At 37.9% G+C, this 137,302-nt stretch overlaps 20 protein-coding genes, 1 non-coding gene and 2 pseudogenes across 24 annotated transcripts in view; 11 read left to right on the forward strand and 12 right to left on the reverse strand.

Moving 5' to 3' along the window:
- The first annotated feature begins 3,783 nt into the window (after positions 1–3,783).
- HYH (HY5-homolog) lies at positions 3,784–5,498 on the forward strand. The gene is made up of 4 exons (XM_068476581.2): positions 3,784–4,069; positions 4,506–4,758; positions 4,985–5,141; positions 5,260–5,498. The coding sequence occupies exons 1-4, from the start codon at positions 3,889–3,891 to the stop codon at positions 5,323–5,325; spliced, it is 657 nt and encodes a 218-aa protein (XP_068332682.2). The 5' UTR covers positions 3,784–3,888; the 3' UTR covers positions 5,326–5,498.
- A 64-nt stretch (positions 5,499–5,562) lies between these two features.
- LOC137737179 (pectin acetylesterase 10) lies at positions 5,563–9,388 on the reverse strand. The gene is made up of 12 exons (XM_068476580.2): positions 8,564–9,388; positions 8,229–8,311; positions 7,743–7,872; positions 7,558–7,631; positions 7,230–7,316; positions 7,027–7,151; positions 6,879–6,939; positions 6,733–6,786; positions 6,520–6,597; positions 6,287–6,392; positions 6,024–6,169; positions 5,563–5,890 (listed from the first exon to the last, which is right to left on the reverse strand). The coding sequence occupies exons 1-12, from the start codon at positions 8,796–8,798 to the stop codon at positions 5,783–5,785; spliced, it is 1,287 nt and encodes a 428-aa protein (XP_068332681.2). The 5' UTR covers positions 8,799–9,388; the 3' UTR covers positions 5,563–5,782.
- A 1,325-nt stretch (positions 9,389–10,713) lies between these two features.
- LOC137736233 (protein NRT1/ PTR FAMILY 4.5-like) lies at positions 10,714–14,669 on the reverse strand. Its single transcript, XM_068475543.2, has 7 exons — positions 14,577–14,669; positions 13,916–14,000; positions 13,497–13,714; positions 12,739–13,161; positions 12,509–12,633; positions 11,353–12,226; positions 10,714–10,749 (listed from the first exon to the last, which is right to left on the reverse strand). Exons 1-7 carry the CDS (start codon positions 14,667–14,669, stop codon positions 10,714–10,716), a joined length of 1,854 nt encoding a protein of 617 aa, XP_068331644.2.
- A 1,654-nt stretch (positions 14,670–16,323) lies between these two features.
- Positions 16,324–23,406, reverse strand: LOC137737624 (GPI ethanolamine phosphate transferase 3). The gene is made up of 20 exons (XR_015955102.1): positions 22,914–23,406; positions 22,794–22,828; positions 22,584–22,705; positions 22,238–22,327; positions 21,962–22,081; positions 21,778–21,861; positions 21,458–21,535; positions 20,923–21,048; positions 20,739–20,828; positions 20,291–20,326; positions 20,162–20,217; positions 19,282–19,426; positions 18,728–19,172; positions 18,515–18,606; positions 17,793–18,342; positions 17,407–17,542; positions 17,152–17,193; positions 16,895–16,999; positions 16,666–16,749; positions 16,324–16,599 (listed from the first exon to the last, which is right to left on the reverse strand). It is a non-coding gene; the product is annotated as a GPI ethanolamine phosphate transferase 3 (transcript).
- Positions 23,407–23,708: 302 nt separating this feature from the next.
- Positions 23,709–26,119, reverse strand: LOC137738272 (F-box/kelch-repeat protein At1g16250). The gene is made up of 4 exons (XM_068477900.2): positions 25,951–26,119; positions 25,743–25,835; positions 24,878–25,453; positions 23,709–24,503 (listed from the first exon to the last, which is right to left on the reverse strand). Coding segments are annotated over exons 2-4 (1,152 nt in total). The 5' UTR covers positions 25,745–25,835; positions 25,951–26,119; the 3' UTR covers positions 23,709–23,929.
- Positions 26,120–29,590: 3,471 nt separating this feature from the next.
- Positions 29,591–32,584, forward strand: LOC137738201 (rhomboid-like protein 14, mitochondrial). The gene is made up of 5 exons (XM_068477832.2): positions 29,591–29,969; positions 30,399–31,341; positions 31,493–31,614; positions 31,753–31,928; positions 32,022–32,584. The coding sequence occupies exons 1-2, from the start codon at positions 29,757–29,759 to the stop codon at positions 31,182–31,184; spliced, it is 999 nt and encodes a 332-aa protein (XP_068333933.2). The 5' UTR covers positions 29,591–29,756; the 3' UTR covers positions 31,185–31,341; positions 31,493–31,614; positions 31,753–31,928; positions 32,022–32,584.
- Positions 32,243–35,315, forward strand: LOC137737532 (large ribosomal subunit protein uL18c). Its single transcript, XM_088682845.1, has 4 exons — positions 32,243–32,378; positions 33,533–33,846; positions 34,477–34,638; positions 34,959–35,315. The coding sequence occupies exons 2-4, from the start codon at positions 33,670–33,672 to the stop codon at positions 35,106–35,108; spliced, it is 489 nt and encodes a 162-aa protein (XP_088538971.1). The 5' UTR covers positions 32,243–32,378; positions 33,533–33,669; the 3' UTR covers positions 35,109–35,315.
- Positions 35,316–35,573: 258 nt separating this feature from the next.
- LOC137736431 (cation/H(+) antiporter 19-like) lies at positions 35,574–39,135 on the forward strand. Its single transcript, XM_068475698.2, has 3 exons — positions 35,574–36,017; positions 36,171–37,172; positions 37,698–39,135. The coding sequence occupies exons 1-3, from the start codon at positions 35,829–35,831 to the stop codon at positions 38,961–38,963; spliced, it is 2,457 nt and encodes an 818-aa protein (XP_068331799.2). The 5' UTR covers positions 35,574–35,828; the 3' UTR covers positions 38,964–39,135.
- A 446-nt stretch (positions 39,136–39,581) lies between these two features.
- On the reverse strand, positions 39,582–41,514 carry LOC137736501 (cullin-1). The gene is made up of 2 exons (XM_068475764.2): positions 41,380–41,514; positions 39,582–40,752 (listed from the first exon to the last, which is right to left on the reverse strand). The coding sequence occupies exon 2, from the start codon at positions 40,717–40,719 to the stop codon at positions 39,811–39,813; it is 909 nt and encodes a 302-aa protein (XP_068331865.2). The 5' UTR covers positions 40,720–40,752; positions 41,380–41,514; the 3' UTR covers positions 39,582–39,810.
- Positions 41,515–42,290: 776 nt separating this feature from the next.
- LOC137737051 (UPF0664 stress-induced protein C29B12.11c) lies at positions 42,291–45,515 on the forward strand. The gene is made up of 5 exons (XM_068476402.2): positions 42,291–43,282; positions 43,573–43,684; positions 44,782–44,853; positions 44,948–45,165; positions 45,256–45,515. Exons 1-5 carry the CDS (start codon positions 43,173–43,175, stop codon positions 45,356–45,358), a joined length of 615 nt encoding a protein of 204 aa, XP_068332503.2. The 5' UTR covers positions 42,291–43,172; the 3' UTR covers positions 45,359–45,515.
- Positions 45,516–45,761: 246 nt separating this feature from the next.
- On the reverse strand, positions 45,762–48,000 carry LOC137737050 (putative glycosyltransferase At3g07620). Its single transcript, XM_068476401.2, has 2 exons — positions 47,105–48,000; positions 45,762–46,780 (listed from the first exon to the last, which is right to left on the reverse strand). The coding sequence occupies exons 1-2, from the start codon at positions 47,920–47,922 to the stop codon at positions 46,294–46,296; spliced, it is 1,305 nt and encodes a 434-aa protein (XP_068332502.2). The 5' UTR covers positions 47,923–48,000; the 3' UTR covers positions 45,762–46,293.
- A 1,334-nt stretch (positions 48,001–49,334) lies between these two features.
- LOC137737626 (uncharacterized) lies at positions 49,335–54,195 on the forward strand. Its single transcript, XM_068477162.2, has 10 exons — positions 49,335–49,770; positions 49,893–49,962; positions 50,802–50,926; positions 51,123–51,231; positions 51,357–51,420; positions 51,522–51,577; positions 52,852–52,959; positions 53,133–53,282; positions 53,426–53,596; positions 53,757–54,195. The coding sequence occupies exons 1-10, from the start codon at positions 49,529–49,531 to the stop codon at positions 53,988–53,990; spliced, it is 1,329 nt and encodes a 442-aa protein (XP_068333263.2). The 5' UTR covers positions 49,335–49,528; the 3' UTR covers positions 53,991–54,195.
- On the reverse strand, positions 54,134–58,016 carry LOC137737628 (DNA repair RAD52-like protein 2, chloroplastic). The gene is made up of 4 exons (XM_068477163.2): positions 56,528–58,016; positions 56,395–56,432; positions 55,724–55,815; positions 54,134–54,519 (listed from the first exon to the last, which is right to left on the reverse strand). Exons 1-4 carry the CDS (start codon positions 56,893–56,895, stop codon positions 54,382–54,384), a joined length of 636 nt encoding a protein of 211 aa, XP_068333264.2. The 5' UTR covers positions 56,896–58,016; the 3' UTR covers positions 54,134–54,381.
- Positions 58,017–59,674: 1,658 nt separating this feature from the next.
- LOC137737600 (ARM repeat superfamily protein) lies at positions 59,675–61,795 on the reverse strand. The gene is made up of 6 exons (XM_068477135.2): positions 61,284–61,795; positions 61,086–61,213; positions 60,835–60,993; positions 60,551–60,736; positions 60,127–60,333; positions 59,675–60,019 (listed from the first exon to the last, which is right to left on the reverse strand). Exons 1-6 carry the CDS (start codon positions 61,747–61,749, stop codon positions 59,999–60,001), a joined length of 1,167 nt encoding a protein of 388 aa, XP_068333236.2. The 5' UTR covers positions 61,750–61,795; the 3' UTR covers positions 59,675–59,998.
- An 893-nt stretch (positions 61,796–62,688) lies between these two features.
- Positions 62,689–66,356, forward strand: LOC137737037 (U2 small nuclear ribonucleoprotein A'). The gene is made up of 8 exons (XM_068476386.2): positions 62,689–62,949; positions 63,057–63,097; positions 63,217–63,346; positions 63,435–63,640; positions 64,191–64,355; positions 65,055–65,105; positions 65,203–65,376; positions 66,100–66,356. Exons 1-8 carry the CDS (start codon positions 62,868–62,870, stop codon positions 66,103–66,105), a joined length of 855 nt encoding a protein of 284 aa, XP_068332487.2. The 5' UTR covers positions 62,689–62,867; the 3' UTR covers positions 66,106–66,356.
- Positions 66,357–67,126: 770 nt separating this feature from the next.
- Positions 67,127–68,905, forward strand: LOC137736236 (uncharacterized). Its single transcript, XM_068475545.2, has 5 exons — positions 67,127–67,593; positions 67,769–67,945; positions 68,049–68,132; positions 68,396–68,477; positions 68,569–68,905. Exons 1-5 carry the CDS (start codon positions 67,156–67,158, stop codon positions 68,856–68,858), a joined length of 1,071 nt encoding a protein of 356 aa, XP_068331646.2. The 5' UTR covers positions 67,127–67,155; the 3' UTR covers positions 68,859–68,905.
- A 2,310-nt stretch (positions 68,906–71,215) lies between these two features.
- Positions 71,216–74,806, reverse strand: LOC137736889 (eukaryotic peptide chain release factor subunit 1-3). 2 transcript variants are annotated; one of them, XM_068476199.2, is made up of 3 exons: positions 74,590–74,806; positions 71,836–73,322; positions 71,216–71,749 (listed from the first exon to the last, which is right to left on the reverse strand). In XM_068476199.2, the coding sequence occupies exon 2, from the start codon at positions 73,279–73,281 to the stop codon at positions 71,971–71,973; it is 1,311 nt and encodes a 436-aa protein (XP_068332300.1). In that variant the 5' UTR covers positions 73,282–73,322; positions 74,590–74,806; the 3' UTR covers positions 71,216–71,749; positions 71,836–71,970. The 2 variants fall into 2 exon arrangements, with proteins under 2 accessions (XP_068332300.1, XP_068332301.1); XM_068476200.2 differs by having other exon boundaries at positions 71,216–71,692; positions 74,590–74,784.
- A 597-nt stretch (positions 74,807–75,403) lies between these two features.
- Positions 75,404–78,255, forward strand: ASHR2 (ASH1-related protein 2). Of its 2 annotated transcripts, XR_015955083.1 has the most exons (3): positions 75,430–76,754; positions 77,766–77,785; positions 77,882–78,255. XR_015955083.1 is itself a non-coding variant. In XM_068477312.2 (2 exons), exon 1 carries the CDS (start codon positions 75,516–75,518, stop codon positions 76,722–76,724), a length of 1,209 nt encoding a protein of 402 aa, XP_068333413.2. In that variant the 5' UTR covers positions 75,404–75,515; the 3' UTR covers positions 76,725–76,754; positions 77,766–78,255. The 2 variants fall into 2 exon arrangements, 1 of the variants encoding a protein (XP_068333413.2); XM_068477312.2 differs by having other exon boundaries at positions 75,404–76,754; positions 77,766–78,255.
- A 3,852-nt stretch (positions 78,256–82,107) lies between these two features.
- On the forward strand, positions 82,108–87,167 carry LOC137737720 (uncharacterized). Of its 2 annotated transcripts, XM_068477268.2 has the most exons (14): positions 82,108–82,347; positions 82,514–82,803; positions 84,496–84,633; positions 84,743–84,824; positions 84,991–85,067; positions 85,166–85,272; positions 85,384–85,498; positions 85,612–85,728; positions 85,820–85,911; positions 86,042–86,108; positions 86,188–86,266; positions 86,362–86,453; positions 86,598–86,741; positions 86,825–87,167. In XM_068477268.2, exons 2-14 carry the CDS (start codon positions 82,525–82,527, stop codon positions 86,849–86,851), a joined length of 1,416 nt encoding a protein of 471 aa, XP_068333369.2. In that variant the 5' UTR covers positions 82,108–82,347; positions 82,514–82,524; the 3' UTR covers positions 86,852–87,167. The 2 variants fall into 2 exon arrangements, with proteins under 2 accessions (XP_068333369.2, XP_088539141.1); XM_088683015.1 differs by lacking the exons at positions 82,108–82,347; positions 82,514–82,803 and adding an exon at positions 84,227–84,413.
- Positions 87,168–89,009: 1,842 nt separating this feature from the next.
- On the reverse strand, positions 89,010–89,732 carry LOC148691964 (UPF0481 protein At3g47200-like; annotated as a pseudogene).
- A 3,170-nt stretch (positions 89,733–92,902) lies between these two features.
- LOC137736237 (UPF0481 protein At3g47200-like) lies at positions 92,903–94,619 on the reverse strand (annotated as a pseudogene).
- Positions 94,620–96,973: 2,354 nt separating this feature from the next.
- On the reverse strand, positions 96,974–99,832 carry LOC137736725 (xyloglucan endotransglucosylase protein 34). The gene is made up of 5 exons (XM_068475965.2): positions 99,694–99,832; positions 99,390–99,584; positions 99,145–99,245; positions 98,841–99,034; positions 96,974–97,684 (listed from the first exon to the last, which is right to left on the reverse strand). The coding sequence occupies exons 2-5, from the start codon at positions 99,577–99,579 to the stop codon at positions 97,285–97,287; spliced, it is 885 nt and encodes a 294-aa protein (XP_068332066.2). The 5' UTR covers positions 99,580–99,584; positions 99,694–99,832; the 3' UTR covers positions 96,974–97,284.
- Positions 99,833–135,543: 35,711 nt separating this feature from the next.
- Positions 135,544–137,302, forward strand: part of LOC137736962 (respiratory burst oxidase homolog protein D) — a 5,066-nt gene continuing 3,307 nt past the window's right edge. Inside the window, exons 1-4 of the mRNA XM_068476289.2 lie at positions 135,544–136,498; positions 136,695–136,857; positions 136,994–137,042; positions 137,199–137,302. The exon at positions 137,199–137,302 is cut by the window's right edge and continues 442 nt beyond it. Coding sequence (XP_068332390.2) covers positions 135,817–136,498; positions 136,695–136,857; positions 136,994–137,042; positions 137,199–137,302 — 998 coding nt within the window. The 5' untranslated portion in view covers positions 135,544–135,816. The remainder of the gene's footprint in view (positions 136,499–136,694; positions 136,858–136,993; positions 137,043–137,198) is intronic.

The raw sequence follows: 137,302 nt of genomic DNA on the forward strand, positions 1-137,302 counted from the left end.
GGATTTATTACCAACTATGTTCGTATCTTTTTTATTCTGAAACTAATCATGTAATGAGAAAGATAAAAACAAAATGAGGCCAAGTGAAAAGTTAGGAAGCAAAGTGTATGCCCCAAGTACTAGTACTATAGTTCCATGCGTAGAGAAATATTGAGTTTTGAGTATTAAATGTTACGTGACATAAAAATGAAAATTCCCAAAAGCCAAAAGCCCTATAGATGGCAATGTCATGGTATGATGCATGGACCACAACATCTTGTATCATTTGTAAGTGATCAAATTCTATACGATTTGGGTAAAAAGAAAAGAAAAGAAAAAGAGATAGATACATGATTATATTTAGTCGATATTTTGAAATTTCGAGAGAATTCGGCGTTATGATAAGTATTTTATTATTATTCTCACATGCTTAAGACAGAAAATCAAGTAGATCTGGACTTAATTAAATTGGCCACATCAGTGCACTTAACTAAATTGGCCCACAAACACATGTGGGTTTCATCTATATTAAAATGATAATACAAATGATGGTAGGAATAAATAGTAAAAATATTATTTTTTATTAAATCCCCCTCCGTGTAACATATATGAATTAGGAATATTGCTTTTATAGTATATGAATCAATGCGACATAAGAAAAGGAAACATGCAAAACACTAGTGCACACATTATTATTTGGGAGTGATGAATGAGATGAGAAGATGGATATAAAAGCAAATTCCAAAAGCTTGTGTGAGTGCGGAAGGGGGATTGATAGAAAGTCGGGTAGGGCAAAGAACCCCACGTTGAACTGACCCAAGGCATGTGGAGAGACACTGACCCTCCATGCACCTTTTGTTTTCTCAACAAATATTTGAAGAAAGCATGGACCAATAACCCCTCCTGGCCTTTAATTGCTTTATAGCTATCTTATATTGTAACCACATTATACAATTACCCCAAAGAAATGCAAGTGATTAAGCATTCCTTAATTAATATTGACCTACTTGTACATTAGGGTTTAGACTTTTAGAGTTGCTCTCGTGGGCTGTAGGGCAACACGTTAATCCCCCTTGCGATTGGAATTTGGAAAGGCTCTCGTCCAGTTGTCCTCGCGATTGGCAAACATGTTGTGTAAATGTCACGAGAAAATCGAGTGTGTTACTGATAATATATCTTTGTGTCTGCAACATTTTCTACGTGATGAAATACATCTCTAATTGTATGGTAGATTCTTTTTAACATCACACATTTTGACGAGGAAAACTTAAAGAGGCAACGGTTTTCAATACCCTTTGTATCTAACTACTCTCTATCTCATATCTGATCACGTGATAGGTAAGTATTTCTCCATCTTTGCATAATTCCAAGTCTAGTATAATGGAGGCACCAAGGGATCCAAGTCTAGTATAATGGAGGCACCAAGGGACCATGGTGATTCTGGGCATATTCTGATCTTGAAAAAATATATTTATATCTATATCTATATACATATGTATATTATAACCATTTATCTTCCTCTAAAATCCTATTATTGTTCAACGCTTAAAATAAATTCAATCATTATCTTGCCTAACACTTTAGTCTAATTTTTTTTCCGGTGGAATCTAGAGATTCGAGAACTATTCCCCATCTCATTCTCAAAATTTCATATTTTTTTGCAATTCCAAATTCCAAATCCATTCAACTTATTGGAAAAAAAAAAATTACAAATCCACTCAATAAGCAACAATAAGATTTGTAAATCTCTATCATTGCCTGTAATTTTTTATTCGTTTGTACTCTATTCTACCAGCTCTTGCTTGAATGTTAGGGTTTGTAAATTGTTTCATTGATTCTAAGAATTCTTTCAATAGTAAACATGATGGGATTATCATGCAATGGTTTCAAAATATGAAAACTCGACAAGAATAAATATGATTACTACCCTTTTGTTCTTTTACATTGAAAATGCCTTTCCTTATAAGAAATTTTGACTCTGCCACTGTATGACGTGGCATTTGTATGCTCATGAATCATGTTGCCCTAGATCTCAATTCAGCTCTAAAAGTAACCACATGGTTAAAACATACCTTCTCTGGCTGTCCATACATGGCCCATTGCAAATTAATTTTCAGTTTTTCCAAATAATCCAATCCCATTAGAGCATGGTCCGTCCAATTGATAATATTATTCATTATGGATCTCAATATAAGATTGAGGCCCAGAACTAGATACATGAAACTGCTCATTAGACCAATCCTGAAGTTGGAAATGTTATTATAAGTTAGTGATTTTTACATTCTCAGTTTCTTCTTTTACTTTCGTCCCTTTGTTTCCCTCAACTGTTTTTCTTTTGATTTATATTCAGTTCAAAGGCTAAAAGAGTAAAAAAAAAAAAGTGCAGGAGGAGAAAAATAGAGTGCGACATCGTCTGTATTTTTTCGTGTGAACCGATACAGTGTAGAAGTAGGAAGGAAATGCCAGATGCGAGATCAGTTTTGGGAGCTGGTTGAATTTGCCGTCTGTATTACAAGCCGGTCTGTAAAGCAAGAAAGCAAGCATTCCAACTCTTTGACCTAGATGGATAAATGGATAAGTACAAGAAGACTGGCCCAACATGGTTGGCTGAAGCTTGAAAGGGAAAGATGTGATTATGGAATCTTAATTAGTTGAGTCTTTCTCATCTAAGGATGCCTTTATTATAAGAAGAAAAAAACATGGTACACTTTTTTTCTAATTGCAAGCAATATTTTTTACTAATCCACACTGAGGAAGGGGGGAAAAATCATAACCACTAAAACAATCCATCACTTGCAATATGTACATATTTTTTTACTTAGGTTTATCTCACAATGTATTTCAATGACAAAAACGGTGTATATTTCTTCAAAAGTCATCTTTGTAAAAAATTGGCTAGATTCAAAGTTGTATGATCATTTAAGGCAAGGGGGGAGGAGTAAAAACTAATACACAAGTTAGGGGAGGGAGAGTTTCAAATCCATAATGCATAGGTAGAAACGCAACACTTTATTCACTCAAATATTGAATTACACTTGTATGATCATTTAAAATATATGAAGGAAAACAGTTTCTTGGATGCAGTTGAAATGGAAATGAGGATAATCAAATTGCTAAAAGAAATACTCCCGACTAATTCAACTTTTTTGGCATGAATAATTCTTGTAAGGAAAACTAAACTGCATGTTTACGAAAATGAATGAGAGATGATTTTCACACATCTATTTTGACCTTCTTTCGTACATCTTTATTTATTTTTTATTACTAAATTAAACTAAAAATAAAAAAAAGTGTGAGAAATGAAACAAAATATGTTTCCCTAATGAATTACAGCTCATAATATGATGTTCTTATTTTTCTCAAAGGGCATACAAATTGCAATGACAACAGAGAAAGTTATATTTGGATTTCTTTTGTTTGTTTTTAGTTTCTATAATATAATACCTTAACTTCATCAGTCGCGTTTCATCTCAAAATAATAACATACCATATACTATTTTGTTTACCAATTTTTTTAAATTATATTATTGAAGTAGTACATTAAGAACAGAAAAAGATAAAAGGGAAGAAGAAAGAATATCAAAGTTTGAAGAATGAAATTAAGCTAGAAAAATAAATAGATTTTTGTTGTGTTTGCTTTTAGGGTTTACGGACGTTGTAGGGAGGGAGGTGTAGGACAAATGAAAATGGGCCTAGGAAGAAGAGTGTCGTGCGGCTACCTTTACATCAACGTGTTCGCTCCTCAACCAAACCCCTTCCTTTTACTCACAACCCTGGCAACTAATCTAAAAACGCGCACATACACAACTACTTAAGGCGCATATATAATCAATATATATTCCTTAATATTGTGTATCATTTCATATATAAGCTCATCGTCCAGAGAGAGCGAGAGCTCATAAGCCAGCCATGTCAGTCCCAATCAGAGCAGGAGATGGTGAAGCCAAAAACCCCATGTTATCCATCTCCTCCTCCTCCTCCAGTTTGGAGCAACTACAGCAAGTACAGCAGCCATCTGGTTCTTCTTCCTTGGGGCCTCCTCATCCTTCTCTTCTTCTTCATAGTAACACCAAGAACAGTAACAAACTAGGTTTGCTTATACTTTGTCAAACTAAATGTTGCACATTCTTTTCCTCCATATTAAATTATTAATGTTACATTAATTAAATTCATATAAAATATTCAAATGTACTAATCCACATGAGAATATATAAGTTTGTTTGGGATTGTTTTTAGAATAGCTAACAATGCTTTCTTACATTTGGAACGCTGATAAATAATTGCGTTTGACAAAAAAAAAAAAAAAAAAAAAAAAAAAAAAAACTTTTTCTAAGTCATAGAACAAGCTTCTGGAGAAGCGCCTATCAAATTAATAACAATTTCAATGTATTTACAGTTGAGAAGATAGATTAATCCGAGGGTTGGGGCTTTTTGGCTTTGCTTTATTTACATTTCCATGCCTAATTATTTTGTTTTTGTTTTTTTATATATTTAATTTTGAATATTAATTGTGTCTTAATTAATAGACGTTCCTTGGTTTTGGTCATTGGATGATGATGATGATGGTGGTGATGATGTTCCAGAAGAGAGCGATGAAGATATGTTCACGGTTCCGGACGTGGAGGCGTTGCCCCCTCCTAATAATAATATTAATAATGCGGCCTCTACAATCGCAAATGCCACCAGTAACAACAACAACCCAGATGCCCAGTCTGGCTTTCCGGCCAAGCGCCGCCGAGGCCGAAATCCGGTCGATAAGGAGTACAGGCGACTGAAGAGGTACTATAAATAGTAAATGTAGGGGTTCGGAATTCCTATATTATCAATCAATGGCTTCTATATACAAACTCATCTTTAGTTTGTCCAAGTTTCTTGGTTCTCAAGTCAGTTTAAAAGGCTAAATGAAACCATTTGTAGTGACTTATCAGGTTGCAGCTAACATTTCCAAAATATATATATCAATTCCAATTAAAACTGATCGAAACATGTCCACTCAAACTTACAGATTGCTAAGGAACAGGGTGTCTGCTCAACAAGCCCGGGAGAGGAAAAAGGTTTACGTCAACGATCTGGAATCAAGAGCCAAAGAATTGGATGATAGGAATTCAAAGTTGGAAGAAAAGATCTCTACGCTTGTCAATGAAAACACCATGCTTCGAAAGGTGAGGCTTCTGTTACTGTTAGTTGAGTAGTACTGCATCCTCATTGTGGTTTACAAATCGTAAAACTCTTTCTAGTAGCTGAATACTATGTTGAAATCCTTCTCCGTCTTAATTTCAGGTTCTTATGAACACAAGGCCAAAAGTGGACGAAAGTATTGAGCAAAAGCAAGGATCAGTTAAGTAAGAGCAGATAGGCAGTTTTAGGTGAATATATTTAGAAATTTTATCATATGGAACTTGTGCACCACTTTAGTTTGATATGAACACTCAACTAGCTAGTATGTAAGTTGTAATGAACTTCTATCTTCTCCCTTTTGTTCCATGTATTTCTCATGACAAATACTTTTTTTGGATGAATTTTGTTTCGAGAAATTGCTACTCATCGCGTTTTCTTCAACTGGATGTCAAATTATAACTGGAATTTAATCAAGAGGATTACATTTATATGTTGGATCATAAAAACGATACATGAACATGTTGATCGCTCTTCGAGCTTCATAGCAATGACTCGGTCTAGAAGGTAAAATGTTACATTACACGCCGTTGGCAATATAAATTGGGGAGAGAAGACAAATAGAGATGATACACAGAAATTTTCCCTTAAACACCAGATTATGGCAAGAGATGATATACAGTAATTTTCACTTAAACACCAGATTATGGCAGGTCTTGTCACAAGGGTACGGACAATCTATAGCTTTGATACTATACCGATCGAAATACCAGTTTCCGACTGATTTTGCTATCCCCTGCAGATAATTGATTGCATATGAGTTCAAGACAGAATCTTAAGTGTAACCAAAAAAATGTGAAAAAGAAATGACAGCAAATCCATAGATAGTCTTTTCTTTAACCTAGTTTAAAGTGCACAATAGGGCATACCTTATTTCCAATAAGAGGAGAATTTTGAGAAAACCAGGTATCTTGTCTCTCAGTCTGGCAATGAGAAAAGCAAGAATTTATGAACAAACCATTTTTACCAGCCCTCGAGAATCCACTTACAGCTTTGAGCATTTGAATCCGGAAACCTGATAATTTGTTGAAGAAAGAAAAGAGAACCGAATTCAGTTCCGAAACACCAAGCATTCAGCATGTAACTAAATCATCATCTGGAACACAAAGCATAATTAACGTAATGGAATCACCTTGCAAAAAGTTCATCTGCCATGCAGCACAACGTCCATTATTTTTTGTGCACGCATGCCAATGGCCGTTAGGGTCTGCTGTTCGTGGAGCTAAACTGGCCTGGATCTGAGTAAAGGAGAAAGATTCAAGATGGTCGTTCATTCATCAGCGTATCACGATTCTACTGTAAGATGCATATCCATCCACCACATGAATCAGAAAGGAATGCGAGGATAAGAAATTAAGAACGCACCTGCCATGTATCATAAGCTGCATTGACCAGAAAAAGGGGAGTCTTGACACTTGCAATTAAGTGCTGGGGGAAAAAGCACTGAAATTTGAACAACGAAGTTAATGATCAAGACTAAAAGTAGAAGGGAAACCTCACTCTAAAATTGGGTTCTTTGTATAATCTATATAGAAAAGAAGGTTCATCTTAAGGATTAAATGCAAGAAAAGAAACTACCAAAGTCGGGTGGAGGCGATTGGTACAACTCCATGGGAGATTCTTTTGCACCCCCTGCAAAATAATTGCATGTCTATTAGTCATAGAAGTTTCAATCCATAAAGCACATTTGAAGGTGGATAGATTTCATATTAAATGGATAATACCTGTAGACTAACCACTCTTCTAAACATACTTCTCAAAGTGCGACTACCAGATACATCAACTCTGCAATTTCAGATAACAAGATTATTATCTGAGTAAGAACCAAAAGGTATAAGGCATGCCAAAATTTGTTGAAAAATGGATTCTTACACGTCAAGAAACAGTCCAGCATCACTGAGGCACTTCACTCTAGTAGTTGCAGGGAACATTCCACGAAATTCATCACAGTGGAGTACAGTTGCAACCCCACCAGCAGAACATCCAGAAAGAAGAGCCTAGAAATCCCAAGGTCAAATGTATAACACTAGCAGAAGAGTGAAACATATCCTCTCCGAAAAATTAATGACAATAACCTGATTAGCATAGCGCATTCCCCTTGACATCAAGTCTTCCATAGCAGCTTTCCAGATACGTTGTCCTCGAAAATGCAATTGGGCAGCCTGAGCAACAGTTAAACCAGTAATTTCAGTCATAACTCATAAGATCTATAAGAATACTGCTTTGTTTGCAACAGTTAGACAATAAAAATCTTAAGAATATGATGCAACATAACGACCAGTGTAAATACAGCAACTATTAAACTTGAGTTCCTTACCTCTGGTAGAAATTAAGCAAAATAAGTGCTGGTTTTCAACAAGAATTTAAAAATAAATAAGCATATGATCATTTACTCCCACTAACCGCATTGTGACTGTCACCGGCGAAAGATGCACCATCACAATATCGAACCTTAACTCTGTTCCAATTGTAAAAGTCTGCAATTGTTTGTGTCCCATCAAGAATATCAGATTACTAATGACGAAGAATCATGTAGGACATATAGTGCTGCATGTGTAGAGAAATAAGGATGCAGACAGATAGATAACCAGGGTTTTCTCCTGCTTTGTTGCTTAGTATCCCTGCAAATGGTATATACTTCTCCATATATGCTGATGAACCACGACGAGTTTTCTTACGGTAAACACAGTTTCTGATTGTATCACACCATCCTCCTCCCTATCAATAAAAGAAGTTAACCAAAGATGTTCATTAGCTCCCAGCATATATTACAGGCAAGCCACTCAAAGAAGTTACTTCATAATATCTATTTCCTATATATCCTTTAGAAGCATACAAAAGGCAAAGAAGCACAAATCATCTTCGCTGAACGAGAAACTTCAGATGGTAAACTAATTTGATCAGAGTACTGATGAAATATCCATATAGAAGTACCAACAGTTAGTACCAAACAGAAGTATAACTCAATCAGATTCATCACAACTATTAATGGTGATGTGTTAAGAACAGAACTGCCATAATTCACTCTGTCAAGTTTGTATGACAGATCTTAGTTTTCGTCGGATATTACTTACCTCCAACTGAATGAGCCAACTGTTTGCTCCTGATCCGTATCCATGGTGGATGTGGTAAGCAGGTAATGTTCCATCCAGGCAGACTGCACATTGAGAAAACAAAAGTCATGAAACCACAAAGGAATAGAGGCATCAGTTCCTTTCCTTTGCAATTTCTGAAATTGGCCACATGAGCATCTAACTAAGAAACAGATGGAGTTTCAACTACCTATGAATCCATCGAATCGTTCGACAAAGAAACAAACTTTAAAAACACACTAATCTGTAAAATTCAAGTATCTTTATTAGCAGAAAAGGAGAAATGTCTTTCATTTTTTTTGGTGAAAAAAGAGAACCTGCTCCTTTGGCAGCAGCTCCATTGATGAGTGTGAGACCCACCATTAAGGGTCTGCTGGAAAACCCATAACCATAAGCTGCATAGCCATACACATTACTCTCAGTATAATGCAGGTCTTGTTCCTGTGCGACATTCACATCCCCAATAAAAGTTCTATCTGTTCTGCAAAACACAAACCCCATAAACCCCAAAACCCAGAAAAGCTTCATGTTGGCTGACCCCAGAAATCTCATTGCACAAACAAATGGTAAGAACTAGAGCTTAAACCACAGCTATTTTTTATTTACTTTTCAATGTAATTCAGCTGAAGAAAAAGAAGGGGGATACAGAGAGACAGAGAAACACAGAGAATGTGGCTGAAGAACAACTTTGGTAATATGAAGAGGAATATTGTCGTAATTGAGGAAGTGAGCAACCCAACCACCAGTTGGCATTGGCTAAAAAATCAAATCTCTTTCTTTAGGACTTAGCATAACAAATAACCCTGTTTGGAACTTCTTGAACATCACCACGTACCCAATATGCTTCTACTAGAAGTGCTTTTTAGTGAAAGTGCTTTCCTAAAAGTGCTTTTCAAAAAAGCAGTTCCAAACTAAATAAAGAAAATGGCGGAGAAGAAGTGGGAGAGAAATGGGGTATTTTGGTTCTGGTTTCTTTCATGAACTCAATTCCATCACTATTTGGTATTGGTAGTGGTCACTGTCCTCTTGGTAAATATGCTACATTTGGCCTTTTAGTTCATGCTTACCGCTAATAAAGTGGGCAACAACCATAATCGATACGCAATAATTGTGATTGCCTAATTGGAGGGTTATCGGTGCTCGCTCCTGCCAATTTACACATGCTTCATTATTTCTTAACTTTTTCATGAACTATTAAAACTATCATTAAACTGTAGTAATGATCATTCAACATTAACTCAATTGAAGTTATGGTCCCTCAATCAAAAGTCCATTACTATTGGTCCCTCAACTCATCAAAACGTATAGCTATAATCATTTTTGTCAACTCCGTTAGAATTTCCGTCAAAATAAGTCACGTGCCATGCACGTGAGGCTAAATTAAGGGCAAATAAGAAAAATTGTATTAATGGTTCCTCAACTTTAATCCAACTAGAGAAATAGTTCCTCAACTTTAATTCAATTAGAGCAATAATCCCTCCAAAGCTCCAACATAACTCATTGTACCATAGTTACACGTTTTGATGAGTTAAGGAACTAATAATAATTAATTTTTAGTTAAATGATCATTGCTCTAATTTAAATAAAATTGAATAACCATTACTACAGGTTACTCAAAAACTATATAATGTCAATATGTAAATTGATAGAATTAGAGCATTTAGGGACATTTTAACTTTACCTAATTAACTTCTCTTTTTTTTTTTTTTTAAGTAAATAATGTATGCCTCTAAATTTAGTGGGGTTTAATGATATTTGAGGCCAGCTCTAACTTAATCCAGACTGACCAGTGAGAATGGCAGCCGACACTTCATTTGATTACCAATCACATCTAGTAGGGAGCTGTACCACACTCTAACTATGACTCCCACTTTTTGGTGGGGATTCTCCTCTATCTTTTTCCCTCCCCTCCCTCCCCTCCTATCTTCAGTTTTTTTTTCCTTCTCTCTCTTTTTTACTTCTTATTAGTCTCTACAACAATGGAATCTTGAGCTTTCAAAGAGGAGGAGAGAGGAGGGGAGATAAAAATAAAAAATAAAATAAAAAAGGAAGAAAATCCTTGTCCATCTTTGCATAGCCATGATGTCCCCATACTTATCAAATACTGATCAAATATTGAGTAAATTGTCGTTTAACCCTTTAAATTATTATTTTAGTTGAAATTGACATTTTAAACTATTTTTTGGTAAAATTACCCCTTAAGCTTTTTGAAATTAGCCAATTAATCGCTGACCATCAGATTCAAGAAAATTCCATCCACTTTGCCATCATCAAATACTGGCACACAATCAGCATATGAATCACTCTTGGTTATAAAGTCATGCCAGTATTTGATAACAAAGCAGAAGAAATTTTATCGAATTTTACGGTAAGAAATTAATTGGCTAATTTCAAATAGTTTAAAAGAGTTAATTTAACAAAAAGATAGTTCAGGAGGTTGATTGCAAATGAGTAATTATCTAGAGGGTCAAGCGTTTACCCTCAAATGTTCAACATTATCATCCTATTAATTCACATTTCAATGTCATGCAGACCATCATGAGTTCTAACCTAAAAGCCATACTAATGCTTATGCATGTCCCATATTCTAAAATAATTTTTCACACTCTTTGGAATGCCATTGTGATGTTATCTTATGTCAATCATGCATTGATAAAAACGCATAATAGTGTGTAATTGGTTTCACAAACGATTGGCAAATCAAGCACATAATCTAAAATGCATAATAAATTGTTGATTATAATAACTTAAATTACAATCTCCTAGCTACTACTCATATGCAATTGGCCTTAAAGTATTGAGTCAATTGAGCACTACAAGGTACAAGTTACAAATATTACAAGATGTTGTGGTCCATGCATCCACCTATATTTATACTTCTACTCTTATATAAAAAATAGACTTCCATGACATTTCCATCTAGAGGGCTTTTGGCTTTTGGCTTTTGGCTTTTGGGAATTTTCATTTTTATGTCATGTTGCATTTGGCACTCAAAACTCAAAATTTTATCTATGAATGGAACTTCTTGTACTAGTACTTGGGGCGTAGACTTTGCTTCCTATTTTTTTCACTTGGCCTCGTTTTGTTTTTCTTCCTTCTCACCTACCTTGGACACAAAGCTTACACTACTTGCAGAGAAAGACCGAGGTCCGCTGGCTTTGAGCAACATTTCCTCGTAGACCGTAACATCATTCTTATACTTATACCATTGGGCACACCATACGTAAATTCCGAAATTAACCACGCTAAGGATCGCGAGGAACCAATAGAAATAGTCCGCGCGGCTTTTGTTCATATCGCGCCCTTCCAGCCACCCCATTTTGTTCTTAGTGAACTTGCTAGTGATGGTGTTAATGAGCTCGACGAAAACCGTGCTCAAGTAGTAGCCAATGGACAGAGACAGCCAAGAGAAGGAAGTGGAAAGAGAGCGCATGCCGGCGGGTGCCTCCTTGTAGAAGAATTCCATCAGCCCTACGAGTGTAAACATGTCCGCGATTCCAAAGATCGCGTAATGGAAAGAGAGCCAGAAGAGGCTGATTTTGTGGTTGTGGTGAACCATCTCGTGTTTTCGTTTAACTTCTACGATTCCTGCTATGGCCATTGAGATGGCTGAGAGGACAAGCCCGACCCCAACTCTCTGGAGGTGGGTTATGCCATTGGGGTGACCCGTGATTTTGCGCAAGAGGGGAACGAAGGCAAATTCGTAGACTGGAATAAGGAGGGTCATGAATACTAGAGGAATCACTGGGATTGTGGTGGATGGGACATCAAAATCGCCAATGCGTGTGTTCATGAGGGTGCCTTGTTGGATTGAAAGGGTTTGCAATTGGGCTAAGCATGTGCTCATGAGGATTGTGCTTAGAAGAATAGGCATCATCCTTGCCAAAACCTTCACTTCTTCCACCTGTGTTACTGTGCAAACTTTCCATTTTCTTGCTGCGTTCGCGCCATTCGGGAGAACGGCTGCCTTGTCTAGTAATCTGCCCAAAGAAAAGTTGATAGTCTTGTTAATTGGTATTTTTTTTTGCTTATTTTGCACGTTTTCTTGAACAGCAAGTAACTATCAAAGAGACTCCTAATACTAAGTTCCTAATGACCAAAAAAGTTCGTGTATTAGAAGTTACAACCGATGTCAGTCACGTGATCAATTATTATCAGAAACGTGTTATATTCAAGTTTTAAGCAAGAATTTCTTCTTAGACTGTCCAAAGTTATGTAAGCGAAAAGGTGGTGATAACAAATGAAGGCTTTGAGGAACCTGCCTGAATTGATTGCTGTGAGGGATGAGCTCTGCTTTAGAAGCAGAATCGCGGGCACGTATTTCATACAGTTTATCGGAATTCTGGGGTACCTCCACCTTCCAGTTCTTTACAGACACCACCATTACCTGCACAAAAGGGTCATCTCAAATTAATCAGTCCACTGTTAGTGGCATTACTAATTACCCTATATTTTCCAAGTTAAACAACGGGAGAGGAAGGAAGAGAGAGACCTCTAAAACCCTAATCAAAGGGCTCTCTCCTGGAACTCGGACGCGATAATATGGCTTTCCCAATGCAACAAAGATAAGACCAACTGCAGCGCAGGACAAGGAGATGATAAATCCGATATCCCATCCAACATTTGAGCTCACATACACCACAAATGTGACACCAATCACAGCTCCAACTGTTATGCTAAGCAAAAACCAATTGAAGAAGCTGGCTATGTGCTTGTGCTCATTGGGATCTTTGGAGTCGAATTGATCAGCTCCTAAAGCTGGGATTGCTCCTCTGATTCCGCCTCCTCCAAGTGCCACAAGGGAAATCGAAGCGTAAAACAGTAGGGCTTTTGTGCCATGCACACAGGTTGATTCCAGACAAGGTAGAGGTTGCAGGTTTTTGTCACGGGCTTGAATAATCAGCAACATATATCCCTGCAAGTCAAAACACAACATATATATATATATATATATATATATATATATATATATATATATGTATTGATTAGTGTAGTCCAGGTGTGAAACAGACAATCTGTTCTGTACTGAAGAACGAATTGTGATAAGTCATCAATAATGTGTCGATGTCCCTGTTACCAACAAACACGATGACGTTATCTATATTTGTTTTGCAATATCGATGCAAGTATGTTTTTAAACAGACTTCCTACACAGAGAATTTTTGTGGATTAAAGTAAGTTCTTTTTGTTTTTCCGTTTAAGATGAATCGGATTAAGTACGTTGGGAGGATGGAAAGAAACAAGATTTACCAGCAACTCGATGACGCCAAAGAGTAGAGTCGTGTTGAGGCGGTTCATGTAGGCATCAGAGATGAATCCTCCAACAATGGTGAGCAAGAATGTGGTGCCCAAGTAATTTGTTGTGGTGGTTGCAGAGCCAGAGAGGTCGAAGTGGATGACGAACATGAAGTATAAAACCAGGCTGGCCATGTTAGCCACAAAGCCTATGTTATCCAGGAACATCATTGCTGCACACAAAACACATTCAGCATGAGCTCAAATTAACGTGATTTCTCGTAAGAGTAACGCTATTTAGACACATAAATGACACTCCTTCTGATATAGGTGGTTCTCAAATATAATTGTACATACCACTAAAGAGTGTGTCAGTCTTAAGTGTCTAAATAACATTATAGTGTTCGTTAAGTTATCCGAAAGTTGTCACTTACCAAAGATAAAATAGTTGGCCTTGAATCCACCTTGTTTCCTCTTCGAGGGTTCATAGTCTAAGTCTTTAGCACCAACTTCATTGTCCTACAAATCAAAGCCAACTAATATTAGAAAATGACATACAACATGTTGTAGTTCTAACTTCTAACTAACAACCATGTATGTTCATATTTTTTTGGGTGTGGGCATGTGTAAAATGCTAAAGTTGAAGAAGCAAGGTAGGACACTTTAAATTTAGAGTCTATGTGCTTTTAGAATGGCTAAAGGAGCTACTAATAGCATTTGGAGAAAAAAGTTAAAATACAATTGGATTCAAAAGCACTTTTTAGTAGTTTGTTCACGAAATATTTTCACAAAATACTTGAAGTTTCTATAAAAACAATTTAATAAATTTCTACTAAAAGTGTTTGTGAGCAAAAGTGCTTCTGTCCTAGTAATTACCATGACGAAGGATGTTAGCGAGTTCCTTTGTCAAAGAGAAAGGATGGTAGAGACTTTGGAAGACGAAGAGTGAGTGCGGAGAAAGGAGAGAGGAACTCGTATATGTGTAAATGGTGAGGGAGGTTCCAAGTATGTGTGCGTGTGTGTGTGTGTATATTATACTTAGGAGGAAGGGAATGTGTTTTTGTTTAGACTTTAAAGAGCAGAAAAATGTTACGCCATCATCTCCAATGCCGGTGGCATCCCAATTGTGGATGCATACAAAAACAGTGGCATTCCAACTCCCAAAATCCCGACGCCAAACAACACCATAAGCCGGCGGACCGGCCGTGAGAAATCCAACACTTACTTATCTCAATCATCGTTGCTTTTGACAGGGATCTAATCTAACCGATCTACCCCTAATCACTCTCCTAATATAAAATTTAGAAACACAAATATATAATTTAATTACAAATGTTGTTTTCTAACATATGATGTGCAAGCTACAAGGGCAGCATTAGATGACAAATTCCCAAACAACGTCAAAGGTAGAACGAAAGATACTTAGGCCATCTCCAATCAAAGGAGGGTTAAAGGGCTATGTTTAGCCCTATAGCGAAATTATATTTAAATGAACAGTGTCATGTCATATTTTATACCATCTTCAATCGAGGTGACCAAAGGGCCTAGGCCAAACATAGTCTTTTGACAAAAAATCATGTCCAACCGAGGGGGCATAGGCCAAACATAATTTATTATTTTAATTGAATTAATATAGTTAATTAAATTAAACTACCGTATTAAAATAAAATTTTCAGACATATTGGAAGATTATTAAAAGAGGTGGCCATTTGAAAATTATTGAAAAAATTAAAGGAAGAATTATTAGAAGAAAATAGAATGTGAAGAATTGAAATAAAATGAGATAATATAATATGGAATGGTAAAATGTATGTGAGAAATTGTGTAGGAAAAAAAAAAGAAAAAAAAAAAGTGGGCTAGACTCATTAGGCTGGCTGGCTGGAAATGGCCAACCTACTAGCCTAATTTGATGGTTTTGGCCCAGTGAGACCAACAAGCTTCTTGGCCTAACCCTTGGTTGAATTATTTTTAGTCCTATGACCCTTTGGTCAGGTTGATTGGAGATGGCCTTAGTTGGAGAGAAGTCCCCAAAGGTGACCAATGAGGGCCATTTGGAAATACATTTTCACTGAGTACTTCTTCTCATAAGCACTTTTGTTGGATGCACTTTTTATTATGAGTCCAAAAAATATATTTTGGATTGCTTTCGAAATGGCTAAAAGCACGTTCTAACAATGTGTTTTGTAGAAAACTTAGAAGCGCATATGGCTCATAAAAGTGCTTTTTGGAGAAGCACTTTCCGATGTTTCTTCAAAAAACACTATCAAGTGCTATTTCAAGAAGCGCTCAAAATTTGATATAATTAATAATGAATCTGTAACGAACGCACTTTTGACATAAGTACTTTCTAAAAAAGCATCTCAGCGAGACCTGGAGGCGCTTTTGGTAACATGAAATTGTTTTGTCTTACTAGAGGCACTTCCAAAAAGAACCCGAGTCGGCTTTTTCCGGGGTGTGAGATTCTGGCTGCTAAGTTACGGCCAGAAGGGGCATTAGATTCTTTTGGCGACTTTTTACAATTGAAGACCAGAACCATCCAACAAAAACGTCGAAATCTAGTTCTCCTAGCACTCCACATGTCTGAGTTTACAAGCAGATCTTCCAATCTCTTGCCTCCAAACTTCTTACAAGCTCATTGCATCATTGATTTCACACCCAGTCATCACCTTTGTATTTTCCATCAATTTGTAGTGTACTGCACGGCAGCCATTGCGCACAGTCAAGGCCGGTCGTGTTTGAGCACAAAGAGCAGCAAATACAGCTCAACGAGCGGGTTAGAACATCACATTCATTAGCTTTTTCTGCAAGTATTCCAGTTTAAATCAACAGATACGACTAGGCATTTGGTATCGATGCAGGTTTCATCTTTATCTCGAATCAATTGCTACAACAATCAATCAATAAATAAATGTGGACAAAAATTTTCAGTTGATTACATGTATTGTTTCTATTTTTGGGTGAACAGATCTTGTAGGGCATTGTCTTTGGTGAACGGATCTTGCAGGGCATCGTCTTCTACTTGACCGAAGTAGTAATGTGAGGCCAAACAAACGAGTATGTCTGTAAGGATAAGACCCGCCACATCGAAAACAAACTTCGGGGCAAATAAACCCCATACCTGCAAGCAAAACATATGGTTATGGGTGTCCAATAATCGTTGAAAAATTAATATTTGTTGACTTACCATTAGATGCCGCCTGTGCATTGTAACACATATTATAGTTGCTGTGACCGAAGTAGCCATGATGAGCCCATAAATCATGTACACCTAAGACATCGATCACGACCAATTAACTTTCAAACTGGCTAGACAATCCACGAGCCCTATGATCTTACTGAGAGAATCCCTTTTACGAGGATAAAACTTATAAAGATAGCAAACACATGACCTATATGCAACACAATAAACTTACTAGAGATAGTCGTGTGAGCACAAATTTCTTCCCTTTCTCAGTCTGACCCAGGAGCACAAATTTGTAAGGAGGATTGCTTGGGGAACTAGGATGAAATCATCGAACCTGAAAATAACACAGGGTTTTAATAATAATCTATCCACAGGGCACTATGAACACTCACAAGGGCAAAAGCAGGAGCCAATCACTACTGGATTCTTTAGTTTTCAAAAGATAAGTAGTCGAAAGTGACCACTTATCCAATACCTGTGACTCACCCAATAAATGCAGCACCATATCGGAGGCCGTCAAAAGCACACCTGAAGAAAAGTTTATCTTGGGTTATGAAACATAAGAGGGCGAAAAATGTTGAAAACAATGCAAATATAATATAGAAAAATCAACTCTTAATTAAATCATATAAGTTATTTTTGTAGGGACCAAACCAAAATGATTCCAAAACTAACGCAAAGTGTGCTGATAAGAGAAATCAGAAAACATGAAAGTCACAAAGTAGGAAGCAAGCAACAAACCAATGACCGGTGCAGAAAAACAGGCACACAGCAAAAAGGCTCCACTGCGTTACAGGAATAGGATCAAGCATCGTATTCCAACTGCCTCCATCTTTGGCATCCAGCTCTATGTTATCCAGCCTCATTATGCAATAACCTGTCAAAAGTAAAAAGAAAAATTATTACAGGTACCAAAACTTTAAGAAAAAGAGCAACAAACTGTTTCATAACAACATGCTTTATCCAATTAAACAACATCTACGACTGAACAAATATTGAAATAAAAAAGTGAAATATAACAAAGGCCAAAAGGTGGATGCAAAAGTACCAAGGGAAATTTTATTGGCCAAAAGAAACCATTCAAGAGAAAATAAAGCACCGACACTATAAATAACTAAAGCACGCACCTCCAATAACGAATGCTAAAGCAATCCAAGGACCCTGCTTTCCCAACAGAAGAATGAGTGTTGAGCTCCAGGCAGAAAACATGGCCACTGTTTTAATATATAGGACTTTGCTGCAATCTGAGGATTTCCCTTCATTGAAAAGCTGATTAAATGCCAGTAATAACAATTGTCCAAATCCAACGGCATATATCAGACGAGGAATGTAATTTCTTCCTATGCCTTTAAGCACCTCGGCCAGATTGAATATGTTACTTTCTGAAGCCCAATGCACTGCTATTAGTATATAACTTATATTAGTTCCCATGATAATATACTTCCAAATCCCCTCGGAAGAGCTTCCAGTAATGGCCTTGCGCAGCAAAAATGCCAATAAAATCAGGGAAACTGCCGGTATAACTTCAGCAACAATATTCCAAACTGGAAACCCTGCGGTGATCCTGAGCATCCATGAAGGATATGCATTAATAATTTCAGAACTAGGAGCCTGCTTTGACAATCCAACTTCAATAGTAAATCTGCAAATGGCGATCAGAAGAAGGAAAACAAGGGCCTGCAATTACATCAGCAAAAAATGATCATTACAAGAAACTATATTTGATATAGTTCTATCAGAAATGAACAATAACAAATTTGTAACAGTATTTCCGCAATATCTGATTAAAAAGAATTGGGGCCTTGAGTGAGGGCACGGTATTAGAAACCTGAGGTAAACAACTACTCACTTCTAATATCATCTTCTTCTTCATGATTGAATATCGCATCTTAATTAGTCCAGTTGTGGCCAAAAGAAAGCATGCCACTTTTCCTTCTTCCACTGCTCACAAGGTTTGCATAAAGAAAAAAACAATTGAGTAAAAGTTAGTTTGCCAACATGAGCATTAGCCATGGATTTTGTGCTGCCATCCATACATAAATAAAAATTATCTAATACTTACAGATAAAACTATTCGAGAGGAAGCTGCATGCACGCATCACCACCATAAAACAAGAAAAAATTAAACTGAAGGAAATCCCAGAATCTCCAGATGAAGTAAAAGAAAAACCATATTCCTCCTTCACCTTCTTAATTGCAAGGAAATGGACAAGAAGTGATATCAGCATAATGCCAAGTCCAGCACCCATCATCTTTAAATTAAACTCAGTCCATTTAGAGCGTGCAAGTTCAGCAACACTTGCCAGGAAATCAGAATACAAATTAATTTGCCTCTTAAGAGCAGGCAATAATTCATTGTGGTTTTCCTTTTCGTGTGACAGCAACTTCTTTGTAGTCAGTGACCATCTCTCCTCTGCTTTAGCATACATGTCTGCTATGTGCAACAAATCTTCGTGGGAAAATCCAATAACTGATGAAGCAGAATATATATCTATATATCTTTTTACCTAAACAAGAAGAATCCAACAATTATTTAATATAAATGATGGACGGTTAAAGCTTTCATCTAAGAATTTATAAAGTATATTGACATAAGATAAATTGCTAAAGTAATACCTGCCAAGAATTGGTGCAGAGTACATTGGCATAATTCAGCATCCATTGTTCCAACTTTGACTGATTTTGGGAATTGCCCACACTATCTTCAAAATTCCATGTTCCAACTCCTAAAGCATAAAGCTGAGGATTAACACGCCCAATACTGAAAAGAAAACCAATATATGTGAAACAGCTAGCATATAAATTCCTCAACAACAAAAAGCTAAAGTATGACACAGTGGTATAGAGGTGAACTATCCAATGTACATTGATTATTGTGAGATCTACATAAATTAAATTGGAAATACAGGAAGCTGTTCCACAATACGGGAAATGGGACTGAAACAGATATAAGATGACTTAGATATAAGAAATCAAGTTTTCAAGCAAGTTAAGCTTTGAGAAGGATCACCAGGCATTGTCAACTGGACACAAAGTGAATGCACTTTCAGTGTGCAATGCTGTTACAAACTGAGTACCAACTACCATGATAACAATGCATAACAAACCCAGATAATCCAACCACGTGATTATTTGACCTCACTCGAAGATAAAAACAAAAAGCCCATTTTGCATGGCATTTTGCGCTACAGTGGCAGCTTCATCCAATAGATTACCTTAAGGTCTTTTATTTTTTATTTTTTGGTCTAGAAATGACCAACCTGGTCAAATGTTGTCCATATAAGAACTGGCTCAAATAAAGGAAACAAATGTTGACTTCATGATCGCTGAATGTTTCATTTTATTTTCATCAAGTACTGGCTTGCGGCTTGCCCATGGTATTATTGATTGTAGAAGAGAATAAGGAGCTGAGGTAGTCATGTCATGATCAAAATAATCAATAAGCAATGGCATGCATAATGGCGTAAATTAAATTGACAGGATGCTTACACTACACCTTCCAAAAGGAAAGGGGATACCAAGCAGCGCTGATATTGTCACTGCAAAGTCAAGCTGCAGAGAGTGACTTGACTAAGGATGGGTGATTGGCAAGTAAGACAAAATCAAATATATTAACCCATTTAACCTGCTGGATGGAACTTGCACAAATATTCCTCCCATCCTGTAGCCAAACAATAAATAATTTATTCAGAACAAAAAATTAACTTATGAGTTATGACCCATAAAAACCTAATTAAAAATGCCATTAACAAAGAGATCTTCTTTAAAATTCTCTTAAGGCTTATAGGACTCCTACCATATGGAGAGTCTGAAAGACAAATTAGTTTTATGATTATCTAATCAAGTTTCATCAATCCCTGTAAGTAATAGGCAAAATTAGATTTTGCAAATTTAAACTTTTTTAATTGTCCAACCATTTTGAATGTTTCTCTTTTCATTTTCAAGGAATAACTTAAGCCTCCATAAAATATAAGAGAATAGTGGCAAAGGAATCAACTCATTCGTAGGTGGAAGATTTCTACATAATTTATAAGCCACAAGCATATACATGTGCTTAGGGAGAGAGGGGGTACCAAATCAAGTTCACAAGATGAAGTATCAAACTCTGATGGTATGGGAGACGGAGGATTCTTAAAGCTCACAGCAAATAATGATGTCTCAACCTGCATTGTGTCTTATTAATTTAGCATGAGTAAAACAAAAAGACAAACAAAAACTAAAACAAAAACGTTTAAGAAAAACACATTTAATTTGTACCTCTTCAGAACTCCCCCCACCATGATCTCCATTCACAGTCTGTCCATGATCGCCCATCACAAGCAAAAGAGTATTCTCATGTAAGCCCCCTGGCGCAGACTGCCTCTCCAGTGCTTCAACTACTTTCTAAAGCAAACTGATCAGTTTGTGAGGAAATTAGGGAAGGATAGATAAAAGGCTAGACCTATTGCATTAGGTGAACAAGATGAAGGGCACCAAGCAAATGTATGTTCCTAAAAGGCTAAAACTATTCAATACTTTGAAACAATGACCCAAAGGTTTCAGAAAGTTGAGGAAAGAATATTTTCAATAACATTTCCCATGTGTTCGGGGTTCAAAATTATACTTGAATTGCTTATCTTGGAAGAAAAGGGAAAAAACACGTAAAAAAATATTAAAAACTGGGTAATTTATCACAGGGAGCCTAGTAACAGCCAACTAGTAAGTAACCAATAATTATATATCCATAGAAGCAAAGCGTCCAATGAAGAATATTATGTAAGAGCAATTTCCATTTGTGAGTTTGAAGACTTACCAGCAAGACATTGTTGTATTGCTCCAACTTTTCTATCATTTGCATAGAATCAACCCCAAATATGTGCCCAGCATGATCCTGACAATTGAGATAGTTTTAAATACAACAACAACAAAGCCTTTTCCCACTAAGTGGGGTCCGCTAAATTGAGATAGTTTTAAATAAATAAATTATATAGAGCCTGCACAGCTTTCAGTGGAAGAACATAATCTGCTTCTCATACGGAACCCTTGGTTACTTGAGCAGTTCTTCAGAGAGGAACAATAGACACAATATCCAAATCTATTTATCACTGAAAAAATCAAGCAATCAAACCATACCACACCAAGAAAGTGTGCGATAAGAACATCCCAATCTTCTTGGTACAAGAATGGAAGAAGGTGCTCAATGCAGCCATTGTCCACCTGGAACAGAAAGATAAATTACTTCAATCCATGATCAAATTCAAAATATGACTGAATTCAAGAAAAAGGTTAAAAAGTGAAATGTTTTTGTTGCGCATACCGTATCAAGATCTCTAACATTGAAAGAGGGGTAAGGAAAAGATTTTTCAAAATGACGAGGAAACAACTGCGTCCATGTATCGTCCCCCATCATTACAACTCGCTTTCCATTTTTAGCCAACTGCAGGTTGGTCCACATTTCAGACTTACGACAATAAGTTCTACAACTTGAAAGAAGGAATAACTATGCCAAGTAAATCATGGTGGGGAGAGAGAAAGAGAGAGGGAGAGAGAAAGAGAGAGGGAGAGGGAGAGGGAGAGGGAGAGGGAGAGCAACCTGATGTATTAAGTTATCTTCCACTATTGCTGGAGCACCAAAGCTGTTCCCAACATCAATAAAAGTCGGCAATCCACCGGTTGTCAAGCCCTAAAAAATTTTGGAAGGGAAGCAACTGACACAGTTAAAATTCATCCTTGGCATGAGGCCAGCAAGCAGGCTCTAAATTCACCAAATTCCGAATATGAAAGCATGCATTGCTGCTAGATTAGAAAAGCAAACTCAAAAGCATGGAGCATCAACTCATACTCCATGAAAGACTAAACTTAAAAGGTGCATGAAGCATTGTGCAAAGCAACCATCTTGAAGTTCTTGCAATTTCAAACAAGTAAGTGAAAAGGCTAACCTTCAAACGCTGCAAACTCGTCGTTGGCGGATCAGCAATGGCTTTAAAAATCCGAGCGGTCGACGCATTTCTGGCTGCCATGTCTTGAACAAGTTTTAATTTGTCCATCCATGGTTTTGATTCTGCAACAACATTTATCAAGCACTCGACTTCACAATCGCAATCGCATTGCAGGCAACAACTAATGAAGTGAGAATTGAAAATGCTAACCTTGAAAGAAAGTACTGGGAGCCACAAAATCAAACCTGAAAAGAGCAAAGAGATTAACAAAACTGAGATTGCCTACATTATTTTCTTGGATAAATTTGATAAATTTGAAATGGGGTTTACCTGAGGGCGTCGAAAACGATGATTACAAGGCGCCCAACAGCAGGCTTGCTCCAGCAACGCTGCTGATTCGGGTCAACGGTGTCGTTTCGGTTCTGGGTTTCTGGAACGGAGTAGGAGCAAGGCGACTGCGAAACGTCGGAGCAGTTGCTGTAAAATGGAAGTTCCGTCCGGGTGAGAAGAAAGCCTCTGGTGAATAAGAGAATGGCGACGACGTGGAGCGCCATGATCGCCCAGGGAATCCATATTCGTTTTCCCATCTTGCAAGTAATTGCAGGAAAAAAGAAGAAGAAGAAGAAGAAAAGGGATGCTGGTTTCTGGGTTTCTTGTGGGATCTTGAATTTTAAGGGCAGTGATTGCCGCGCGTTGATGGCGTTTGATTCAGTGTATGACTTCCATCTTGCAACAGCACTGGCGTTTGCATTTTTTCTTGCTCCGGCTGCTTCTCGCACTCCCTTCTTTTGGCACATTTTTTTTTTTTTTTAAATTTATTTCCAAAAACGGACTCGTGGATAGTTCTATTAATTATGTCAATTATTTTGCCAAATTGAGATTTTTTTTTTCTTTTTAAAAAGAAGAACAACAGGTAATAAGTCACGGTTGTTCATCTCTTTTAGGAGTTGAGTGCAAATGGGTAAAGTTTTAATTCCGCTTAATATATTTCTCATACTCAAATTTACTTAATTCAAGTATTTACTAACTTTTATTGTGAATTCAAGTAGTCACTCTCCCTTGTGTTGTTTTGATAAAGTTTTCAACTTCACAACAGTAATCACCTTGTTTTGACTTATAATCATGTGTTAAAAAATAAATCTCAATTTAATTTAATTATATAGTTTCAAAAGACATTGGTGGTACACACAGTTTTGTAGCATTACAGAATCAAAGCCAAAGCAGCTTCCTTTGGCAAATTTGATTTCATTCTTCCGGCAAGGCTTTTCTTGTCAGTTAGTCAGTTAGGCAGCTGAAAATCAACCGATTTTCGCGTCGGCATGCAACTTTACCGCGTTCTACCGCGTTCAAAATGAAGATTCTTCTTCCATGGATGCACACCCTATCACGGTGCCACGAGCTGACCCAGTCATCGGTCTAATTTCCCTCCATTTTAATGGCTTAACCGAGGGGTTGCAAACCCTCACCACACCCAACTTCACAATGTCAAACCTCCCGGCACCAGATTGTTCCCACTTGAGAGCCTTCCCTCCCAGAACATAAAGTTCGCGTCTTAAGGCAGCAAAACCGTAGCCAAAAGCCTCCAGCTGCCGAGGGTGATCACGAAAAATCACCGATGGAACTGAGCCTATGTTGTACCACTCTCCCCTTTCAGTATCCCTTGTTTTAATCAAGCTCTCGCCCCAGTCTACAACAGTATATATTCGATTATCTCCTATCACCTGAACTGCAAATTGCATTGCCCTAGAAAAAGGCCAGATGTCTTCCACGGTGCACCATGTTCCCTCGGATGGAGTAAAAACCTCGGAGGTATTTTGATCCGGCAGGCCTACTTGGTCACTGAGAACATGAAATCTGCCTTTGTATGATAAACCTAAGCAGTCCATCTGAGGATTAAGCATTGGCGGCAGCTCCTCCCATCTGAAAATTTCAAACAGTTATAACTCGAGTAAAGAATTACCAGATTAAGAAAGACAACAGAAGAAAGAAACACAATTGAATCAGTTCGCTATAATATTATCACAAACACGCATCCACACATAACACATTATGTTATCTGCTATTAATACCGTCGGGCCTCACTTCTAACAAGGGAGGTAGAGATAGATATAAGGAAAGTCAGTAATTTACCAAACCTCAAGGAAGACTGAAGTAGTTTGCTAAAAAAGAAACGGCGAAAGATAGTATAGCAAGAAATGAAGAATGAAAAACTTTTCCATATGTAAATATGAAAGAAGCAGTGACAGTAACATCAGTTCTCAGACATATTTGAAGTGCCAAATATAGGAACATACTTATTAGCCACTGGATCATAAACCTCGGCAAGAGCAAGCCCTCTGGTGCAAGATAAGTTGCGGCCCCCAGCAACGTAAATTTTACCAGAAACAACACTACATGCAAAATGAGTACGCGGTGTGATCATGCTTGCCACACTGGTCCATTGTTTCTTAAACGGATCAAACAGCATAACCTCATTTGTTACCAAAGGCTTTTTGTGGGGAACCGGTGGATCGTTCTGCTCATAGGACCCTCCAATAACGAAAAATCGGTTGCAGACACTAATACTCGAAAATCCAGTGTGTTTCCGGTCACCATGAACGGTGGGAATCTTTGGCAAAGGATGCCACCTATCAGCTTCAGAATCATAAGCAACCCACTCATTGTTAGATCCTTCTGTAAGTACAAACAGCCAGTTGCCGCACCATTCTTCTCTAGCTTTATAGTTGGCATAGTCCGAGCTGCGCAATAAATCTCTCCACGTCTTGGAGACAGTTTCGAGCAATCCATGGTACCCATGAGACACCATTGCCAAGCATCTCAATGCCAAATCATCAGGCAATCCAGGAATAACACATTGGTGCAGAGATTCCCTATATTCCAAAGGATTGACAAATTAAACCAACCAAATCCTTGAGAACGAAAAATGAAAAACCGAAAAACCAAAAATCTACATGCATATAGAGCTATAAAATAAAGGTCAGTTCTTTGCAAAACCAACAATTGCATTTACCAAGTAACAGTCGTATGAGAGTTCATCCATCAGCTAAAATTCAAAATTTCGGATTGACCCATACACCATTTCTACAAAATTTTAAGCATGGCATTCTTACTGAACAAAATTGATATGTTAGTTGGGAGCTGAGAGAAACAATTTCTTACATGAATCAATATATCCAGAAAACAAAATGGTTCCTTTTTCTTATGAATCTGAAATGGGCACCTGCAACTCCCCTACAGAAATAAAAAACCAACCTGAAAAATTAAAAGGAAATGGATTAGACCCAATACCCTCTGATGAATTCAAAAAAGTTGAGAAATACTAAAAGAAAAATAAAATAAAGAAAATTCAATGGGTGAAAAGGCTTACAAAAATGGCAGGTAAATGCATTGTTTGGCCTTCTGGATTCTGGGTAGAAAATGGAATCCAAGCTAGCTTCTTTTGCAGTTTCAGCGGCTCCAATCCTCTGTGGCTCTCATCACTTACTTTCAGAACTTGATGGGGAAGAAGAAGACGACGACCAAGATCCCACAGACGCAGATTCATTTTATGGGAGGATAAATTGGTTCTCTTTTATTTTTAGAGACAACCTAAGTATTCATTGGTTGCTGTGAAACATAACATAATCATTAATCATGTAGTCCCATTCCTACCAACAAAAACACGTTTTAATATCTTTATGCCTTTTTTTATTTGTTTTGGTCATATATGCCTGCCTAGTGCCTACTTTTCTTGAAAATTGAATTTAAAAAGTTAAACTTGTGGCGGGACGTTGGTTTATGTTTACCGGAAGAGGAACGTTGGGGAGAACGACTTTATCGATTAGAATTATAATATAAAGGGTATATTATCAATTTCCCCCCTAAACTTGTGACCTTTGGCCAATTTCCCCCCTGAACTTTAATTTTGGCCAATTTCCCCCCTCAACTCTCATAATTAGTCAATTCCCCCCCTGAACTTTAATTTGGCCAATTTCCCCCCTCAACTCTCAAAATTAGTCAATTTGCACCCTACTGTTAATTTTTATTTTTTTTTAATTTTCCATCTATTCTTTTCTTAATTTTCAATCTTTCTAATAGCTTCCAACAAAGTACTAAAATTAACATAAACTCACCTGCATAATATAGGGTAAAATGTACAAAAACATAATACAATTAGTATGTGACATGGGTTGATTATAAGAAAAAGTTATGAATCGGGTTTAAAGCATGTAGAAGAAGAAATAATAACAAAAAGAAATAATAATCCTAAACTCATGGATCAAACCTATTTCAATAAAATGGGTTATTCTTAATAAGGAGTCGAAAATTATGAATAGACTAGCCGTTTTTTTACTAAAGCTCGATTCTCCGCAATTTACTTGAACTTAGCTTTCACTTTTATAAAGAAAATTGTATTCACATACAAAAATTTACACATCAATCCTTTTTGTTATCAATTTTGTATAGTCAAAAATCAAATAAAATTACTCCATACTGATTTATTATGACTAATAATACTATCTATGATAAATTGTAAAATTCTAAATTTTAATCTATTTGTAATAGGATAAAGATATAGGAACATGATTAACATACATCTTATTTAGTTTCTTACACACACTTGTTTAATTATGATCAAATTAAAAATTTAACAGTAGGGTGCAAATTGACTAATTTTGAGAGTTGAGGGGGGAAATTGGCTAAATTAAAGTTGAGGGGGGAAATTGACTAATTATGAGAGTTGAGGGGGGAAATTGGCCAAAATTAAAGTTCAGGGGGGAAATTGGCCAAGGATCACAAGTTTAGGGGGGAAATTGATAATATACCCTAATATAAATTTTAAGTACTATTACTTCAAGATTTACTAAATGGAAACTCATTTTTTCGATGGTCTCATCAGAGTCTCTAGGATTGAAGTGTTTGTAATCTTTCTTTTTTTTTTTTTGAAGGAAAAATAACAGTTTGTAATCTAAACTTCGTATTAATAGAATTCTATTTGTCAACAAAAAAAAAATCAATGAAATTATTATTATATCCTATTATACATAATTAAGAGAAAATATTAAAAAAAAGGAACATTATAATAATTTTGCACAAACAAATTTTTGTTATTTTTCTCTGGACTTCACAGCCATGTCATTGTATCATTACCTAAACTCACTGTCTCTCTCATTTGCACCCACCCACGTCTTCTTTTTTTTTCTTTCCACTTTTTCTAACTTCCCCACTCCATTAATTTTTTTACATAAATTTAATTTAATTCTTTTTAAAATATTAAATCACACATATTGTGTGTCCTGCATCTAGTAATTTATTAAGTTAGTTTTGAGGTGATCTACTCCATTATATAAAAGAAAAAATAACCCGGCAAGGATGAGTTTCGATACTTTGCGACTAATTTACGAAACTTCGTGTTTACAATCAAAATTGTTCATATTAAAAAATCACTATGTAGAGATCAACTTAGCAAAAACGTAATAAAATATGAACGTTTAGTCATTGTACAGCATAAAACAGATGGTCAAGATACAGTAATAGCATTACAAACAGTCTATCTATTTGTTATAGTTGATTGATTAAACAACCTTATCTTTTAATTAATTTTTTTTTAAATTCTTTACAAAGTGGTTGATAATATAAATCGTTGTCATAAGTATAAAGTTTTGTAAATCAGTCACAAAATATTTTGAGGAAGAATTCTTACTCAATCTTAAAGAGCCAAACATTTCTCTTAAAAAAAATAGTAAGAAAGTTGATGATCAAATTGAAAGTCAAGCAAATAAATCAAACGAAGGTTATAAGTTCATGTGACATTACTAAATTTGATTGACCAACGTAAAATTTTCCTTTTAATAGCAGTCGAACTGGCAGTGCATGCCACGAGGCACAAGCCTTGCATCACGAGTTAATGGGCTATCTTGTGGGTCAGCCAATTTCTTAATATATACTAGTATGTGCTCAAACATAAAGGGTGTGAAATTTTTTACTTTTGTTTTTAAAATTGAAAGAGAGATCAAAGAAGAGAGTAAGAGAGAACGTGGGAGTTAGGAGAAAGGTTTATTTGTTTGTTTTTTTTTTAATTTTTTAAATTAAAGATGATAAAATTATATGTAGGTGAGGCTTAAACAAAACACAGCAAAATTTTGTTTTATGAAATTATATTGCTGTTCATAACTTTTTTATTGTGATAGAAGAAAACAAAAAGTTTTTTCATCATCTTTTGGTTGACAAAGAGGGTTTGAGCTCGTTTGGATGTGTTTTTAAAATGATTGAAAGCGTTTTTAGAGAAAATATTTTTGGGCTTCAAAAACACTTAAAGTGTTTTCTGCAAGAAATATCAGTTATGTGCTTCTTTCAGGAAACATTTTAAGTGATTTTCCAGGATTTACTTGCATCTTTGCTAATAATTGGTTCTAAAAACATTTTCATCAAAAACGTTTTTAATCATTTCAAAAACACATCCAAATGAGCTTTTCATTAATGTGTAGTTTAGATATAGAGTAAATTATAGCAATGCTTGATCAACTAAAAATTTATTATCATTGGTATCTCAACTCATCAAAATGTGTAGTTATGGTCATTTTCATCAACTTTGTCAAAATTTTGTCAAAATGAGTTAGGTTAAAATGATCATTGCTACAATTAGGGCCCCTCAACTCATCAAAACGTGTAGTTATGGTTTTTTTCGTAAACTTCGTCAGAATTTTGTCAAAAGGTGTTATGTTGGAAGGACCATTGCTACAATTGGGTTAGAGTTGAGGGACCATTGCTCGAATTGGGTTAAAGTTAAGGAACATTTTCTCCAGTTTGATTAAAGTTGAAAGATGATTGATAATGAATTTTTAATTGAGAGACCATAACTGCACGTTTTGATGAGTTAAGGGATCAATGATAATAAAATTTTAATTAAAAGATCATTGTTATAATTAAATTAAAATTAACGGACTATTACTAGAGTTTACTCATGTATAAACCACGAAACTTACGTAACTGATGCCTTTCATGCACGCGCAAGTCACGTGCTCAGAGTCGTACAAAAGAAAGTCACAGAACAGATAAAATTGTAACCGCGAAGCCGAAGCATCTTGGACTTTGGAAGGTCCTTTTCGTACTAACCAAGAAGCCAAATCGATTCGACAGAGAAGGCCGTTGCGCTCGAAGATCAACCAATCCAACGCAGTTCGAAGCTCAAAAATGGTGAGAGGAATTCGAAGGCCGCGATCGAACGGAATGTTGCCGCTGCTGGCACTTCACACCTTCAGTGAGTATTACAGGCTCGACCGGAAACCACCCATCACCGCCGGACTTATTGCCGCCAACTCTCTTATCTACTTACGCCCGGATTTTATTGACCCCATTCTTCCTTCCATTGAAGAAGTCAGGTTCAATCCCCACCTCATCCTTAAGGTAATTTCTCGTTTCTTACTCAAAAACCCCAAGTTATTGTAAAGTTTTAATTTTGCCCCTTTTTGTAATTCCATGTATGCAATAATCTTGTGAATTTTATTTTTTTATTATTATTTTTTGGGTTATATTTTGCTACAACTGATTTTTTTTATTTATTTATTTTTACTTTTTTATGAACAATGTAAATAATAACCCATATTTGTTGCTTTTTCCAGTTTATTATTCCAATTTCTAAGTTATGAAAAACCCCAAATTTTTTGTAATGTGCTAATTTCGGTCCCTTCCATGTAAATATTATTTTTTTTCTGTTAGAATTTATCGCAAGCTACAACCTTTTTCTTGTTTTGGTTTCATATGTCAATTGGGTTTTAATGGGTTCATTATCTATATAATGTGGTGAGCGTTTTTTTCTGAATTTGGTTTGAACAGTATGGGGACTTGAAGCGGTTCTTCTTGTCGCCGTTCTTCCACGCCGGAGAGTCTCACTTGGTTTACAACATGCTCTCCCTGTTATGGAAGGGGATTCCGTTAGAATCTTCAATGGATAGTGCTGAATTTGCATCCATGGTTGCTGTCCTGCTGGGTATGTCCCAAGGAATGTCACTGCTGATTTCCAAGTCCCTACTATTGTTCTTTGACTATGACTGGTCTTTCTACTCTGAATACTCTGTTGGGTTTTCTGGGGTTCTCTTTGCCATGAAGGTCGTGCTCAACTCACAGACTGAGAACAGTTATGTGTATGGAATTCCAATACCGTCTCATTATGCTGCGTGGGCAGAATTGGCTCTTGCCCAAATGCTGGTACCTGGTGTCTCTTTTGTTGGCCATTTGAGTGGAATACTTGCCGGTCTTGTGTATGTCTGGCTGAGGGGTTCGTATAATGGTTCAGACCCACTTACTGCTATCTTCAGAGGTGTTTTTGGTGTGCTGAAATGGCCTCTGAGGTTTTTACAGCGCTTGTTTCCGCGGAGGCAAGTATCCGGTAGAGGACCTGTTGGTTGGAGTCAGAGAGGAATGTCTGTATCTGGTTTCTGGAGGTGCCATGCTTGTACGCATGAGAATTCTGCTTGGCTAGATGTATGTGAAATGTGTTCGACAAATAGGAGAGGGGATGGCTATGGCAGTGGCATGGGTTCACCTCAGTCACCACATTATTCTGGTCACCTTACTTTGGAAGAGTTAAGACGGCGGAGGTTGGAAAGATTTAGTAGATGATAGGGGACTCATGAGGCTTGTTACAGATGGTGTTGGCAATGCAGGGCATGTAAATTCAAGTACCTCTTCTGCCCCTCTTCCCGAGTTGGCGAGTGTGCGAGTGGGCGAGTGGGGCGTGTGGATTGCAGAAAAGGGTATTCTTATTGTTGGAGAAAAGGTATTCTTATTGTTGCCGCATTATTAGTTTCACTTTTGATCAAATTTTTTCCCTAACTTCACATCAAATTCTTTTTATTAGAACTGAAGAGCTTTACCTTACTCCAAAATGATGGATTTTGATAATCACAATTGATGTCCGGTGCTTGTAGATTGCAGTGGAGATGATGGAAGTGAAAGATCTCCAAAGAAGGCATTCTCAAATAAGAAATCTGCTCTTCTGCAGCTTGTGGAGGGAAGTCTAGTTCCCAAACCGATTATTTTCTGTAACAAGGTAAGGTTGAACCTTTCCCTTTTGACTTTCGAGTGGCTTACCACTGACTTTTTCCTTTCTTTGAATATGGAATTAAATTTCTTCTCAAGTCACTTCATAAAGTTCAACTCAAGTTAGCTTTTCCTTTCCAATATGCAGATTGAGACATGCAGAAAAGTTGAGAATATATTAACGCGTTTTGACAGAAGTGGAACTCGCTTTTGAGTTCTACCATTCCACTCTGCGTTGGCTCAAGGATCAAGGCTCGCAAATATGGAGGAGTTCACCAACACTAATTCAGAGGAAGTCTCACAGTTTTTGGTTTGCACTGATAGGTAGTACTTCTATTGCTTTCTGCATCATTTCCTGTACTGAACTTTGCTTACATATAGTAATCAGCAAGTTGACGTTTATGAAATATCTGGCAGAGCATCGCGTGGAATTGACTTTTCAGTGTGGATCATGTTATACTCTTCAACTTCCCTCGCGATACAAGTATGTGCGACGTGTAGGAAGAACAGCCAGAGGTGCTGTAGGAATAGGGAAGGCAGTCATCTTTGTGATGGGGGAACAAGTCTCCCTTGCCGGAAAGATAATGGAAAGAAACCGAAAAGGTCACCCGGTGCATGATGTACGAGCTGCGTATGAGCTTCTGTATTAAGGGGTATTTGCCTGCTTGTAAAACCTGAGTTAGAATTGCCACAAGAACTAACACCTTATATTTTTCTCACAAAAGTTCTTCAACATCAAGTGAAGTACAACGCTGGCCTGGGGAAAAATGACTGGTAATTTTCTTAATATACGCTTTTGCAATCTTTAAATGATGATTAAGAAAACAGACTGTACTAATTATGAAATATGAACCGAGAAAATTCGTTAATCACAACTGGATGGACAAGGCACGTGCCTTGTAGCAGGACACAATGCTATAAGCAAGTTATTTTTTATAATTTAAGCCAAGCTTTGCCTCTTATTGTTGGTAAACAATAAACACATTGTTTCTTTGATACAAGCAAATATTGGGGTCGAATCATTCTGAGCGAGTGTACGAGTAAATGCTCTTTGAAATTGAAGTTGAATTATACTATCTTTTAACGATAAAAATACATTGATACACATCTATAATCAATAATTACTCAAATTGAGGGAATTACCTGACAAACAAACAAAAAAAAAAAAAAAATGAAATTACACTTCCTTAAAAGATTATTATTTTTAATTATAAATTAAAATCACACCTTCAAAGCATAATTTAAGTAATTTGGCTGATGGGAATAAAACCCCTTTGGCAAATTTTTATTTGAAATAAAATAGAAAAAAGAAAGGTGGTGTTGTCTAGACACCCAATTTTACCTCCACACACTTTTTGGTAATTTTATTTTTTATCTTCTTCAATTCATTCGATTCGACGGTCGAAAATTGAGAAAGTGTTAAATTCCATCTTTTTTATCTCTAATTCATTCGATTCGACAGATGTAAATTAAGAATAATATGTGGAAAGTAAAAAAAAATGTGTGAGAAGTAAAAAGTGTCAACCAACTCAAAAGAAAAACAGTGGGTAATTTTGGGGAACAATACTTGGCTACTCAAAATGAGTAGCAACTCCTACTCAAAATTCTTGGTACTTTGATTGCAGAACTTTGTGTTTATGGTTATAACCGTTTATACTATGAATCACATTGTAAAAATCATCTCTACAAAAAATTAAATTAAAATTAAGGTCGCTTAGTCAATTTATTGTAGCAAATACATAGACGGTTCATAATACTTCTACCAATACCGTTCATTTATTTATAAATAGTTTGATGACTAAATGACATTAGTTTTAATTAATTCTTTGCATAAGCGATTTTTATATGGTAATTTATAATATAAACGATTCTGATTATAAACACGAAATTCTATAAATTCACAACAAATAATTTTGAAATTTTTTTAGAGCGAGTTCCTACACTGAGTAGGCAGACAAGTATAGTTCAATGCTCGGCGGGGGATGGATAAGGTTCCTAATAGCAGAGTGGGGCTTTAGAAATACAGAGAGTCTGAGAGACGAAGATAGAGAGACGGAAAGATACAATGCCAGCTTCGCTATCTTTCCTAGCGTCTTCTCAGCAGCTATGGCTGCGTCCTAAGCTCGTGGGAGTGGCGGCGACTCCGTTCCCAAGGACTCAGTCTCGGTCTCTTGTCGTGGAAGCCAAAGCCACAACCAAAAGAGAAGACAGGACCGCCCGCCATACCCGTATCAGAAAGAAGGTACCATTACGAATCCTCTCTCTATATACGCATATACAATTCTGCAATTTGATTTCTTTGCTTTCAACCCAATTGTTTCTCCCTTGAGATTATATGCTCTGAATTGCCCCTTATCTTCTTCCCTTGCAACCCAGAAGCCGTTTCTTGTCAGCTTCTGAGTAATGTGTTCTTCGCCTTTAGACCAAATAAGTATTGCTGGAGTTTAGCTTCTCAAGAACCGGAAGATGGGTGTCTTCAATTTCATGTGTTAGACACTCTCATTCTACATATAGTTGAACTGGTTAGCCTGTTCTAGTTTCAAGATAACGAATTTCGAAGCCTTTTTCTTTTCGGCACAAGAATTCTGAAGCTTTATTTGGATTGTTATGGTACATTGGTGAAGTAGAAGAATTGGACAAGTTTCCCAAATCCTCTTGAGCCTATGGTCTTCGGTTGACACTTGAAATTTTGAAGCTTTAATTGCGTTCTTATTAGTGACATTGATGCGTTCTCAACGGACCCTTAGTTCTACGAGTTTATTATCTGCACTCACCAAATTATGATTGTGAATTTTACGAAATGAGTTATATTGCGGACATTTGTTTGCTTTACTGGTTGTGGTTATGGATGGCGCATCTGTTTTGTTCTCAGGTTGAAGGGACTCCCGAAAGGCCAAGATTAGCTGTCTTCCGCTCCCACAAGCATATCTATGTCCAAGTGATTGATGACACCAAGATGCACACACTTGCTTCGGCTTCAACAATGCAGAAACCCATCTCCGAAGAATTTGACTACACTTCTGGTCCTACCGTTGTAAGTTCACACATATCGCTTAAACATGTTAAATATTGCTCCGGGCCATGTGTTTCATTAATCTGAAAACTGCGGAAATGAACAATATATATGTTTTCTATTCTATGTTTTCATCAATCTGCAAGCTCCTTCTGTCGCGCGTGTTTTAATGAACTTACAGTAGATGAATTCATTACGGATAATAGTAATAAACTTAGCAGTTGGAAAAAAACTCTTATTGTTCAGGGTAGATTTTGATCGCTCGGTTTCTCAACCTTGTTGCCTTAGCTTTGATGTGTGTTAAATAAAAATTCTGATCGATTCAAGCTTTGTGGCATCAGGAAGTAGCAAAGAAGGTAGGAGAAGTCATTGCAAAGTCTTGTTTGGAGAAAGGGATCTCAAAGGTGGCCTTTGACCGCGGTGGATACCCATATCATGGACGTGTGCAAGCCCTTGCTGATGCAGCCAGAGAACACGGCCTTCAGTTCTAAGATCACGAAAGACTTAATTCTATACTGGATCGTCGTACCCCCTTTTGTAGTTTTTGTAAAAGATTTGGATGGAAGGATGTATCAATGTGTAAGCAGAGTTGCTTTTTCCTAGTTAATTAGACATTTGACATGGATATGCTGTCAATTTTCTTTCCAATGGAGTTCGTCTCTCCGAAAATTATACGCATCGGAGATGAAATTCTGATATGTGGTGATCAGTTTATATCTCGATTATTGGCTCGTTAGGGCATTGCATTCAAATTTGAGGTTTATTTGGTCATTTGAGACCGGAGTCGTCATAAATTCAGGTTGAAATTATTTTTCTAACCAACCATAACCACATGTAGGAGGGGAAGGAGGAATCATCAGGCACTTAACTCCCAAGCAAAGAAAGCGTTCAACGTGTTTCATTTGCTATAATTAGCATGTTGGTTTCATTTGTATCGGTTTTCTCTTCCCTTTGCTGTGCTAGCTTCTTTTGTTCCCTCTCCAGAGTCCGTTCCGAATCAAACCAAATTGCAGTTGCACACACGCAGAGATCAACCGACGGAGATCATTAGCCTCCTGAGATTCTCTTCATCGTGTCAAAAGAAAAGGAGAATTGAGTCGGTTCATTTCTTCGTCAATTGGTTTTTACACATTGGTGTGTTGGGGTGGCTGGCGGATCCATGGTGTGTGTAGTGATCTATTAAATCTCTGATCAATTCAATCGATCTGAAGATGGTTCCGCCGCCACCGCTGGTTGCCCCCATGAAGGCAACATCCAATGGATCCTTTCAAGGCGAAAATCCCCTAGATTTTGCTCTTCCCTTACTCATTCTCCAGATTGTCTTGGTCGTTGTTTTCACCAGAACACTTGCATTCCTTCTTAGACCTCTCCGGCAACCTCGAGTCATAGCCGAAGTCATTGTAAGTCCTTTCGTTAACCTGATCAACGATTCAAATTCATGATTTAGCGACATTATTATTTTACGTTTCAGATTGTTTGATAAGAGAACATTTCTGTTTCGCTTTGGTAACACAAAATATATTAATTCTGCATGCATGCACATATAATTGTAGGGAGGGATATTGCTTGGACCGTCGGCATTGGGGAGAAGCCAGAAGTTTCTACACACCGTGTTCCCGGCAAAAGCCATGACCGTTCTGGACACCGTGGCAAACATTGGACTCCTCTTCTTCTTGTTCCTTGTCGGCCTTGAACTCGACATCCGCGCCATTCGACGCACCGGCAAGAAATCCCTAGGCATCGCCGTCGCAGGAATCACTCTCCCTTTCGTCCTTGGCGTCTTTACCTCCTTCGCCCTCCGCGCCACTGTCTCCAAAGGCGTCAGCCAAGGCCCCTTCCTCGTTTTCATCGGCGTCGCCCTCTCCATCACCGCCTTCCCCGTCCTCGCCCGCATCCTCGCCGAGCTGAAGCTCCTCACCACCGACGTCGGCCGCATTGCCATGTCGGCCGCCGCTGTGAACGACGTCGCCGCCTGGATCCTCCTCGCCCTCGCTATCGCCCTCACCGGCACAAACACCTCCCCTCTCGTCTCCGTGTGGGTCCTACTCTCCGGGGCCGGCTTCGTCGGCTTCTGCATCTTCGCCCTAAGACCGCTCCTCGCCATGATGGCGAGGCGGTCACCCGATGGCGAGCCGGTGAAGGAGCTCTACATATGCATCACGTTGTCCCTCGTCCTGGCGGCGAGCTTCGTGACGGACGTGATTGGGATCCACGCACTGTTCGGCGCGTTCGTGGTGGGGATAATAGTGCCGAAGGACGGGCCGTTCGCCGGGGTGCTGATAGAGAAGCTAGAGGATCTGGTGTCGGGGCTTTTCTTGCCGCTGTATTTCGTGTCGAGCGGGCTGAAGACCAACGTGGCGACCATCAGCGGCGGGCAGTCGTGGGCGCTGCTGCTGCTGGTTATATTCACCGCGACTTTCGGGAAGATAGTGGGGACGGTGAGTTTGTCGATGGCGTGTAAGGTGCCGTTCAGGGAGGCGTTGGCGCTTGGGTTTCTGATGAACACCAAGGGGTTGGTGGAGCTCATCGTCCTCAACATTGGCAAGGATAGAAAGGTTAATTTCTTGTGACCTCCATATGTCACTCTAAATTGCTCTCAAAAGTTTGGTTTTTAGTACACATTCACCTCTAATTAAGCAACAAAATAAATGATTCATTCACGATGCTAATGATTTTGATCAAGTATTGAGGAACAAAATGTGAAGGTTTCCTTAAATATTAATAAATTGTTTTTATTTTTTTGTGTCTAATATGATTTTTAATATGAGTAATATTACACATATCGAGTTTGTTCATCAATGACGTATTAGTATATATACTTACAACACACATCAAGTTTGTTCACCTACTGAACTTACAACTTTTTTCGTGAAGAAATCAATTTACCATTGCCAAATATTGTTACTTGAAGAAGGAGACTAAGTAGACTTTCATGTTTTTTTATTTACAAAATTTAAACTGCCTAATATTACCGTTAACTTCACGTTACGGTGGTCATCAGTAATGTCACACACACATCCTGGTCACTAGATAGAAAATGTACAATTGACTATTCGAGTTTGAATTTTCAACCATGTCAGGTGCTGAACGACCAAACCTTCGCCATATTCGTCCTAATGGCATTATTCACCACCTTCATCACCACCCCACTAGTGGTGGCCATCTACAAGCCAGCCCGCCGAGGCGCCCCCTACAAGCACCGCAGCGTCTTCCGCAAGAACCCCGACACGGAGCTCCGAATGCTGGCCTGCTTCCACAGCACCCGCAACATCCCCACCATGATCAACCTCATCGAGTCCTCCCGGGGGACCCGCAAGCGCGGCCGCCTCACCGTCTACGCCATGCACCTCATGGAGCTTTCGGAGCGCTCCTCCGCCATCTCCATGGTCCACAAGGCCCGCCACAACGGCCTCCCCTTCTGGAACAAAAAAACCAACGAAAACAACAAGGACCAAATGGTCATTGCATTCGAGGCCTACGAGCAGCTCAGCTCCGTCAAGGTCCGCCCCATGACCGCCATCTCCTCTCTCAACGACATTCACGAGGACATCTGCGCCAGCGCCCACCAAAAGAACGCCGCCGTGATTTTACTCCCGTTTCACAAACACCAGAGGCTCGACGGCACCATGGAGTCTTTAGGAAACGCACTTCGCTCGGTCAACGAGCGGGTGCTCAAACACGCTCCCTGTTCGGTTGGGATTTTGGTGGACAGGGGTCTTGGCGGGACAGCCCAGGTCTCGGCCAGCGATGTATCGTATAATATTGTGGTTGCGTTTTTCGGAGGGCGGGACGACAGGGAGGCGTTGGCTTACGGAATGAGGCTGGTGGAGCATCCGGGGATTGTGATGACATTGATTCGGTTTGTGGCCCCAGAAGGGAAGACATTGAGATTTGGCGCGAAATTGGTCGGGATTACTTCCGACAACAACAAGAAGATTTTGGAAGAGGAAGACTGCGGCCGGGGCGGCGACAAGGAGGACGACGAGTCGCTTTTGGCGGAGTATATGAATGTGAGGAAGAATAGTGGGAATAAGGAGGGCGGGGGGGAGCCGTCGATGTTGTACGAGGAGAAGGTGGTGGACAGCAAGGCGGAGATCTGTGTCGTGTTGAAATCGATGGCTAAAAATGTCAATTTGTTTATCGTGGGGAGAATGCCTCCGACGGCGCCGTTGGTGGACAGTTCGAGCGACTGCGCGGAGTTGGGGCCGGTGGGGAGCTTCTTGGCATCGTCGGACTTTTCATCTACGGCATCGGTAATGGTGCTTCAACAGTACAATCCCACGGCGTCGCAGCCGCTTGTGGTGGAGGAAGCTGATTGTGAGGCGCCGGATACACCAATAACTTGATCGTTTGCTTTTAATTGTGCGAGAGATGATTAATTAATTAATTAATCCATCTATAAAGGTATAGAAATATATAATTTGGTGATACTAATTAGGATACTGCAGGAATAAGAACCTTATTAGCCTTTCTAATCCTTGATTATATATTCAATTAGGAAATAATCTATATTCTGTAGCATCTACACTAGTCAAAGCTTAATTACTTGTATTTGTTATCAAATTATTTACTTCCTTAATTGATTCATTCATTTCAAAAAACAGTTGATTTGTTCTATACATATATATATATATATATATATATATATGAACGATTAAACGATGTCTAATTTAATTTGTTCTTCAAGATTCGATTGAACCATCATAATGTTTGGACAATCATCTAGGCAATATTAACAATCTCTACAAAAAGAGATATAGATTATCTATATCTGCTTGAACAATCAAGTTCAGTGTATAGGAAAAAGGTTTGGTGCAATCTCCAACGACTATGAACCTGGCCTACACCATGTTCAGTTGATAGTCGTTGGAGATGCCAATAAAAAAATCTGCTACAGATGATTGAAGAGTGCCCTGCAAATTCAACAAGAGACAACACAACCAACCAAGTATGGCAAACAGAACTTTTAACATAAACAGCATTATGCTTGTATGAAATTTAATTAGTTTTACCTAAAACTTGATGCTTGAATACAAAAGCATGCATGTCCCAAAACAAATTAAGCAGAAGAAAACCCCATCCTTTCAAAATCCTGTAGTTAAAGAGCTGCTCGAAATTCGCAGCAAATTCGAACTGAACTGGTAAACAAAAGCAACAAAATTTTAACATGTCATGCAGTAAATCCGCAGAAACTCACTGTGCCAATGTTACACTAGCAATAAATTTCCTTGAAAGCTCCTCGACATAATCAGCAGCAAGCGAAGCACTAGATACAGATTCAGAAAAAAGCTTCTTTTCAATCAGTTGAGTTGCATAAACCACCAGCAAGCAATGTTTCACAATCTCCACCACCTTATTTTCACTACTTGGATGCAGGTAATGCGAAACCCTCTCCCTCTCCCTTCTCACGCATTCCTCCGCCTTCAACATGTAATCGCTATAAGAATCCTCCATGATCCAACTCGATGCTTTATGCGAATAGTATACACCGGTTTCTCTCAGCATGTGTGCTTCAAAGTTCACTTCATAAGCAGTCTTCACTCCCTCCACCTTGATTTCAACCAATATATTCATCACATTCTTCAGCAGCGCTCTGTCAATTTGCGCTCCCTCGCGTTCTCTATGAATAAAACCTATTACAGCTGCTGTCACGCGCGCATTCACCTGGAGGTAAACCAAGTCGCGGAAACAGTTAAGTGCAACTTCTTTCAGCCCAGGAAGTGATCTCCGCTCAATGTAGTAACGATCAAGATAGATAAACAAGTGCGACAGCCACCTAACGATGACTTTGTGGTTTTCCCAACGTTTGACAAACTCATGCAGCAAAAACTCATCTGGCCTCTCTCTTAGAACTGGCAGCACCATTGAAGTAAGGTATTCCTCGAATGTCTCCCGATATTTTTCGTAAAGATTAGGAGAATAGTCATAAGGAGGTTTTTGAACACACAAGTTATAGATCATGGTATAAGCAGCCATGCATTCTTCTGCATCGATATGATTCTCCGGTAACCCTTCTGTAATTACCCTAATTAGTTTCGTAATCCTCCCCTGGATGTAGTTCCATCCTTGGCCCCAATTAATAACTGGTATTCTGCCTTCCATTGTTGTAAATGGAGATACCCAATATCCTCCAAACTGTAATGAAAACACATATCAACCACACAATAATTAACACATTAAACTAGTTAACTTTGTCGAAGAATACAACATAATTAGAAGAATTCTACAATGTATGGATACAAATACAGAGATATGACGCAACACGTCAAATTAACAAGAAGAATTGTTGTATGACCGCAAGGGAATACAATAAGACACCAGGATGCGACACGACACCACAGAGGATACGAGGGGATACCACTGTGTCTATGCACCGTAGGAATAGTTCTACTTCAAATTACATCGAGACCTTTTTGTGAGGTGATAGAGATTCAAATTGGGAGACACTACAAGTGTAATTAGTAGTGAATTATTCTATATAAAAGTAAGAGTAGACGTGAATTTAGTCAAGTTAGATGTGAATCTCCAAATCCAATAGATTAGATGAATTTATTATAATCCTCTTGCACCCAAGTTTGAAACCCCAATCAAATCGAAGACTACCTCCGATTTCTAATAATTCTCAACATGCCGTTTGGAATATGAACAAATACCAGCATTCAATCGAAATGTTAAACTATTTGATGGTTGATTTATAACGAATAAATTATTCAAAAAAAGAAAAAGTAAATAAAAATAGAAGAAGAAGAAGATGGAATTTACCTTTTAAACTTGTGGCCCTAGTGAAGGTGAAAACCTCCTTTGCTTTGTTTCTGTGTTTCTGGCTCTGATACGATCGTATGCCCAGTTAGTCCCAATGGGAAAGCTACATATAATATAATATATATATATATATATATATATATATTATATTATACTCCCAAGGAATTCTGCGAAAGATCTGGTGAAGAAAATCACTATAGGCACGTATATCGCTCTGCTTTTTCCGATTTTTTTTTTCTGAAAAAGGGCAACAACTTTATTGGGATAAATGTTGGAGGTAAATTGGTTTTGGTGCAAAATTGGAAATTTGAAAAATACAGATTTTAAAGATTTCAAGGCCCACCCACTTACATTTGTCATTTAATATTATAATTTAGTTATATTTTTGTTATTTATAATAAGTGATAGCTCATTGTGCAATCGAACATGTAATCATAGAAAATGATAATTGTTTTCCGATATGATTTCCTCGATTGGTCTTAACTTTTAACTCGTGCTAATGAGTATGTAGACAATTTTGTTAAGGAAAATGATATTCATACACTCATATTTTATCTCTCATGCACTCTTGTTAAATTTTAGCTTTGATCTTCTTTAATTAATTCATCCAACGATTGAAATTTGAAAAAAATGTATGAGAAGTAAAAGTGAGCATGCGAATAACACTACCCATTTGTTAATCATACAATCATCTTTACCTCTCATGCACTTTTGTTAAATTTTAACATTGATGTTTTTCAAATTATTCATCTGACGATATTTTGTACCAATATGGGGACTGTGACATAAATTAAAAGTTTAAGAAAAAATTTTTAAAAAATGAGAGGGGTCAAAATCAATAAGATCTATAATTCAAGGACGTGTGCTGAAATTCCCGAAAATGTAAAAATAAAGGTTGGTGTGGATGGAGTGTGATCTCCGGGTTGTTTGCCCATGTCTCATGGCAATCCCTTTGGGTTATGATTTGGGGCCCTGGGTTCAAGATCATCCAAAATTTCGAATCAAATTCCAAATTTGGTGGATCTCACCTCACCACTTGCTTGGTGCTTCCTTTGCACTTCTCCCCGGTCAAAGACAACTATATGTTGTCATCCCTACAAGGGTCTAGTATCTATTCAGAATGGTGTTTACACCACCTAACCTTTTTTATTACAGCTTGGTTCTGGGCATTTAGATGCCCTTTGTGTGCTTGGTATCGACTGAGGGCTAGAAACGTGGCGTTCAGTATTTGGTGTGGTTTCATTAGATTTGAAGATTTGGCACTTTTTCCCCGACATAGTGACTACGATGGGTTCGAGTCATGCATCTTGCGGTGGTGTCTTCATCGATTCGGCCGCATACGCAGCCGGCGAAGATCTGTTTAGGATTTTTAGGTTTTCTAGTATGGTTACTTTTGGGCCTCTACAATTGGGCCTTAGCTTTTGAACTCATATGTAATTCTTTATTTTTGATATAGATAGGAACATTTACTCATGCATTATGTGCGTATGTGACGTTCTATCTGTATTATCTTTTATTTATTTTTACTGTTTTATTTCTCGGTATTACCGGAGTCTTTGTAATTTGTCCATCTGGACTTTGTTATAAAAATTCCCTTCGACCAAAAAAAAAATAAAAAAAGGGTTGCGGAAAGCGGGTGGGTGCTGGAGAGCGTGTCCGATTCGGTAAATTCCCGCACCGTAGGAAGCCAGAGCGACGCGGTTAAATTGATCCATCCCTCTGTGGCGGTACACCGGAGGTGGCAGAGAAAGAAGAAGAAAGAAACCGAGAAATCTAGAGAGAGAGAAACAGAGATGGCTGTGAATCCTCAACTGTTCCCGAACGGCATGCCGGTTCCTTTTGTGAACGAGATGTTCGTCTTGGCCAGAGACGGCGTCGAGTTCGAGGTCGATAAGATTCCCGGGTTCGTATTCTCTTTCAATTCTGATTGAATTTGATTCTGTTAATATTGATCGGTTAATTCTTTCTGCCCATTAAATCATTCAATCTTCATCGTTCTCGATTGGGTTTTGATTGGAATTTTGATTTGATGAATTGATGGCTGATTGAATCTTTTTTTCGATTTCATGGAGTTGTTGGAGAAAGATTGCAGCAGTGTATAAACTGCTGAGTGAAAATTTTATTCTAATTCGAAATGTGGTTGAAGAAATTGGAATTGGGTTCTGAATTGAGCATTTGGCTTTTAACTTGCAGATCTGATGGTGGTCGTCTGAAAGCAAAAGGAACAATCTACTTGTCAAATATAAGGATGGTCTTTGTTTCCAACAAGCCTGGTGGGAGCTTTACTGCTTTTGATATGCCCATGGTATGTTATACTTGCTCTTACTTCTAAATTGCTTTCCTTTCGTCGTTCTTTTGCGGTTTTCTTGCACAAGTTCACTTTGTTAGTGTGTATCAAATTTGTGAAGCCTTGAATTTTTATTTGTTAACATTCCGGAGCAAGAAGTAGGATTTGGAACTGCCAGACTAATACTAACATGGAACTATAGAATGTACACAGAAATATAATCAGGTACATAAGAATAGGAATTCTTTCAACGGTCTACCTGTCTCAAACGGAGGTTATAGCACTTTATATTTGTTGATTATAACCGTGTAAGCCTCTTTTCATGTTTATATCAAGTCCGAAACAACGAGTGACCAAACAAATATATTGCTTTTTGCGTGTTTAGCTTGCTGAGTTCTTAGTCTGTTTCCCTTTTTTGAGCTACATTGAGAGTCTGAGACTTTGTTGGAAGAATAAAAAACGTTCCACAAAAGGGTAAAACCCACTGAAAGCCTAGCTGAGAAGCACTCTCCATCCATTCCCCCTTTTCCGTGTGCCCAAAAGCTCACCGCGCCATTTGTGAGCCTCTTTCTAATTCACTCACCCAATTTCAAATACTTGATTTGATGTCAATCAGGAGCTCATCTTAAGTTGTTTCTAAATCCTTGGTATGATCTTATGATTGATCCGAGGGCCCTCTACTGGATCTTAGGTAGGACAGTAGAATCCTGATTTTAAATTCTTGCATCTCTCATTGCCATTTTCTAACCAAGACTATGAACTAATAAATTTGAAATTGTAACATATTTAATCAACCTTTTATGTCACAAATTCGTCATAAACCTACAGTCAGACATGATTGCCCCCCCTAATATTCAATGTCAACCGTCATAGTCCCACATCAGTAATAACCTAATATCCAACAGTAGCTGGATTTCAGTCGCTCACTGGTGTATATTTCTAGGGACTTAGGTTGTGCTACTGTTATCATGTGTGTAAGGCTTAAAAGCATTTTTTACGTGACGATCGGCCTTTTGTCTTCATGCAGTTTTCGCGCATAGTTTATGTCTCTTTCTGTGTTTCTTTTGTGTCTATTATTTGCATCTTGCTGACCTTTGGATTCATCCATTTTTCAGCTTTATGTCCATGGTGAAAAGTTTAATCAACCAATTTTCTTCTGCAACAACATTGCTGGTCAGGTGGAGCCTGTAAGTATATGGGTTAGAGGATTTCAATTATTGTCCATCCTATATCCCCTTTTCTGATTTTGGAGATCTTATCGGTCTTGATGACTAATTTCAGGTGGTTCCAGAAGGTCATCATGGGGCTCTTTATTCGACTCACTCATTCAAGATTTTGTTCAAGGAAGGGGGTTGTGGGACGTTCGTTCCACTCTTTTTCAACTTGATCTCCTCAGTGAGACAATGTAATCAGTATCAACACCCCAACGCTGAGTCACAGCCTCGTGTGGATCCTTTGCAAGCAGCACAAACTCCTGTTGATGAGATGATGAGACATGCGTAAGTGAACATATTTCGCTGTTTTATGCTTGTAGTCAAGTGGCTGAATAGAAGGATCACAGGTTTAACTATGATTTCCAAATTTTGCAGGTATGTTGATCCCAACGATCCAACGAGGATCTTCTTGCAGCAGCCCACTCCAGAGTCTCAGCTGAGGCGCCGTACATACCAGGCACAGTCCGCCGCACATTAAATGTAGTATGATATATTTGAATAAAATTACATGTTTTAAGAACCCATAAAAGTGTGCTGTTTTAAGAAGACTGTTTCTACCTGTATATTACTGAGATATCTATTGTGAGTAAAGAATCCGTTGAATCTTCGCTATGGATGGATTACATTTTTCTGGAGCTCGTAATTCCTGAAATTCTGTGATGTTGTTGTGTTCATTTTTTCTGTAACTGTTGTACTGGAGTCGTTCAGTTTCGAAGACGTACATCATGTTTCCAATGTTTTTAAAAGGTGACGGCGAAGCTAAAGGCGTTTTATGAATAATCTCGCCTAGGCAATAGCCTCGAGGCGTGACACGGTAACTTTATGATTTCTTATCATATTATTTAATATATACATATATATATATATATATAATATAGTACTTGTACAACAAATATCCACTTTCATTCAAACAATTAAGCAAACAAGAAGCATATAATTCAAATAATAGTCAAGACCATTACAAATCAAATTAAAATCCAATGCCTGGCAGAAGCGGCTATGACTGCTGAGATTTGCAGGTTGTCGTTGGTCTGCCGCTCTTGCTCTCTCCGTTCTTTTCGTGAACGTGAAGTGAGAGAGACGCTGTTTTATTTTTATAAAAACCTTGCCTAAACAAGGTCGTTTTGGGTTTGGGCTTTTAAAAAGAAATCAAACGCCCAGATTGTGCCTCTATCGCCTGGGCGTGCCTCCCCGGCACCTAGACAAAAATATAGCTCACTCCCGCTGAGCAAAGGCGTTTTCTTGATAGCTCCGCCAAAAAAACCCACCTAGGCTAGTCTCAAGACTAGTTTTTTAAACATTCTGTTTCACAAACTATGGTGCAAATCATACATGTGGTGCAAGTGCGATTTTCAGCTTCAGAAGTGTAAAGACACAATTTTCACAGCCTCAGCCACAAAGCTGGAATTTTGATTAGGCCGACAGACGCAGCGAGCTCCTTTTGAGCCACAGCTGGTAAGCAGTCATGTGGAAGGAGTCGTAACCTTGGGGAGACTCATGCCAAACAAAATGCCTACGAACCTTGATCAAATTCCGGTACAATCTCACATAGGATTGTCTTGTTATCGACAACAATGTCTTCTTCAACAAGGCAACCTCGCCATGGTTGACAATAACCGAGAACTTGCTCCAGTCCAGCACATTAGCGAACGGAAGCTCATAGTGGTTGGAAATTATAACAGGAATGCAGCCGTAGTGTATGGCATCACTCACTCTCGCAGTGTTGACCTCATTGCCTTTGACATGGAGGCAAAACTTGCTCCTCCTAAACCCTTCTTCATAAGGGTAAGACGGGTTGCCGGGAAATATGTCCATGCGAGTGTCGTTGCCCCATAAATCGATCAGCTGTTGGCGAATATTCGAGTTTTGGATTCGTCCAGAGAAGTAAACGAGCTTATCTCTGCATCGAGCATAACATCACTATGTTATATTGTCAAACTGTCAACGAAGGATTAATATGGTAACATAGTCAAAGTTGACATAGCTAGTGAACATTACTCAACACTGGGATGCGTACACTAAAATGGTGAGTTGGAAATATAAATCCCAATCGAGAATTGGACAAGCATAACATCATCGTATTTTACGTTGTCAGACTATCAATCTATCTGAATCTTGAGCAAACAAAGAAAGTGAACATTACCCAAAAACGAAAAAAACAAATTAAAATGTTGGGTAAAATATACAAATTCCAATTAAAGAAATTGAGTGATAAAAATGGTACCTGGCATGTGGAGGGTTGAGGGATTGCAGAGAAGGCCGCGGCCAAACCTGCGGCAAGGCGACATCTTTATGCGTAACATACAATCTCTGAAAGTAGCTGGAGGAGCAAGTGAGCTGGATCGCATTGTTGTGCAGCCCGGCATGTTTAGCGGCGGCCTCTCTGCAAACAGAGTGACAGCAGGCGTAGAAGTGGTCGGATCCAGAGGAGGCGTTCCAGAACTTGAAGTCTCGGCCGACGGCGGCAGTGTATTTGGCGACAAACTCGGCGATGGAGGAGTCGGAGTGCACTCGGGGGTCGTTGCGGAGGAGATTGACGGAGAACGGGAGGAAGAAGAGGTGGGCTTTTTGTGGGTCGGTGGTGACGAGGGAGCTGGAGAGGAGAGAGATCTTGAACATGTGCTCGCTGAAGTAGTTTCCGAGCTTCGGGTTGAAGGGGTTGGGATGGGGGAGGAAGACGGCGGCGAAGGAAGCGAAGGAGGCGGAGGAGGAAGGAGGATCGGACTTGTTGGAATTGGTGGGATAGACGTAAATCTTGAAGGTTTGGAGCATTTCTCGGAAATCGGCGGCGAAGAGACGCCAGTCGTGGTAAGGTCCTGAATCTGGAGGAAGAGGAGCTGACAGACCCAAATTATGGCCCTTTTGTTCGGACAACTGGAGGAGGAAGATGGAGAACCATGAGGCGGAGGAGACGGCCAGCGCCAGCAGCGCCGCCAGCAGCAGCCGGCGTTTGAATTTGGGCATTTTCTTCAGTGATAAGTACAGAGGACGCATCTTCTTGGTATCTTGTTCCAAACTTGGGAAGGCAAACTGTTTTTTCATACAGAGAGACAAGGCTGTCTTCTTTAAGTATTAAAACTCTGTTGTTTGTTGGAAGAGATTTTTCGATGTTATCGGTACGAGATGGTATTATTGATATGTGTGTTAAAATAGAGAAAAACTTGTGTGGGGCTTTGCTTGCTACTGGATTTTGCTGAATGGCACTACAATCCAATTAAAACTTGCCACATGGCAAGTCTTAAATATTATCTTTTATCATTCTTTTATATTTAAAATTCTCATAATTATTTTTCCTACTAATTAATATACATCATGAGATTAATTTGATGTATATTTTTCTTCTCCCCCTCCCTCTTTTTCTTCCCAAATTTTCCCTTTTGGTACTTTTATGTTTTGCCGTAGAAGTCTTCAGTTTCTTCTCTCTCTCCCACTTCTACCATCATGTTAAAGATGGATAATTAACCAAAATAGTTGTACTTCAACCAAAATAAAGTGAAGGATAACCAATAAATTGTGAAAAGATCAACTCGATTGTATGGAGTGAGTCTGCAAGATTGTATTTAGAGTTTGCTACAAAATATTCTAATCCTTTATAGGAAAAACATAAACACGCAAATTACAGCTCAGAGATATATAAAACAGGACAAGCTGTTGGGCAATGAAATTGTGCTTATAATTGAAAAAAAAATTAATAAACAGCTTTTGTAAAAAAATAAATAAATAAAATTAAAAAAAAAAACGAAAAAAAGAAGTATAGGTTTGGAGAAGATGACTTTGTTTTTGCCCCATATTTTTATGAAGAAAGGAAATAAAGAGGGGGAAGAAGACTGCACACGGCAGAGAAAACTGGGGAAGAAAAATAAGCGAGAATGAGAAGAGGAAAAAAAAATGAAAAAAAAGGAACAACCAAATTTTGTTAAACATCAAGCCTGTGTTAGAATATATATATATATATATATATATATATATATATATCACAGTTTTATTTCATTATAGATGGAGAAGATGGTTTAATTTTTTTTTTTTCCCCATTATTCTTATGAAGGAAGGAAATGCACAGAGTGGGGAAGAAGCCGGCATTGGTAGAGAGAAAATTTGAGAAGAAAAAGGGAAGTCAGAGGAGATCAGAGGAAAATTGAAATCTTAAATTAATCTTATATCAATTAATAGGAAATATAATTATGAAAGTTTTAAATATTAAAGAAAAATAATAAAATATAATATTTAAGACTTGACACATTGCGAGTTTTGATTGGATTGTAGTGTCACTCAACAAAATCCAATGGCAAGTAAAGCCCCACACAAGTTTTTCTCGTTAAAATATTAATAATTTAAAAAATAAAATTTTTCACCACTCACATAAAAACATGTGATGTAACATCTGTGTTTCAGTTACAATAAAAATTTTCTCTTTCGTTGGACTTTATAAAGAACTGAAGGAAACGGTGACGTTTAGAGGGTGTGGGCTTCAGGTTGGGCCACATCATCAATTTCAATTTTTGTACTAATTGAAATTCTGAAGAAAGAAGATGATGGCAGGCAGCTGACCAATTGAACATGAGCGACATAAATAGAGTGGGATTTGAAGCAAAAGATCGAAGCTTTTGATTTGGGTCGGAAAAATTTGAAGTCTTTGAGCAGAAAAAGCATGGCCAGTTGCTGGGTGAGGAGTCCGCAGCCCCATCCCAATCTCCACCCCCATCAATCTTTCAGTAAGCGGCTGCTGATTCGGCCGCAGAGCCGCTTCCTCAGCCTCTCGAATTCTCAGCGCCGTCGTCGGAGTGGGATTTGCTGCAACTACGACGACGAAACCACCAGGAGACAATCACAACCACCAAGTCCACAGGGTCCACAACCTACTGGGATTCAGCTCTATTCTGAGATTGAGAGGTGAGTTGTTCGGGGCAGTGTGTGCGACTGCCCCTTTGCATCCCGGGTTTGAATTCCGCTGAATTAGAGTAGTTTAGAATATCGCTTTCTCGAGTGTTATCTTTATTTTTATGTACTTGTAGGTTACTTACAGAGACTGTGAGGCAATCCCAAGGCCGTTGGGATGGTACAGGAGACTGGAATCAAGTTGAGGTATCATTTCATGCTCTCTTTTTTTTTTTTTCTTCAGATTTGTCGGCTTAGCACATCGATTTTAGCTTCATTCTTGTATGCACAAGCTTTTTGGAATCTGGACAGGTTAACCGGCACAGGATTTCAAATTTTCTTCAGCTATGTTTATATTCCGAGATTAATTCTGTATTCGGAACCACTTCCGGGTGTTTATTTAGTTAAAAGTCTATTGTGCAAGTGATTTCTGGATAGATATAGCTTTGAGATGAAACTAGATCAAATTTGCATAGTGGATCGAAAACTTGATCGAATTTGCATAGTAAGTTTTGTTCTTTGTTTCCAGTTACAAAAGCAAGATTTAGAATGTTAAAACCGTGCAAGGAAACAATGTATGTCAAACACCCTGAACAAATTATGCTCTCATTAGTAAGGACTTAAGCAGCCTGAGAGTTTCTTCTTTACTTGGTCATCCTTTCTTAGTGATTTCTGCTTCCTTATTCGGCTCGAAATGAGAGTTTCTTCTTTGCTTGGTCATCCTTTCTTAGTGATTTCTGCTTCCTTATTCGCCTCGAAATGCAACGTATACAAGTTCGCACCCATCATGACCATTCAAAATGAATGATGAGTAAAACAGGTAGTGGCTGCAATTGTTAATCCTAGAAACTTTCTCGACTCTCGAGCATTTCATAAGGCTCTAATTTGGTAGCCTACAAACCTTTTTCAAGGAATAAAGATTATATGTTAGACACGGGTTGAAAAGCAGCCAAATATGTTTGTACTCTATCTATTGTAGGTTTCTTTTCTGGGGTAAGGATATTCATTATAACCTTACTAAACTTATCTATCATTCTCTATTTCAGGGAGCATGGGTTCTCAAACCGAGAAACTCAGAACCCAAGGCCGTTGTACATTTTATCGGTGGTATTTTTGTTGGAGCTGCCCCTCAGCTTACCTACCGTTTGTTTCTTGAGCGCCTCTCAGAAAAGTGAGATTCAGTTAAAACTTTGGTTGCCTGGTAATTAACTTTTATAGTTTGTATCGTGCTAATACAGCTCATATGCAGTCCCCATTTCTTTTAATAGAAAGTTGTATTTGGTCTTTGTCTATCTACTATTGGTCTTGATGGAGTTTTCTGCTTTTGAGAAAGAAGAAAATATGATTCCGCCATTTTTGTGTTGTAGGGGTATTTTGGTGATTGCAACACCATATGCTAGTGGATTTGATCACTTCTTCATTGCAGATGAAACCCAATTCAAATTTGATAGGTGCTATCAGTTTCTTAAAGAGACGGTGTGTTTTTTATTTCTTGTCTTCAGAATCTGTATGTTTCTAGTTCTGCTTAATTTTCTTCCTCCACTAAAAACCTGAGATGATTTTTTTTGGTCAATAAAAACCTGAGATGCTTGATTGTACAGGTTCAAGATCTTCCTACTTTCGGCATTGGCCATTCTTTGGGATCTGTCATCCACCTTTTAATCGGTATTGCCATTTTTTAGTTTTCCCCTAATAAACCGCTCTTAAGAGTGCAAATCTTTGGGGTTTTAGAAATTCATTACGTTTGTGGCTGAATGGTTGGTCAGGTTCAAGATATGCTGTTCAAAGAAATGGGAATGTGCTGATGGCATTCAATAACAAGGTATTTAACTTCCTGAATTCGTTAGTATACATGTCAGTACTTGGTGAGAAGAGAAGAAACTGAGATAAGTAGTGAACTCTCTCTTCGTTGAGAAAATTTGGAGATCCAACATTTCAGCTCATAAATTCTATAGAAAGCCACATCCATTATATGTGACACATTCCGGCCCGGGACAGATCACTTCCCGAGCCCGCTCTACCACCGTAGCACGATATTGTCCGCTTTGGGCTTACCATTCCGTCACGGTTTTGTTTTTGGGAACTCACGAGCAACTTCCCAGTGGGTCACCCATCATGGGATTGCTCTAGCCCCCTTCTCGCTTAACTTCGGAGTTCCCACGGAACCCGAAGCCAGTGAGCTCCCAAAAGGCCTCGTGCTAGGTAGGGATGAGAATATACATTTAAGGACCACTCCCCTGGGTGATGTGATATGCCGGCCCGGGACAGATCACTTCCCGAGCCCGCTCTACCACCGTAGCACGATATTGTCCGCTTTGGGCTTACCATTCCGTCACGGTTTTGTTTTTGGGAACTCACGGGCAACTTCCCAGTGGGTCACCCATCATGGGATTTCTCTAGCCCCCTTCTCGCTTAACTTCGGAGTTCCCACGGAACCCGAAGCCAGTGAGCTCCCAAAAGGCCTCGTGCTAGGTAGGGATGGGAATATACATTTAAGGACCACTCCCCTGGGTGATGTGAGATGCCACAATCCACCGCCCTTAGGGCCCGACGTCCTCGTCGGCACACACGCGGCCAGGGTTAGGCTCTGATACCAATTTGTCACATCCTGGCCCGGGCGGGACCACTTCCCGGGCCCGACTTCACCGTAGCACGATATTGTCCGCTTTGGGCCCCGACCACGCCCTCACGGTTTTGTTTCTGGGAACTCACACGAGAACTTCCCGATGGGTCACCCATCCTGGGAATGCTCTCGCGCACTACTCGCTTAACTTCAGAATTCCAATGGAACCCGAAGCCAGTGAGCTCCCAAAAGGCCTCGTGCTAGGTAGGGATGGGAATATACATTTAAGAACCACTCCCCTGGGTGATGTGAGATGCCACAATATGCCCCCTTCTTTTTGCCTACTTTATCTGCCGTGACCAAGTTGAATGGTACGCCATCTCTTAACATCCCATGGCCACCTCAGGTGCACCGTATTTACTTGTAAAACAAGACAAAAAGATAACAGTTCTAAACACATGCTTAATAACACCGTATATGGTTTCTTAAACTGTTGCTGTATAAAATTTGAGATTGATTCCTTAATTTGACAGGAGGCAAGCTCAGCTATTCCTCTGTTCTCTCCTGTTCTCGTTCCAGTTGCTCAAGGCCTTGGACCAATTTTATCACAGATTGCATCATCACCGACAGTCCGCCGAGGGGTGAGACTTCTAAATTTAATGTGTTGTAAATTTGTACATACATGATTATTTTAGTTTTAAACCATGATGCATAAGCTTGATTATATAATCATCTCATTGAAGAATTCCATTATTCATATCTAGCAATTAATATGATTTGTAACAAAGAAACTCGGACATTGAAATGCTTGCAGGCAGAAATGACTTTGAAGCAATTTGAAAACCTTAGCCCTCCCATCATGAAGCAAGTTCTTCCTTTAGTTGAGCAGCTCCCTCCACTGTATATGGACTTAGTCAAAGGAAGAGAAGATTTTGCTCCAAAACCCGAAGAAACTCGGCGACTTGTAAGCAAACCTATCAATTGTTTACAAATTGCTTCTGTGCTTCTTAATTACATGATTATATGATATTTAGTCAAATGTATTAACTTTCCCATTGTAGTTAAGGTATACCACTTAAATTTCCGCTCTATTGATGCTTTTTTCAGGTAAAATCATACTACGGTATTTCCAGGAATCTACTGGTGAAGTTCAAGGATGATATGATTGATGAGACTTCAACATTGGCAGAATTGTTAAGTTCAGATTCAGCCATCAGTACTATGCTAGACATGTCGATTCGCTTGTTACCTGGAGATCACGGACTTCCTTTGCAACAGGTGAATTTTGTGCCAACCATTTAGTGGGGAATAAACCTCCGTAGCTTTTATTTTTGACATTTGTTGTTCGCATGTATGCTTAGATTCCCCGAGTGCAGCCCCAGTTTGATCCATCTCTAAAAGAGAACCAATTTAGATAAATAATCTTTCTATCATGTAGGCGCTCCCGGATGTGCCTCCAGCAATGGCAGATGCAGTAAATCGCGGGAGTGAGATGTTGGCCAATCTCACTGTCGGGACACCATGGGAGACAGTTGCTAAAGAAGTAGGCAGCACATGGGGTGTAGACTCGAAGGTACTTCGTGCAGAAGCATCTAAAGACATAGGCCTGCTTGTGGATGTGGTTGCGGCATGGATAACTTCGAATACAGGGCCGAAGCTCTTGAAGCCGTGATGAGTTGACAAATAATAGCATACAAATCAGACACAACAGTCTGTATATCATCGAGACGACGACATGGTATTTCGATAGGACGATGAATCGAAATGATATGAGAATAAGTCTTGTACATAAACAAGCATCAGCAACAAGGATAATGATAGTTTACTGTTTCTATTGATTCATAAATACACGATTGCAATATCCGAATTTGTATCTATTATCTGCAGCGTTTTCACGGTTATTTGTTCCCAACAACCTAAACCATATGTATATGAATCTGCAGCATATATGATAGCTCATCCGTTAGATATATACATCAACAGGCATAAAGCGCAATCTGACTTAACAAATCTAACAAAAAGATGACAAGATGTGCAGCTATATCCTCCCCGTCTCTTTGCATCTAATCTTCATGATACAGGTACAGGCCAAGGCCAAACCGAGAACATGCTCTGACGAAAGCAAGTTGCTCAGCTGCAGCAACTGGATCAACAATGTCTACATCACTGGGTGTTACTGTTCCAGTTGATTCACGGTGTGCCTGCATCGGTGTGTCAGATCAAATATTAGAACTGTAGGTATTTAAGTCTAGCAACGTTAAGGGCACGACTCAAAAAAAAAAAAAAAAAAAAAAAAAAAAAAAAAAAAAAAAAACCAAAAGTAAGACATTGACCAATTTGTTATCAATATGTTCCTCACGGCACTAATTTGAAACAGAAAGAGTGAACTTACATCACCTAATTGGCTAAGTCTCACGTATAACATCGGGAATACACCACTTCCCGAAAACAAGGCATCCAGCCAATAATTATACATAGTTACCTCACTGCCTTTGATTTGAACTAGAAGAGATAAAGACATTCTTCTAGTTATTTACTAGTGCAACACTGTCCAATTGGTTGCCTCATTTCAATAGGCATATTGTTGCATAAAAGGCTTGTGCCCCTTTTCGGGCACTCAATTATGTCATTTAACATAGTTCAATTTCACATTCCCGTTCAAACTTAAACTCAGTAAGTATTAAGTGCTCGTTAACAAACCATTTTCTCTTCCACGAAGTCTCCATCTTAAAAGTAATCAGCCACCAAAATGATAAGATTAACAATACATGAAAGACTCACTTCCTAATGCTTGACAGTATTTTTTCTTTCTTTCTTTAGGACCATTGTTCCATAAATTCAAAGCAATCAGACAGAAATAATTTATTTTTACATACCCTCAGCTGAAACTCAAAATTAGGATCTAACGATAGGCTAAATCAGTACTCCAATTGACACCCGAACCTGTTCTATTGAACTCAATGTAACATCTGACGGTGCTGCATTCTTTCTTAAACATGCAAAAATATGCATACAGAAGTTTTTCTTCTTCTTTTAAAGTTGAAATGAGACAGAGGCTCAAGGCAAAAGGGGTAGAGGAAAACCTAGGAAGACTTGGAAAGAGACTTTAAGAAAAGAGATGGAGTGCTTCAAGCTAACAGAAGACTTGGCGCAAAACTGAGCGCAGTGGCATTCTAGGATTCAAACAGCCGACCCCACTTAGTGGGATAAGGCTTTGTTGTTGTTGTTGTAAAGTTGAATATGCAACTGTAGTGATTTCTAATGGCATGTATAATACAATAAGCAATAGCAAAGAATGATCCTAGTCCAGAGGTATGAATATAATTGTTATATGGTAACTAGTTATCAAACATGATATATTAATAATGTATAAATGAACCACAGTACAAAGAAGAAGAACCAGACCTCTCCATCAGATCCACGTACAGTGACACGGTATACCACAGTCACACTTCCATTGTCAGAAAATATAACATCACGGATTTCCCCACACCATCCTGTCAAAACAAGTGTTAAAAACTGATAACATACGGAGATTCACTAGAAACTAGATGAAGTGTAGCGTCACTAGACAAAGCAAGAGAGTAGCAGTCGGCAAACTACCAGAAGCTCATAAATTTGAATTGGGTTGCTGATCTTAATACTCTGCCTAAAATTCATACCGCATGCATCAAGGTTTCGTAAACTAACTTGGACCAATTCGGAATTAAGGACAATGATGAACACCAATCTATAATTACTCACTCGTCTCCAATCACTGAGTCACTCCAACGTGTTGAAATTTTGCGAGGAAAACGCAGACTTGGTATTCGTATATCTCAAGTTGTGTACTTGCACAAGGATTGAAGAATGGTTGAAATGAAAAATGCAGATAGCTAATTGTTTATTGAAATCAGATTAACAGTTAAAAATACACCAATTACCAAGCAATGATTACAAAAGGGAGAAACAGATTGCAAAATATTTCTGAAAAACAAAAAGGTGGGGTTTTGAGAGCAATTAAAAATTGAGATAAAGAGCATGATTAAAGCTTATGAATTTGCAAATTGAGAAGATAAGGATAAGAAGGGACACACCAGGAGCGTAGAAGCTCAGCATCCGGTTCGCATGGTACCTACCCAATACACAAAAATACACAAATTTTCCATGAGATTTGTTTGGTCAACCAGAAAATCAAATGGAAAGTGAAAAGAGAGAGGAGAAAAATACCAGGGGATGAAGCTGGAGGAGGGATTTTCAGGTGGCGTCTGGATGATGTTGTCAGGGATTCTCTTATTGAGGTCTCTGAGGATTTCAGCGAGAGGGCGAGTGATGCAGGACGAGTTGGTATACGAAAACGATTTGTCTAGGGGCACCACGTAATTCGAACTGGGCACTCCCTTCTTTCCGCCGCCATCGCCGCCGATGCTGCTCTTGCATGCGATCATACAAACCCTTCCTCCCCCTCCCGTTTTCCTCCGACCCCAGATTCCAGCTCCTACCATTCGGGCTCGGAGTCGCGCGGAAGTGGCCCCAGACGGAACCGACGGAGATGTCGAGAGCAGGGCATTGCTGCTGGTACTGGTCTGCAAAGCCATTGTTTTTCAGTCCACGATCCTCCACACCCCAAGTCTCTCTCTCTCTCTCTCCTCTGAAACTCTCTCGCTCTAGAATCCAGAAGTCGTGGGGGCGGGGACTGGTTGATGGGAAGACGATTGATTGCTCGTCCAAATTGAAAGAAAATGGCGAGACGTGTATTTTGCTTGGTAGTTTACAGAGTCTAGTTGTCCGGAACCTCTGAGAGTGACAGGCCTACCTACGACTACCCACCTACTTGCAAGTTGTCAGCTGGGGAAGGTCGTACACCAACCCTTAAGAGGTTGAGGCTTCTACTAAATAAACTAGTAATTGGTTGGACATTAAATTAACGTTAATCTTTTTTGTCAATATTTGTTGATCCAAGGAGGACGTTCACCTACCACTTCAACCATCAAGTTTCTACTCTTTTTTTGTCAAAATATTTAGAAAAATTAGTTACATTATTTAAATTTCAATTTTTAAATACCAACGACATAACGACAAAAAATTGACGACAGCGATCAGATATCAACATGTGAACCTTCTTTGCATATGAAATTACATTTTTTTTTCCTCTGTCGGGTACAAGTCATATGATGGGAAATGAATTTGATACTACCCTTCTCTTAAATTATTGTAACATTTTCAAAAAAGAATTGGTATTAACAGTCCAAAATTCTCATTCTACACTTCTCACAATGTATTTTTCTTCCTAATTATAGAAACTTTGAAATACTGATTGTGATTTTTAGAGTACCAATAATAATTCTCTTTCAAAATCTCTCATTTTCCCCTAACAATAGTAAAGGTATTTTTGTTTTTTTTAGTTAAAAACACGTCCCCCTACTTCATTAAATGATGAATAAGAAAAGTCACTCAAAATGATTGTTTTCTTGACAAATAGAAGTTGACGCGGGCTCGATCGCACACGTCAGCATCCTTCATAACAAGTCGATTAAGTCAAAAGAACTTGCGAGCAAGTCCACAGCGGAGAGGAATTTTATCTTCATCATTACCTTGTGAGAAAACTTGGAAAATGATATAGAAAAACATAGTACGCTGGTCCAAATCACCGGGACTTTCTTGAGTGCTTAGGTCTAAAAACAGTTACATCTTTGTCTAAAAAAAACAAAAAAAAAAAAAAAAATTTAACGATTAAAACATTCAAAATACCGGATAAAATGGACCACCCTATGGGTTGGTTTGGTATTGATGTGCTTTGAAAAAAAGCTACTTCTGCTGTGCTGTAAGAATAAGCAGCTGTGAAATAAAGCAGCTGAGTGTTTAGTAAACTTTTTTGTAAAAGTGCTTTTGGAAAAAAAAAAAACAGTATGATAGCGTTTGGTAAACTTTTATGTAAAACAGCTGTAATTATGTAAAATAAACAAAACCAAACTTATTTATCATATTTCTTTTTCTCCGTTCCCCATAACCAAGCTTAATTCTATCTTTTAGATTTTTTCCCTTTTCTCTTTTCTTTTACTTTTCTAGAACACTCTCTAGAATCATCTTCATTTTTTTATCCTTCCCGTCCAACTACCTCTCTATCTCTCCCTCTTCACTTTTTCTCTCATCACCAAATTCCATTCTTTTCGCCACTTACTCCCTCATCATCAAATTCCATTTTTTCTCATTCATTCTAAAAAAAACTTCTAGATTTGTCATATGGGTTTTTTGTTTTTTGGATTTTTCACAAGCTGAATTTCATATGGGTATCGGCAGATCGGTATTTTTTGTCTTCTGGGTTTTGGCTAGCATCATGGAGTTTGTCTACGATGTCGCAGTGGATGAAGGCGATGGTCGAGTGAAGAGCGAGATTGGGAGTCGAGGAAGCCGAGGATCTGAGTAGAGGAGAAGCGATGCCTTTCGACAACAAGCTCGACGATAAAGCTAGGGGCGACACAAATCTTCAAAGATATTTGGTAGAGATGAAGCTAGGAGGAGCAAAAAGGGGATGATAGAGATGAAGGGAGGGTACGTGTTTGTTCGATAAAGTTCCACACGGTCTTGTATATTGCCATTTTAGTATGCCCGTAAATTTCCTTTTTCTTTTGATGTTTGGATGCGATTGCAGTGCATCTGTTTGTGGGTATTATTATTTTTTTTTCTGGGATTTTTGTGCTTGCTGTGTTTGCATGGCTCTTGGGTTCATCTAACTGATAGGTGGAAAATTTGAGATGAAATGCTTCTGAGTAGGTAGTTTTTCAGGTTGAAAATTTGTACTTTTTGTGATGTTCATGACTTTTTTGGATTTCAGAGATGAGATTTTGTGGTGATTTATGTTTATGTCGTTCTGTTCGAATCAATAATTTGGATTTAAGGGTAGGATTGGTAGAAACTTTCATTAAAGGTTACTGTTCATCCATGTTTTGAAGTTTGCGCAGAAGCTGAAAAGCCAGTTTTTCGAAGCTGCCTTTTGCTGCTTCTGTTTTTTGACTTTTTTTCACCCAAAACTGTGAAAAAAAATTGAAGCTGGAAGTTTACCGAACACCAAAAACTCTTCCAGCTTTTTTTCATCCCAGCTTTTTTTTGAATCACCTCAACCCCAAACCATACCTAAGTGCCGGTCTATTTAGGTCAAATGCTTTTAGGTACCTACGAGAAAAATTGCTATTTAACAGTTTAGCTATGGACTAGCCACCTACTTCATTCCTAGAAGAGTCCTACCATTACATCAAAGTGTAAGACAATCACTTCAAAACTCTGAAAATGTGTAGAATTTTGTACATCAAAAAGTTAAAGAACCTTGCACAAGCTTCCGAGGAGTTGATCTACTCCCCATGAGAGATAGCCAATGGGTTACCAAGTGAAACTTTTAACTTCCATCACGCTATCAAGGCACTGTGTGAAAAGGAACATGAATATGGCAGCATATATATGCATGTATGCATTTTTCCTAAAGATCATAACCTTAACACATAACATTTCTGCCCCTGAAGTTTTCATCTACCAATCTACGACTACAAGTTACAACCAAAGCCTTACCCTAGTCTTTCTTCTAGGGAAAGATACCATACTTCGAAATGTTTGCTATGTACGGATCCAGGATCAAGAGCATTACATAAGTTTCAAGTGCACCAGACGTCTCCAAGTATGTAATGTTGTTTAAGGATTGCATTCGCATCATGTACGAACTCGTGTTACCTGTCGTTCATAAGATGCTAAGTTAAAGAAAATGATACGATGCTATTTAAGACCAAAAGTAAATTACTCAACAGATTACCGCCAAAGACAACTAGTCTAGTAGCTACCTTTTCCAACTTTCTATCGAAAATCTGCTGCACTTCACTGCGGATGCTTTCCACATCCACCGCATAATCTCTGTGGTCTTCGTCTACCATTAAACCCTGCAGTCGCTGCCTCAATCTCTCCAAGGCACCATCCAACCCACAAAAGTTCTTAAAAACCAGAGGTTCGGTTGTCCTCAGTTGCAGAAGATTCTTAAGCGCGATAAGGGCCTGCATACCATTGCAAATGAAGAAAAACTGTTTATCATAAATGCCATTATAAAGTCACCAACTTCCTAATCTACCAATCAGCAAATCGTGTAAGTGCAGTAAGCACATAAGAATACAACTCATAATCCTAGACCGATTAAGGCGTGTCCTAAAGAAGACAACTTAAAATTCAGTAAAGATAACAAAATGCAATTACACTAATTCTTGAAAAAAGCACCTTCTCCTGCAAATCAAGGTCAGCAGATGATGTTAGATCAACCACAGACTTCAAGAAAACCCGATTACTGAAAAAGGGCAGCTCATCCTTATCCATGTTTTCCAATTGACACTCAGCAAGATCACCAAGAAGAAACACCGCTTTCCTTCGCAGTCTGATATCAATGCTTGCATCACTCATAATGTCCTAAAAGCAGAAATTTTTATTTCAGTTGCAATAATCTGTGCCACATAAATTACTCATTAACATGCTTTGATTTACTCATTCTAAAGCAGTCACCTCACCTGAAGGACTAAATGCCCATCTTCCACATAGAACAACTCTTGCCCAGCTACATTATTTCGGATCAACGCCGAAACGGCAAACAATGCCTTAGTAGCTTCTTCTACAAAGCTAGATTTCACCATCTTTACTAGCTTGGGCAATGCCCCATGTTCCAGAACCTGAGGTGCTTACAATTTAGTCAATCGAATCGAGCATACCTAACACTTAATTACACAAATTTAACGACTATTATTGCATATCGTTATCGTACCTGCTTCTGAACAACTGGGTTGTTCTGACTGGCCGTCCCAAGCACCCAAGCAGCCAATTTTCTTGTATCTGCATCACCATGATTAAGCTCTCGTATAACCGCAGCAATCCCCCCAAGCTTGTTCATATCTGAGAGCCACCAAGTTAATCACTTCAATTTGCTCATTACGTAAACCCTAATCACCCAAATCAGACTTACCATTTGCGTTATCAATCGGCTCCACCAGCACCAGCAGTTCCTCCAGAGCACGGTGCCGATCTTCCAACGACAGCGACGAGTTACTCAAGTCGTCAATCGCAATCTGCATCAGCTGCGCGTCCGACGGCGTCTTCAGCTCGTCCATGAGCTGCTTTATCTCTAGCCGGCGGTCGTTTAGGTCTGCGGGAGACAATCGCTCGACATCTCGCGCCTTTTCTTTCAATTGGACGGGATCGGAGTGGCCTATAGCCCACTGTAACATTCCCTCCAGAGAAGAGAAGCCACCGTCGGCGTCAAGGTCAGCGGCGGCGGTATCGTCGTCCCGAGGCTGAGTCCGAGTCTGAGCCTGCGCCTCGTCTTCTGCGCTGGACCAATATACCTTTCCCGTATTGTTAATATTTCGCTCCGCCCTCACGGCCATCGCCACCGCCATCAGCACTAAGATCCATGAACTCACGCGCGCCATCTTCTTCTTCCTCTTCAGTGAACTGTGAACATGCCTCACTTCCGTCTCCCCGTTTTGTGCAAGTAATTAGACACGTCATATTGTGCAACGTACGTCGTTGATCTTGGATCGGACGGTTTGTAGATGTTTGATTGCGTGGCAATTCTCCTGGGCCTCCTTCCTCGACTCGATTAAAACTGCACTAGTGGTCTTGTATTTGTTCTTAAATTCAATTTTCGTTCATGTTGGCTTTTTTCTTACATTTTCGTCCATTGTTGGGTTTTCACCATAATTCAATCTGTCATATAACGTTGATTTTTCATTCATTTTGTGCACCAGTTCACGCTTGAAAATTGGAATTTTGATTTTATGCCCATACAATATCATGTTTAGCCTTGAAATTTCTTCATAATTTAATGTTGAAAGATTGACAATTATTATATTCAAAGTTTAACATCAAATTACTTTGATCTTGAACTTTGAAATGATTTAAAGAACTTTGAGCTTAAATTACACTTATTTACGTGTTAAAGTATAATCATATGAGTCATCATTGATAGAAATGCTAACAGAATCAAACTATAAACCAAATAAAAAGATAACAAAAAAATTCATTTACAAAGACAAAGATTCGGAAGTAACTAAAATACTTATAGGCTCGTTTATGAAGTGTTTCTAAATAACTGAAAACTTTTTTAAAGAAAATGTTTCTAAAATCCATCTTAGTAAAAATGCAAATTAAGCGTGGAAAAGCACAAGTACTTTTTGCAAGAAGCACATAATTGATGCATCCGCAAGAAGCACTTTAAATATTTTTATAATCCATAATTTATTTTATCTAAAAATGCTTTCATTCATTTAAAAGTACTTATCAAACAAGCCGTATATGTATCAGCTTGAAAGGTAATTACAATTTACAATTGACGGAAGTGAAAATTTGCGAGAATTACCGTTACCGCTAGTGCAGGCTAACCTAGTTTTGCGGCTAAATAAAAAGGGCGTGCACAAAAGGCTGAAACGACACCGTAGCTGGTGAACTCCGATCTCCGACTCCAGATGCTTGCAGAGTAGAGGTTTAGGGTTTTGGTCAGGCAAATTGCGAAGTAGCAGAACAGAGAAACAAGGAGAGAGAGCGAGAGATGGTGAGGCTGACGGCCGACTTGGTGTGGAAGAGCCCTCACTTCTTCAATGCGCTCAAGGAGCGAGAGTTGGATCTCCGAGGTAATTTCCTTTCCCAATTCTCAATTCCCAAATACCGATTCGAAACCCTACATTGACGCCATTAGGGTTTTGATAATTGAAACTGTTTGCCTCCTTTTCGTTTTCAGGAAATAAGATTGCTGTAATCGAAAACTTGGGAGCTACAGAGGTTAGTAGTTTACTTAACTCAGACTATTATCATGACAAGCCATCGTTTTTGGCTTTTATCTGCTGCAAACTACTGAATTTAGTTGAATGAAATATGTTTTTTCGGTTTAATTTGGACAGGACCAATTTGACACCATTGATTTGTCTGACAATGAAATCGTCAAGCTCGAAAACATGCCCTATCTTAATCGTTTGGGTACTTTGATTATCAATAACAACCGAATCACCCGTATCAATCCCAACATTGGAGGTAACTAACTTTAATCCTTCGGTCCCTCTAATCACATACTAGTCTGTTATCTTGTATCTACCGACTACTGAGTTGTATGTAATTGCAGAGTTTTTGCCAAAGTTGCACACGTTGGTACTTACCAACAACAGGCTAGTCAACCTGGTAGAGATCGACCCTCTTGCATCCCTCCCAAAGTTGCAGTATCTTAGCCTTTTGGATAACAACATCACGAAGAAACCCAACTATAGGCTGTACTTGATTCACAAGTTAAAATCGCTTCGGGTTCTGGATTTTAAGAAGGTGAAAAACAAGGTGAGTTAATTTCAAATTGACAACTCATGTTTGTCGTTGTGTTGTGGGTGCGACTTTTTTATGGTACCAATTATGAGTTCGTCTTGGAGTGCCTAGGAATAACATACTAATGGAACACTAATACTTAGTATTGGAATGCCGTGAGTTGCGTAGCTGAGAACCATACTAACATGACAGAAGCACAAATCTTGTGAGCAAAACTGGGTTTAGCTAGGGTGTAATGTGACATATATTTTGTATTATAATTCTCACGCTTTTTCTTCCGGGGATTTTAGATTTTAACTCAGAGGCTACTGAAAGTTAGTTTCTACAGTGTCTGATTCCCAGACGTTACACAATATTATTTTGGTTTTATAGCTTTAAAAGATTTGTTTTGTCCAAATGCTTCACTTTTGTTAACTTGTATCATGGCTTCTGCTTATTTCTTTCTAGTTTCACTAAAAAAGTGGAAATATGAAATAGAATGCTATTTTTCATAGAAGATTAGCTTGTTCCTTTTGTACCTATCACCTGGATTAATTACTCTTTGGTCTTGTTCCATCAATCATAGGAGAGACTGGAAGCACAAACCTTGTTTTCATCAAAAGAGGTTGAAGAAGAGACTAGAAAGGTATCCCCCCAAAAATTCGTGCCTGCAGAAGTTCCAGAAGTTTACCAGGAACAACAGGCTCCAAAAGTTGTTGCCCCCACACCTGAACAAATTATGAAAATCAAGGTAATCATAGCAATTAAGTTTTTACATAGTTGCATCAATCATTATATTCTGTGATCATGTGCATGGGACTTCTTTCTCACCTTGGAGCTGTTAGTAAAACGAATGTAAATATTATTTAAATGTACACAGGAGAGACAAAGTTCACCATTTTACGTTTAAAATCAATGCAGTTTTACTCAAGAAATATCAATTTTGATTTTTCGTAGTCTTTTCAAGTCCATGTTCTAACTGTTTTGTAGTCTTTTCAAGTCCGCGTTCTAACTGTGACGGGGGTGACAGTTTATTAGGGTTACTTCTTTTTTCCTCTACTGATGAATTAACGGTAGTATGAAATTATGAAATATTTTTCAACCTATATGATTGGATTTGTTAACAAGTATTAACTGATTGAGCAATTATGATACATTGTCTGTTATCCATGTTAAATTATCTTCTCTTTACTTTTAGGTTCAAATCATAGTAATAATTCTTAGTATATTTGAGTGGTATCTCATACTGTCATAAACACTACACCATTAGTTGTCCCAACTGAAAGTTATTCTGATATTTCAAGATATCCAGTTGTGGCAATTGATAGAGAATTTGGTCTTTTGTGATAGATTATTGCTTTGTGTTGGTGGTTTTTTCTCCTACTTTGCAGCTATGTGTGGAGTCATCTTAGGTTTTTAATTATTTTATACGTTGTTTGTCCATGTGCAGGCTGCCATAGTGAATTCCCAGACTCTTGAAGAGGTTGCTAGACTTGAAAAGGTTATTTGCTCAAGCTGAGAAACTACTGCACGATTTTCTCAATGTCTTATCTCTTAATATTTTTACTTTTAACATTCTACTTGTTTTGCAAGAGCAGGCACTGAAGTCGGGTCAGCTTCCTGCAGATTTTGAAATTTTTGATGATGATGCTGAGCCCAATAGTGTTCAAGAAAAGGATGATAAAATGGACACAAATAATGAAAATGAGGCTATTACTGAACCTAAAGATGTGAAGGAGCAGAAGAACGATGAAGCTGAACCGATGGAACAGGTATCCATGTTCTTCCTATAGTTTTAAAGTATTTTCTGTTATTTTTGTTCTTCATCTCTGCGAACTGTTGTAGAATGGTTGAAGATGCATACAACTTTGATGGCCTCAAGAATTATCTTATAAATCAAGATAGTGGTGTTATTGTTTTCAAATAATGCAATGTACAAACAGGGCCATGCTTCAGTTATCTTAGTCCTCATTATGCGTAATTAATGCTGTTCAAGATTCTGGACAGGTACTATCGTTTAGCTGTACTGAGGGAGAATCCTTGGTTAAAGCAGAAAAATTATTTGGTGGATTTCCTGTTCTGTGTCTAATTTGAGTCTATTGTTAGCTGCTGTTCCTTTTTCCTCAGGGTTGAGCCTATTTTTAAGCTGCTCTTCCTTTTTCCCACTGCTTCTCGCATTCCGGGTTAGGCATTATTTAGTTTCTATAGGAACTGGAAGATCCTGTGACCCTATAGTTCTGTTGACCAATGTCAGAAGGCATTCATAATGTAATAAAACATATGCAGCCCTATATTTTAGTAGTCTTGTGAAAGTCAGTTATGTTGCCTAGGCCACCGGACAAGTTAATTGAAGATCAGCTGCTATGTCGTCTGTAGTGTTTATATTGAAGATCAGCTGCATTAGCATGTGTTATGATTCTGTGGTCTGTTTGTGGTTAGGTTAACTTAGTTGATATTCTCTGGTTCTAGTATTAATGTACTTTTTCCCCTTGCAGGAGTAGGAGACTCCGTATGTATCCTGGCATCGTAAAGCCTGTCCGAAGTGAACTCCTTGGCTGCGCCTGGAAAAGTTTTTGATTCGGAAATTCCGCTGTTCCCTTAAGGCTTGAACTGTGTTCAATGTATGAGGGGTTTCTGCCTGTGTTATATTAGACCTGAGAACAACTCTTCTTCCCTAATTAATTAATGCTAATCTTTCCCTTTCTAGCATCTCTTTTGGGAGAGCTGGAATGGTGTCTGGGTGTTCTATTCATCTCTGTATTATGTTTATACAGGATTCTGTCTAATTTCATATTTTCGTGTTCTTTGAGTTATAAAAGAACGAAAGCCATTAACTGCTGCGCAATTTTTTTCTCACTGGTGTTACGTTAGCCATCCAACTTTACTTGGACCCATGTTACATTTTACTACTGATGTTTTAACTTTTAATCGGTTTGGGAAAATACTACAAAACTATCGTATACCAAATTTCATGTCATTTTCTTGCACTATAAGCTCTAAATAAAACGATGACATTAGCGAGGTGGAGTCATGTGAGATGAAAGTCTCATGCACGTTTTGAATGAGAGCAGAAGTGGGGAATTCTCTTTTTGACTTTGACTCTCCCACTTCAGTTACCTCTTTGATAGAAGTATGTTGGGACTTATTGACCTTGCTACTATTTTTTAGGGTTTTAGGCTGTAATGATCAACTTTTGATATTTGGTTGCTGAAATAATCCATTTTTAGCATGTTAATCATTGAGTCGTTGATATTTGATTGATATGTCGTCGATATTTAATTTTGATCATTTCAACAATCAAATGTCAAAAATTGATCATTTTAGCTAATTGCCCAATAACGAGGGCCTGGGCTTTCGAAATTGAAGTAGTCCTTGACTAACTTCACATTTGTAACTCTAGTAATGAGTTGTTTCTTGGACAAGCTGCTTTGGAAGGAAAAAAGTGAAAGTGGGAAATTCTTTGCTCCAATGCAGAGGAGATCCTGTTTGTCCATGTTCTTCTTGCCTTTGGGAAGACAAGATGCAAACAAAGCCAAACAGAACACATTTTTATGTATCATCATTCAACATTTACCGTAATTACTATGATATCCCAATTGGCCCTGGCAGCGGTCTCTCTTGTTTTTGCAGCATTGATACCACTTTTTATGGCCTTAATTCTAATCAAGGGATGGTCTTGGTCTTGGCATTGGTCATGGTCATGGCGGATTTCGTGGCAACCAAGAATTGTGTATTGCTTCCGCGGCCACGAACATGGAGCGGCATCCTCCGAGTATGCAAGCCACCGTCCAAGGCTCACAGCCACCTCCGGCGGCCAGTCTTGTAGTCAGCCTCTTGATCACGAACAAGAATGCTGCAAATTGGATGAGGATGATCTGAAAGTGTTGGTTTTCCACATAAACGAGACCAACGGCTGTCCACCGTGGAAGCTCATGATGGAGCATTCTACCCCTTCTCTGACATACCAAGCTTGGTACAGGGATCCGCGGGTAATTTACATAACCAAGCTTGTTTATTAGTACTTTTAAAATCACTAAAAGGCTTTTGGATTATACTTGGTTATTTCAATTGTATTACGTTTTTCAACAAGCAGCACTTATGAGCAGAAATACTCCTTACATAAGCGTCCTCTAATGGTGTAGTGACATTGTTATCAAATTTCAGTTAGGTCCTACGCAGTACCGTACGAGAACAGTGTTTGAAAACGCGTCGCCTGAGTTGCTGAAAGACTTCTTCTGGGATGATGAGTTCAGACGCAGCTGGGATAACACGTTGAAATTCTTCCAGATTTTGAGTGTTTGCTCCCAAACTGGTACCATGACTGTTCATTGGATAAGAAAGGTAACATATATGGTTTCTTACAGCTGCTACAATTCTTTGTTTTAGTGTCTTCTCCTTCCTAACTATAACCTCAATTGAACATCCTTTTCTGTAACATCCACAGTTGCCACTCCTCTGCAGTGATAGAGAATACGTTATAGTCCGTCGTATTTGGGAATCTCCGTCTGGATATTATTGTACAACAAAGGTACCGTCCTTGCCCCGTATCATGTTCTAACACTCGTATATGTTTACTGATACCAGACACGACGCTAGTACATCGTCACTCAAAAAATCTCCACCTATTAGTTCTTTGTCAAAATATATTCTGCATTATCATCAGTGATGTCTCACGCATCATGTGTTATTCACGTATACACGTACGCCCGGTGAAATCCAAGATGTTTCCTTGTGTGAGATGCATGAATTCCAATAGACTGCCATCTTTCTGTTTATTTTCTGATATATCAGGGGACACCATATCCATCCTTACCAACGTCTAAAACAGCAATAAAGGTAGATAATTACTATTCCAGTTGGCGTATAAGCTCAGGTACGTGTATAAGTTTTGGTACAGTTTTGTTCATAGCTTCTCCGCTGGTGGAAGAAGTGCTTTTGACTGATACCAAACAACTACCTAGCAGTGAAAGTTAGGAATGCAGGAGAGCAGCAAATGGCATCGGAAGTGCTTCTGTTTCACCATGAAGATATAAGGCTTCCAAGGGAGATTGTGAAGATGGGTGTTAGGGCAGGAATGTGGGCCATGGTCAAGAGATTGCATGCAGGAGTGCAGATGTACAGCGTCGCAAGGGCAAACGGGTCTCCTTCCAGTTTTGCAGTCATGGCAAATGTAACCACAAGGGTTTCACCATCCACAGTAGAACTTCCTAGTTCACAAGTTACTGCAGATGACCATTTATCCAAGGATAAATAGTAAGAGATTCCTAATTGGTTGATTGGCAAAAATGATACCCTTAATAGAAAATTTTGAGATTTTGAGGGATTTTAATATTTAGAGAGTGTATTTATTTGAGATTTTAAAAGATTTTAATTCTTTTAATGAATTTAGGAGTATTCAATTAAGATTTTAAGTGATTATCTGAAATTCAAGATGTATTCAATTAAAATTTTAAGATAGTTTATTAAAATCTTTATAAATCTGAATGTATTCAATAAGGATTTTAAAGAATTTATAACATTCCAAGTTAAATTGATTTTAAAGAATTTGAAAAAGTTGAGGAATTAGAGGAAAATAAAGAGATTTTGTAGTGTATTTTAAGCATCTACAAATCTCATCTCATGAGATTTTGAAAAAATTGAATCAAAATTTTATATAGAATCTCTACAAATCAATTAAATTCCACAAAAATCCAAAAATTTATAAATTTATTAAAATCTCTTCAATCCGATAGCTGAAAATTAAAAAAAATATAAAAAGTAAAAAAACTGGTATGGATATCACACTTCTAGGAAAATGTTGATTTTCCAATCTTCCATAGAAAGTCAGACAAAAAAATGTAAAAAATCTTCCATAGAAAGTCAAAAAAAAAAAAAAAAAAAAAAAAAAAGGTAAAAGTGAAGGGGGCAGCTCCCTCAGAACGTAAAAACTTATCAACACAGAATTGATTCAGACAAGGCTGAAACTTTTATATATATAAATGGAGTTCAATCATCGGGACCTGCTGCTGCTGCTTCACATCACATCAAATCAAAAGCCTCACTTTTTAACTCAAATTTATTAACATATATATTCTTTGATTAATGGCTTAATCAGGAGCTTAATCAAAGTCTGAGAAAGCAATTAAAAAAAACACGCACACCAGGAATCGCGATATTTTCAAGTTCGAACACACCACGCAAATGCGAATAAGAAAAAGTAATTAGCAGAGAGAAAGAATGGCTGAAAAGCAAAGCAGAATATCAATCAACAAACAGAGAAACGATTCGGCAGAATTTTGTGGCCTTGGCTTTGACGGCGGCCGCGGGATGCGCATTCCAATTTCCCCCGAATGAATACGAAGGCCGCCTTTTTATAGGACCTCGGCACTGGAGGGCTAGCTTCTGTGGGCCGAGCTTCGCTCTGTTGGATGTTTTGGGTTTGTTTTCTTGTTTCGGCCTCTCTTTTGTTCTAGTTTAATATATTTTTGAAAGATAATTATTACTCATCTTTTACAAAGAAATTATGATCAATCATGAGCTCATGGTCCAGTAGTAAAGTGCAGATTACGAGACTTCCTTAAAATTAAAAATTAGAAATCTCAAGTTTTGAAACTCATTGTTGGTGTGGAAGTCAGACTTGTAGTCAGGTGGAGGCTGAAATGCTTCTATAAATATTCTCACTCCCCAGAAAGAATGAATAACCGTAATTTACCACTAATTATCTTCTTTTTTTCTTTTAAATAAAAGAAATGATAATCACACGTCTTTTATTTAGTCCTACACTTCTATATTTAATCATATGCTTTGCTTTGCTTTTATTTAAATTATTTAATTTGATATCAAATAATACAAAAAAAGCTTATAAGATGAGAGAAATGAGCCTATAACATTTTTGAATCAAAAAAATGTTATCATGCATTTTTTTTCTTCTCAAGTTTTTACACTCATTAGTGTAAAGTGATTTTTTACGAGTGCAAAAGGCATATCCCATTGTGAATTTCAAAAAGAAAAAAGAAATCACACATCATATTTATTTTTCAATTAATTCTCATGTGCTTTAGAAACAAATAAATGTGCATGAGAACCAAAAATGAGTGCAGAGATCTTTTCCCTATATTCTAAATCATATCACATGTTTTCAAAATGAGTTCTCTACTTAGGCACGAACTTGTTTACACCAATTTTCGAAGAGTTGTGCCATTATTTTATAAATTCTTGACTTTTTATTCAAAATAGTCAATTATTTTGATCTTTGACATTGAAATTGATAAATGTAGTCCCTGAGTAAATGATCTTGATCTTTTCTTAAAAAATTTGTTAATATTCTTGTTAACATAGCACATTTTTAAGAGATGCTTGTCAAATTAGTACCTCCACTTAACGAGTACGGACATTTTTAATTTTTTGAATGACCAAAATAACTTACAATAGACATAAACCATTTCTTAAATGCTATATATCAAGAACCATTTTTTGCTAAAAATCCCAAATTCTTCATATACTGTTTCATAAAAGAACTTTGTTTCAATTTTACTTTGCATTTTTAATTAGGAGGTGAAAAATGCAGATTAAAACGGAGGATAGAAGAGAACCATTTTCATATAAGAAAACTAGAACTTGAAAGCAAACCGGTAAACACAGCAACCAATCACGTCCATTGATCTTGCAAAAAGGTGCCGTTCTTTGCTAGATCTACGAATTTAACGACAAATCCACATATCGCAGGACGAGCACCAAAAGGATTCAAAAGCACCAAATAAAGAGGAATATTAGCCAGAAGAAGCATAGATTACTTCTTCAGAGTCATCACACGCACATAAGAGAGAGAACTACTAGTTCAAACATGATTATTCAGCCCGGCTTCATCTCAAAGACGAGCCGCCGCGACGACGCTAGGAAATTGTTCCACAAGACAGTAACGGCTTAAGTCACAAGTACACCACCAAATACAACAACTTAACCGAAAGCACTACCCCAAGGACCACAATCCAGCATCATAAAGGGGTTCTCGATACACGGGTGCATATGTTCGGAAGGTCCTGATCCACAGGGAGCAGCAGCTCTCGGCATTGTGTCCTCGTTCCAGACGATCGGTTTTCCTTGCCTCTTCTGCGATCTCACCAGATCAAGGTTTTTGGGATCAGATAACAATGTATTTGTAATGTCCTTCAAGAAATAAAAACATGATAAAGAGACTGATCGCTGTAAAAGAGAATAATATTATAAATATTAAAGCGAGAAGAAATAGATACCTCAATCAAGCCTGAGAATGTTTCTGAGAATAGCTCAGGAGCAGCAGCAGCAGAAACCACAACTCCGAGCGCACTGGTGCAGGCATTTTGCACCCCACCTTGCTTCACCAGTTTTGGGGAAGAGTTGATTGATTGCTATTCAGAATCATCATAAGCTTCTCCATCGTCAGAAAACTCATCAAACGACCTCATATCAAGCTGGTAGCGAAGAATTCCTCCAATGCCACCAAAACCACGGCAGAACTGTGACCCCTCCTGTGACTTGTTGGTGACAAACTCAAGACTACAACCAAACCGCCTGTACTCATTAGCAAACCACTCCAGCAGTGACGTCTTCTCCTGAACCTCTAGCTCCGCATTGTTAGCATCCCGGAAGTTGCTCTGATTGTTCTCCTGCTCCTTGTTGAAATGCTTCACTATAATCTCACCAGTAGTTGTATTTTTCAGCACATACCGATTGATGTCCAAACTTTCCCACACAATAAGAATCTCGACAGCACCCATCTCTAGAGCTTTTAGTGTGTCCTCCACACCAAAAACATACTTTCCTGTATCCTGGCTAATCTCCTCAAAGTATTTTCCTATCAACTTCTTCTCCTGAATGAATTTCACATTGGACAGGATCTCCGCTGACAGCTCAATAGCCTGGTTGAAACCGTTCTCTCCTCCATAAGAAACATCCACCACGTTCAGTATTTTGGCTTGCAGACGAGGATCAAACATATCTGACTGACTAAGCTCTGTTTTGAAGTCAGCTGACCCAGCCAGTATTAATCCTGAAACATTGGGCTGACTGGTGGCAGGATTAATAAAAAACTGTGTGGCAAGCTCTGCTGTCTTTCTAACATAGTTGTGGCGCTTCTCCATTCGAAGACGAGCAAAACGTAGAGCTGACTGCCCTCCTCTTCCGTGTTTCTTTGGAAGGTCGACACTAAATTTATGAAGCACCTCCCTAGTGTTTCCGCTTAGTGTCCCAAAAAGTGTCCCATTTCCGTCCATGACAATGAAACCAAACTTGTCATCAGATTCTAAGAGTTCATTCAGAGCTTCAATATGAAACTTGTTGTCACAGAGGTAAAGAGATGCGTTGATTGGCCTGAAAGGCTCAAAATCAATGGTGACCTTTTTTTCCTTCCCATCGTCAGTAACAATGGTCCCTGTGTACAGCACAAGCCCATTCGGAGGAACTTTGTTGTAAAGCTTGAGCCTCTGCTGAGCGGATGTAATAGCCCCAAGAACAGACTGTCGATTCACCCTGCTCTTAATGTTTGATGCAGTTCCAAATTCATCACCAAGCATCTTGGTAACACGAGAAATCTGATCCCGGGGAGGCATGATGAGAGAAATCATGCTGGTTCCATTACCCCTTGCAGCTTCAAGTGCCTTGATCAGTTTCTTAATCTTCCAAATCTCAATGTTCTTATCAGTCTCATGACCATCTGCCATTCTGAAGAATTACAGCAACAGCTGAAACAACTATTGATGGCCTGCAAAATAACATACATGAGTTTCAAATGAACAAAACCAGATAAAATAAAGCCACCAGTTACAAGACAGTGAAAAACTCAACAAATAAAGGCAATATATGAAACAAAGTAATAAAGTGAAAAGTACCGGGATACAGAAATTTTAGCAATAAATACTGAAATCGAAGAACACGACAAATATCCACACATTTCATTTTGGAAGGATTAACCAGCCGTCAACAAAAAGGAAAATGAAGAAATATATAAGGTAAGAGCTAAAATAAAAGAGTTATACCTACAAACACTAAATTCAAAGAACACAACAAGAAGTCACAATCTTGTTGGAAGAACTAAGCAGACGGCAAACCAAAATGAAAATAAAGAAGCATAAAAGGAAAGAAGTTCTAACCATAAAAAATGAATTCGTAGAACACGATATGAAGTCACGCATTTCAGGTTGAAAGAATTAAGCAGACAACAACCCAAAATGCTTATGAAGAAGCATAAAAGGTAAGAGAATCTAACTTTTAATACTGAACTCGTAGCACACGAAAAGGAGCACATTTCACATTGAAATAGTTGAGCAGCCTACAACCCAAAATGCAGAACAAGCAGCAATACAAGGTAATAGCATGAATGCATCTAACTACAAATACTGAATCCGGAGAACACGAGAGAAAGGCATTGAATCCACATTAAAATGAAATAAGCAGCATACAAACATACACATGTTGCCGTTGCTTTATAACATACCAGAAGGCCTCCACACTACATATTTCATGCAATCTATTCAATTCAGGCCATAGCACGTAACAAGGGATGAGACGAATGCATATGCCGAAACACACACATCCGGCAATTAATTGATGAAATCAAGCTAAAAATGATAAATATACAATATCAAGCATAAAACAAAATAACAATTATTCACAATGGAAGCTAATAAGCACAGGACATACCAATAAAACTACAAATTAAGCAGAAAACCTGATGATTTCGACGCAAAAATAAATCAATAAATAACGCAAAAGTCATAAAACACAATTATATATGAATTGATTGCACACCTTCAGAAAAAATATATATATATATATACCAATCACAGCATCCATATACTAACAGGAAATATAAAATAAACCAATTCGTTAATTCAACCCAAAAAAAAAATAATAATAATAAATAAATAAAACAGATCCAAGCAATTGAGCGAACAAAATCGAATAAGAACCCTAGATAAATCAGAAAAGGAAATAAGAATAATAATAATAAAAGGGGAAAAGGGGAGGACCTGTTAGAAAGCGCGCAGCCGAGAGCTCCTGGAGAGTCGAGAGACGAAATGAGCGGAGGATATTTCTATATAATAGCAGGTGCCGCCGGGCCTAACCCTAACACACCTTTTAACCGTGGTTAGGTTAGATTAACTCATCGTCCCACCATCCCTTTGCACTTTTGGAATTTTTTGGAACCGACCTTGCTTCCTCCCAAAAGACAAGACTAGCGATTAGAATTTAGTCCTATAATTTTCAACCTCAATACTCTCTTGAGGTGGGCCTATAAACCCAATGGGTTAACAAGGTGCTTTGGGTTTTATATGGGCTTGGAGGAATTACAGCCCATGAGCCCAATTGGTTTACTCTATTATTTACCATTCTTGGTGTTCTAAAGGATTATTATCCCTTTCGAAACCTCAAGCTAAGGAGATGATTACTAACAATTTTCATAACTCTGGATTGGATTGGTTCTTAGGGATATGGTTGGATTAGCTCTTAGGAATACGATTAGATTAGCAAAGACTTGTAAGACAAGATTTGTAATCATGTATATAGATAGGTTAGATAATCACTCTAGTCGGAATTCATAACTCTATCCAGTACTGTTCATTTCACATTTTGGCATAACAAATAACAGACTGAACACAAGTCCATTTTCATTCCACCTCACCTTTCCATTAGTCAATAATATTAAATACAACAGTTAGATGATGAACCTACTAAACACGACTTGATATCTAAAATCTTCAAGTGAGTACTGCTTTTATAGAGGGTATCCACACTGCTTTTACAACATCTTGTTATTTATTAAACAAAAAATTATTTGTAACTAAAGTCGCGAGTAATCAAGCATTACAGTCTACTAGTGTTAAGTTCCACACCAATTGAAAAACGAAGGGGTTTAGGGTTCGAGACACAACTGACCTAAAACCGCAGGAAGCAAATGGAAATGACGAAGGAATTATTGACGGTAACGGAGATAGAAGGGAGAGGACGGGCGTTAGTGGCGGCTCAGCCACTCAGGGGTGGCGAAATCGTTCTCAGAGACTCTCCCATCCTCCTCTACTCTGCTCTTCCTCTCATCACTCCTTCTCCCCACCCTTACTGCCACCGCTGCTTCAAAACCCTACAAAAACCCCAACCTCAAGCTCAGCCTCAAGTATGTCCATGGTGTTCCCACCACGTCTTCTGCGGCCCCAATTGCCTCTCTGCCGCTCTCTCCTCCTCCCACTCTCCTTGGGCCTGCCAAGCCCTGCGCCGTCTCCGAGACCCTTCTTCGCCTCTCTCCGCCCAGCCGCTCGATCGCCAGGTCCAGGCCAGTTTCTTGGTCGCCGCCTACAACCTCGCGGTCGTTTCCCCTTCCAATTTCCAGATTCTATTGTCTTTCCAGGGCCAGCCGCACGACTTCGCCGTTGCCGACACCACCGCAGCTGCCCAGTTTCTTCACTCTCTCATCTCGACACTCTGTGCTCCTCCTCCATTTCTCCTAGAGAAGCAGATGTTTTCGGCAGAGCTCTCAGCGGCTCTACTGGCCAAGGACAAGCTCAACGCCTTCGGATTGATGGAACCCTTCACGGAATTGTCGCAGAGGTCGAGCAGGGCGTACGCCATTTATCCCAAAGCTTCGTTCTTCAACCACGACTGCCTCCCTAATGCCTGCCGGTTTGATTATATCGACACAGACAGCGAACACAACACGGACATGGTGATCAGGATGATACATGATGTTCCGGCAGGGAGGGAGATCTGCCTGAGCTATTTCCCGGTGAATCAGAGTTATTCGAACCGGCAGAGGACTCTGGCGGAGGACTATGGTTTTGCTTGTCAATGTGATCGCTGCAAGGTGGAAGCTAGTTGGTCTGACAACGAGGAGGCTGAGGAAGAAGCAGAGGGTATGGATGAGGACCAAGACCAGGAAATGGAGGCATCCTCGGAATCAGAACCCGAATCCGGGATTGACATTGAAGAAGCCAAAGCCGAAGCCCAAGGGGAAGCCGATTTCCCACACGCCTATTTCTTTGTCAGGTTCATGTGCAACAGAACGAATTGCTGGGGCACCCTGGCCCCTTTGCCCCCGAAAGATGACGGAAGTCCTTCGAATGTCATGGAGTGCAATGTCTGTGGCAGCCTTAAGAAAGACGAGCATAGCTAACTAACTGCTTCCTTTGCTTGCTGGCCTTGTGTGAGTGCCACTGTCTTCTTTCTACGTTGAATTCACTTCTTGTTTTAGTTACTTAATGAGTTAATGTTGACTCCAGCTAGAAACTGAATCATTTGTAGTTTTGAATCCCGTCCCTAAATATGCATTTGCACGTTTTGATCGAGCCTCTCACCAGTTGAATTGTTGTGTGATGATTGCTTGTAAACTTCTTTATTAACGAAATAGTTTAATAGGTTGTGATTAGGAAATGAAAGTAAGGTGATGACACTCATCGAGATGAAATAGATGCATTTTCAAGAAAGCATGTTTCAATTCGACGTCCTTCTGTTACATCCTTGCTAGGCAATTCGAATATGTATTACCTAATAGTCTAAATAATGTGTCATCAGTCAGAATACTTAGCAAACTGTACGTAGTTCGTTGCTAACTCATTTATTTATCGGCAATTCAGACCGAAGTTTAACTATGTTTATGAACATTAAAAAAAAAAAAAATGGTTTAAAACTTCTGTGTTATCAAACTTGTAGAACCGGCTAAGAGGCATTGGTAACCTGTGTGGATTTTGGTTCTCTTGAGGTTGTTACTTCTTTAGTTGCTTTACTTTCAGGATTGTGAAGGGAAAGACAAAAAAAAAAAACGAAAACAATGCAACACATCCAATTGCCGCTTGGTAAAGCTTCCTAATGATAAATAAAGCAATTGCAATTGACAAATAGAAGGCGTAAACGTCCTGTATCTTGATTCATGTGCGTAAGTACCTACAAATATATAGTGGAATAAGTTTGAGTGAAGAGTACATACTTGAAATGAGTAGCAAAAGCCTATACTTTTAATGGGGAAATGAATATGAACATGCATATCAGTCAAGGGTTATCTAAATTTTTTGTATTAAGCTAAATACAAAACTAATGGATCAGATAGGGATAAATGGCAAGATTTTGATTCCAAGCCACGATTCTGTAGATAATTAAAGTAGATTATCTGTATAGGTAGGTATACGTAGAAAATACTCATTGAATGTTCTGATCGCAGGCTTAAAGAGATGAAAATAGGTACGTCATGTCTTCTCAATTAAAGAAAGCAAAAGCATATACTGGTTATGCGTCTTTGCAATGGGTAAGCTGGCATTTTCTGGTTCTTGTTTTCAGGAGTATCATGACCTAATAATTTCTGTGGGTGGATTGCTGGGGCGTGTGCCGTGGTCCTTTAATATGCAGAAGCATTTTTTCTTTTCCTTTGTAAGTTAGAGCCAACAGGTGCTTAATGGGAATTCTTTACTTTGATACCTAGTTGGGTTAGGAGAGCTTAATTTCATGTTACGTTTGATGACAAAGGGGGGATTAGGCAGCTGACTTTTCGTCGAAGCAGCTTTTCTCAAAAGGATCAGTAGTTTTCATGTTTATTGAGTGTATAGGCTATAAGCATTTGCTAGCTGTTTGGATTGTATTACCATGTGGCATGCGTTACCCTTTAAATGGGGGCTCCTTTCCTTCTTTGGTTCGAAGCCATGCTTGGTCTATCATCCAACAATGTAGTAATGTGTACCCTTCATGTTTCTGCATAGAAAATATTGCACGTAGCGCGATCCAACATAATTTTCTGTTTCAGGTCAGCGTCTGCACTCCTGCACAGGCGTGCAAATGCGCTCTCTTTCCCTCCCCTGAGAGCTATATGCTTGAAACAATCTTCCCAAAAGAAATACCAACCATTGTCTTATTTCATTCAATAGAGCCTACTCTTAGTAGAAGTTAGTTAATCCTTACAGAAACATTGGCACATAAGTATTCGGTCGCCATCACCTTGTTTACGTGGTGGTACTGACATGCTTTAGGCGGTAAGATTTTTGCTTTGCTGAAAAGAAAACTCCATATTGAAGAAGGGAGGGAGGGTGGGTGGGCAAAGCACTACCAATTATGTGAATGTAATGACACCCAATTGATTGCAAAAGGGTCGTATATTGTTTGGTTTTGGTAACTGAATAGCTCCCCTTTAACTGCTTCTCTACCTTCTTATCGAATATAATACGTCGACGCTTTCCTAATTACATGATATGATGGTGGTGGTGGTGGTGACCTTGTGAATCACCCCACTTGTTTTTTCGGACCACCATATGCTTGTAGTTGCATGCCCAACCAACCACCATATTCTCGGCATGTATTTTTTATGACCGCCTTGTACGACTCCACCACTCATGTTTGGAATGGTTCCAACTTGTTTAGGCACCAAAGGTAAACCTTTATTTTGTGTTTGTCACTCGGTGCGTAATGCCCGTGCTAAAGTTATTAGGGTGATTGTGGTTTAGGTCTACGACGTCATGGACGGCGTCGTCCCTGGCAATGGCATGTAATCGTGTTTACCTAATTTATGTTACTTTGCTTAACGATGTGTTTGGACGAGAGACTTATGGCTATTAAAAAATTGAGGTTAAAATTTTTTTTTTGTTTTAAATAAATTTTGTACAAACATTAGACGACGGAAATGAAATGTACCAAATGAGCATTACACTGTCACTTTCAAATGAATAATTTCAAGTAGTCAATTGCAAACTACTCTAATTAGCCAACGGCTCGTTTGGCAAATGATTTTAAATTATTGAAAGTGTTTTTTGAGAAAATATTTTTAGGTTCCAAAAGTACTTAAGGTGTTTTCTACTAAAGCACTTCAAGTGTTATTTCATAATTAATTTGCATTTTTACTAAGGTTTGGTTCCAAAAATATTTTATTTAAAAGTGTTTTGAATCGTTTAAAAACACTTACAAACGGGTCATAAATTCTTTCTTACTCGTTTTTAAAATGGTGACAAGTTGGTATTTTCGTCACGATAGTCCATCCTTCTAGGGGAAAGACTCACAGAGGCAATGCCTCTCTTTAGCAACCATCGTGTGATTCATTAGCGTTAGAAATCAAACTCATGTAGAATACGGGCTTGAAATCTGTTTGGATCGAATTGTACTATAATATATGGACTAAGATTCTCTTCCCTTCTTTTTCCATCATTTTTCATTCCCTCCTCTCACATTCTCTATTTTGTTTTTCTTTCTATAAACAATTAATATAAGATTTTGACATAGTTTCATCGTGACTGTTCAAATAGGAGATGAGAGAAGGAAACGAAAAAAAAAAAGAACAGAGAATCGTACTCCATGATATATGGGCATAATTTCCTTTTTGTCACTACGAAAAAAGCTGTCTACAAAATCAACCAAAAATAAGTATACGGTGCCTACGATGTCGTGTGATACACTTGTGCTTTTGCTGATATTTCTGCGATTATTTTAACCCCTGTCCGTCCCATCCAAAGGAATTTACAAATATTCGAATTTCAATCTCTCTTTTTTCCTCTTTCCGTCTGTTTATCTCGCAACCTCATCACATGTGCAAGCAATGGAAGCTTATCACTGAATGTGAACGCTGAATTTACCATAAAACAAATCAACTGCAAAAATGCAGGTGCAGCCATTCCTCTTCGTCTTTATTATTTTTACTTTTTTTTTTCCGTTTCGAGAGTTTCGAATTCTAAATCTAAGCCTATTCCTTTTTATTCGTCATCTTATTATTATTATTATTATTTATTATTTTTTTTTATTTTTTTATTTTTTTTAAAGTCATACGTTTGTACTTTGCAGTATTCGGAGTTAACGTTATAAGAAATGATATTCGCGCATTATTTTTCTTTCCTTGCACATTATATTTATTTATTTTGCTAGCTACCTTTTTTGTTAAGTCAAATATTCGTAGTTAGTGAACCATATCCCTTGCTGATATTCATCGATCAATCTTTTTTATAGTGTGTACCACATGTCGATTTTCTACTTAGTGGGAAAACCATTTACTTGTGGAAGGAATTTTGAAAGTCAAATAGTAGCTTTTCCCCTTTTTACTGTATATATAGTCTATTGCTGTACTAAATAGATACATACGAGCGTAACGTATACGTACACAGAATAAATGGAAAATAAAGTTTGGAAAATGAGTCTCAAGCATGAATTTACATCTTTTTAGCAAGACAGACAACCCATGCTTTTGCTTCCGTTATTCAAAATCCAGGCCGAAAAAGCAAAAAACTGAGCTGCTGAAAAACTGTTCCATCCCAGCAATCAACAGCTTCAGCTGTTCGCGTCACGTTTCTGGGAAGCCAGGAATTTGTGTTTGCGGCTCATCAGAAAAAAAGGGAGTGAGGATTCGGGAAACCGATGCCAAGAATAGATTGACAAGATCTAAAGTTGGCAGTCAAGATATTTTCAGATGTTTTGTTTCTGATGTTAGAAATATCTTACTTAGTTTATTTGTTAAAACTTAATATAATATACTTTCGTTAACATATACATACTTGTTATAATATAAATAAATTATTAATTTAATAATACTATATGCTATTGTGATATCGAAAAATTTTAGAATGTTGAGCGCCATTGTCATAGGAAGGAGTTTATGGCCACTAAATTCTAGATCAAATACATAATGATGAAGATTTACGTCTAAATATATATATATATATATATATAAAATACTTGTCATAGCTAGAGGTGATTTTCTAGATTTTCTACCATACTCTCGCATATCTTATTCTTTGAAGTTATTGGCTGATAAATTCTTGATCTAATGTGTGTGTGTATATATTTATATTTATATTTATACGATGATATATAGTCATATTAAGGAGGAGGAAATAACTTAATTGTGAATATGCTATTTTAATATTCGAATTGGAGATTAGTTGATCAGAACTTAACGACAAATAATCTCAAAGGGTTAGAGTTAGAGTCACACATCAGTTGGTAATTAGAATTGGAGATTAGGTCGATTAGTCGAAGTGGTATACTAAAACACTATAGTTCAGTTGGATGTAGCTTTAGGAATGTTTGGATGTACTTTCAAAATGGTTGAAAGCGCTTTTAGATAAAGTGTTTTTGAATTCTAAAAGCACTTTGAATGTTTTCTACAAAAAGCACCAGTTATGTGCTTGTTTCAAGAAGCACTTTAAGTGGTTTTTTTCAAGATTTACTTGCATTTTTACTGAGAATTGGTTCAAAAAATACTTTCATAAAAAACGCTTTAAATTATTTTAAAAACATATCTAAACGAACTATTACTCTCGAGTCCTAATACAAAGCAGGTTCTTATTTACCAATTCTTAGGCGGTTAGGCGGGCGGAGGACACTTTGGGGAATTTACAGCGTAAATACACGGACCGAAACAAATCTGTTTCCTACTTAAATCATTGAACCCCAAAATAATATATATCTGTTTGTTGTTGCCTACTATAATATACCTGAACCAACAAAACCATATCTCTTGCAAGTTGCATTTACTATAAATATAAAAATACCTTTTCGTTTTAGGTTTTATATTTATTTAATATATATATATATATATATGTTTATATATAACCAGGGTCAGGGGGAGAGAAAATTATAGCATAAGAGGAGAAGGAGAAACCAGAAAACTTGGGGAGCATTTCAAAACGCAGGACTGCAAGGTGGTGTGCCTCTTCCCCTTGCGGCTCTCCTCCTCCTCCCTAAACCAAAACAAAATATTCAGAGTTATATTTTGTTTTGTTTTCCAGAGGAGGGAAAAGAAGATAAGGCTCTGCTGCCCTCCCCTCCGATATCAGGTTTCTGTTGCCATTGGTCGTGATTCATGTTTCCATATATTTGTTTTCTTTTTCTTCTTATTACGAGCGATATTTCTTTTTCCATATATTTGATTCTGCGTGTAATGCACATTTACATGCTGATATATAAGATGGAAGATTCATGATTTTTTTTTTTTGGTTATAGGGTAGGGAGATATGGCGATGTACGAGCCTATTAGAGGGTGCTCCGACGACGATGAACGTCGTATGGCAGATCCTATCATGAAGGAGAACATTAAAATCGGTGGCGGTGATGATCGTATGAACGACGACGTTGAGATGGCCATCCAGCCGTATCAGTCTCCCGCCGGCGGTGGCGCCGCTTATATGAATAGTAGTAACGAAGAAGCGGCGGTGGCGTCATTGCCTTCGAAGTCGCGGCAACAGCAGCAACGCCTTGGTTCCCTCGACGTCTTTCGCGGACTCACGGTTGTGGTAACGTCTACTTTCCCTGGTTTTTCAGTGTTTTTTTACTTCTATTTTTGGTGATGGAAAAAGATGAAAATTAATTTAAATTGATGAAATAAATTTTAATGGTTAATATTGAAGACATTTGGCGGATTTAGTTCTGCCTTTTGCTGAAAGGCGCAACAAACTTTATCGGATGCGACGCTTTTCGACGCAGTAAACGGAAACGAAACGAATATGATTCGTCTGGTGATACGGCACCGTCTTGTCTTTCTTTTTCGTTTTAGGTTTTTGCCCTTTTTCTAAGCATGGGTTTAAGGTTGCTTTGTTTGTTTGTTTGTATGTAACCGTCAACAAAAAAATATCATTGATAACTAATCAAGTGTTGTTAAGTGGCTCATATCACCCAAAATAGCTAAACCCCAAACTAGCCCCCCTTAACAAATATAACGGGATAGCTCATTGGTTGAGAATAAATTTTAAATTTGTATTTTATATCACACGTATATAAATTTGATTTTTAACTCTTATGGATAATACAATAGTAACCAAGAAAAACTGACGCCCTTACAAAAAATGAACCACCAACTGATTCCTTGGCCACCACAATTTTCTTAGAGAGTAGAATGTTGGATTTGTGTAATCCGACTCGATTCAGATCTAAAAACCAAATGCAACTGGACACGACACCCTCCTTTCTCTCTCCTTTTGCAAACGCTTTAATATAAAGAAATCATGATGTACCACACCGACCTCCTCAATCTCAATGCCCATTTGTCAGCATTTGCTTTCTGTATTAAGTGACTAGGAGCTCCACCACCATTCGCCTAAATCTTACCTGCACTGTTACATATTCTTGTATACAATTGCTGGTATATTTTTCTTATCGTTAAAAATAAGAAAACTTAAATGTGGACGTTTGGTATACGTGTTCCATCCATCCTCACATACAAATAACCAAACTCTATTTATTCTCGCCCCTCACAAGGTCTCAAATTCATTTTGGTCTACTGCAGTCTTGTTGAATATTTTTTTCTTAAACACGGTTACATGTAAATTTACTGTGTAATTATTTGGCCTTTTATTTAATGTGATATGATGGGCTGATGGAGTAAATCTATCTCAAGTTTTTCTCTGCGTAGTTATTTGACCTTTTATTTAATCTGATATGATGGGCTGATGGAGTAAATCTATCTCGTCTGACGTACTGATGGGTCCTTTAAATTGGCCATACTTCCCAAGTACGTCGGCTAAGCCGACACTCACTTCAACTCCAGCTGGTTGGTCCAACCATTAGGAGGATAAGCCAAAACTTTTAAGTTGAATCACATCAATTATCTTTCCTGTTGCAGGCCTTACTTGCTGTGAATTTTGTCCAACTGTTCTGATTGTCATTTAACTCCTCACTTCGAAACCAGTGCTATTACGCGTTTTCTCCTTTAAATATTTCACTATAATATTCTTTAATTTCAGACGTACGGTTGTTACAAATGATGTTAATGATGTATAACACGATTAAAACGGAACTCTCTTTAACTAATCTCATACAAATAAAACAATTACATCTCTTGTTCTGATGAATAATATGAGTGAATGTATTTTTATTTTTTTATATAATTGTACGTGTTGATTAACTCGTAAGTTCACACGAACATTCGTGCCCCTAATTGTTATTTCAATTATTTTCATTTTTTAATCTCTCGCCATTGTTTGATGCAGCTGATGATAATAGTGGACGACATGGGTGGAATCCTGCCCGCAATTAACCATTCGCCCTGGAATGGTTTAACCCTTGCAGATTTAGTCATGCCATTTTTCCTGTTTATGGTTGGTGTTTCCCTTGCACTTACTTACAAGGTACAAATTTATATCCCTTGCTCCTTCAATTCGTTCTTTTCTTCATGATCAAGTAATCTGTCGCTGTTTTCGGAAGAACCTAGCTAACAGAAAATGTTTGTGCACACAGAAACCATCGTGCGGAGTTGCTTCCACGAGAAAAGCAGTTTTACGAACGCTGAAGCTTCTAGCATTGGGCCTTTTTCTTCAAGGTACACTAATATAGCGTGTCAAGCTATTAGCATTTGATTGATATGTTCATATGGCAATAGTGAACTAGTAATTTTATGTATTGTACAAACGTTTTTTACGGCTAAGTTTGATATGCAAACTATAAGGTTCTGTATACTGAGCAATGTCCGACATGTCTTTGTCCAGGCGGATTTTTCCATCGTGTCAAGGATCTTACTTTTGGGGTTGATATCACAAAGATGAGATGGATGGGCATTCTACAGGTATATGCTACATATCACTAGGGTTATTTCTTAAGTTGGAAACTTGAGGCAAAAGTTAACCAATTCTCTATGGTTTTCTATTTCCTCTTTATTCCCAGAGAATTGCAATTGGATATTTTGTAGCAGCGTTGTGCGAGATTTGGCTAAAGCGTGATAGTAATGTCAACTCGGGAAGATCGCTGCTCAGGAAATATCGGTCTCAATTGTAAGTAATATTTATCTGCATTAGGAGTCCTACTTTTTTCTTTTTCTGCATCACTCAAAATAGTAATGTGAATATTGCTCAATTTCGAATAATGTATGCCCTGTTTCTCAGGACGGTGGCTTTGATAATCACCACGCTATATCTATCATTGTTATACGGATTACATGTTCCTGATTGGGAGTACCAGATTCCTGTCGATTCCTCCTCTGCACCAAAAACATTTTCAGTAAGTTTCCATCATGTTTCTTAGTTCTTTCCTTAATTTTTTGTAAAGTCCTTTGAGAATTAGGCGTATGTTTTTGCTTTATCCTGCTTTTCTAACTCATCTCTTTTTTGTAGGTAAAATGTGGAGTACGGGGTGACACAGGACCGGCTTGCAATGCCGTTGGGATGATTGATCGCAAGATATTGGGGATTGAGCATTTATATAAAAGACCAATCTACGCACGAACGGAGGTAAGAATCCATTTCTTTTACTTTATTTCATTTAATTTTAATGTGCCTCACTGTCATTCCTAATGATTAACCTTTATTTGCTGTTTTACAGGAATGCAGTCTTAACTCCCCCGATTACGGCCCGTTGCCTGCCGATGCTCCTTCTTGGTGCCAAGCCCCTTTTGATCCTGAAGGACTTCTGAGGTGTGTTTTTTTACTTATTTACAGAATCCCATTACATCAGTATTTAGATGGACATGTATTTTAGTTATTTGTTTCTAATCTTTTCGTGTATTAAAATTTTAATTTATTCGCTTGCCCTTCGTCGTTGCAGCTCAATGATGGCTATTGTTACCTGCTTGGTTGGTTTGCACTACGGGCACATCATTGTCCATTTTAAGGTGAGAAAACTTGATATCAGATGCTTCTTTTCTTCCTCGGAGGATTCGTATCTGTAACCATTACTCCCTCCAAATGCAGGATCACCGGGAAAGAATCCTACACTGGTCTATCTCATCCTCCTCTCTTGTAGTCTTAGGCCTCGTCCTCGACTTATTTGGTACGCACTTCCCGTACAATTTTGTTATATATATAATCGAACTTGCTGCATTTTTCTATCGCTAAACCGTCTCCTTTATGCTTCTTTTTTTTCAGGCCTGCATATAAACAAGGCACTTTACACATTCAGTTACATGTGCGTCACAGCTGGTGCTGCTGGCATTCTATTTGCTTCCATTTACTTGATGGTACGGTTTCTAGCCAACGAATTCGAGAGAAACCTTTTCGCATTTTCTTTCACTCTTCTCTTCAACTTGACAGTCTTAGCATAAATACTTTAGTGTTCGGCTTGCTTAGTTTTCTCACTGCGCGGTTTCTTCTTCTTCCCTCAGGTTGATGTGTGTGGCTACAGGCGCCCGACTATTGTAATGGAATGGATGGGAATGCATGCACTGATGATTTTCGTGCTCATAGCCTGCAATATCTTGCCAGTTATCCTCTTTGGATTATATTGGGGGAAGCCTGAAAACAACATTGTAATTCCTCTTTTCCCTTTCTCGTGTTAGATCATTCCGTTATCTACTGGTATTGTAGTCTGATAATCTGTCATCTCTTGCAGCTTAGCTTCGTTGGAATCGGAAAATGAAGTGATAAGGGACAGCTCTCGAGTTATATGACTGAAGTGTAGTGCGAGTGCAAGTACAGTCACTTTTTTCTTGGACTGAACCCAAAATTGGTCGACTGATTTTGGTTCGTTTCATTTCGAGATATGTGAGAGAGTGCGGAGTTTGGACTTTCGTAGAGACCCCGGCAGGCATGCCAGCCTTTCTCCCCCACTCTCCTCCGCTCTTTCCATGTATATAGTGGGAGAGCTTCTGTACAGAAGATGATGATGCAGCCCCAAGTTTTCTTTGTGAGGCCTGAAAATTTTATGGAATGATATAAAATCGGGGTATTTTGTATCTGTCGGTACTTTTAAGAAATCAATCATTTTTAATGATCCTTGAAATTAAAAATTAATTAATAGAAGTCCTTATCAATGTGATCATTTAGTCATAATTTCATTAAAATTTCTGGTAAGCATTGATGTGTTAAGTAATTGGGTCTAATTAAATATTATTATATAAATGAAAAATATTTAAATAATAAAAAATAATTATTATTTCTATATAATTATAAACTTGAAAAAAACAAAAGAAGATTACTGTTATATCTTCTTCCCCACCCCATCCGAGCAACACCCAGCTCCCACCCCACCCTTCGCCTACAATAGAAGCTATAAGCTTAAATAGACTTCAACTTAACCCATGGGAATGTAGGGGAGTCTTACGGAATGCAAAAACTTAACGATTGGGGAGGTAGGGGACTCGTAGGAAATATAAAGACTTGACTTAACCTTTGGAAATGTAGGGGAGTCCGAGTGAATGTAAAGGAACTAAATTGGACGTAAATGCGATTTTGGGATTTAGTCCTCAAATGGCTAAAATTTATCTTATGTCACAGCAAAGCAGTGTGTTTAAATCTGGACGTTGCGCTCTTTTTAGACAATCTCCAATGGTGACCTAAAACCTAAATTTTCCCTTTCCCCCCCCCCCCTCCCAAATCCATTCCAACCCAAAACCTAAACTAAACCTAAAACCCAAAAGGAAGGCAAATACCAGCCACAATTTAGCCCACACCCCAAAACCGACTCGCCCAACGCACTGCACGCGCCAAGGACCTTTCCAGCCGAGGCCCACCCACATGGGGCTGTCCTCCTTGCGTGTCAACATCACTGTAGCCCGACGGCTACTTTTCTTCATCCAACGGCCAGTTTAATTGGACCGTTGGTTAATCCAATGGTCCACATTCAAATTTTTTTTATATTTATATATTTATTGAATCCAACGGCTTGGATCGAATATAATCAAATCTAACGGTAAAAAAAAGATCTAACGGTCAAAATTTAAATCCAACGGCTAAATTAATTAAAAAAAATTATTTAACTTAAAATTCAACCAAAAACTCTATAAATACCTATGTATTTGTTCAAACATCCACACAAAACTCACTTTTCCCCTACAATTCTTCCAATTTTTCTTTCTACCATTTCTTCTCATTTCCAAAATTTTCAAGATGGCAAAAGAGCATGTTAGAGGTCGTAATTTTAAGTTTATGTGGTTTATCTTAATTTTCATGTATTGATTTAGTGATTTTTCAAAATTTATCGGAATTTAAATATTTTTAGGTTAAAATGTTCATAAAATTAATTTAGGATGGTCTATATAAATTTTTTTTTTAAAAGTTAATTTAAAAAAAAAATAGCCTTAATTCATTCTTTGATAATCTGGGGCTAAAATTTTAAGCCAGAAGGGTTGGAGTAGAAAAGCTGTTTCTGGGCTAAAACCTAAATTTTCTGGGCTAAAACCTAAATTTTCTGGGCTAAATATTTTTAGGTTTTAGGTTACCATTGGAGATGGTCTTAGAAATGTATCATGGGCTCAAAATGGAGCTCGACCGACAAATTTGTAATTTCTCGCTACATCCTTTTGTCTTCCTTCAGTACATTTTTTCTTTTATCCACTCAACCATATGTTCTACATCACTATCTCAAAAAATCATTATCATGGAACATGCATTTTCCCTCACTTATAACTTATTTATGGATAGAAAATAAACGATTCTGGTTCTTCAATCTTCGCATGCTGGTGTTTCTTGGACATCAAGCAAATAAGAGGAAATCATTCAAACAAATAAGGAGAAGAATTATGGAGAAGAAACCTCCAAAACCCACAGATGATTGTTAGAAATGACTAAAACAATCATCAATCCATAAGCATCCATACAACGGACATAAGAACGAAATAAATTATAAATCTTGAGGTGGAGTATGCAGCGTTTGGTGGAGTCACAGGGGTAGTAGAATTGTTAAGATAACATATACAGGTGGGAGGATCATCATTTGGAAAGTAGTAGGGATTTATGGAGTATTCAGTCTGAGCTATAGTGAGCACGAAGAGGAAGACACCAGCAATGAGGGAAATAATAGCCCATGGATTCCTGAAATAAGTGTGAACGAGAATGGCGCACCGCACGTTCCAAGGCTTCTTGCAGTAGTGAATCGTGATACACCTTCTTATGCACCGCGTTAAAGCTGCTGTCTGGATCAAGCGTTATGTCCTTAGAGAGCGAGTTGAAAAGATTCGCAACTGCCTCGTCTCTTCCCAGGGCGTTTTGGATGATACCTTTTGCGTGTAGGAGGGCAACGTCTCTGGCATTGTGTCCATGAAAAACATGTAGGATGTGACCTTGTTGCCTGCCCCAACATGGAAGCGCTCAAACGCTATCAGATTCAAGAACATGGACTCAGTGGTGTCATCCACAACGACGGCTGGGAGCCTGGGGACTCCACTGGAGAATGAGATGTCTTTGAGGCTAGTGGTTTTGCTTTTCTTGATTCTGATCCCGGCTTCATTAAGCTATGTTGCTTACCGGATGATTTCATCGTGACGATTCAGTCTGTAGTGAACTGTTTTGCAATATGGCATTAACCCCCAACTAGCGTATGTAAACCAACAGCTACTTGGTATGTGGCTTCTTCTTGTTCTTGTTTTTTGTGGATTGAATTCATCTGAACATTGACTTATGAACTTCAAACCTTAATTTATGAATACGACCTGTCACACGTATTATAATTTGAGTGAACCATTGTTAAAAATATATATATATTATTAGACAACGAGCTAATTGATACGTAACATGTTGATATCAAATTCCCCAAACATTGAATTTCAACTATAGTTTAAATATGGAAGCATAATAACTAACACAAGTGTTATAATTTGAGGAAGTGCCTTGTGGGATGACCCCATTTTTTTGTCATAGATTGTAGTTGTCATTCACATGTAAAAACATCGACATTATAGATCATCTAACATCTTTGTGCCTAAACAATGACTTGTTTGCTTTTCCCCACTCCCCCATTTAAATTACCAAATTGATTGTTTGATGGTGCCTCGGCAGAGTTTCTCTGTCACTGCTTCCAACTCCCATTGCCGCCCCTTCAAATCTCATTTACTGTGCTTCCCATCTTAATCAGTACCCGGAAAATCTGCTTAACTTTGCATTATATAAGTGGGACAAGATGACTCCATGTCACTTTCTATGGGATGCATCACTCCCCTCCTTTCCCTTCTATTTTTGTTAGAAACAGTTAGATACCCAACACATTGGACACCAAGGTTTGAATTTTGAAGGCGGATGTAACCACCCCCTTCTCCTCCGTAGTTTCTTCCATTTCGAGCAATTTGAAAAGATAAAAATTTAGCAGATGTGAGCTCGACCAATTAGTGAGGACATTGTTCTATTCGTAGATTAGATTAGTTTAGAGTAACCCAAAGTACAAAACAAAATTGTTCTATTCGGATACAACTAACCGCATATGATCACATAGTAAGTAGTTTTGTGTTGAATACTCTCGCAACTTCAAAAGGGAGAACATCAAATGTAATGTAACGACTAATTTTGTGTTATACTCTCGCATAAGCGAGAACATCTCTTTACAAATTTTATGATAATAAAAGTCATACAAATTTTATGATAACAAAAGTCATCACGTAATATGTACTATAAGCAAATTTCTTGCCCTTAGATATAATATTTATATTCCTTCCAAATCTCGAGCTGTCTTACTATTTGTACTCCTTTTTAATTTGCTATAGTCTTGGGTGATCACTTGAAGGCATCAAATAATTTTGAACCAGCAGAGACCACCTTATCCAACAATTTCTATTGATGTCTAAAGAAAATACTTTCCAGACATTTCAAAGTACGAGCAATTCCTCGTGGCCTCATGCTTGTGGACGAAAACACACCGACCCATCTATCTCTTGCCACACAGACCAATAATTTTGAAACGAGATTCATTTCGAATCTCGGAGTCCGGAGTCAGTGTACCCATAGATCTGGGCGTTCCTAGAAGAGAGAGATCTAAACTTTCCCATTTGTATAAGATGGTCAGTGAGATAAATCGTAAAATTTAAATTAAGTGGTTCGAATTTCTGAGTCTCCCGACAATAGACACAAATCCGAAAAGGATTTGAATTCAATAATTCTACCTTTTACTAAAATCTTGTTGCTGGGGAATCAGTCAAGGCAACTGTAAAATATTCTAATACAACCATCGAAAGAAACTAAATTGGAAATATAAAGATTTAACTCAACCTTTGGAAATGGAGGGGAGTCCGAGGGAATGTAAAGGAACTAAATTGGATGTAAATCGAAAGGTTCGATTCTTACTACAGAATGTTTTTGGGATTTAGGCTTCGAATGATTAAAATCTATCGTATGTCGCAACAAAGTAGTGTGTTTAAACCTGGACGCTGTGCTTTTTTTGGTAAGGTATCATGGGCCCAAAACGGAACTTGGATGTCAAGACTGTAATTTCTTGTTGCGTCCTTTTCTCTTCCTTCAATACATTTTTTCTTCTATTCATTCGACCATCTGTTCTATGTCACTATTTCAAAAAATCATTATGTGCAACATGCATTTTCCCTCACATATTTATGGATAGAAAATAAACGATTCTGGTTCTCCAATCTTCGAATGCTGGTGTTTCTTGGACATCATGCAAATAAGAGGAAATCTTTCAAACAAATAAGGAGAAGAATTATGGAGAAGAAACCTCCAAAACCCACAGACGATTGTTAGAAATGATTAAACCAATCATCAATCAATAAGCATCCATACAACGTAGTGGGGAAGCTACATGAGGGCGAGGAGTGGCGGCCGCCCCTCCCCTCCCCTCGTCGGAAGTGATGAAATTTCGTGTGGTTTTCTGGCCTTTTGGGTTTCCCTATTCTTTCGCAGCACAAGCTGATCGTGAGCTGTCTTTTTTGCCAATAAAAAAATAAAAAAACTAGGCCAAAGAAAGGAGAAATGAAAATGTGCATTTTGCAGCTTCTGGAAATGGAGAGGTTCTGACGAAGAAGAAAAGAAAGGAAGAAGAGAGACTTTCTCTCTCTCCCATCCCACCCCACATGCCCTTTCAAAATTACAATTTGCTTTTTTTTTTTTTTTCAACTATTGGTTAATCAATTTCCACCACCTAACTTACTATTAATGATTTATATTGGAATTTTTTTTGTTTTTTAATTATTATCCAATTAATTTGCCACTCTTTCAATATTTTTTAAACCACTTGTTTGACATTGTTATTTATCTTAAAATTCACTATAAATTTATACGAGCTTCAAAAAATAATTTGTAAAATACTACGAACTCGTAATTATTTGTTTGTTTTTTTTTCTCTTACCATCAAATTCAACAAAGTAGTAAAGAAACTTTGTCAATTTTTTTATATTATATGTTTTATAATCAATGTTTTTCAGATATTATATGGTATATAATAAATAGACAATTATTTATATAGTATATAATAAATTTATTCAAATTTTCCTAGGTCCTCGCCTAAGTGTAAAGTCATGTCCACCGTCCGGCTAGAACTTAGCATCTTTTAAAACTTTGCTAATTATATAGTTAAGTAATGGGACGATACAACAAGAAATGGTGCTAAGTCATCCTTCAAATAATGTTGTTGTTCAAAACCCTCCTTCGGCTATTTTGAGTAGTCCAAATCCTCTTTTGAATATTTCGGTTAGTGCAAATTCTCCTATGAATATTACGGATAGTTCAAATAATCTTCTTGCAAATCCTGGATTTAGACCTCAAATGAATGTTCACGTTTTTTCGGGACCCTAAACTTTTTAAATTTCTCCCCTCTCCCAAGAATTTCTGGCTTCGCCACTGATACAACGGACATAAGAACGAAGTAAATTATAAATCTTGATGGTGAGGTGGAGTATGCAGCGTTTGGTGGAGTCGCAGGGGTAGTAGAATTGTTAAGATAACATACACAGGTGGGGGGATCATCATTTGGAAAGTAGTAGGGATTTATGGAGTATCCGGTCTGAGCTATAGCGAGCACGAAGAGGAAGACACCAGCAATGAGGGAAATAAAAGCCCATGGATTCCTGAAATAAGTGTGAAACGAGAATGGCGCGCCACACGTTCCAAGGCTTCTTGCAGTAGTGAATCGTGATACACTTTCTTATGCACCGCATTAAAGCTACTGTCTGGATCAAGCGTTATGTCCTTAGAGAGCTAGTTGAAAAGATTCGCAACTGCTTTGTCACTTCCCAAGGCGTTTTGGAGCATGTAGGAGGGCAGCATCTCTGGCATTGTCTATGATGTTGTCCATGAAAAATATATAGGATGTGACCTCGTTGCCTTCCCCAACATGGAAGCTCTCAAGCGCTATCAGATTCAAGAATATGGACGCAGTGGTGTCATCCACAACAATGGCTGGGAGCCTGAGGACTCCCTGGCGAATGAGATGTCTTTGAGGCTGGTGGTTTTGCTTTTCTTGAATCTGATCCCGGCTTCATTGAGCTCTGTTACTGACCAGAAGATTTCATCGTGACGGTTCAGTCTGTAATCTGCGGTGACCTTTCTTGCAATAGGGCTCTCGCTGAAGCTGGCTCTTCCTATACACATCCAATGAATGCTTGCATTGTCCCATCCTTGAGGCTGCTGCACTGGGGGAGTAGAACTCGATTAGGAGTTTGATCACAAACCCTTCATCTTGTCGAAAACAAATGGAGATTATTGCGCAACGAAAAACATCAACAGAGGATGCAGAGTAGTACCTGTTAGAACTTGAGCATCTGACATAGTATACAGACTCGTGTGTTAAAACGTTAGCATCTAACGCAAAATCAATTGGCAGGTTCAAGATTATATTAAATTATTATGCAACACTTAATTTCCTGACATGAGATTGAAACTCTCAACATTAAGGACTCTTACGCCTTAGTGTAATTGCTCTCAACTGCAACCAGCTTGTCAAGAACCAGCATGGGCAGGGCAACTGATTCTCAAGCATTTACATGTCACACTTGATGTACGGCATGATATGGAGCTTCCCCTGATTGCTGAAAATGTGATCATTGGGAGCATAATCATCCATTAAATGAGAAGCAACCTGCACGACTTCCAGCATGAAACAGCCATCCAGAAAAGTTAGCTGCAATAATCTATCCGTTTCATCTCTCCACTCAGGATCAAGCTGATTGTACGATTACTTCAAATCCTGCACCACCTCAGCCAGCACGTTGATGAACAGCTCAACAGGTTTCTCACATCTTTTCAGAAAATGAAGAAGCACGCGGTGCTTGTGCTCCTCCATTGGATTCGAATAAAATGGTAAGGCCCGAAGGAGACCACCTGGGGCTTGTAGGCCTTCATGCTAATATCCGTGATGCAGGCTGGCAGTCTGTATATCAACCCCTGCTCCAATGCTCCTCCTCCTCTATCGAAACATCCTGCATCTGATGGAGCTCTTTGTTAGCTTGAATAATCCACTTCTTGTCTGCCATCGCGATTGGCTGTTCCGCAGGCTGCAGACAACCGAATTTGTTCCCTTATATATGCAGTCTCGAAAATCAGAATCAATATCTCAGGTGTTAATGTGTACAATGTTTCCAATCTTTTGATTCTTGCTTTACAAGCAAGATATTCACTCCGACAAGCTAAAGCAGTAAAGAACAATAATTCGGTCACTACGACAAGCTAGAGTGATTAGGATGAAAGTGAGAGATTTATCGGTCTTAAAACATACCAGGCAACTGCAGTGTGATTCGTTTCCTCCCCAGAAGACGGTTTCTATTCGTTTTAATTACAGATTCACACACTTTTCCTTCTTAGGCTGCTGGCTTGCTATTTGCTCTAAAAGCCTGAGTCTCATGATCTGGTTCTATACACTCAAATACTAGCTTAGATTGGACAACTTACAATCTTCAAAGTATGTTGAAGGCTTGAAGGAAGAAATGAAGAGATTTTGTCGAGCAGAAGGTAGAAGATGGATTACTAAGGAATAAAATCTCTCTTCTACAAAATGGTGATTAGAAAGGATAATTGTCCTTAACGTCCGATCGCTTGTGATACACTCAAAACGAAAAATCATTACCTTCACAACCATGAGGTACTTAATCCAATCTAGTCCTAAATACCAAACGAGTGATTAACCTTAAGGCATTAACCCCCAACAAGTTCATGTAACTAAGAGCTACTTGGTCTGTGGCTTCTTGTTAACGTTGACCTCTAAACTTCCAACCTTGAATATATGACCTATCACACGTGTTATAATTTGAGTGAACCATCGTTGAGAGAAAATAGTATCACTTGACGAAGAGCTAGTTGGTACGTAACATGTTGATAATATATCAAATTTCCCCAAACATTGAATTTCAACTATGAATTTCAAAATGGAAGCATAATATCTAACACAAGTGTTATAATTTGAGGAAGTATCTTATGGGATGAACCCATTTATTGTCATAGATTATAGTTGTCAATTCACATGTAACATTGTAAACATCGACATTTACAGATCATCTAGATCTGTGCCTAAACAATGACTTGTTTGTTTTTCCCCACTCCCCCATTTAAATTACCAAATTGATTGTTTGATGGTGCCTCGGCAGAGTTTCTCTGTTACTGCTTCCAACTTCCATTGATGCCCCTTCAAATCTCATTTGCTGTGCTTCCCATCTTAATCAGTACCCGGAAAATCTGCTTAATTTTGCATTATATAAGTGGGAGAAGATGACTCCATGTCACTTTCTATGGGATGCACCCCTCCCCTCCTTTCCCTTCTCTTTTTGTTAGAAACAGTTAGATACCCAACACATTGGACACCAAGGTTTGAATTTTGAAAGCGGATGTAACCACCCCCTTCTCCTCCGTAGTTTCTTCCATTTCGAGCAATTTGAAAAGATAAAAATTTAGCAGATGTGAGCACGACTAGTTGGTGAGGACGTTGTCTTCATTTTTTTATAGTCAAGTTCGAACTCTTCTCCTCCTAGATTAGATTAGTTTAGAGTAACCCAAAGTACATAACAAAATTGTTCTATTCGGATACAACTAACCGCATATGATCACATAGTAAGTAGTTTTGTGTTGAATACTCTCGCAACTTCAAAAGGAAGAACATCAAATGTAATGTAACGACTAATTTTGTGTTATATTCTCGCATAAGCATCTCTTTACTAATCTTACAATACTAAAAACCATCACGTAATATGTGAGTTAAACAAATTTCTTGCCCTTAAACAGAATATTTATATTCCTTCCAAATCTCGAGCTGTCTTGCTATTTGTACTCCTTTTTTATTTACTAGAGTCGTAAGAGATCATCTTGAAGGCATCAAATAATTTTGAAACAGCAGAGACCACCTTATCCAACAATTTCTATTTATGTCTAAAGAAAATACCTTCCAGACATTTCAAAGTACGAGCAATTCCTCGTGGCCTCATGCTTGTGGACGAAAACACACCGACCCATCTGTCTCTTGCCACACGGACCAATAATTTTGAAACGAGATTCATTTCGAATCTCGGAGTCCGGACTCAGTGAACCCATAGATCTGGGCGTTCCTGGAAGAAAGAGATCTCCAACTTTCGATGTGTATGAGATGGTCAGTGAGATAAAACTATGATGGCCGTAAATTTTAAAATGAATGGTCCGAATTTCTAAGTCTCCCGACATTAGACACAGATCTGGAAGGGATTTGAATTCAATAATTTTACCTTTTACTCAAATCTTGCTGCTGGGGAATCAATCAAGGCCACTGTAACCATCGAAAGAAAGAAAAAAACCATGTGCTCACATGAATCCACGCTACGTGGATCAACTTAATTAGATCTTATAATTATTTAATAATCCGCCCATATTAAAGAGAACACAGAAACAATATATTATTATAAAGATTTATTATAATAATTTAATAGAACTTTATAATAACAACTGAATTAACGATAATAACACTCATACGGATAATGGACAATACAATCAACACGCGTGAATCGATAGTAAAAACAATGGAATACGCAATAACACTGAGTACGTGTCATCTCCTTCCCCAATCAATCGGTGCACTCTGTTTAACGAGACAAAGCGGTTATAATCTTAATGCGACGGACACAACGTCACGAGATGCGCGGTAGCTACATAACATTATCATAGTTCGGTCGGTTTGTAACCTTATACGTCTCTGTCCCTCTGGCACTCTGGTGGCATAGTAGGGTATCGGACTCGGTCAGTGCAGTAGTTGTAGATGGTGTATTTCTGGCGGACCCACCTCAGCCTCCTCCATTGCTGAGCATCAAGGTCTTGGAACTCCCTCTGGTCCCACCATCTCTTACCCTGTGTGTCACAGAACCTGGCGTTGACGGAGGCCTCGCAGCCGTCGATGTGGAAGCCCCGGTACGTGGCGATGAACGGGGCCTTGGACCAATCGGTCTTTTCCAGCCCACCCCTGGTGGCCCAGTCGTCTGCGTTCCACAAGCTGGAGTAGAGCTTCATGGGCTGGTTAAATGGGAATTTCAAACCCAAATCTTTGCAGTTTTTGAACACCCTGATTGGTACGTCGTCCACGAGGAATCTGATTTTGCATGACATGGCGGGACGCGTCAGCCACATACGAATTTTGCTCAAAATGGCCAAACACGATAAAATCATTGAATTTATATCAAAAAATTGTTTCGACCAAAAACAAAAAATGTATGAAAAAAGTAAAAGAAAAGGCAAGAAAAAAGTGGAGATTCCCCCTCAATAATTTGGTGACCAAAGTTCAATGTTTGTCTGTTGAAAAATTGCACGAGTTTTGGACTTTTTGGTCAACATAATACTGAAAACCGGAATAAGATCCTCTCTTGGTCGCCTTTATGGGAGCCAGAAGATCAATTAAGCGTGTCCGTTCATCGTGCAATTAGAAATTATTTTGAATTTAAAATTTAAAATTGAATATAAATAGTAAGTAACGAAAACTGATCATACAATATACGATAAATAAACACAATTAATTGAATTTCTCAATCCCCATAAACAAATCCGGAGAGTACCCTTATCCCTAAAAATCCACATTTGGTCAAATTTTGTCGGAAATTTAAAATTGAAAAGCTTTGATTTACTAGGGTTTGCTGGACTTTGTTTTTTCTTTAAACGGTTGGAAATTTTGAACTCTATGAGTTTGGTGCAAATGTAATGATGGTGGAAGGAGTCTATAATTTATTATCTTTACGGTACCCGTCACGTGATCGTAATTACACAACGAATAATGCAAGAGATGTAATGATTTCTGTTAACATTTTTTCAAACTGCACTATTCACTCGGGTTTAAATTGAAAAAATTAAAAGGAAAAAAAAATAAGATAAAAAGAGAAAACTAGAGGGTTAAAATCATTGCACTTGTTATTTTCCACACAAAACAACTTTGTTCTAATGTTTTGAGGGTCACCAGGATTAGAAATAGCATAAATTAAAAGAAAATTTAATGAAAAAAATTTAAAAAATTTTAACGATAAAAATTAAATAAAAGATAAAATAAATTTTTAACGATAAGAATTAAATAAAAAATTAAATAAAAGATGAAATTTAACGAAAAGTCACATTATCTTATTTTTTCGTTAAATTTCAACGTCGTTTTTTCCTCTTCGTCACGGTACGAATGAAAATATCGAAGGAAAATCAAGAGAAAAAAATGTTCATAAAAACAGAGGAGTTTAGAAACAGGGTTGAAGAAGGGAGAAAGAACTTACACAATCTGGTAGAGATTCCAGAGGACAGCGTAGGAGTGGTAAGCTGCAGTGGGGTCGAACCAGAGGAAAATCCTCTGCTCTCTATCCCCCTTTCCTCCTGTGAACACATTGGTCTGCAGAATGTAGGGCTGCCCTGTCCTGTTCCCCAAGAACTCGAAATCGATCTCATCGTGCTCGCTGTTTTGCGAAGACAGCTGAATAGCAAGCGTAAATCATTTGAGCTCAATGCCCATTTCAAAAGTATTTGGGAAACAAAAGGAATATTATTAAGCAAAAAATGAAAGAAATCGAGAAAAATGCTCACATAGAAAGCAGTAACAGTTCCAGCAGAGTCCCCAGGAACCATCTTAATTTGCATATGGAAGTGGCCGAACAGGTAATTTCCTTTCGATTGGAAGCCAGTACCTTCAAACAATTAAAAACCAATTTTTAGTAAGCCTCCATAACATTAACTGTCAAGCGAGTGTTTACCGCTGTATTAAGTTACTAACTGGTTAACGCTTAAGCGCTACTAATAATATAAGTGCTTTTACTTGTTCCTTTTTGTACCTGTGTACTTGTCGAGATGCAACTGGATCTCATTGCCTCCATTGAAGTACTTGATGTGATCAAATGCCCAAGTGGGCATGTAGTTTCTGCCGAACGGCACCGCAACCGGCGTTTTCAGGGGAGCTGCCATTGTTGCAGAGGCCAAACACAGCAAACTCAAAAACACAGTCCATTGTTTGCAAGAAGCCATTTTCTCTGCACAAAAAAATTTAAAAAAAAAAAATGTTCCCAGAACACCATATTAGTAAAAGCTTGAAACTTGAAAGGATTGAAAGGAGTGTTCTTCAAGATTCTAGAGCATTACCTCCAGCAGAGAGAGAGAGAGAGAGACTTTGAGGTGTGATGAGGAAAAATGAGAGGGGGGCAGCCCTATTTGTAGCGGGGATTTTATCTGCATTTCATAATTCAAGAGTGTTCTGTTCAAAATTTTTAACCTGTGGAAAATTTAATTAATTAATTATTAATGAGATTATTATATATTGCTCGTAGCACTACAGCTGTTCAATTATTTTTCTTTTGGCAGAGCGGATTGGACTTCAGGCGAAAGATAAAAGGATGCGTTTGAAATTAATTTTTAGGCCTAATTGCATTAAGGGTGATAAGGTTATTTCCAAGAAGGTCGGTCAGATAATTCATTTTCGTCATCTGGCACTCTAAAATGTTAATATTTTAATAAAAGTATAAGTCCATATTTGCCTCCGTCTCCAACCAAGGGCCAAAAGCCTATAGGGCTCATTTTAGCCTTATCACAAAAAACTGTATTCAACCGAGCGTCAAATGGTCAAACATAATTTATTATTTAAATTTAAAAAGTATAACAACTTAAATTCAAATCTAACAACAACTTAAATTTAAAAACTAAAACTTATATTTAAAAACGATGAATTAAATTTAAAAAAATACAAATTAAATATAAAAACTACAAATTAAATTAAAAGGAATGGTGAATGAATGATTTAGGTATTTATGGGAAAAAAATTAGAATTTTTAAGAATTAAAAAAAATTAGCCCAAAAAACCTATTAAAAAAAAAATTCAAATGCAACGGCTATTTGAATTTTAGCTTAAGCATTTCTATCGGTTATAACCGACAGGAATAAAAAAATTTCTCGCCAACCCTCCAGCCCTTTCAGATTCCATGGGGGCCTCTCAAATTCCACGAGCCATCTGACCTAGCCTTCGGTTGGAGATGATTTTCGGGCTATTTTCGACCCTCTGGACCCTTCGGTTGGAGATGGCCTAAGATAGTGGCAAAGATAGTACATGTAGTAAAATTAGGATTAAACCCATCTTTTAAGATTAGGCCTAAAATTGAAAATTCTCTCAACTCTTATTATATGTGAGCCTTGATCAAATTTTTAATTTTAGGCTTAAATTCTAATAAACTTCATCACAGGAACTTAAATCTTCTTAATTTTTTTACCGCATAGGTTATCCTCCGACTAATCAATTACCACCGTGACTATTAATTCAATTAGCCTAATTTTTATTGTTGTTGTTAAAATTTGACTCTTTCAAGAGAAATTTTATGCATATTTACATCACAAAATGGTAAAACATGTGTTATAATATAAACCACGTGACTGATATAACTCTTTTTTCAAGAGAAAATTATTATGATGTAATACTACAATGACATGTGTTAATTTTTCCCAATCATTTTATTATTGCCACTTTGACGCTGGCAGTGTAACATGTCAACAACTTGCTCTTTTTTGTAAGATATATTTTTAATATTTATCCACTTATATTATAACACATGTTATACATCTAATGTCCTGAGTAAAAAAAAAAAAAAAAAAAAAAACTCCTCTTTGGCTCTTTTTTTTATCTTTTGTGGCCAATCAGAAATGAGAGGCTGGCTAGTGGCCGATGGCAACTGCAATATACTGCAGTAGGTGGGTTTGGTATGGAGAAAAGCGAGTCTCTTTTAGCACATTTTGTCTTTGTCATCTACTTGGAACACAGCTAGCTCTTTGAGTGAAATTGGCAACTGCTTGCCTCTATTGGAGCAATGTGTCGGTAAACAATAATGGGTTGTTAAAATTGGCAATTGTGGAATCAAAATAAGACACCGACTAAATGTTTAGTGTAATGATGGCACGGTTTAATCATCTTATTAATTCACATGTTATAATATAAATAAGATGTATTTAACAAGGAAAAGTTTTTCGGTTATGGAATATCTAGCAAGAAGCTCAAAAAATATGGTTGAGAAGGTTCTTAGAGAAACTCCAGCCCTCTCTAAGAGGTTGGCCCAAAGCCTAAAAAACTAGGTTGGCACCCAAAAAAACCCCTCCACCCCTAAAAATAAAAATAGACCAGCCCAAAGTCCAAGCCAGTTTGTAGGCCTGCCCAAAATAGATTGAGTGAGGAACCGGCTTATCTGACGTCATGTTAGCGTCCGCGAAGGCTTGATTTTTTTTTTTTTTTTTGCATCACGTGCGTTTTCCTGACAACAAACAGACTACGGGCTCTACCGCTGTAGGCGCACTGAAGGGGCGCAGGACATGGGCCACGTGGCGAGTCTTCGGCCATTAGATTTCGAACGGCTAGTTTTCTGAACCATTGGATTTCCAACTGTCAAAAAATTTTGAATTTCAAACCCAACGGCTAACGACGTGGCAATATCAGGGCCGTCCGATTCCTAGATCAACGGTCCATGATTTTCAGCCAAAAAACATTAAAAAAAATGTCAAAATTCTTACCGTTGGTCACGTGTCCAATTTTGGGTTGCTAGATTTCAATCTTTTTCAAATCCAACGGTCCAAATTAATAAAAATTAGTTAAAAATACAGAAAAAATAAAACAAAACTTTATTATTTTTTTCACCTAACCATCATCTTCTACCTTACATCACATTTCAATATTTTCAACACTTTGAACCAAAGCTTTCATATACTTTTGTGTGCAAAAAATGGCTACTTGGACGGTCATCGAAGATGTTATGTTGTGTGAATGCTGGGTTCAAATTACTCATGACCTGCTTACGAGTAATGAGATGTAGTTGCGAGAACTTTGGAGTAGAATTACTACAACGTTTTGCGAAAGGCTTGGAAAAGACGCAAGAAGTAGTCAAGGTCTTCAAGGTCGTTGGAAAAAAACTCAACAACTCGCTTACTTGTTTGAAAAACAGCCTCTCTTAGGCTTCCACTAATTTGAGTAGTGTTAGAACTTTTGTGGATCAGGTGACAATATTTTTATTTATTTATTTGTATCCCACCCGCATCAATATTTTAATTTATTTATTTGTATTACACCCACATTTTATAATATTGTCTTATCCCACATTTTATAGACACTTCAAACACAAGCATGGTACAATGTGAACAACAAAAACAAATCATTCACCATATGGGAATGTGGGAATGTTGGAATGTTGTCAAAGATTGTCCCAGATACAAACATGTGCCAACCGGTCCATAAGTTGTCATGCACGGCATCCCTCTACATGGTTCGCTAGAAGCAGACCCAGACCAATAGGAATGCGACACATGTGAATAGTAGGAAGGGCTGCCTGAAGTAGTGCCAGAGCCGACTCATCGGTCCCTACGGCCTCAAGGTAAAAAGGCGCCAAAGAAAAAAAAGAGTTCTTCCAAGAATGACTACACAAAATATATGGATGACCTTGCTCGCCAAGGTGAACTGACCATGGCACAGGATGTGGCTAGAGATAAGGCAAAAGCTACGACTATGCAAACAATCTTAGCATCTACTGAGAGACATGATGCGACTAATGAGAGACAAAGAGAAGTTGAGAAATGGAGATGCTTAGAGCAGAAATGATAGCTCAAGCAAATCGTGATACTATAAACAAGCCTTTAGTAAGAATGTCTCCGAATTCTAAATATTTTTGGACATAAAAAAAAAAAGGGCGTGATGCGAATAAGGCGTGCAAGAAACAAGGGAACAAGTTGAGGGGGTTCTAGGTACACATATCCTAGCAACGAAGATCCTAGCACCACATATCCTAGTAACTCTGACTTTATGGAATTTCTTATTTATTTTTAGTACTTTATGTAATTTCTTATTTATTTTTAGTACTTGTTAACCTTAAAAACTACCAAGCCTACGTGACTCGCAGGCCAAGTAATTAATGAGCTAACTACGTCCTTCGGTTATGTGCGGGGCGTGCCAACTCGTCTGCTGAGATCGGCCGAGGAGTAAAATGTGTTGATGTTGCGTTGAGCGCCCTGCTGACTTCTTGATCTTGCGACTGCGACCGAGGAAGGAACACGTCTCGACCTTCGGGTTCTAGAGCCTGAAAACAAGGGTGCTAGTCTTGCGAAGTTCACGGATCGTCGGTGCCAAGTTCGGTCACGGTGATAATATTCGTAAGAGTATAAGCATGCCGAACCGGCGCCAAACTATACGGACATAAGTACTCAAAAGAGATGTATGTCTTGATGGTAAATGTGGTTCGGCCGTCAGAATGCTGAACTCTAAAACTTACTTGTGAAAATATCCAATCATGACACAATTCGGCGTTCAATGTGCCGAGCCCAGTAATCTGTAACACATCACTTCGCCGATAAGGCTAATGAGATAATCTCTGCCAACAAGAACACGAAAATCCTTCTTGGTTGAGACTTGGATAGATAACCAGTCAACCTCGACACAGTGCTGTTTATCCAAATTGAAGGTGCTCCGCATTCTACGGCAGCAGTGTTGTTTATCCAAACTGAAGGTGTCACTAGTTGCCTTCACAGTGCTGTTTATCCAAACTGAAGATATGTCGGCGGGAAAAAGAAATAAAAATCTCAAAGTTGTTGAAAGGTTTCGCGTAGAGCGAGAGTTTGCGCATGGCAGTTTGTGTGTTGAATTGGAGGGCTTTACTGTTGTCTACCACTTTATATTTATAGGGTTGGATATTTGCTTGATGACACGCTATAAAACCCATGCTATAAACAACTTTGAACAATCCTTATTTAGCCGTTCCCAAGCACATATGGAGGGTATTCCTTTGATCTTTTCTTGATAATTATTGGAAAAAACTCCATAATTATCTCTTTTTAATTGACCACATGTGACCAAACAATGATGGCTTTATCCCATCGTCATGTGATCCATGGTCAAGAGATCACCATGTCACTATCATTGTGCTAATGGACTCTTCCCAATGTGTCCATAGGTTGAAGCCTACTCTTTTGTTCAGATGTCATCCTAATCACATCACCATTTCATAATTTCCCCTTTATCCCATGCATGGATTAATTGCACGAAACTAATCTAGTAGTAACTGTATTGCCACGTGAATCTGCCAACACCAATATGTCGAATATCCCCAATTAATTGTGAACTGCAGTTTAGAGATATTATTTGCATCACGTTTATCTTGTACAAGATAATTCATTATTTATCATAATTATTATGATAAAAAAATCATAATATTATCTTTTGACAATAATAAAATTATCTTCATTTTTATCCGACGGTGTGAAGCTATGCTTACTCAACAGCCTTAATTGCATGAACCGCTAGTGTAAATTTGGGTCCAAACAATACTTTATTTAAACACACAAAATAAAATTACATAAACACACCAAAAAAAATTACAAAAACACACCAAATAAAACTTAAAAAAAAACACACCAAATAAACTAAGAACTTTATTCTTCGACCACAAACTCCTTTCAAGTTTCTTTACCTTGTTTCAATCCCCACATGTGCTCAATCAAGTCACTTTGACGACTTAAGTGCATGTATGGTTGTTGCATTGAAGTGTACCGTTCAATGATCAATTAATTGTACCGTCTATCCCTTTTCCAATGGCTGGTGTTGCATGGTATCTTCGGTGCGGTCATGAGCACAATATATATATGTTCTAGAATTGTTCATCGTGTCCGGCTCGTATTCATCGATTACATCATAATCATACTCATCTTCCATAATCATGTTGTGGAGAATGATACACGTCATTATGATGGATCGAAAAGTCTCTACATCAAACAATCTGATAGCAGGCCTGCCAATCGCCCAACGAGCTTGCAGGATATGAAAACAACGCCCCACATCTTTCCTACACCCCTCTTGACATATTGCGAAGTGTTTTTCCCTTTCACTTTATGGATGTGGCACTGTTTTGACAAACGATGTCCACCTTGGGTAAATGTCGTCTGCTAAGTAGTATGCTCCGTCGTATTTATGTCCATTGACCCAATATGGACTTATATGTTCATCATCCTCTTCCATTACGAACGCCTCATCTCCACCATTCTCGAGATTGAACAATTCTTCCTGTTCAGCCAACAATTTTTTCTGTTGCTCATCGATTTCATACAATCTCCTTGAAGAAGACGTTGTAAGAACTCAAAATTTAAAAATGATGAAGAAGGATTATGAGCTTGTTGGAGTTTGGTGTATGAATTAGGATGAATGTAGGGTTTATATGGATAAAAAAAAAAAGAAAAAAAAAGAAAGAAAGGATGAGCTTGTGGATAATGCCATGTGGCACTACATAAGTGGTTGAAAATCTTATCGAAATCTATTCGAAATGATTATAAAAAGATAGTGACACGTGGCACGACGGATTGGTTCAAAATCTTATTGGAGATCTATCTACAAAAATAGTACTTTCAGATAATAACACGCGGCGTGACAAGAATAGTTAAAAAAATCCTATCTGAAATTAAAAATAAAATTATTTTTTAATTATTTATTGTAACAGCCCGTTCCGAAAATTTTAAAACGTACGCGTGAAAAGACGATGTTGCCCCTAATGTGATTTTTCGTTGTGTGTATGTTTTTGGGTTTTTGTTGGCATGTTTTGGGCCACACACACTCTCCTACACCCCGCACCCTTTTCCCTTATCCCTGCACCCTATCCCGAGTTCCCTTCCCTTCCCATTTCCTACCCATGTGTACGGACACACACACAAACACACCAAACCTTCACAGATCGAAGAAATAAAGTACATATCCATGCTCGTGAGGTTCATTGGAGTCCAACCATACCCATTTCAGGTAAGAATACCTTCGTTTTCACGTCGAACTCGGGATACCCAATTTTGGGTACTGTTCATGCACACGTAATTTCTTATGTTTTTGGGAATTTCAAGCTTGTAGGAAGCTTGGTGAGGTCCTTAGGAGGCTCGGGGTGGTTCGTTTGAAGGTTTTGGACGTCGGGATCACGAGTTTCGAGGTTGGCCGAAGTTTGGGGTATTTTCCAGGCGAGATTTCGTGAATTTTAGCACTTGAAAGTGGTATGATCTTGTTCCTCTCGTTGTAAGCTTCATTTTGGTACCAATTTTGTGAAATTTGGTTGAAAAACGAAAAAGATATCACGATTTGAAAATTTCCCGATTTTCCGGCGCTGGAGTCTCGCTGGAGAAGACGACGGAATATTCCGTCAGTTTGGACGGAATATTCCTAACGCCATTGACGGAATCTGTTAAAGATAACGGAATATTCCTGACGGCGTTAACTGACGCCGTCAGCGTGCCAGGCACGTGCCTACGCGTGGCCGGCGCGTGTGGCCGTGCCTTGGCCAGCGCGTGGGGGCGCGTGCAGCGGTGAAAAATTATTTTAAAAATATGGGGATGATCCTGAGGTTGAGTAGATCACGTTGGTGTATTCATACACCTCATTTGAGCATTGTATGAGAAGTTATTTCTTAAGTTTGGTTATGTGCTTTAAAATTAACGTTTTTATAGTTGTTTCGCATATAGGTGAATCCTATCCCGAGGACGAGCGTGGTCACTCGAGGCAGGGGGTTACGACCCTTCAACTTACCAGTGAGTGGGCTTTTGGTTTTCCGTATATACCTATATACTTATATTTTCCCAGAAATTGATTTAAAACGTTTATTCGTTATATGCCATAAATTATATTGCCGTTTGTTACACATGATTAGTTGCATTTATATATGTGTGTGTATTGGTGATGCGGACGCACAGGTAAGTGCCAGGTGAGTTGTGATTTATGTTTACATTCAGTAGTGATTTTAAATGCATAGAGAGCTCATAACCTGCACCCCCGGTGTTAGTGCTCCCGCCCAGAGTTGGGCACAGTCCTTCACGTGATGTTCACCTCCCGCACCACACGCTCAGCTTGGATCCAAGTTAGGTGCACAGTCCTGTCGTACAGACCACTCTAGGTGGTTCCGACTCGTAGGTGACCCGCGATTATTCGCACAGCCTTCACGTGATCGTAGCACTTGAGCGTATATATATGTTACACCTAGGCTTGTCGTACAGACCACTTTAGGTGGTTCCGACTCGTGTGCAGGTCTAGTTACTGAGATTGAGATTTGAGCTCTAGATTCAGCCGTACAGGTCACGTTAGGTGACTCCGGCTGACAGTTTAAATGATATTGATGCGATATTATCTGAGCACTTGCATTTCATTTTGAGGTTTTGGCATAGTTTATTCTTGAGCATGATTGGCATATAAATATATATATATATATATATATATATATCTATTTTCTGGGAAGTATACAGGTTTTACGGCGAGGGGTTAGAACTTATTTATTAAATGGTTTTCGAAAAGCTTTGTTTTTGCCCACTCACGCTTTTGTTTTGCGTCCCTCCAGGTTCTAGTTAGCTAGCACGTTTGGTGGTTTCCCTGAGGATTTTCCCGACATATCTGACAGACGATCACCAGCGTAGGACCACCTTCGGGTGTACTTTTGTTGCGTCATTTTCTCCCGGACTGCTTTAGGCTTTATGCTCTGAACTTAGCATCACACTTACGCTGCACTTGTTGTTATTACTTTATGTAAGACTAGTTTTTATCTATTCGTACTATTTATATTATTATTTTATTAGCTTCCGCACTATGCACATGGTTACGTTACTTCCACGTGACGGCCAGCATGCCCTGATCTCGATCGGGGTGTGTCATTTATAAAAAATTAATATTTTAATATGAATTGACTAAACTTTGGCCCAACTCATTTTTTAGAGGATGAAGATGTATTTGGTTAATTACTATTTATTGTGATCAATTATTATTTATTTGAGTGGATTAAATAAATTTTGAATCATTGTATTTTTTAGAAGTGAGTTGCTTTTATAGGGTACTATGACTATCTGGTATAGGACTCGAGACTGGCCACCAACTATTCAACGAAATGTCTCTTCGGTGGATCTTAGTCAAATTCAACACGTGTCAAATGCTTGTATCACCAACTATCGGAAAGCCCACTACGCTGTCGAAGATATGTTTCAATAAAAAATCTTTGCTGGACTAAATTCGAATTTCTCTTAGCTACGCCTACGCACAATATTTCTGTAGAAAAAGTTTTAAACCTTTATTTAAATACAATGAAGTATAATTTTTGGATCTCTCATTGAGCTAAAGTATACTATTAACATGAATTAGCTAACAACATCTCATGCCAATATTACAGTCGCACCTATAAAACAAATAGCGATGAGTAAGGAAATGATTTAACTAAGCATTTTTCCAAAATGCGGTTTAGTGATATTTCTCTTCACTTGTAAGTGAGAAGTCTAAGGTTCGATTATCTCCAATGACGAATTTGAACCACGCTATTGCTAGTCTATTGTGAAGCTAAGCCTACGCTCTCTTAATATAGATAATATTGTTTGTTAAAAAAAAAAAAATTCCAAACTACTTTTTTCCTCAAAAGACTTATTTTGTTGTAATCTCGTTCCACAATTAAGCGTTTCTCCAAATTGCTATAAATACACCCGAGGCAAACTTGGCATTTTATAAAAGATGTAGGGGTATAATGTGTAGAATTCATGCATTCTTGATTCCCAGAGGAATTCAATTACCACCTCTCACCAAGGAATCCAATTCCTCCAAAAGGAGGAGTTGAATTCCATTTTTCTTTTGAGCTCTACACAGTTTTAATTCCTTCATATCTTAATAAACACAAAAATAATATGTAATCGGAATCTCACTCCTCATTTTCATTTCGATAACACGCCTTAGGATTACCATGACACTCAAGAGTAACAAAATATTGAGAATTGTTTATGCACTCTTTCCCACAATGCACATCTATTTTTACTTTAGACTTTTATATCAAACAAAATAAAATTAAATTAAAGAGTACAAAATAAAAAGAGTAATGCAAAAGGAGGAAAAATAATATGCAATAATTTGTGTATAAGTTTTAACTTTGGATAATGTTAGGAAGAATAAATTTATAGATAAAACTTGCAAATTAAATAATATGTTATCAATAAAAATAAAAACGTTTATTTACAATTAATACAATTAAATCATCAACTTCCATATAATTCATTTTGTACAATTTTATCTATAAATTTAATATCTATATCATTATCTTATCGTCCCGGTGCAGGAAAGTCTCTTTCGAAAACCTAGCTAGGGCATTGGGGAAATTGTAACTCCATACTCATGGGTATTTTGTTTTCTTTATTTCTTACCCTAACCACCATGGAACTGGTTTCGTCAAGTGCAAAGTGCAGAGTCCAGAGCACAGGCTTTTGTTATTAAAGATCAACTTTAAAAATTATAAAATAAAGTGAAAGGGAGAAATAAGCACAGATATTTGTAACGCACGTGCGGGGGAGATTTTTTTTATGGTAATCGAAACACGAAGTAATAATATAATATGATATTATACATGTAAAAGAATATATTTTTTAAAAAAATTAATGAAAATAATTTGAAAACTTTAAGTTTTAACAATAAAAATAAAATAAAAAATATCAAAATTGATTTTTGAGTGTAAAAATATGATTTTAGTTAAAATGAACAATACCAAATTTTTTTTTGTTAAAAATTCTTTTTTTTAAAATGTCGATAAAAATAAAATAAATAATATCAAAATTAATTTTGAGTGTAAAAATATGATTTTTAGTTAAAATGAACAATACCAAATTTTTTTTTTTTGTTAAAAATTCTTTTTTTAAAAATATGATTTCACTGTATAATGATATATAATATATGTGCTCGTATTTGGAGTTTCCTCGTGCAGACGACTTGTCAGTGCTTTTCAGTTTCCCTAATGGGATGATGACACAAGCTCTATAGATACATAGCTCTCTACTGATCTAGGGTGAATACAGCTTCATTCCAGGATAAGTTTTTCTTATTTTTATTTCTTTGTTTAGGATTACGTAGTTAACAAATTAGTGAGTTAGAGCAACTCGGCATTGGAAATGGATCTTGCGATGCGTGGTGGTGTGTTGGTTGCAGTGAGAAGTTTTCAAAACCGGAGATGAACAATGTGCATGGATGGATGTGTCATGTTTTATGAAAAGAATCCGACGAGAATGTTTTTCTTGCACAAAAATCCCAAAAAGAAAAGGAAAAAAACCCTAGCTTGACGACTAAACCAAACACAACATAAGAATATGGGGGAGGGTTTTGGTTTTGGAAAGTGAGGAAAAAGCCAAAGAAAAAACAAATAAAAAAGGAGAGGATGGAAGAAAGAAAGAATCATCGGCGGGTGAGATTGGGGTGCACATGAGTAGATCAATTTAGAACAACAACATGTGGATGGTCTGCAGTGAGCAGCAATAGTAGCCTGAGCACATGACATGAATCCTCTCAATCTAACATAATAATTCAAAACATTTATATGATATATTGTCAAATCCCCTTCAAATCCACTAGCTAGCTAGTTTCGGATTGTTGATAGCATAGTATGTGTCAATTTGTGATGTGTTGAATAATCCTCTATATGTATCTATTGTGAATTTGCGTTGTGCTAGAAGATTTACGTGGTAAGGATTTATCTACATGTTCACGTTCTATTCTAATAAAATAAAAAAGATGTATAAGTTTATGTTCGTATATATTTGTTTTATTAATAAAAAACGTTATATGATGATGAATGCATTCTATGTACATTGTTTTTCAATTCCTTTATGATTTTATTCTATATGTTGACATTCTATTCCAATAAGATAAAAAGATGTATAAATTTATGTTCGAATATATTTATTTTATTTACACAAAATGTCACATGACTCGTGCTACGTATATTGTTCTTCAATTCCTCTTATATATGTTTTTAAGGTACTTTTACTTCTTATACATTATTAATTTTCAACCATCGAATTGAATAAATTGAAGAATATAAATAGATAAAAATTAATAAACACGTGTGCGATAAAAAGGGGATGTGTGAATAGTATTATCTTTATTTTATTGAGAGTTTAAATGAAACATTCTTAATAATGTTTACTTTTAACAAAAAAAATATTTTTATTTTAAGAATCACTCATGATACTATTTATTTATAATATATTTTTATCATTTTAACTAAAACAGTAAAACTTAAAATTCTCAATCTGTTTTCATTAATTTTATTTTATTTTATTAATAGTAGAAAAGACTTCTTTTTGGGGTTGTGTTCCAGTCTATCCAAAAGCTGAAAGCTGTCTTCCTACTCCAGCTCGAGTCTCCAGTTCTAATTATTTAGTCACATTTGGTTGGCAGCCTTTCAATCACTCATTCATTACCTTTTCTCCTGCGATACATATTTTGTTCTCTTCTTTTCTGTTAGTGTCAAGTACGCTCCTCCTTCATTAATTTGGCCAACCCACCGTTTGTTTTTCTTGGTATAAAATAATGTTATGCTAGAGTGATCAAGTTTTAAAATTAAATAATATGTTATTAATAAAAAATAAGTATTTTAATTAATTTTTAATTAATAATTCAATCATTAAAAATTACATAAATGATTTATAAAATCAATTTAAAATTTTAATTTTTATAACATTATTCATAAAATAATAATGAAAGTTGAGAAATACAATATTGCTCAGCTCCAATAAAGTTACATTCTTTATTATTTTATCATACAAAGGTTTAATCGAAACGAATCATTTCTATTGTTTGATTTATATGATGATTACAATACTTAAATTGAATAAATTTTTTTAGAGATGATATTAAATAATGATAAAAATAATTGTACCACATTTTGTTCAAATTTTCTGGCATAACAATACCGCAAGGGGCTGTGCAATGTGAATCTAGGGAAGACAGGAAGGAAATGAGAGAGAACAAATAGAAAAGGAGGGAAAATGGTGATAAATACCAAGGAATCGACGAAGAACGTCGGAAGAGTCGTGCCACCAACTCGCAAAACGGCAATCGTTGAGATCAGAGCAGGAGTGGAAGGATTTTCAGAGAGAAAAGAGAGCTTTCCAACCCACAACATGTTAATTCCAATAATATATTTTACATGCATTTTTCATTTGAATGCATGTCATGAGTTACTCTCCACTTTATTCATATTTCACATGTTTTTTTTTTCTTTCTTTTTGAATTAAAGAAGGGTTTCGAACTTTGAATTCAATCTACTATTACTCACCCTCACATTTAAATTAACTTAATTTTAACATGTTTTCCATTTAAATGAATGTCACATAAATTCTTCCTCACACTCATTATGATACATTTTTCGAATCTTGAACGGATATTAGAATTTCCTTGATAATCAACTGTAAAACTTTTCTTTTTCCTTTTTATTGTACATACAGAGAATTCTTTATCATTTTAACTTTAAACACAAACTATTCATACTCCAATATCTCCGCATGCACGCTGCATGGCATGCATGCATATGGATACTTTTTTTGGACGAAACATATAGATATAGGTGACACCGTATTATGGCTGTAGATATGGCTGGTAGATGAAGTAATGTTTTACTTCTCCGATTAACTTAATTATTCAGAAGTTAGCTCTTAATTAATTACAAGTGTCAGCGGAACCCTCGTCGACTTTTATATGGAACCGATGCCTCGGATCAAAAGAACTTGCCTGCTTTGGAAACCACTGCCTGCGTACCATATGTTCACAGATCCCTAGCTGAGCTGGGAGGTCTCCACAGAATCAAATAACACCCAAATTAACCATATATACTTGTAACACGAGATCGGAAGTCAGGTTTGGATCTTGAGGCATATTTTGCCACATATTTTTATACACGTTTTTATGATGTTCACTCCATAATATATTTCAATGATCCAAACAATTTATTTTTTATGTTTTTTTCTCAAATATCATTTTTACTAAAAAATACTCAAATCTAAAACTATATAACCATTGGATTGAATTTAGTTTTTCTTTGCAGAAACATATTTGTCCATTTTCTTCACTAAACGAATGTCTTAATAGTTTAATTTGGATTTGTTTATTTTTTTGCAAAGATAATTTATAAATAATGTATTAGAATATTAACGATTTGGATCGTTAAAATATATTATGAAATATACCCTATAAATATTAATATGTTTATAAAAAAATGAGTGTCCCTAAATTCTAACTCATATGTATACGCACACGAATTATAATGTATATATATTTGCATATAATGCTGTGGCTTAACTGCGATATCAGCTTTGATCATATGAACTGGTTATCATGTGAGACTTCTTCATGTTCTTTATTTAATTGGATAAAAAAGATAACTAACATCCGAATCAACGTTAATGATCGATGGCAATTGCCAACATCATTAATGCAATTATTTAATTTAAAGTGATCTATCTTCGTCCTAATTTAGGTTTGAACCAATGATATGGAACAAACTTTGAGCCAAAACATGTGGCAAGCATTAATAGTTGGTGTGGGACCATATGAATTTTTTTGATCAAAATAAGGTACATCGGAATACAAGTATTTCAGAAGTCTGGTCATAAACTCAACGACTCTGATCAGATAAGCTAATGAAACGGACCAACTAGGCTATCACATCCTGTTGATATCCAGAAATTTGGTTCCAACTATTTAACGTGGAATCTGGTTCCAGTAATCTTTGGGATTAGGGCATAACTTAGCAAGTTTATATAACGGTTTGAGGTAGAAAGTTGGACCCAATACCTCCTACTTTAATTTCAAATGCGGTGCCAGGCATTTTGACCGAAGTGGGGTTGTTTTATAAGCTTTTAAGGTAGAGTAGACTATATTGTATGTATAGACTAATTTTTTGTTTAGCGTGGTAGGCTAATTTCACTAAGCGGATGAACTTCAAAAGAATACAGCATAAAATTTCATTTACTATAATATTTCACGGCTTTAGCTAGCACTTCATATCTCAAGGGCGACTCTGCTCTCGGTCACATTACATACAAGCTGAGCAAAATACCCAAATGAACTGTAAATACTATTGACATGATATAACTAAGCAATTAAACATGATAATTGATGAATCATATGATACTGAATCCCAAAATCAGTCACATATATATCATCATAATTTGAGTTTGGTTGGATATATTAGCTGTCGAATTGCGAACTTGTTGGTGCCTTAAAAACTAGTGGTTGTTGACTTGATGTGGTGATCAATAATGGAGTTAATATTCATTTCATAATTCAATGGTATAGCTAGCTTATTAAACCAGTTAGTTACATGCTCCACGCACCATGTTTACGTTTGGTACCTGCCCTAAGAACACTGACAACGACACTTTTAAATCATAGGGCACCACCCAAAATCCTTTGTTTTGGACTCCGGCTTATTTGTGATTTCCTGTATCATACATGATTTTGTGTTTAATTTAATTTGTAACGTAAAAGATAATATATAATCGATTTGTCTAGTACTGCTTATTCTTCACTTTTTGGTGTAGTTTGGCTAAAAACACAAACTAGAAGAGAGATGTGCAAATTTTCAGATATACTTTCAATTTTTTTTTTGGAAGCTTCAGATATATTTTCTTCCCTCATATACATTCCTCTAGTTTCATAGCCGTTAGATGAAATAATTAATAAAATAAAATTAATGGTCAAGATTAAGGGTGTGCGCGCAAGATAAAAAGAGTGTGTTGAAGTTACTACTCATGTGTGCAAATTCCAGGTTGGAAGATTACAACATTATTCTACAGAAATTAGAGGTAGGCGGCTCACTACTAATTGCACAAGGGTTTTACAAAATAAAACTTAAGGCTAGCTTAGAGAAATTGAGCAAGAAATCAAGGAAACCCTAAACCCAACTGACATGTATTCTGAAGATGTGAAAAGGCATTTTAGTTGTTGAAAATGCTCTAAAAACATGAAGATGTGTTATATTATTATTGATTTATGTCATTGAGTAAAGATACGAAGTCATGACTAACCATGAGGCAAGTATTAAACATGCATGTGAACAATGTTACCGTATTATTGTTGGTACTAAAAACTAGTTTAGCGTTAATTCTTGTATCTCCAAGGAAACAATATGAAGGGAGTTTTGTTAGAAGCGTGCATTGAACGCTAGATGATTCGATGAAGATAAAGTGAACCGAATCCTGTGAAGTTTAACCATGAACATATTGCATCGTTAGGAAAACATAGGTTCGATCAAGATTTTTTATTTGGAGTGCCAAAAGAAAGCATGATATGAGAGTTAGTACTTCAAGAAAATAGATCATCTTGATACTAAGTATATTAAGTATTTAACTGGTTACTAATGGCCACGGCTTTAGCTCAGATCACAAACTTTGCTTTGCTGTGAAGTAGGTTTGAAATGCACATCCCACATCCCCTCAAATTCAGCCCACTCAAACCACTTTAAAATTTTGAGCCCAAAGACCAGGAGTCGAATTTAAGTACACAGTAGAGCTAACACAAGTTATGCTCCAATCTTTTATCGTCATGCATAGATTCATATGGTTTGGACCAACAAATTGGGCTTAGTTCATTTGATTTATCAAATTCAAACATTTACAGAGAAAACAATGGATCAAAGACTCGAAGTAATGTTGGGTACGCCATTCCAATCTCCATCCCCATTTTAAATACTAGCAATTCTTTAATTGAAGATTGTCTATCATGTCCGTAGAGGTGGCAAATCAACTATTTAGATTGTTAATGGTTATCTGTTAAGGATCCAATCAGTTGATTTTCCACATTTACATGTTCGGTGTCCCATTGGGTAATATGTTCCCTGCCATGCTTCATCTCTGCCCGGGCTAAACACCAAACCAATCCTCATATCCAATTTCTACCCGTCAACTCAGACACATTATGAGCCAAGCCCCGCAAAGACCTGAACGTATTGGAAAAGTTAGCATCTCTAAACGTGGAACAAGATGGTCGTAACTAGTGTGCAAATTTTCTCAAAGACCCAGAGTTCCAACAACCCTAAACCTAACTTGACAAGGTCCTAGACGTTACTACATTATAGTTTATGAATAATGATAGAAGAGACGAGGGCTTCAACAAAGGCACAGCTTGTTTGTTGTTTTTTGTTTGAAAGTAAGCAGCAACAAACTACTAACCATGTTCTTGATTACAACGTCGTTGATTGATTAAAAATTGGAATATCAGATTATCAATCAACTTCTCAGAGTCTAGGTTTGGTTTTTGTATTTGTTTCTAATAATTTGAGTTCTTTGTAAAAGATTAATGAAGAGGATTTATTTAATCAAATAGGTTTTTCCTTTGTTGTTTTTAATGCATTAGTGCTAGTGTGAATGAATGATGATCGGAATCTAAAAAAGTTGTGTTAGCTCCAAAATAATGAATGTCAACCATTTTCAATGTGGAAATTAGTTTTAGGTATGAACCCATGTGAGGGCGCTCGTGAGGAGGCATGTTGGACAACAGAGTTCTACTTTTAATATAACCGAGATCTTTTATGAGAAAACTTATATTGATAGTACCCATATTTGATTCGACTTTATTACCATCTTTGAGTAAAATTGTACAATACATTAGGCACTCGTGAGAGTACATAATACATTTTATTTACAAGTAAAAATCCATGATTAAACTGTTTTGTTAAAACTAAACCGTAATATTTAGTTGCACTACATTTTCTGAGTGGAAGTTGCGATACATTTTAAATTTAATCCGAGTAAAGGTCAGTCATTCTCTCTATCTATCCAAATTAGAATTTAAAAATTAAAAATATATATAAAATTCAGTGAATCCGCGGTCAAATTTCCTGGCGCGTCGCTCACGGCTGGCGCTGCCCGAACCCTTCCACCCCACCCAGTCAGCCCATTCTTACCTTCTTTTTTGGGAAACTGCCCATTCTTACTTCTTTTCATTAAGATTGGGTCCTCATTTGCGTTGCCTTAATCTTGCTTACCATTCCCGTAGTCCATTTAAGGCAATATTCGGCATGCATCGTTCGTGCCTCATCTGATTTTATAATTCGGAGCTTCAGTCTTCATTTCATCATCATATTCATATAAAGTTAAATATTAAAAATTGAATAATAAAAAATAATATAAAGTCAAATTTCAAATTGTTACATATAAATTCAATTGAAAAGTTTCAAAATTACAAACTCGTATTCTACACGGAACGTTTTGGATGCGATTCCTAATGCTGATGAATCACACGATGATGGCTAGGAGAGACTAAAATGCCTCTATGAGTCTTCCAACCCCGAAAAGATAGATTGCCATGACGAAGCAATTAGCTGCTCTCCTTTAAAAAAAAAAATGAAAAATTCCAATAAAGAGTCAAACTAAATTAACCAATAGAATTGAATGAACCCTAAAAACCCCAATAAACTAAGATGGTAGAAATACCGATTGAAAATTGAGGATTCTGTGATAGTACAATCAAGTGCGGTGGTGTGCTTGGTCGAACTTGAACAACTAGGAAACTTGAAATTGGGATTGAGTATAAGTCTGTTACGGAGAAGGAGAAGTCGCAGAGTCTGGCCTGAGAAGGTCTTCAGTGTATTTGATAAGTTAGCGTAGAGGTGGAAAAAATTCCTAAAAATCTCGAACCGAACCGAAAAAATCCAGATCCCAAATCAAAAATTTCCCAAACCGAAATTCCCGAAATTTTCGGGATGCTATCCCGAACCGATCCCAAAATTTCGGTATGGAATTCGGGATTGGCTTCTCAATATTTCGAGAATCCCATACCGAACCGAAAATATATAATGTTAATTATTATATATATATATTTATATATATATATATGTATTATTCTTTTATAATTGATGCTAGTAGTTTCTAATTCATGCTCTGCAACCTGGAATGCCCTACACCTTGCATATTTTTCATGTTCTGTATGATATTCATGTGGATTTTATTATTGCTGCTGCCATGGCTGATGATTTCAGAAGACTTGATTCTTTTGTCTCTCAACAGATTGCAAAAAGGGTTTAATTAATTTGAATTTTGACTATGATAAAAACAGTCAAGCATGCCAGTGTTCAATTAAATGGTAGTGTGAATGAAATGAAATTCCTAGTTCATGAATGTGTTCTTGAATTATATATTTGAAGAACAATTCATAATTTCATATTTCAATTTGGGATTCCCGATTTGTCCCAAAATCCCGAAAATATTTCGGGATTCCCGAAAATTTGGTTTGGGATTGGTCTTCAAATTCCCGTCCCAAAAAATTTTGGTTTGGGATTCGGGATACTAGTTTCGATATGGTATCCCATACCGAACCACCCCTAAGTTAACGTGCCCAAACCTTCTTTTTTTTTAAATTGATAAAAAACAAAACCACGTAGTTTAGTTTATATTAGTTGAATAAAAATACTAATTGAAGGCCCTTGTTTCATCTGTCTTATAGTTGGCATAGGTGTCAAAATGTTTTTTTTTTTTTATAAATGGAGACATAGAACATCTCTAAAAGATATATAAATTTTAAACATCAAAATAATATTTGATGGCTTATGTGATAGTTTGACATTTTGTACTATTTTTTATTCAATCCGATATGTTAAATAATAATGTCATTCTATAAAAAAATTCATCTTTTTGTAAGGTCTCATTATTGAGACAACCACTTAAATACTTAGAAACACAACAACATTTATTATATATAGCATCACATTCATTAAAAAATTATTAAATAAATTAGACAATTGCTGTCAAATTTGAAGTTTGCTGTCAAATTATTTACCGCAAAAAGCTTTACTTTCAATTGACTCAATGCCATATAAGAAAATGAAAGCTCGGTTGGAGAGAGTTTGATACAATTTTTTGTTGTTGTATGTATATATGGCAGTTTCAATATCTTCTTTGGAAATACACTTAGTAAATTATTAGAGTCACCTACTTATGCTCCCGCGCCAACTACTTGTGCTCCCTCGTTAGCTCCGCTACTGACTATCTATACATTAACGGATACTTTCGATTTCATAATGATCGATAGGGATCTTTTTAGCTTACACCCGGTCAATGAAATGATATTTGAATAAAACTCACCTTTACACTAGGAAATATTATCCCCTTAAGATAGGTCATCGGAAGAAACTGACGGTTTTCCTAATTTCTTGCTGTCGTTCGGTGACTTTTCAAAGCGTTCAAGGTGGGTATGATCACAGCAGCCCAGACACACAATATCTGATTTAAAAAATCAGAAAACCGGCAGAAAATCCCTGTTAAGTCCTACCAACGTGTTTGTGTAGGGCTAATTACCTGGTTGATTCCCATTCCCATTTTATTAGCTTGAAATTCGTTATCTGTGTAAGTGGCAATCTGATTTAGTGTAGGTGATTTATTTTCAGTTGAAACAAATTGGGACTTGACTTGAGGTGTGATTGAGGAGATGAGAGAGCATACATGAATGCAAGGCGAGGATAAAGTGGTGGTAAGCCCAGGACTCTGATGCATGCACGAAAGATGTCTTCAACAATCTCCTCAGCCAGTTTTTTCTTCATCTCTTGAATCCGGTTGTATTCAACTGTTATTGACCAAAAAGGATTGTATTCAAGTTTCAAGTGCCATGAAGTTTCGGATATTGAAAGATTTATTTGTGTTTTCTTTTTGTTGTTCTTATAATTTTGATGGTATTTGTGATATAACTAGTCTTTAAAATTTCTTTGATACAGTTGATATTTTCATAAAAGTATTAAAAAAATCAGAAAAATATATGAAAATTGGGGGTTGAAGTCTAAACTTCATCTTATATCGTATAAACTCTTTAAGTTTAGCCTAAAATCAATAGATATCATCGATATTTCTGACACTTAAATATCAGAGAAATTCTTATATTTCCCTCAAACTAGTGTTTGACAATCTTTAAAGTTTTATTTTAAATTTTCATCATTTCCATTGAAAGCAACCGATATCGATATCGATATCGATATTTAATATATCCATCGGTAATTTTACAAATTTGTATCCTGATATTTTCACTGTATCGGTATTTTCAACATGAAATATAACTTACCTGCCGAAGAGAATGAAAATGAGAATGCATCGAAAGTCTGTGTCTGATTGTCAAAACTCAAAACTCAAAACTGAAGATAAAGAAGAATGGAAAGGAAATAAAAAAAGTACCCCAACTTGTGTGCATGATTGTTTTGTTCTTTGCACACATCTATTGTTTTCTTCTTTGCGCACATCACACATCTATTATATCAGCAAAAAGTACCCCAACTTGTGTGTATGATTGTTTTCTTCTTTGCACACATCAATATTATATCAGCCGACTGACCATTTGACCCGCATTTTTCTCATTTACAAATAGTCGCCTTTAGACGTTACAAGATTAGATAAAATAAAGAAAAATTCGGACGTATCTATTTTTCTATTTATCTAAAAAAGTCAATTGAAAAATTGTTATTTATGGAAAGCGATCCTCTCCGTCCACCTAATTATTCTTAAACAATTCGGGCTTTTGAAATTTGATCAAACGGCTAAAGTTATTATAACTTTTAAAATAGATTCTTGTTTGTAACCGTTAAATCAAATTTCAAAAGTTTGGATTATTTGATAAGGAGGATTAGGTGAAAGATATCTGAAGAGAATCCCTTTTTGTTATTTATATCATTCTCGCCATAACAGGGGATCGCTAAGATTGATTTTACTAAGCATTATTTTATGGCAATCGTGCATATTCGTGCCAATTGTCAACAAGCAACCAAAATTGTATTCTCTCCGAGGCAAACCCTTGAGATCCTCCTGATCACGGTTAGTGGGCCGTTGAATTTTTATCCAACGACTACAATTATTATAACTTTTAGAGAGCCATCCTATTTGTAACCGTTGGATAAAAATTTAACGGTCCACTAACAATGTTTAGGAGGATCCTGAAAAGTTGCCTCGGAAAGGATCCAATTCCAAAATAAAGCAACGGTGAAATAGCAGCAATTGATCACCCAGTTGCCGTTTTTATTTTTTATTTTTTTTTTCAGATTATAGTCTTCCAAAAAGATGACGGATGGAGTTATTATCTACATTGTTTGCCGCTCGTGACAGTTTCAAATTCAAATGATGATTACAGTATCGTTAACCAGAAATTTTAACTAAGATATGAGAATTATTATATAAGGTTGAGAAAGTAGACCACTTTGCAAAATACAATACAGACATATACCAACTTAACTTTTTATAAAATTGTTATATTCTAGTTTGCTGTTGATTTCTTCAAAGGAGAAGTTTCATTTGGGGCTAGGATGGCAGATCAAACTCATTGACTTGTTAATTGGTATCTATTAAGACATACTTAGTTTGATTTCACCTTATGTTGCCATCAACACTATCAATCCCGCCTCTATATATGGTGATATCGAATTAAAAGGATTTTAACGGGTACCCATTAACAATCCAATGAGTTGATTTGCTACCTCTATTTGAGATTTTTTTTATTGGACAATACCCATTTTTTCAAAACATGAATCTAGAAACCTTATTTTCCTGAGCATGTTTCTTTGCATTTGTTGGCTGCAGGGATTGTGAGTTGTGTATAGTCACAGAAGATGATGGATGGAGAATTACAGATATTTGATACTATTTGTTTTAATCTGCACAAATAATTACCCTAGTACCAAACACAAAAACAAACACAATATAAATAATACAGTCTTTAATATGAAATTGCATTAAACACCTACTAATTTAATCAATATTATATGATGTTCAAAAACTATCTTATCCAACTGAAATAATTTGAGCTGCCAAACGAGATCTACATAATTTATGATCTCTGATGCCCATAAAAATTGTACTTTCCACGTAACCTTTTGGAAACTACGAAGGTCACACAAACTTAATGTTTAATATCTATGTGAAGCCAAATTCTTTTATTCTAGATTGGGATTATTACTCACAATAGTCCCGATTCAATTGAATTTATTATTCATCTTCCTTAATCAACGCAAATTATCTATTTTGGACGTCAACCACTTGGCCTCATGTATGCATGCATGCATGCTTCCTGCCTTTATTCCTACCTTGTATGCTGCGAACGTCCATAATCAACAAATATAGTTGAAAAATTAAAAAAGAAAAAGAAAAAGAAGAATTCAATTCTACAGTCAAAGTCATTTGTTATGGCTCGTCCGAGCCTTTGTAAGAAATAGTAGTCGTTCCAACTTTTTGATCGTGCTTTGACATTATTTTTTGGTTCAATGTTTAGAGACAAATTTTAAGTTTGGATTTCATACTGCATGTTATGAGTTCCATTTATGGTGCTGGTCAGTTGGTGAATCACACGATGATTGTTAAGAGGAACTGAACAAGGGTAAAATGCCTTTGTAAGTTTTTTTTGTTCCTAAAAAAGTAAACTACCGTGAAACCACTAGAGGATCCCTTTCTTAGAAAAAACAAATCATAACAAAGAATGAGTATATATTGATTAAGGATGTTCGAGGAAGTTGTTAACCTACGACCTTCTAGAAAATTAATCTACAACGTTAACGTTCTTGAAAATTAATCTTTTGGTAGAGGATTAGTAATACAAATGCAGACTTTGTGTCTTATTCTTAACAGTACACCCATAAAAGAGGCAAGTGGAAAAGGATCCATGCCAGATCATTTCTTGGGAATCCAGAGGATTCCGTGATCGTCGGTTAGTTTTTGTTAGGTATTATTTATATTTAATTTTAAATTTTAAATTTTAAATGATTTATAATTGCACGATGTACGATGACCGAACACGATTACGGGATCCTCAAGAAAATGATCCGACGATGATCCTTTTTCCTTGCAAGTGACCCTTTACCATTATGATAGTGGAGTGTTACCCTTACACGGCGCAATTTCAAACTTCATCGATCGGCGCCCTAATCTAACACTTGTATTTTTTTGACAAAAAAAATAAAAAAATCATAGATCCTTAGTTTTGTGATTTTATCATGTAACAATCAACAAAAATTGCCTAAACCAACTTGTGATTTTGCATCAGAACAGCCAAATCAAACCACACTCCGAGTGATTTTTTTGGTTTCAAAACTTGAAAAGTCTGGTCCGGTTTGAGCTCATGTTCAAAAGATGAACATGAGCTCTTACTCAAAATTATTCATTATCAGTTTATAGAATTTCGTATTTATAATCCAAATCGTTTATATTATAAATCATCATATAAAAATCATCTTTGCAAAAAAATCAATTAAAATTAAGGTTATTTATTCATTGAACTATGTAAAAACAAATGAACGAAATTGGTAAAAGCATTACGAACCGTCTATGTATTTGTTAGAATACATTGACTAAATGATCTTGGTTTTAATTCATTTTTTTGCAGAGATGATATTGACAATGTGATTGATAATATGAACGGTTTTGATTATATGCACAAAGCTCTGTGATTCTGTTGACCCTAAAAATTACAAAGCCTACGTGGCGCGCAGGCCGAGTAACTAACGAGCTAACTACATCCTTCTGTTGATGCGGAGCGTGCCAACTCGTCGGTCGAGATTAGTCAAGGAGTACAATTTGTTGATGTTGCGTTGAGCGCGTTGCTGACTTCTTGATCTTGCGATTGCAGCCGAGGAAGGAACACGTCTTGGCCTTCGGGTTCTAGTGCCTGAAGACAAGGCTGCTAGTTCTGCAAAGTTCAATATCAAATTCGGCTTTCAATGTGCTGAATGTAGTAACTTGTAACACCTCACTTCGCTGAGATGGCTAATGAGATGACATCTGCCACTAAGGATTCGAAAATCCTCCTCGACCGAGACTTGGATAGATAACCAGTCGGCCTCGACGTAGTGCTGTTTATCCAAACTGAAGGTGCTATTCGATCGGCTGATTCTATGGCAACAGTGATATTTATCCAAACTGAAGATGTTCGCCGGTTGCCTTCACAGTGCTGTTTATCCAAACTGAAGATGTGTTGGCGGAAAAAGAAAATAAAAAATCTCAAGATATTTGAGAGGTTTGCGCAGGGCAGTTGTGTGTTGAATTGGAGGTCCATCTGCCGTTGCATTGAGTCTTGTATTTATAGGCAAATGTTGTGTGGCACGGCCAGATAATTTTGTAGAGTCCCACTGCAATCCTAATTTGCGGAACTGAAGCATATCCTTCAAATTGATTCCTGGGATTTGTTCCTTGACTTTTCAAACTTGTCAGTTAGATAAGCAACAACTTATCTAGCCCAGCCTGCTCTCGTAGCCCAGCCTGCTTCCACCAAGCAGCCTACTCATGTGGTCCAGTCTGCTCCCGTGGCCTTCCAAGCAGCCCAAATCGATCCAAGATTAGTTTAACTGTTCCGGCTCCAAATTATCGAACCAATGATCGAACTAAGAGCATTTTCACCACATTCTTCTGTGGATTTGACATTTCCTAACTCAAATCTCGCGCTCGGAGTCGACCACACTTCCACTGCTCAAGGAGACGCATTTCGTCTAAGCTATTCCAACCCAAATGGAGAACAACACTTGTCTCGACAAGTCATAGAGTTGATGAGCGCTCTCGCACAGAAAACGACCTTGGCGAACCAGCTATTGCAGCGTACCGAGATGTGACGTGCCCCAAATGAGGTGTCCATAAGTTAACAAAGGGCATACAAAGAACCTCTTCAGTATCGTCCCGGCAAGCAGCCACTCGACTAGCCACGAACCGAGCGTTTAGGCAGTGTACACTCCCGATTGGGCCCCGAGATAGCGTATACTCCCGTCTTAGCCCGCGGAGGAGCGTGCACTCTCGACTAGGCTCACGGATGAACATACATTCGTGGTTGGGGTCACATTTGGATAGTTAACATGAGCAACCTTATAAGTGAAGTGTTTATTCGTGGCAACATGACGGACGAAAAGAAACAGTCACTCAATTCGGCTCAAGTTCAACTGGCAGCCTGCGAAGAACCCGCTCGCCTGCTAGAAACACACCACACGCACTATATCCATGACATAGACGAGCTAAACACATAGAAGAGTAGCCTAGAATAGTAAATCACGACTGAAAGCAGCTGAAAGCTCTGCTACCCCCAACAAAGGCAAATTCAAGAAGAAGTAGAGAGACTCTTGACTAAGCAATTGTGTGATTTCCAATGCAACGAGGTCACCGACAAGGCACTACGACGGAACATAACCAACATAAGTGGGTCACCCTTCACAGACGAGATCGAGCAGGCAGAGCCTCCACTCGAGTTCAGCATGCCACATTTCACATCTTTCAAAGGGGATGAAGACCCGGAGAGACACTTAAAGCACTATCGAAGCGCAATGATCCTCTATCGAAACAACGACGATCTTATGTGCAAGATATTTGCCACCATTTTACAAGGTGAGGTGCAAGATTGGTTCTACACCCTGCCGCCACAATCTATCTGAAGTTTCGATTGACTTTCTTTGGTTTTTACCAAAGAATACTCATCTTATCGCTCGATCAAAAAGAAGTCCGACCATTTGTTCAACGTCAAGAAGAACCCAAAAGAGTGGTTTCGTGACTATGTGAAGAGGTTTAAAGCAGAAAAGGTAATGATAGTCGGATGCAACGACTCGATAGCTAGAGCAGCCTTCCAAAAAGAACTTTTAGCAGACCACCCACTATTCGAAAAATTGATCATGAAAGAAAATCTAACTCTAGCAGACTCTTTCACTATAGCAGAACAACATGCATTTTGGGACGAGGCACGCCAATGCACATTCAAGGACTTGAAGAAGTACCCGACATCACCTCCTTACTATCCAAACCGTAAGCAGAGAAGGACTGGTTCACATGTTTGATGGTATCTAAAGCAGCAATAAGCTCTACCATCATACGAGAAGAGCTGGGGGCCCGACTACTTGTATTCCACAGTTCAACAGCTCTCATTGATGCTATCAGAAATGCAAAAGCTAACTTTGACGATAGTTGTTGCAATCTGAAAACTTAAGTTTTACCTTTAAACGCACACAATCATCTTCATGACGCATTATTCCACTCAATCTAAACGCCGACGATAAAGACGTAGACCCTGACGGATGCAAAGTTTTCTAACGAACGCAACAACTCGGCTCAAAAGACACACCAAGGGCAGACAAACATTGGAAGGACACAATCGGAAGCAAGTTTTGTCCTCGTCACCCCAAAAGATTCTACATAAGAGTAACATGTACCGGTAGTTGAGCACTACCTATTGCTGCGCGTTACACGGCCCTAGCCGACCCTTGCTCCATAATTTAGCTTTAGAATGGTCCAATACCGGTAGTTGAGCATCTTCTGTTATGTGTAACATGTCCTTAGCTCCACGACTCCCTACCATGCACCAAGATGCTAAGAAGTTAGTACAAAAATATGATCGCTGCCAGCGCTACAAGCATATACCAGCACTACCTGCCAGCGAGCTACACCCACATACGAGTCATTGGTCATTCATGTAGTGGGCAATCGACCTGGTAGGACTTATGCCGCCAGCTACTAGGGGCAGAGGCATGATGATCGTGGCAATCGACTACTTCACCAAATGGGTAGAAGCAGAGCCCAAGACGACCACGACTCAAATGAACATAGAGCACTTCATATGGAGGAACATCATTTGCTGATTTGGCATCCCACAGTCCATCGTCACTGACAACGGCCAACAATTCGTGGGCAAATGAATGGCGAGGTTCTTCTAAAAGTATGACATCAAGCAGCACATGTCCACGCCGAGATATCCTCAAGGAAATAGGCAGGCCGAAGCATCCAACAAGATGATCTTTGACTGCCTCAAGCAATCCTTCACCAACAAGAAGGGAAAATGGCCAGATGAACTCCCCGGATGTCTATGGGCATATCGCACCACCAAAAGATGAGCAACTGATGAGACTTATTTCTCTTTGGCATTTGGCTTAGAAGCAATTATTCATCTTAATGGCATCAAGTCAAGTATCACCGCTCTACTACCAAGCATTGAGCAAAATAGTAAGGAGATGACCACAAGCTTAGATCTGGCAGAGGAGAAGCGCGAGCAGACCATCACCCGCATCACAGCCTATCAGCAGCAACTCATTTCTAGCTACAACAAAAAGGCCAAGATCCGGCAGTTCCAGCCTGAAGATTTAGTCCTAAGAAAAGCCTTCATCATTGCCCACAGAGAAGGCTCCAAAAAGATGGATCTCATATGGGAAGGTTCGTACAAGATCAACAGAGTAGGCGGTAAAAGTAATTACACCCTCGCCACCATGAAACGACAAAAGGATAGAAAAGCAATGGAGTGCCTACAATTTAAGGAAGTACCATATGTGACCTCCCACTACATCAAAGCCTGAAGACTCAAGCAGCTTGACGGGGACCACCTCACAAGCCGATGACTATCCAGTTGTTATGTTGTTCCTACGTTATAGCTAAGTTCTCGTTCGTTTCACTCGTTTTTCAATGAGGAATTCAGAAGTAATCACAACTTGGCTCAGCTGCATTCTTACAACAACTGATCACTCCTGCACTTCAAAAGAAGACCGCACCATTCTTAGGGACTCATCGCAGGAACTGTGCCCCCCGAGGGACCAACCATGCTCTCCAGTGCGAGAGGGTAAACCAATTCCCCAACACCCACATGGGTTAGCTCTCCAAGGCAGGAGGATAAACTCTACACTCCGAATATCCAGACGTGGATGAGCCTGGTTGCCCTAGTATAACTAGATGCACGATGGCTTGCGTTGGGATTCCTAGAAGTAGCCACAATGGTCTTTTTCAAGGCTTAGCTAACTGAAGGATTTTGGGTTTCTTGGCCTAATCCGTGGGGAATCGAGCCCTAGAGACGGAGAGGGCACATTACGCAGTACATCTGATGGACGGCTGCCCTGGAACCCTAAAGCTGCTACCGAGTGCACTAAGGTAGGCTACAGTTTCCAGAATACTGCATACGGCTTGCCCTTTAAGTAGTAAAGCCACACTAGACTTATACAACCGCACATTATTATGAAAGGTTAAACAAGCTAGCGTGTATATACGAAGCTTTATCCATTGCCGACATGCTACGTAGTCCAATAGTTTCACCTCTGCCAAGCACGGAACAACTTACATCAAGTCCTAAAATGTTATGATACTTGCTACGCAACCTACAGAATTGGAGAAAGCCAAGGTTAACAACCTAGTGGTTACGCGGACTTGTTTGCTTCTGTAAGTAAAGATCCGGCTGTCAACCCTATGGCTAACAACTTTGCAAAGTTCTACACCAACACCTATGGTTGCATAGGCTGCGCGGGCCTGTCTGCTTATAAAAAAAGTAGCACGCCTGCTATTGGTCTATAAAGTTTAAAGGTTAGGGCATGTACAAAAGAAGCGAAGATGAAGAAAAGTGAAGGAATCATGTTTATAAACAACTAGTAAAGGTCGAAGGAGTTCAAGAAAAAAACAAGAGCTACAAGGAAAAACAAAGGTTACCTAGAAGACTACACTTCAGTAGCTTGGACATCCCATAACTACTCGGTTGCCACACCTTCAGCAGTTGTGACGCTTTTAGCAGCGGCATCATCCAACGCTTCACCCCCAGCTGCCCTAGCCTGGGCAACAACTTCTTCAATTACTTCACCAATGGAAGCCTCAAAAGTAAAAGCAAGTAAGTATTTCAGAGAAATAGAGAAGGTCTCGAAACCTCGAGCCCATTCTTCTCACCATTCAGCTGTTCATTCTCATCAAATAGACCAGCACGGACGCGCTGGAGCTCATCCACTTCATTCTTTAGACTTTCGTTGATCTTCAGTACACCTTGAAGTTCCAACACTTGGGGTTCAAGCATATTAACGATTCTCTTAAAGTAGATCACTTGATTATGAGCAGCAATCAACTATTCATCCTTTGCAAAAGCAGCGAAATGAGCTTAGAATCTAATCGCTTGATCTCCTCGGCCTAGGAATAAGCTTTAGCTGCCATAGTCTTCACCACCTCCTTGGCAGCCTTGCTATATATGCATCATAGCAAGCAGAGCATTCCTTCTATATTGGGTCGTATGTTTCACATAGGAACTTAGGCAAACAAACATTTCTGACACTTTCAACAAACTTGGCACAAGCATCCATGTCTTCAAGCATATCTAGTTTCAAGAGTACACATATCTCAGTAGCCTCCCCAGAAGCAGGCTTAGCGGATTTCGCACAGCTGCTCACGCGAGCAGTCTCCTCCTTCCCAGCAGGCGAATCAGTCTCAGCAGCAGAGGGAGTGTACCTTAGCGCCACTTTAGCAGCAAAGTCCAACTTATCGCTCTTCATAATAGCAAGCCTTTCTGAAGGAGAACAGAACTTAGCTCCCAACGGACGTCTTGGCACAAACTTCGGCATTAGGGGCATGACAAGACCTCTACACTGAGCAATACTATCAGCAATCAAATTAGCTATTCTTGACATAGCAGGCGCCACATGCTCAGATCTAGCAACCTCATTTTTCTTCTCATTGGAAGAAGTCATGTCAATCACAGGCCTTTCGAAAGCAGGTGGACCCTTACAAGCAACGGAAGAAGTCTTTGGTTTTTTCTTAACCAGCATCTCTTGAGTAGATGAGGAATATCTCTTCTTTCTACCTTCATTCACAGTAGGCTGCACGATAACAATCAGACCAGCCAAAGTATCCGCCTTAATCATCTTTACCTTCTCTCGAGAGAGCAACCCACATTTCTCCCGGCGAAGAGAACTAAGCAGCCAATGTTATTCACGGTACTTAGCAGGGGAACTCAACCCATACTGGTTTTTTCCTCATTTTTTCTCCTAAACCAACATGCAGGAGGCTTGTATACTTAGCATTCCAACAGCCCATGAGGCCCTCGACCTCCTCATCTCTTTTAATTGTCGGTCTAGCCCCCGTTAGGTCTAAGAGCCCAAAGGACATAAGCCATACGGCTCGCCTAGCACTGCGCCCCAACGCCTCAATCCGCAGGCCCAGCCGTGCAAGCTATCCTTGGCTCTGGCCAAGCCGAGCAGCCTAAGCAGTGGTCCCTGCCACAACACCTTCTCAGCCCATGCCAAGTCAACTTCTGGCTTGTGCCAGCCGACATGCCGCACTACCCCGACAGTTGCCCCGTGACAACACTATCCAAGGAGAAGACAAGGAAAATTAATTTTTTCTTACCTTGGTGCAGCACAGAAAAGACAAAGAAAGTAACGAAAGACGATCCTTTGCACAGGCAAGATGTAGAAGATTGCTAGAGGAGGGGGAACAAATATCCTCTATGCTATCTCTCTCTTGTAGGGTAGAATAAATCGTTCTCCAAAGTTGATTTAATAACCCACTTAAGGTGGACTTAAATAGGCTTTTGAGGGTAATTTATTTCCCTTTTCTAGAAGGATCTAATTTCCTATTAAAGAGAGAATCAACATCAAAATAGGAAACAATCTTATGTTTCCTAAAGCAAGAAGATCTCTACACCTGCTGCCCTTTCCTACGAGCAGCCCAACAAGTGTGGGGGCATTTGTGGAGCCAAAAATAATCAAGAGCCGACACATAGATTTTTGGGCAAAAATGACAAAATTACCCTTGAGGAGCACTGGAATTCCTATGCGCGAGCAGTAGACAAACATTCCACAATCAAGTCAAAAGTGCCCAAAATAGGTAACAAATTCAAAGTTATTTCATCCATCCTCATCCTATATTTTCCACAAGGTAATTATTTCATAACCTCTAAAATTTTCATTCCAAAAATGTGTTAATTGGCTAATTAATGGATTAATTACCTAATTAATCCATTAATTGCCAAATAACTCACACATTAAACCACAAAATGCACACAAAAAGCATCCCAAAGGCCGGCCACCTTTTCTCCAAAGGGGACCGGTCATGCCCTATAAATACTACATATTTTTCTCTAAAAACCTAAGTCAACATTCTTTCAAAACTCCAAAAACTCCCTAAACACTTTTCTCTCTATATTCTAACTTTGGTATCGGAGGTTTTTCAGCCAAAGCCCCTCCCCCCTCCCCCCCCCCCATTCATCGTGGACGTGTGAGGCTCTTGGTCTTGACCCTAAAGTGTTAATTGTTTTGTAGGTGCAATTTTGTCCAAGAAGAAGGAGACGGAAATTTACATCCACACCGCCCAAATCAAACAATCCACTTTAGTGATTTTGTTTGGGTTGGTTTCTTTCCTTATTTAAACTCAGAACTACATTGTTAATATATATCGGCCTTGGCGCGTTTAAGGTAAAATCGATCTTTAAATATCTTGATTTTTTCTGGATCTACCTACCAAGATTCCTTGGACCAAATGTGGCCAGTGTGACTGAAACAGGTTTAATATTTTGGTCCTTAAGCACTAGCTAGCACTGCTCAAACAAAACACCATGGCAAACTTTGTTTGTCAGACGTAGGATTAGGTACATCAAAATTCAATAGTACGCCAAAAAAAGGCAAGTAAATAGCAACTTGCAGATCATATTACGCGCAGTACGTAACTGTTACTTGTTTTAGTTGGTCACTCTCGGGCATCTTACTATACTGCCCCGCCCATCCATCTATTTTTGTTTGGTTTTTCACCACCACCATTCACCGTCCCATCACCACTTATATTATATACAAATACGTTCCGAGACCGACTTGAATCTGACCATGCCGACTGCCGTGCGTCCACAAATACTAAGTGTTAATAATATTGTAACTTCTTTGGTTAATCGTTGCAACACTTGATTAGATGCATATATATTCTGTGGTGCAATACAAATGCATGTTCTGAGTAAAAGAAAAAGAAAGTAAAGGAAGCACTGATTTCTTTGGTTTGTAGGAAGCAGTTGACCGGCATTTGGCATTTGGTTTCCTACAACTTTTTCACTTTTATGGAGTTTTCGTCTTCTCACTTTTACCGAGTTTTCTAACAAAACTTTAATTAGTCTTCTCACTTTTACTGAGTTTTCTAACAAAACTTTAATTAGTCTTCTCATTTTGACCGAGTTAGTCTACAGCTAAAATAGAAAAATTAGTGTTTGGTTCATTGTTACTAATGTTTATTAATTTTTAGATTTTAGTCGAAGTCTTTAAAAAAAATATAATAACGTACATAAAAAAAAAAAAAATTAGTATTCGGTCCATTGTTACTAATGTTCATTAATTTAGACTTTATTAGTTTTTAGATTTTGGTTGAAGTCTCTAAAAAAATATAGTAACGTACATAAAAATACTTATTACATTAACATCAGGAACTTCGATAAAAAATTGAAAACCAACAAGATTTCAATCATAGAACATTGATAACCAGGGCCGTATCTAAAGTCTCTCTAAAAAAAGAATATCGGTATTCTTTAATTTGAACGATGATTTTGTTAGGTAGTAACGTTTACATATGCTTAACAACCTACATTAATAGTGTAATAATACGTCCTTAACAAAACACTAATTTTGTTATGTAATAACTTTTTTTTTTTTTTTTTGGTGATCTTGACATTGAGTGTTAACATGATGTAAAATCATTAAACGTGAAGATAGAAATTTCAAAATCAAATAATGAGGATGAGTAATTATGTGACATCCACAACTAATTATATTAAAACAAGAGAGACTAGACTAATATTTACAAAAACAGTTAGACAACAGGTAGGTTAATTCATCTAGAATAAGCAACAATACATCACGACATAATATTAAATTCATAACATATTAAATTCTTAACATATGTGTTGATTGAATTCAAAACTTACACCAACAATAGAGAGGACATCACTGTAGAATTATCAGAGAAGGTCTACTTCCAGCAATATTGATATTGTTCTCAACTTTGTAATTATCACTTGCATAAACCTTTAGGTGTGGGGTTTTATTACAAAAAGTCTCGGTATTAGTTAAAGTGGGGTTATGATATTTAAACTATTACTTTTGTTTTTCTATGACAAATATGGGATTCAACACGTCCCTTCATGTGAGACCCAATTAGTGGGTCACACGTGCAAGATCCACACATTGACAACCACGTAGAGCCAAGGGAACTTGTAATACCCTAAAAATTTAAATATATGAATACGTGGAGAAAATCGAAAATAGATTGACTTATGGTTATGAAAATTTAATTGAGGAATTTGGAAGTTTTGTTTCTGGAAATTATTATAATTTACATCGTAAAAAATTATCGATAGGTGAAAAAGATGAAATTGCCCTAGTTAACTTAATGTAATTATACCAGGACGTATTTTATTTTCATACATTTTATCGTATTTCTTGATATATTTGGATAGAGCTTGAGATTACGAACGCGTAGGCGCAGACCGTTAGTGAAATGGAGTTATAACGAAGGAGTTATTAACATTTAAAGTTGGGGACTTTTTAGTAAATTTGGCCCTCCAGTTCTAGAAGGCTCCAGCAAAAATCTGAAGCATGGACCTTTAGGATAAAGCCACGTGTGTGGCTGGGATCGAAAAGGAAGGAGAGAAATGAGAGGGCTGGGCAAATCAAGAAGGGGGAGGAAGGAGCGGCCGAATCAGGAGAGGAGACGGGAAGGAAAGGAAAGAGAGAGAGGTAGACAAATTGAGTCTCTCACGACCCGTTTCTCCTTTGAGACCCGACCCGGCGAGAAAGTATGGAATCTGGTGTTTTCTCCGGATTCTGGCGAATCACGCCGAGAAAATACTTGGAAAATATTCCTCGACCTTCCCTCTACCTTTTCCACCCCAAATTTGGTGAAATTTAGCCTTGAAATGGTGAAATCCGCACGGTGAGTGCGACGAGGTTCGTGGTGGCGATTCCTCAAATCCTGAAGCTAAGTCCTAAAATTACCACTACCTTTGGACTCCTCTTGAGACCTGGAACAAAGCCCATGCATTGTTTGGGGTGTCAGAACAATTTTGGAGTCGAATCAAGAACACCCAAATTCAAGGGTTTCCGGCGGTTTGAGGGATATTTGAGGTGTTTCCCGGCTGAATTGGACTTCGATCCAGGTATGAAAGTTGCTTATCTCATTGAACTCTATTTGCCTATAAAATTTGGTAATTTTTAGAGTAAGTTAGAAAATTAGATTTCCAATCGCCGGAAACTGTCATCCACGCCGGCGCGTGGTCAGTGGGCCGATGCTGCCATTTTGTGCAAATTTTGATATTCTAAATATGATTTGGTATCCAATCGATGTGTTTTGATTATTAAACCCAAAGTTGGTTATTTCGGTTATTTGCATATTATCGGAAATGGTTTGGAAAATGAAATTATGAACTACGAAAGGCCAAGGGGACCCACCCATCATGTGGTAGTACGTGTTCGCTCCTTGGCTCTGATACTATGTAGAATCAGAAAGACGGGCCAAATACCCACTTCCAACAACACCGATTTTGTCTCCAACTTGGTAATTACCACTTGTGCAATTCGTCAGGTGTGAGGTTTTATCACAAAAGGTCTCGGTATTAGTTAGAGTGAAATTAAGATATTTAAACTCTTCTTTTATCAAAGATACGGTCGAAGTGGGATGTTTAACAAGCCCCTCACGTGTGATCCAATTAATTAGTGGGTTACACGTGGGGATTCACACATCGACAACCACATAAAGTCAAGGGGACTCACCTTACACACGGCCCCAAGTGACCCACCTTATTTGCTCGGGGCGAATGGGACCCACCTATCACGTGGCACTACAGTACGAGCCCACTTCTTAGCTTTGATACCATGTATAATTATCAAAGAGACTGGTCAAAAATCCACTTCCAACAATATTCATATTATCCTCAACTTGGTAATTACCACCTACACATTTCATCAAGTGTGAAATTTTATCATAAAAGACCTCCGTGTTAATTAGAGTAAGATTATCATATACTATTACTTTTGTTTTTCTACGACAAATGTGGGATTCAACAATACCACATATAATATTATTAAATAATTTGGTTAAGAAAAGAATAACAAGAAAGTACATCATATTATATGTACGAAACAGTACACCATATATTATTATACGATTGAAAGAAAGTTTTATTTTTAAGTGTTCATTTAATTGTATAATGATATGTAGTGTTTTACTTCTGATCCGGGCATATTGAAAAAAAATTCATATGTATGAGAAATTTTTCAATGTTTCTAAAATAGAAAACGATACACTATGTTTCATTATACAATTAAAATGACATTTTAAATAAAAAACAAAACTATTCTCCACTTCTATAATAACATATGATTATTATGATTTGACTTTAATTTCGAGCCAATTGAAAAATCTTCTCATATGTCTGAGTCGTGAGATATTAGACTAACACACATCAATCCCCGCCGAATGTTTCTCCTTTGCTGGCCATCCTTTTCTACGCTCTTCTCACGCTTTTTTCCTTTTCCGTATTCAAAGTCGTTTTCGTGTTCCTTCTCACTTCGTTGTGCTGCATGCTACCCTCTTCCTCCTCCTCCTCTCCTATATATACCCATCTACCCCTCGAATTTTAATCCCAAAATATCTCCAAACCCACATCTCTTTTCTTTCCACTGTTTTTCACAACTTGATGAAATAATTGAATCAACAAAACATTTGGATATTGTGAGAAAACTCTGAGCAATGAACGGTCATCACGATGAGGAAGGGATGCTTACGTCCTCGGAGTACAACTCCGACACCGAGTCGACTCAGTCCACCGCGCTCGGAGGTAGCACCCGGTTCGAAAGACGAGCTTTCAGCGGCCCGCTGGGAACGTCTAACTACGCACCGACCACGTCCTCCAACTCCAGCCGCGCGTGGCGGCGGAATAAGAGCACCAAGGTCGACAACTCCGGCGGTACGGATAAGACTACTAGTACTACTTCCGACAAAAACAATGACGATGATTACGTGGAGATCACTCTCGACATCCGAGATGACTCCGTCGCCGTCCACAGCGTCCAGGCGGCCGGCGGTGCCAGCAGCGAAGATCCCGAGCTGGCTCTGCTCGCCAAGCGGACGCTGGAGGGGAAGAAGTCGTCGTCGTTCCGCTCGTCGCTTTTTCGGAACACGTCGTCGCAAATCCGGCAGGTCTCTCAGGAGCTGAAGCGGCTGGCTTCCTTCACCAAGAGGCCCTCCAACGCGAAGCGGTTCGATCGGACTAAGTCAGCAACCGCCTACGCCTTGAAGAACCTGAAGTTCATCACCGCCAAGACCGGCGCCGCCTCCACCTCCGGCTGGGCCGCCGTAGACAAGCGCTACGACGAGCTCACCGCCAAATCCAATTGGCTCCTCCACTCCTCCCTCTTTGGCGAATGCATAGGTCCGTTGATCTCTCTTTTTCTCCTGTTGCACTCTATATCTAGACCTCCGGTTGAATAAATCAAGGGAGAATTAAAATGACCGAAACAAGAGTGGGATTAGAAATTTAGAAAGGAGTGTAAAAATCACTACGTTAATTAATTAGTAAATTTTGAAAGCTAAATTAGTCAATTAACGCGGTTTAAATTACTTTGCAGGGATGAACAAGGAGTCCAAGGAGTTTGCCGGAGAACTTTTCCGGGCACTTGCTCGGAGGCGGAACATAACCGGTGATATCATCAACAAGGCGCAGCTGAGAGAATTCTGGGAACAAATCTCCGACGAAAGTTTTGACTCCAGACTCCAAACATTCTTTGATATGTACTACACTAACACATCATCATTACATAACCATTTAATTTTCATTTATTAGGCTTCTTAATTTAGTTAATCTTGGTCAATAAATTAATTGGTGCATTAAATATATTCACTATAATTAATGTGTGTGTAAATGCAGGGTGGATAGAGACGCCGATGGAAGAATCACCGAAGAAGAAGTCACAGAGGTAGGCCACCCGCCATTTACTGATTACCGCCGGCCACATTTCTTAATTTTTAATTAACCTAAGCACCGAGCTAAATATGCTTGGAATTATGTGATCTAGTTTTTACTTGCCGACGACATTTTTTAAAGTAATTAATGGCATATATATGTGTTGCAGATTATAAGCATGAGTGCTTCTGCAAACAAGCTCTCAAACATTCAGAAACAAGCAAGGGAATATGCAGCTTTAATCATGGAAGAACTCGACCCGGACAATGTCGG

The sequence above is a fragment of the Pyrus communis genome, chromosome 13 (genome assembly GCF_041283825.1).
Source record: "Pyrus communis isolate YQ-2024b chromosome 13, ASM4128382v1, whole genome shotgun sequence".
Lineage (NCBI taxonomy): Eukaryota > Viridiplantae > Streptophyta > Magnoliopsida > Rosales > Rosaceae > Pyrus > Pyrus communis.

What these genes read in the sequence shown, in the direction of transcription:
- HYH (XM_068476581.2), top strand. Translation starts at nt 3,889, where the DNA reads ATGTCAGTCCCAATCAGAGCAGGAGATGGTGAAGCCAAAAACCCCATG. An exon ending in CAAGAACAGTAACAAACTAG is followed by an intron (nt 4,070 to 4,505) that starts GTTTGCTTATAC and finishes CTTAATTAATAG; the next exon opens with ACGTTCCTTGGTTTTGGTCA. An exon ending in AAAACACCATGCTTCGAAAG is followed by an intron (nt 5,142 to 5,259) that starts GTGAGGCTTCTG and finishes TCTTAATTTCAG; the next exon opens with GTTCTTATGAACACAAGGCC.
- LOC137737720 (XM_068477268.2), top strand. Translation starts at nt 82,525, where the DNA reads ATGGCGATGTACGAGCCTATTAGAGGGTGCTCCGACGACGATGAACGT. An exon ending in ACATCATTGTCCATTTTAAG is followed by an intron (nt 86,109 to 86,187) that starts GTGAGAAAACTT and finishes CTCCAAATGCAG; the next exon opens with GATCACCGGGAAAGAATCCT. An exon ending in TTGCTTCCATTTACTTGATG is followed by an intron (nt 86,454 to 86,597) that starts GTACGGTTTCTA and finishes TTCTTCCCTCAG; the next exon opens with GTTGATGTGTGTGGCTACAG.
- ASHR2 (XM_068477312.2), top strand. Translation starts at nt 75,516, where the DNA reads ATGGAAATGACGAAGGAATTATTGACGGTAACGGAGATAGAAGGGAGA.
- LOC137736236 (XM_068475545.2), top strand. Translation starts at nt 67,156, where the DNA reads ATGTATCATCATTCAACATTTACCGTAATTACTATGATATCCCAATTG. An exon ending in CTGTTCATTGGATAAGAAAG is followed by an intron (nt 67,946 to 68,048) that starts GTAACATATATG and finishes TAACATCCACAG; the next exon opens with TTGCCACTCCTCTGCAGTGA. An exon ending in GATATTATTGTACAACAAAG is followed by an intron (nt 68,133 to 68,395) that starts GTACCGTCCTTG and finishes CTGATATATCAG; the next exon opens with GGGACACCATATCCATCCTT.
- LOC137736889 (XM_068476199.2), bottom strand. Translation starts at nt 73,281, where the DNA reads ATGGCAGATGGTCATGAGACTGATAAGAACATTGAGATTTGGAAGATT.
- LOC137737532 (XM_088682845.1), top strand. Translation starts at nt 33,670, where the DNA reads ATGCCAGCTTCGCTATCTTTCCTAGCGTCTTCTCAGCAGCTATGGCTG. An exon ending in ATACCCGTATCAGAAAGAAG is followed by an intron (nt 33,847 to 34,476) that starts GTACCATTACGA and finishes TTTTGTTCTCAG; the next exon opens with GTTGAAGGGACTCCCGAAAG. An exon ending in ACACTTCTGGTCCTACCGTT is followed by an intron (nt 34,639 to 34,958) that starts GTAAGTTCACAC and finishes TTGTGGCATCAG; the next exon opens with GAAGTAGCAAAGAAGGTAGG.
- LOC137737628 (XM_068477163.2), bottom strand. Translation starts at nt 56,895, where the DNA reads ATGGCTTTGCAGACCAGTACCAGCAGCAATGCCCTGCTCTCGACATCT. An exon ending in GCTGAGCTTCTACGCTCCTG is followed by an intron (nt 55,816 to 56,394) that starts GTGTGTCCCTTC and finishes TTGTTTTGACAG; the next exon opens with GATGGTGTGGGGAAATCCGT. An exon ending in TACGTGGATCTGATGGAGAG is followed by an intron (nt 54,520 to 55,723) that starts GTCTGGTTCTTC and finishes ACACCGATGCAG; the next exon opens with GCACACCGTGAATCAACTGG.
- LOC137737179 (XM_068476580.2), bottom strand. Translation starts at nt 8,798, where the DNA reads ATGAGATTTCTGGGGTCAGCCAACATGAAGCTTTTCTGGGTTTTGGGG. An exon ending in AGCTGCTGCCAAAGGAGCAG is followed by an intron (nt 8,312 to 8,563) that starts GTTCTCTTTTTT and finishes CTCAATGTGCAG; the next exon opens with TCTGCCTGGATGGAACATTA. An exon ending in ATCGCCTCCACCCGACTTTG is followed by an intron (nt 6,598 to 6,732) that starts GTAGTTTCTTTT and finishes TTCAAATTTCAG; the next exon opens with TGCTTTTTCCCCCAGCACTT.
- LOC137736501 (XM_068475764.2), bottom strand. Translation starts at nt 40,719, where the DNA reads ATGGAAGGCAGAATACCAGTTATTAATTGGGGCCAAGGATGGAACTAC.
- LOC137737626 (XM_068477162.2), top strand. Translation starts at nt 49,529, where the DNA reads ATGGCCAGTTGCTGGGTGAGGAGTCCGCAGCCCCATCCCAATCTCCAC. An exon ending in GAGACTGGAATCAAGTTGAG is followed by an intron (nt 49,963 to 50,801) that starts GTATCATTTCAT and finishes TCTCTATTTCAG; the next exon opens with GGAGCATGGGTTCTCAAACC. An exon ending in CCGAAGAAACTCGGCGACTT is followed by an intron (nt 53,283 to 53,425) that starts GTAAGCAAACCT and finishes TGCTTTTTTCAG; the next exon opens with GTAAAATCATACTACGGTAT.
- LOC137737600 (XM_068477135.2), bottom strand. Translation starts at nt 61,749, where the DNA reads ATGGCGCGCGTGAGTTCATGGATCTTAGTGCTGATGGCGGTGGCGATG. An exon ending in GCCGATTGATAACGCAAATG is followed by an intron (nt 61,214 to 61,283) that starts GTAAGTCTGATT and finishes GGTGGCTCTCAG; the next exon opens with ATATGAACAAGCTTGGGGGG. An exon ending in ACCCAGTTGTTCAGAAGCAG is followed by an intron (nt 60,994 to 61,085) that starts GTACGATAACGA and finishes TAAGCACCTCAG; the next exon opens with GTTCTGGAACATGGGGCATT.
- LOC137736431 (XM_068475698.2), top strand. Translation starts at nt 35,829, where the DNA reads ATGGTTCCGCCGCCACCGCTGGTTGCCCCCATGAAGGCAACATCCAAT. An exon ending in GAGTCATAGCCGAAGTCATT is followed by an intron (nt 36,018 to 36,170) that starts GTAAGTCCTTTC and finishes ATATAATTGTAG; the next exon opens with GGAGGGATATTGCTTGGACC. An exon ending in ACATTGGCAAGGATAGAAAG is followed by an intron (nt 37,173 to 37,697) that starts GTTAATTTCTTG and finishes CAACCATGTCAG; the next exon opens with GTGCTGAACGACCAAACCTT.
- LOC137737050 (XM_068476401.2), bottom strand. Translation starts at nt 47,922, where the DNA reads ATGAAAAAACAGTTTGCCTTCCCAAGTTTGGAACAAGATACCAAGAAG. An exon ending in CTCAACCCTCCACATGCCAG is followed by an intron (nt 46,781 to 47,104) that starts GTACCATTTTTA and finishes TGCTCGATGCAG; the next exon opens with AGATAAGCTCGTTTACTTCT.
- LOC137738201 (XM_068477832.2), top strand. Translation starts at nt 29,757, where the DNA reads ATGGTGAGAGGAATTCGAAGGCCGCGATCGAACGGAATGTTGCCGCTG. An exon ending in ATCCCCACCTCATCCTTAAG is followed by an intron (nt 29,970 to 30,398) that starts GTAATTTCTCGT and finishes TGGTTTGAACAG; the next exon opens with TATGGGGACTTGAAGCGGTT.
- LOC137736233 (XM_068475543.2), bottom strand. Translation starts at nt 14,669, where the DNA reads ATGGTGTTGTTTGGCGTCGGGATTTTGGGAGTTGGAATGCCACTGTTT. An exon ending in CACCGGCATTGGAGATGATG is followed by an intron (nt 14,001 to 14,576) that starts GCGTAACATTTT and finishes TTTGATTTGTAG; the next exon opens with GACAATGAAGTTGGTGCTAA. An exon ending in TTGGCGTCATCGAGTTGCTG is followed by an intron (nt 13,162 to 13,496) that starts GTAAATCTTGTT and finishes TTTGACTTGCAG; the next exon opens with GGATATATGTTGCTGATTAT.
- LOC137736725 (XM_068475965.2), bottom strand. Translation starts at nt 99,579, where the DNA reads ATGGCTTCTTGCAAACAATGGACTGTGTTTTTGAGTTTGCTGTGTTTG. An exon ending in GCATCTCGACAAGTACACAG is followed by an intron (nt 99,246 to 99,389) that starts GTACAAAAAGGA and finishes AATTGTTTGAAG; the next exon opens with GTACTGGCTTCCAATCGAAA. An exon ending in TGGAATCTCTACCAGATTGT is followed by an intron (nt 97,685 to 98,840) that starts GTAAGTTCTTTC and finishes ATGCAAAATCAG; the next exon opens with ATTCCTCGTGGACGACGTAC.
- LOC137738272 (XM_068477900.2), bottom strand. An exon ending in TATGATCCAGTGGCTAATAA is followed by an intron (nt 24,504 to 24,877) that starts GTATGTTCCTAT and finishes TGAAATTTTCAG; the next exon opens with ATGGGAGGAGCTGCCGCCAA.
- LOC137737051 (XM_068476402.2), top strand. Translation starts at nt 43,173, where the DNA reads ATGGCTGTGAATCCTCAACTGTTCCCGAACGGCATGCCGGTTCCTTTT. An exon ending in TTGCTGGTCAGGTGGAGCCT is followed by an intron (nt 44,854 to 44,947) that starts GTAAGTATATGG and finishes GACTAATTTCAG; the next exon opens with GTGGTTCCAGAAGGTCATCA. An exon ending in GATGAGATGATGAGACATGC is followed by an intron (nt 45,166 to 45,255) that starts GTAAGTGAACAT and finishes CAAATTTTGCAG; the next exon opens with GTATGTTGATCCCAACGATC.
- LOC137737037 (XM_068476386.2), top strand. Translation starts at nt 62,868, where the DNA reads ATGGTGAGGCTGACGGCCGACTTGGTGTGGAAGAGCCCTCACTTCTTC. An exon ending in GCGAGAGTTGGATCTCCGAG is followed by an intron (nt 62,950 to 63,056) that starts GTAATTTCCTTT and finishes TTTCGTTTTCAG; the next exon opens with GAAATAAGATTGCTGTAATC. An exon ending in TTAAGAAGGTGAAAAACAAG is followed by an intron (nt 63,641 to 64,190) that starts GTGAGTTAATTT and finishes CATCAATCATAG; the next exon opens with GAGAGACTGGAAGCACAAAC.